We start from the raw sequence: 144,179 nt of genomic DNA on the forward strand, positions 1-144,179 counted from the left end.
AATGAAATTCCCAACCTACTGTATGTGCAGTTCATGTTCTGTAAAATCAAAGACTGAATTTGAGAAACAATGGAGGTTAGGAGTGGAATATATTTATTGAGAGAAAGAAAAGCGTCTGTCTGAGAGAGAAGACAGAAGTCCCAAGGGGGTTGCCAAAGACTATCTTTTCTAGGGACTTTTATAGAGTAAAATCATGAGGTTAGATAGGTCAAAAGCTGGGGAAAAATGGGAACTCACAAGGTGGGCATAAGGCAGGACAGAATTGTGGTCAACCAATAAGGTTAATTGATCAGGTAAAATTGGTTAAATTAGGAGAAAATTAAGTAAATTAGGAGCAAGTCACATAGTAAATAGGCATGCTTAACAGTATTGACTCTTCCTGTAGGGAGGTGGGATGCTGACTTCTGACTTCCTCAGGATAATAGACAACTATTTGGACTGTCCATCCTTAAGACATGGTTGTATTTTCTTTGCCTTTTGTCTTGAGATTTGGCTCACAGCAGGAGGTGATTGTCTCTTCCAAGGCTGCAAGGTATCTGAACTTCTTCTCTGGCACCTTTGAGGACCCAGCCCTGTCTGACTGCCTATAATATTTCTAACTCAGCTGCCTGTAACACAGCCATGTACATTTGCAAGACCCTCCAGCATGTCCCAAAGGCATGAAACCTTAGCTCTCCAGGTACCCCTAGAAGCCAAGCAGTGTGGGAAGAACTTATTATCTATCAGTGCGTTTCCAACTCACAAGTAGGCACACACTGGAGAGAAGCCTTTTGTGTGCAAGGTAAATGAGTGACTTCATACCAAAAGATCCTCTATATGAGACTGAGGGGCAACAATAACTCACTCTCAGTGGGAGGAAGTTGGCCATCAAGAACACAATGATACTGTTGGGTATGATGGAAGATGAGTCTCGAAAGTGTTTTCCAAGGAAATTCTGTCCTGCTCAGTGAGTGTGGACCTGGTGGTATAGAACTTAAAGTTTTTTAAAATTTTTATTTAAAATTTTTAATTTATTTAATTAAATTTTTTTATTTAAAGTTTTATTTAAAAGTTTTAAATAAAAACCTGTGGGGAATGCCTACAAAGACCAAGCAGACAGGTACAGGCAAGTCTGATAGGAGAACATTCTTTTTTTTGTACAACCCATTTTTACTGCCTTTGTGTAGCCAATGGCCTTGTAAGGTAACTTGAGGTATCTTTACTGTCTTTGTACAGCTGATAGCCTTGCAATGTAACTTGAGATGTTCAAACTCCTTCAGCAACCCATGATGCCACCCTCCAATCATATGCCCCAAATCTGCCTACATCCCTCCCCATTTGCTTTCCCTTTAAAGTCCTTGAAATCTCTCTGGGAAGGGCTCTGACTCTTTGGGAGAGATCCTAGTCAGAAGCCCACAGGTGTAATAAACTGCCTCCCTCCCTGGTGCCATTTCTTCCCATGTTCAGTCTGTCTTCTGCAACACCAGTACCCCAGCACACTCAATGGTGATCTGGCCTTAAAGATCAGTGACATCTCAGTCATCCACAATGGCATCATTCCCACACCTGTGTCCCTGGGAGCCAACTCTGTGGTGAGTAACACACTGTGTCCAAATCAGTCAGGTTTTGGTGCTGACATAGAGAAAACTTGTGTGACTGACTGTGTTACCAAATACCAATTTTCTCACCTCCTGGAAGATAAAGTTGGCCTCAGCTAAGCTCAAGAAACACAAGAATGCAGGCTAGAATACAAATGGACTGAAGTCTTTAGAATTCGAGCTTAATTTTGGTTTTTCTTGAAGAACCCATCTCCTGCTTTCTTTTTCTTACCGATATGCAAATAATGTTTATTGTTCTGACTCAGCATGGGTATTCCTACAATTACAGTTGTTGTTTGTTGCCTTGAAAAATATGAAAATAAAGACAAATCAAAAACCAATCATACTAAAACAAAGACTAGATTTTTTTAATTTTGGGTGTTATAACCTAAGCCCCCCTAACTATCCTAAGGTCTGTTCTAAGGTATAAGCCCACCTGCTGCTTCCCCTCCCCTTCTCCCTTCAAATCTAACTAGGTTAAGTTTTAACTTCCTAAAGGCCATAAAACAAAGGCCTGAGGTAATAGCTCCTGACAACCTGGGTCTTCCTGACAACCTGGGTCTTCCCTACCCAAAAAGACCCGGTACCCCGTCACACATTGTGTTAATTGCATTAGATTGTATTAGATTGTACATTCTTCACTAAAATAGCTTCGTTTGTATCGTAACAATAACTGTAACTTGGCCTTACTGTAAATGTGTGTTTTCCTTTCCCTCTGGGCAAAGGATTGATATGTTAATCAATGCTCTCCTCTGTAAAAAATTGTAAAATCTTACCTAATTGATATGTTAACCATTGTTGCCCTCTACAAATAGAACAGTTGTGGTGCTAAAGTAAGGTGACTAAGGTTGTTAATTGCTGTTAGACTTCTCTATTCTTTGTTAAGAAAATCAAGATTTCTTCTTATCTAAACTTGCTAGTATGCAGGGAGACTTGTAATTGCCATTTTTACTTTGTAGTGCATCACACCCTCATCCCCCTCCTTACATTGTGTGACCAGCAGCTGTTTGTGGAGTTACAAGATAAAAAGTCCTGACTTTTAGCTGTGAGGTGCGCAGTCTCCAAATTGGCTCCCGGAGACTCGTCACCAGGCCTGGATTTTACCTAATAAAGCCTTTGCTTCTCAAATTTTAATTTCTTGCTTTCTTGGATTTTATACCGGGGTCCGAGTTATCACATTGGGAAGAAACAAACATTACAAAGCAGCTTTATTATTTGCAGAAAACTATATATATGAAATGTTTTTATAACCTAGAGTAACTTCTTCCAAAAACTATCACCTGTGTCAAGGTATGGTGGCTGTAACTTACTTCACCACACTGGAAAAGACAGCTACTTAGCCTAATGGTGGGATGAGGCACTGTGTACTTCCACTATAACCATATGTGGGTAAAAAGACAAGGATCTAGCGTCTACCTAGAGATTTATTTGACAATCCTATATCAATCTTGCTTTGTTTGTTTGTTTGGTTAGTTGGTTGGTTGGTTGGTTGGTTGGTTGGTTGGTTTGGTTTTGAAGATATTTAAAAGGGAAAAAATATCAAAGTTGTAGAATTAACAAAACTCCTTCAACCTTGGAACCCTCAAACAGAAACCCTGGTATACACTTACTGCAGTTCTTAGACAGCCAGTGTGTGTGTTGCTGCTTATTTAAATACAGCTCATTTGGAGCCCCAAGAGTGCTGACTACTCCCCACCTTTCATCCTCCCAGGGACCAGGAAAGGTAAGTACCTGAGCAGGAAATTCTTAGGTGACTCAGAGTTTGTCAGTGCCTGCTATGTTGAAGAACTGCATTTTCATTCTTGAAACTCATAGAAAACCAAACTGTGTATCACAAGTTCATATGTCACAAGCTCACTAACATGGTCAATTTTTCTTTTTAATTTCCTTAGCACAACTTAAGACAAGCAATAATGAATACACCGCTGTATTCTCTAAGCCTAGAACTGCATGCAAGCTATAAAGTTGGAACTGGCGAGTCATACATGTGAAAGGTTTACTTTATCTAACTCATTTTAAAAATTTTTTTTAGCTTTATTCTCTATTTTCCTATTAAAAACTGCTGAAGAATTCCAAGGCCCTCTCTTAAATCTGAGTTGACATATTTCTGGGACTAGTTGAATATTCTAGATGTCTTTGTACATGTAATAATGTTGACCAAATGATGAGACATTTCTCTAGCAGTTTAATGAAGAAATTTTTTTAAAAAATCAGATTTCTGGGTAAAGGAGTCTTTCCCACTGTATGGAAGGCCCTTAATGAAATGTAGACCAAGACTTTTAGTCTAATTTTTGTCTCTTTGTTAGTGCACTTGACTGTAGGATCCAAAAAGTGTTTTTGCCAAGTTGAACTTTTCCTTCTGAAATTGTAAGATCACAATAATATTGAGGCCTCAATAAAGTTGTTTTTTTACATTGTGCAGTAGAAGTTACTGATGAGTAACTTTCTCATCATTGAACTAAGAACATCTTGTAAATATGTCATCTACAGAGAAGCCCTTGTAATTATATTTCCTGATGCTGTCTGTTGGAAAATAAACTTTGAACATTCTCACATTATTCCAAGTCATAGATCTAAATAGAAGTGCTAGCTAAATCTAGGAAATTTCTGAAGAAAATAAGTGAAAACCTTTATGACCTTGTGTAGTGCAAAGATTTGTAGAATGAATACAAAAAGCAAGAACCAAATGAAAATTACACACAGAGCATCATGAAAATTAAAAATTTTAACTTTGTACATGTGTGACACTAAGGATCAAACCCAGGGTCTTGAACATGCTAGACAAGTACTCTATCCCAGCCCAATCTGAACTTGAAATAAGTAAATTGTATAATATGTAAATCTAATTTCAATAAAGCTATTACCAAAATTGTAGCCTTTTTTTCTCAAAAGATAGTAAAATAAATATGAAAATCATACAGTCAGGTATAGTAGCACACATCTATAATTCCAGTTATTAGAAAAGCTGAGGCAGGAGTATTACAAATTTGAAGCCAGCCTGGGCAAACTCGATGCTTATTTCAAAATAAAAATTAAAAAGGGCTGGGGATACTCAGGGGTAGAGAATCTTTGAGTCCAGTATTTATACCATAAATAAGAGAGAAGAGGAAGTGGAAGAGGACAGCAGGTGAGTTGGAAAAGAGAAAATAAAATCAGAGAAAAAATTTGTAAAACAAGAAAACTAACACCTCTAAAAAATAGATGAAATAGCTGAACAGATACTTGGGGACAAATATATTAAAATATACACATAACCAACTCATAACCACAATAAGATATCACTCCATCCCACAAGAATATTAAAATTTCAAAGACTCACAATATCGAACATTGACAAAGATCTTAAGTATCAATAACTCTCATACAATGAGAACATAAGGTGGTACAACTAATTTGGAAGCAGTCAGTTTATTAAAAAATTAAATATTTGTCTACCATCATCTCAACAATTCCATATTTATATACTTACCTAGGAGAAATTAAAAACATACTTCACCACACACAAACACATTTACAGAAATGTTGATAGCAGTTTTATTCAAAATAACAAAAAATGCAAGCAAATCAAATCAACTGGTATATAAAATAAATTGAGGTACAACTGTTTAAACCATAAAAAGAAATCAGCTATGAATATATGAAAAATACAAATGAATCTCAAAAATATAAAGTTTAGTAAAGGTCTAGGGTCAAGAAGACTACATGCTGTGTAACTATGTGTGTACAGCTGCTTTTGACTTGCCATGGTTACATCCTAATGAACCTGAGTAAGTTGAAAATATTGTAAAATGTCACTTTTCTTACACCCAGTTTACCACACAAGGGACCTCAGCAACACAACCCACTGTGGGTCTCAGCTGCTTCCCCCAAGATTGGTGGACTGACAGGAGCTATGGCTCATTGCTGCCTGGCATTGCATATCAGTACCTGGGAAAAGATCAAAATCTAAACTGTGGTCTCTGCTGAATATGTATCACCTTCACACCATCCAAAAGTCAAAGCAGCTCAACTACAGCCATGATCAGGCAGAAATTGTCATTTGTGCATAATTCAACACAAGCTCAAGTGACAAACAAGGAAACCGGGCGTGGACAGGGAGAGGCACCATGGCAGAGGCACAGCCTGGAAGCTCTGTGCTGAGACAAAGTTTCTATGTTTTATTGCTGTTGCTGTTACCTAGTTGCATATGTCTGCTAAAACTTACTGAACTACACAAACTGACTAAATACTAGTCACATCCTCACTATTCTACCTCCATAATCATTTTCAATTTTGCAAAATATATTCCAAACTGGCAAAAGCATGACTTAGTGTCACATAATCAGGGGTTTTGTGGTTCAGCATATAGATTGGCAAGACTCACATTTAGAAGGAGAAGGAGAATGAGGAGGAGGAGCAGCGGGAGAATGGGGAGGAGGAGGAGGAGGAGGAGGAGGAGGAGGAGGAGGAGAAGAAGAAGAAGAAGAAGAAGAAGAAGAAGAAGAAAAAGAAGAAGAAGAAGAAGAAGAAGAAGAAGAAGAAAAAGAAGAAGAAGAAGAAGAAGAAGAAGAAGAAGAAGAAGAAGAAGAAGAAGAAGAGGAAGAAGAAGACGAAGAAGAAGAAGAAGAAGAAGAAGAAGAGAAATAAAAGTTTGCCATCCAGTTCAAATAAGCAGGAGTAGCCTTTCCTCCAAGTCTTGTCCATGAGCCACTGGGCAAAGCCATGAGCCATTCAGTAAAACAACAAGCACAGAGAAATTGAGCAGCATGAAGCAGACAACCACCTGGGGCCTGAGCATTGGAGGAACCTGTGGTGAGCTCTCTGCATGCCTTCCCTGCCTCCCATATAACCTGAACAAAAAGCCTCAGATGCCTCCAACCTCGGCTGCAACAGTCACAGGGAGAAGAGGACAAAGAAGATGAGGAGTAAATAACAGGAAGTGAGAAGAAGAAAGAAGGAAGAGGCAAGGGGTAGCGAGAAAAAATGCTGCTGCTCAAAAAAATGTCCATTCTCTTCATCCAAAGTCCTGGGAAAGTGTGGGTTACCAACAAAGAATGTTCTTGACAATGTCCAGTATATTCCAGGCAAAATCAGTAGATTGTGTCCAGATAGTTTCAACAGGACTGAGTCAGAAGCTGGTCTTACACTTATCCCTATAACTCAAAAGCAGGTGATAGATTTCCCCTCTGGCTGATACCAGGAGGGCTGACCATAAAGTTGATGACTGAAACAAAGATATTGGTCTTCATCCCTATTCTCCCCTGGAAAAGCCTGAGCAAAGAGGAATCAGATAGCCATCGACTTGAGATGGTTCTGGCAGGAAACGGACATCCTTCAAACCTCCTTTAATGCTCCTTCTCAACTAGGAAAGACTGCTGAAAACAAAAAAGATTATACAGGACTCAGGGTCTCAAATATAATGTATACATAATATACATGAAAATTACTCATTATTCTAAGCCTAATACTAAGCTAAAATGACATCAGAAAAACTGTACAGAAAAGATTTTTAAATAGCCAACATAAAAATGTTGCAACCGGCAATTAAGAATACTCATAAATAAAAAAATACTTCACAACAAAGAAAAGAAATATTAAAGAACCAAATAGACATTATGGAACAGAAAAATATAATAACTATAATTTTAAAACCCACTGGATAGTCTCTATAATATGATAAAATGACAAAGGATTGAATCAGGGAACTTGAGGACAAATCACAATAATTTGTTCAATCTGATCAACAGAGAGCAAGTAGACTGGGGTTGGGGGCAACAACAAGAGACACAATTTCCATCACTGGAGTTCCGAAAGGAAAGGAGAAAGGGAGAATTGAAAAGTATCTTCCCAAATTTGGAGACATATATTCAGGAAAACAAAAATATTCCAAGTAAAATAAAACCAAAGAAATTTCTAGAAAAACATAACTAACTCTCTGCAATCTGAAGACAAAGCGCCCTTGTCCCTAACAGAAGGAAACAGCTCCATTTCTATCCAGCTTTCCTCTGCCTCTCCAGAGAAGGTATGGGCTTGAACACAAGGCTTCCAGTATCCAAGGATACAGAGATTAGGGGAAGGCCAAAGGGCCAGTTTCCTTGCAGTCCACACAAGCTTCTCAATGGGGTGATGCTAGCTGAGCAGGCCCTAAAAGACAGTGAAAGGGGCTGAGCCTTGGGAAGAGTTCTCAAGTACAGTGGGTGCCACACCAGTGTGGGCACACAGAGACCTACAGTCTGTATGCATCAGAGGGCATGCAATGACACAAGGCCAGATTTGGAAGACTTTACATTCTGTGTCATGGACTCAGACTGTTAGCAATAGGACCCAGAGAAGAATTTTTTAGACAAAGACTGAGTTTTTCTTTTCAAGTTTCTGCCATTAACAGAAATTTCATTGATAGGCATGGGAGAAGGTCCCTTACTTGTTAATAGCCTTGAGCCATGGTGGCAAAAACTAAAAACAAAACAAAAGCAATCATGTTGTTTAATATTTAACTGGAATTACTTACTTTTCACATATTTATCTTTAAAATTAATGTTTCTATTTTTAAATGGTCATCAATGGAAAACTTTAGGGGCCAGCTCAAATTTGGCTTCCTTCATTAATCATTCTGTATCTGTGATAGCCATCATATTCCAAGGTTTTTTCTCTAGGCTAAATTCTAGGACAATCAGAAAAAGCCAACTTCAAGACACCTAGACCCAGTGTCTCTGCGTCTCCCCATGAGTCTTTGCCTGTGCACTTTGGTCCCCAAGCTGGGGATGGTACAGAGCCTTGGGAGGCCTTCATAGAATTTGCCAAAAGTCTACAGCCCAAACCCAGTGTCTTCACTCTTCTTTTGTGTTCACCCTAAGTACCAGTTACCATTACATTATCTCCTTCAGCCTAAGTTGGTTTTCTCCCTAATCCATCTATGAAGACTGACATATCAGAACAAGTCAAGGAACTTTACCTTATTTTCTGGAAAGAGCACAGTAACTTGGTGTAGTTGTCTGTTCCTCAGGATGTTCTCAGCTGAATTAACAAAAACTGTTTTGGCTTTAGCAATAAGGACATGGGTTCATCTGTGGATCAGACATGATCCTCACTATGCATCCATAATGTTTAGCTCTCCCCAAAACCATGTAGCCTGGTCCTTGTGCTGCCTTCCTTCCCTGCCACAGTGGCCAGCAGAGTTAGGGTTAGGGTTAAGATTAGGATTTTTTAGGATGCCAACAAACATCCTGACCTCCTGCTACGGAACACATCCCTGGTGCTGCTGGGCTAGCTATAGTCCCTCACCCTGAGCTACAAAAGGAAGATCACACCCTGATTTGCTTAAATGGATGTCCCTGAACCAATAACAGACCAACAGGGGATTAGTGCAGAGTTTGTCTAGATGATTAGGACTGAGCTTGGCAGATCAGCTTCCTGCCTCACCTCCTGCAAACCCAAGTTCCATCAGGTGGTGGAGGACACACAGGGAATACTTGGCAAACAATATGGAACACCCACAGGTCCTTGCTAAAGAACAACAATGCTCCCTATCAGTTCCCTCATTATCAGTTTCTGAGATGCCTATGTGAGCTTTGGTTTTTCCCATACTCCCATGATGTACCTCCTTCTCCTCAGTGGCTTCTCAGAACTCTAGCATGCATGGAATCTTTGTGCCATTACTTCACCTATCCCAGTCTTGCCTCTAAACTAGGTATAACCTGCCTGAGGGCAAGGCCCAGAACATATAAAACATTTTTAACAGTTTTAAATATATACTTTAAAATGTAAAATCAAACAGTATGCTTTCCAAGGATAGCATAGACAATCCCTCAGGACTTAAGTTTTTTGTCTTTCAGAAGCTATGACTACAATCCAGGTTCTGTAGAAAGCCAGCAAAAATGTCAATCTTGGCTCTGCTCCCCAGTGTCAGGCAGTAAGGCCATCTCTTAGCAGAGGCCCAGCTGCTGTCAGCCACTGTGGTCTGGAAAGGAAACTGCTGACATGACAGAATACCAAGTCACCAAGCTACAGTGCATAGTAGGCCAGGTGCACTCCATGCATTGCTAGCCTACAATGTTCAAAAAGCACTTATAATAAATTGACATCAAAAAATTCACCCATATGGTATAAAAATATGAGGCATAGGAAAGCAATCTAGAATAAGATTCCACCTCTAATCACCTGTAGGAATTGAAGCTGTAATTCCCAAGCTAACATTTATAATTCTCTGCTGCCCAACTCTTGATCTTTCCTCTTTCCTGCTCAGATTCTTCCATACTTGGGCCCTCTTGGGCCTTCCCTGAAAGACTTTGTCCTTTTGTCCTCACTTATCTGTCCAGCCTCTCCCCCTGTGAATCCACGCAGGCCAATCAGCACATATTCCAAGCACAGTGATCTGTTTGAAGCATCTACTTTCTATCTCTAAAGACCTGCATCCATCAGAAGGGTCTTAGAAATAGAGCCACAGGACTTTATGTGTCTAGTTACTTCTACTGTCACACATATCTAATCCAGAACACAACAAACTCACACATGCAGGAGGCAGATCTGAGTTTGATAGACAGAAATTAAAAACTGATCACACACTCTCCAGTATGCTTAGGCAGAGGTAGAAACAGGACTGTGTGTATCAGGGCTCCCACAAGGATTCCCATTCTGCTGTACGTATTTTCCTTCAGCTGTTTTTCCATCTCTGTTTTTGCCCTTACTCCTCCTGGGGACCAGAGGAAAGAGGAAAAGCAGAGACTGGGGCGCAAGCAATCACTGGAGGCAGCACTAAGTGTCATTTCCAGGAGCCAGTAGAACTTTCAAAGCACTCTCTGAAACAATTTTAGACCTAAACTGGCCCCTGAGGCCAAGAAGAGCCAGCCAAGTGCCAGGGCATCTGTACTAGCTTGGATCTAGCACAGAGCAGAGCTCTGACAATACCTGTGTGAGTGGAGACCAGCCTGCAAGTCCTGTCACGTGAACAGCTCAGCTTGGGTCAGCACTGATTAATCACTGTGCTTGGGGGTTCCCCACTGAGCCTTTGCTTGGACTGAAACCACCAGGATTATGCAGTATCCACTAGAAAATTGTTGTTTAAGGGAATTTTCTGACCAATAATCCACCACTTACTGTGGCAGGTCATTACTTGAACTGCAGCTCATTTTTTCTTGCTAGGCTTCTAGGGAGGGCTGTTGGAAACACTTCCCATCACTCCACTATAGTTTTAGCCAGAGTTCTATAGCACTGGGAAGGAACCAGAGCCTTGGCTGTTACCTTAAAACCCTGCTGTGCATGACAGGGCAGAGTTGGTGACTCTAGGGCTCAAGATGAGCACTGTGCACCTGGCATGCAGGAAACAAACTAACCTGGGCTGAGTAGGAGTAATAACCAGGCAGACCCAGGCTGAGGTCATAGAGGGGCCAGAAAGAAAAGTGTGATAAAGGAAATAGGCAGCCCTTCTCCCTCACCTCCCCAGGCTGGATTTACAGATGGTGAGCAGGACAGGCTTGGCACCAGCCTACTTCTGGTCCCTTCTTTGATCTGAACTTGACCCTATCAGGACATGTCAAAAATGCTAGTTAGAGTGATATTTTAGATGAAAAAGAAAGCACAGATATTCATCCTGAAAGTTCACTTATCACTCTTTCTTGGGAAAGCATTTCATTTTTTGTTCAAAGACACTTGCCAATGAGAAAATCACAAAAAAGCAGTGTATGTGAATTAAGTGTACATAATCTAACCCATGTGGATGAAACTTTCTTGTAAGTGCTTGACTAGAAATTCAACAAAGATAGAAATGACAGGAGAGTTCTTGACAGAAGAAATTTCAGAGTTTATTGAATCAGAATGGAGGAGGGGGAAAATGGTTTTGTGGAGGCCAAGGAGTGCTGGGTTTTGTCACTGTTGATGAGAAGCAGATACTGAAAACAGCTCATTGAAAATATCTTAGAAATTCTTTCCTACAGACTTTCTGCTTCTCTGCCAGGTACCTCGGATGCTAGCAAGCAAGACAAAGGCATCTGGCTTAACTTGCAGTTCTGTTATGGTGTCTTTTCCTAAGTATATTTAAGAAAATATCTGATAGTTTAGGTTGGAGTGTTCATCTCAGAGGTCTGTGAACTGCCTGATGCTCCAATTCTACATCTTCTGGGACACCTATTTGTAATTGGAGGTTCCCTGACTGTCTACCAACCACGTGTAGAGGAGATGGCAAGTACCCACAGATAATCAGCCAGAAAAGGGCAAAGAGACAGTTCTGAGGAGTGGACACAATTTTATACTCATTCTTGGGAAGAAAGTGGAAATCCCAGTGGATCTAGCTGCAGTTCAGTAGGGAATAGAAGCCTGGCAACAGGCAGAAGGCTGCTGTGCCTGGAAAGAAAGGAAGTGACAAGCCTTCACAACTCAAGGCCAAGGCATCTCACAGGAACAAAGCACAAAATCTATACAGCAGTTCACCAGTTGTCTCCTTAACAGATTGCCAAGGCCTAGACTCCATTATGGCCTTCTGACCTACAGGACACTGTGGGTTTGGGAAGAATTTCCCTGCTGTTACCACAAGAAACACGCAGCGTTGCAGTGCTGCAAGGAGCCCTACCTTCTGTCATGGCACAGATTCAGTTTTCCCAGCAGTACATTTTTGGTTCTAACAAACAGCAATGTGGCTTACTTTCCCTCTGCCTGCTTGCTTTCTCCCACCCCAAATCCCATTTTCCAATACATTTTCCATATTTTCCGGTTCATCTGGATCATTATGTAGCTCCACAGTAAAAATCTTAGCTAGCATACTTGAGGGCCTCAGTTAAATCTCAATACCAAAAATAAAACCACCTGTACAAAAATGTCTTGGTGTCAGTGGTGACTTTGTTCCTATGGAGCAAGAGTTAAGGATTCTGAAACTACCTTGCATATACTCTAGGGGAAGATAAGTGAGCAGGTTTCTTACTGTGGGAGGAAGTTGTTACAAACACGGCCTGCAATGCAGGACTAGTATCAAAGGTGACAACAACAGGTCATAGTGTTTTAGGAATCACATGCAGACAGAACATGTGTGCACAGGTTTCTAGACATGGAGATGCTCTTATCCTGACAACAGAGAAGGCCCAGCAGCTCTTTGGAGTTCAAATTCTAGGGGCAAAGACAAGGAAAATGTACTGGGAATAAACACTGCCATGTGCCAAAAATCAAGTAAATGTGACCCAAAAATGGCAGAAGAATGTTTAAAGGCAGAGGGACCAAAGCTGAGACAACATGAGCAACAAAATCTATAATGACAACACTGAATTTTAACCTCACATAATCTCAGTACTCTTAGGTCCTTGCTGAAGCAAATCTATAGCTGCATTAGTGACAAGTGAATCTATAGTCTAGGGAGCTTCTGATGGGTCTCAGGGTATGAGAGTGCATGACCTCATACAAATATAACACTTAAAGTGGAGAAAAGGAATCCTGAATCGTACTCCTTATATAGGAAAGGAGGCTACACTAAAGGGACAAATATCTTTTATAACACATTTATGGGACTATGAGCATTTTTTATTTGCATAGGTGTATATTTTCTGAGTTTTATTATTAGTTCATATTTTCAGTACATACTGCTTTCATTCCTTGTGTGGAGCTGGTACTTTTATCCTATGCAGGCTACAAAACTACTGATTGATCCCACCCACACCCAAGGTGGGACTTCCATTATTCATACCCTAAACTATGCTAACCCAATTTAGTTACCACACAGCCTTAATCCATGTTTACACATCCAGCCACCTCCAAAAAGCTCCACTTAAGTGGCTTTGAGGAAACATCTAGAGACAAGCTATAAGACCTCCCTCACATTCCCTCTATCTCTCAACCCTCTTCCAATTTGAGAAAGATCTATCTCCCTATTTCCTATCATCTATCTTTTATTTTGCTCTTTATTTTTATTCTATTACTTTATTTGTATGTATATTTAAAATTATGGTTCTGATTTACTTCACTTAACATTATAGTTTCAAGGTGCATCCAATTTCCTTCAAATGATTTCTTTGTCTTTCTGTATGGCACAGAAGCATTTCACTGTGTGGGAATACTACATTTTCCCTATCCACTCATCTGTTGATGTACATATAGGCTGCTTCTAAGATTTAGCTCTAATAAATTGCGTTGCTGTACACATGAGAATGTATGTATCACTGTAACATGATATCTTAACTCTTTTGGGATGATACCTAGGAGGAGAGTAGCTCCAATTGTGCACACGTAGCTGGTTAGGTACTTCCACTTAAACCATCTGTAGATGCGACAAATGTACATAAATTTGTTTACCTTTCAAATCCTAGACTTGTTATTTAGATCCAGAAAGGGTTCCTGATGTTCCACTTCCACCTGGCAAGGCCGTCTCCCTAGATGTCCAGTGCTTGCTGTTCAAGCCATGGTTTGCTTCACACAGACAATAGGGTCTCTCTAGTCCTTCTCCCCTCAGCACTGCTAATGATCCCAATGATACTAATTTCCAATCCCTAAAGATCTCAGCAAAATGACAAAACCATCCAAAAATAATAATAGATATTGAGGTGTGAAAGTTGCATACAGAAAGACAAGGTTCTCTTAAAATTTTGAAACTTATGAAGGTCTCTTATAAATGACTTTTCTGTGAACTTTTGTGGGCATTTTAAATCCCTAAATATTCCCTCAATGTTTAAGTTTTAACATTACTTTTTTTCCCAAAAAACTCCTTTTCTCCCTGCATCCCTTCCCTCTGTTTAACATCTGAGGGCTCCAGCAGTGCTCAGCAAGCCTCTCACTGTCCTTACTCCATCCATGTGCCTGTCCTGATCTCTGAACCATCATCTCCTCTCTGGTGACTCTAATGGCACCCTTTCCTCCAACTAACTGCAGTTCAAAAATAAGCCACAATCACAACTATGCAATTAGCCCAAACTCACAAGTGCCCTGCCAGCCTCACTGGCCTGTGTGTCGTTACTAACCAGAGAGCTGTTCTATCTCCCAGGGCAATTCTGACAGGCCCATGAGAGTGAATGCAGTTTCCTGATGCAGTTTTCTCCACATTCCCAGAACCAAGTAGAGTATCATGCATAGAATGAGTGCTTAGTGAATATTTTTGCTTCAAGATTTTAAAAAAAATCTTGCTAGGTTTCTGAGGGAGTAGGAAATATGACACCTCATCTATTGCTTCTGCAACCTCCACAAAGGTAATTTGGTAATATTTCAAAAATATACCTTTAGATCATACAATTCTATTACTCAGTAATCATTTACAATAGATGATCTGAGTGCAAAGTCATGTATTTATATTAAGTATATGTACTAAGTGCCTTCATTGCAATATTGTCTTATGTGCTCATCAATGGTAACCTGGTTAAATAGACTTCTGTATAACTTTACTGTGGAATGGTATGCAGTTATTAAAAGGACATATGGAAAATGCATAATATATAATGTAACAAAAGCAACTGTGGATGTAACATCATTATTTATGAGTTTATATATACAGAAATTATCTATGACTGTGTATATACTCATAAATTTCTGTATGCTCATAAATGTTTAAAAACAGATATCTCCCATGGGATGCTAAGAAACCAAAGTGTGAATACACTGGAGTTAGATATCAGATGGAGCCAGAGAGAAAAACTCACCTTTCTTTTTTGTACCTTAAAAAGTTTGTTCATGTATAAATTTATCTGTTCCTATAGAAAAAGTATTTAGTGTGCAGAAGGTACAGGATTCAGTGCCAGCACTGCTAAATAACAACAAGAACAACAACAATAGTAGTAATAGTAATATATTAAGAACATGTCTCTAGTAACATTCAGAGAAAGCTAAAATTGTTTCTGAATCCAGACTCTCTTTGGGCCTGGCCCTGTGCTAATTCCATGAGAGACACAAAAGATCATGAAACCACTGCCATTGAAAGTGAAGGTTATAAGTAACCATTAGCAGCTACAGCCAGTGAAGATACAGGGAAGTGACACAGGGGACCTAATGAACCAGGCAAGGTGTCCCAACTAGTGATGTGTTTTAGGTGCTCAGCAAAGGAGCCAGTAGGATTTTGCCTGGGAAATGATATGCTCACTGCTCTGTGCCAGCACTGTTGAGAGCCCTGCCACTGCTTAAACTTTCCAGGCTGCAGGCTTGCAAGAGCACAGTACTTGACCAGTGTTCTGGAAAAGACACTTATTCTGTAGTCAATCAGTTGGGGCCAGCAGCTAATCCATGACTCATGACACAGTTGGCTGGAGGTAGGGAGTTGCCCCAGCAGCATTATAGATTCTATAATCCAGCCATGTGGCATGGAACTGGTGATTCAGTGTTTGCACACTCTTCTTCTCCTGATTTTCTGGATTATCAAGCCCTTCTACAACATGACCATATGTCCTAGCCATCTTGTCCACCTGCTGGCCTCAGGCTCTCTCCAGCATCTCCCCTGCCTGACCAAGTCCTAAATCCTTCTCCTGATCCTTCTCCTCCAGCCCCTTCAACTTCCTTTAGAAATTGTTCTTGTTTCTTGGCTTCTCTTCCCTACCTCTTGGTACACTTCAGTCTCCAATTCCTAACAAGCTGTGGTTCTTCGGGTGGTATTTCATACTATTCTACTGTGTCCTCTAAACCCTTTACAGCACTGCTCCATGCTGTCTGAAGGGATAAATGTACTCTACCTCTCTAATCCTGCCCACCTAGGAAACATGACTTAATGTGAAAACAACTCTGCCTTCCTGGCCTCCCAGCACAGTCATCCACACCTGTGTCCCAGCAAGAAGCAAAGGGCCTCACATTCCTGAAATGCCTCCCTGTCCTTGTGGTCTAGCAGTTCATCTGGTAAAGATGGATAAGAGTTGCAGGGTAACTCCCTACAAGGTAGAATGTGTCGGGAGGTAGCTCTCCCTTTGGTTGAATTCCTTGGATTCCTTCATTAAAGCTGTTTTCTTCTCTATGCTTAGCTATTTAACTATGCTGAAACTTGAGAATTTTGTTTGACAGAGGAAGGTGTGAAGTAGAAAACATAAAGTAAATTCCACCTACTTATCTCTCTCCGAAGGTAACCACCATTAGTCATTTCTCACTTGACTTTCCAGAGGAAAAATTTTGTTTTTACTAACATATGAAGTCACATTTATGCACACACACACACACACACACACACACACACACACACACCTATATATACCCCTCCCCTTGATTTTCACATCTTCAAGTCTCTCTCATTTTAAAAAGTGAATCTCTCCCTTCATTGGAACACAGCCACACCTCATTTTTCTCCTTCTCTCTGAAATTATGTTTTTCCTATATCTTGGTCTGTCTCCTCCTTTGTGATTCTGCACATGTCCTTGGGGCACAGTTCCTGCCATTCTGCATGTGTCCTTGGGGCACAGGCCTTGCCAAGGTCCCCAGGCACTATCCAAAGGCATCACTGATTTTCATCCAGCTGGATGGCAGTCTTGGATCCTTCCAACCAACCACCCTGGACCTCCTGGTTGCTCCTTCCTTGTCTCCTGCTGGCCTCGCCAGAGCCATTCTTGACTATGGCTGCCTATTCATTGCAGGAAGATTTGCCAGACTCTGAGAAAGGCTCCCCCTTCTCCTCTGCCTACCAGCATGCCTGGGCACGGTGATCAGGATGGCTCTGGATGAGTCACTAACAGCATGTGAAGAAGTAAAGAGGCACATTTGGGAATCTTGACACATAGTTCATTCTTTCAATGGCTAGTGAAATTGACATTAGAAGAAACAGATCTATTCCCCATTCACCTATTGAAAAACACGTAAGTTTATGTTTTGGGCTTTTTTTTCTGCAGTAACTATCTCTTTACAAATACCTTTCACTGTGCTGCATGGCAAATTCTTAGGGAATTGCTGAATCAAAGAGGTGTGTGTTAAAAATGTGTTCTGTGCACTCTTCCCACAAGGTACAGGGGACAACACCTGTCTTCCCTACCTCTCCTCCACTACAGGTTGTCACATGGAAATGTCAATTCAAAGATGAAAACTGATGTAGAAATTTTTATTTTCATTTCCTTCATTATGATTTGGTAAAGATAATGTTTTAAAACAAGGACAAGCAGTCTTAAACTGTTGCGTTGGATCAAGGTACAGCTGGATGGATGAAGAGTAAATGTGTAACTGTGACTTAGAGGCTGAACCTGCAGAGTCCCATGGTTAACTAGAAGTGAGGTAAACCTTGGCATCTCTGCTGGAATTTTATGTGTCTACCTCATTACCTCAAAACTTTGGATCAGACCCCCACTTAGCTCTGCACATAGACTACTAATCACTCCAAGAGTGTTTGTAGAACAAGATTTATTAGCCCTAAATTTATCTAGCTTATTTCATTCCCTCTAAAACTGAAGATATCAAAATAAGGGCAATTGAATTAATTTTAGGATTTTCCAGAATACAAAATTACCAAACTTATAACACACAGTTCCAGTTTCCCTCAAAACAATGCCTAGACGTCTCAAGTCATTATTCCAAAATGCAGCCGCAGAGCCTTACAGGCCACTTCATGATGAAGTCAGTCCCCCATGACAGGAGCACAAGTTGCTTCCAATGCAGGAGCCATCACTCACTATTATAGCTGAACTTTGGCTGCAGGTGACACATGATGGCTTTCCTAGGACCTCACAGAAACAGTCCTGAGGTACAGTGAACCAGACCACATCCTGAGTGGGATTCCCTTTGCTGCTGGCTATGTAACAAACTTTCCCAGATTATACAAAGCCCCAATCTTTGCCTTTGTTCCCCTTTCCTGCAAAATGCCAAGATTTCACTAGGAAACAGAATTTGCTTTTCTTTTTCTATCCTCCCAGGTGGCCATACCTAATCGAAGCTCTTTTCTACCCTTCTCTATTGCTGTTTCTTTGTTTGACATTATGGGGCAGGTGGTCAGTCTTGGTCTATCAGGATCCCTAGAACCAGAGTCTTTGCTTCCACAAAGGCAATGGGCACAATCAGTCTGCCTACATGGTGAGGATTCCAGGCATGCTCATCCCCTTTTGAGGTAACTATGAGGGTCAAGGCCTGGAGAAGCCCTGGTACACCTAGGCCATCAAGTTTAGGCCATCAAGACAAGGTGAAGGATCTACCGGGTGTGGGCCTCCTTCTCTCAGACACATCCCAGCTGTGTCTCTGCACTGGCATGATACCCATTTTGAGGTCTTTGTCAAATTCCAGCCAAACCACTAGACCCTGACTTTCTTTTTTTTGGGGGGGGGTGTCTTTTTCCTTTTTATCAGTACCGGGGATGGAACTCACGACTGCCTGCTTGCAAGGCAGGCGCCTATGCTGCTGAGCTAAATCTCCAGTCCCCTAGACCCTGACTTTCATGCTGAGGACTTTACTAAGGGAGTTTCTGGCCCACTGCATCTTGCTTCAATGAGCAGATCACAAAACAGGATAGGAACCACTGAATAGAGGCACAGGAACTGAGCAAGGTAGCAGCAGCTTTGAGAGAGACCCTACTGCTGATCCAGGATAGTAGATAGCCCTCCACCTCCACTGGGCAGGGTTAGGGTGCATTTGAGTCTCAAGTGGAAGCTAAAATACCTCCTTTCCTCCCAAATACAAATTTTACAAAGCAGGGCTCAGTCTGTGTTGTTCATCATCATAACATAAAGTTCTGGGCCTGTGCCAGGTTTAAAGACATCTTTAAACAGAAATCCACGTAAAATAAAACTGCATATTTATTGATGAGAATACTGTGAACAGAGACTTGGGTTTCAACTTTATGTTTCCACCAGAAGCCATGATTCTGAATTCACTGCTGCAGGGTGCAAAGCAGCTCTGTGGAACACAACCATGCAAAGAGTTATAAGGAGCAAGGCCACTCCCCTGCCTGGTTCCTGGTATCTGAGGGTGAGTATGGGGAACCTCCTTTCTGCACCACTACTTGACTCACAGGCAGCTTTTCCCATGCAAATGTTTCAAAAAGCATGTATTCATATAAAGGTTTTCTGGGTTGTATGTCAACAATAAACTGGATGTTTTTCTGGTTCTAAGCTAGTTAGAGAAACACCAGCACAAAACCAGCAAGCACTTCTGTCCTTGATTATTGCCTAGGCTCAGTGATGCCCACCCATGCCATGTGAGCCCTCAGAGCCTGAAGAAGAGGTGTGGGCAGCACCCTGAGACAGCAACATTTGCGTCCTGGCTGACTAAATGTGTCCCTTCAGAGAACAGAAGGTAGCTGTTGGCTCTGGGACATCTTCCCAGTGTTTCTGAGTCACAGTTAACCTTCTAACAAGGTAATTTTTGGGGTGTGAATATTAGAGATGCTGGATGTTTTTTACACTTGTGGACACTTGAAACATTATATGTCCTCAACTGGGACCAAAAAAAAAAAAAAGGATGTTATGTATTTTTATCTGAAATGGATAAAAAGGGACTCTTGTCATAAGACTTGTATGGTTCTGTGCTTTCAGAGTGACAGAGGCAAGTGGGAGTTATTGATATGCAGCACTGCATGTCCTTCCCCCAGAAGGCCCCATTGCTCCTGCTGTGTTGACTCTCACACTGCCTGATGGGCCTGCTTCATGCTTCTCAGGTTGAAATCCCACATGAAGATAGTACCCTATCTACCTTCCCAAGTGGTGCTGTGCCTATAAATAGATGACAGATGAGGGAGAGGGAGGGGTCTATAGATGAGTAGATAATCAATGAAAAACAGATACCAAAGAGAAACCCAGGCTTTGTCTCAAGGAGAAAGCTACTCTCTGACTGTGGGTGCATCTTGTCCTGTAACTTCTTGGAAAAGAGTCCCCTTGCTCACTTCACATGTAAAGCCAAATTCTAGTAAATTCTAAATTTCTAAAACTAAAACATATCTTTATCCACTGCTTATTAATGATTTCCTTAATTTTATTAGGTTATCTTAGGTATAATATCTTTAATAGTAAGGAAATATTCACTGAAATACAGCAGTTTTTTCCATTTTTTCTAGTAAATTCAAACACCAACACACTGAAATATTTACTATTTAAAAATAGCTTGTGGCATAAGCTACAAAATAAAAAGCTAGAACATTTTGATAAGAGACAGCATTAAGAGGTAAGAAGAAACCTGTTGGATATAAGATAATTCCACACAATCCTAACAAAACAGATAGAAAAATGAGGCAGAAGACAAACATACATTTGACATAACAGACATCCCAATGGTTCACCTCATTAGTCTTCAAAAACATGTAAGTTGAACAAGACCATTATACCAGATAAAATTTAAATAAAACACCTGAAATGTCAGGTCTGAACAATTCTAGGGATCTCTGGAACTCTCATGTACTCTAGCAGGTACTGATACCACAATGTCGAAAGACTTATTTTTCTGATCAAAGTTGAGCATGTGTTCTGGGGCCCAGTGCTCAACTCCCATGTGATGACAAACAAAACTGTCAAAATATGAGTAGGAGTGTCCATAACAGTATTATCAATAAAGCCACCAGACTACAATAGTCCAAATATTCCTTGACACTTGAAGGCTTTACTCAACTATGGATATAATGGAACATCACACAGTAATAACAATGAACAGATATGTGCATCATTGTTGATAAATTTCATGAATATAATTTTGAGCTAAAAGAATCAGACAACATAAGAGCTAATGCCTTTTATAAAATGTGAAAATAACACCAGCATAGTAGTATATGATGATTCTAAGCACACTGGTAGATTGAGGTAGGAAGATGGCAAGTTTGAGCCCACCCTGGATAACGGGTTCATTTAGGGAGACCTTATTTCAAATTAGAAAATAAAGAAAGGCCTGAGGATTTAGCTCATAGTAAAGGCCCTGGGTTCATCTCTGGGTGTGTGTGTAGGGGGGGGGGGTGAAAACAAAAAGGTAAATCTGTGCTGTTGGAAACTGAAATAGTGATACTTTGGGGAAGAGGAAACAAAATATATATATGAAACATTGTTTCATATATATATTTCAGTACAAGTTTTCAATAATAAGAATTAAAAAGTAACATTGTGACATTGTTACAATTTCTTTGTTCCTCTATGTTTGGGTAACCATTTAGAGACTTCTATGAGGATGATCTTAAAATATTCATGAAGGCTCTTTCTGAGTAGTGAGATTTGGTGTTATTTTCTCTGTACTGTTATCTGAACTTCTAGAATGCATGCATCATTTCTGTAAGAATATAGTGGTGGCATTTTGCCACAAAGCAAAAAGATCTTGTTCAATGAGGACAGTGAAAGTCAAGCTGAATTGAAAGAGTGCAAATGCATAAGATCATTCAATCGCACAGCAGACTACTTTGCTCACAGGAAAAAAATCAAGCAGAGAGCATGTAGGTTTCTCCCCAGGGCTCTCATCCCAGTGCCTTCCAGTTCCAAGTCCATGGGTCTGAGGCATTGTGGTGTTTTGGCTGGCCTTCCCTTGGAACACTTGTTAGGCATCACAGTCATTCCACAGCACATTTCCACTAAGGCACCCCAGGAGGAGTTATTTCTGGAAACAACGCTAGATACACCTAGTCCCTGCTAACATGCAGGCTCCTGTTAGCTTCAAGCACAGAGTCTGGATAGGATTATGGCAAGTTTGAGCTCACCCTGGATAATTAGGGTTAGGGTAATATTTTTGCTACTATTAGGTAATATTTTTGCTTTAGGTTTTCCTGTCCCAAAGTTGGGTCTAACTCGTGTTTGGGCAGATGTTCAGCCATCATTTCATTTTATCCTCTTAATATGGTTGTGAGCTTCAGCATAGCCATGATCTCTCTGCCGGGTCAGAGGGGATATAAAAGATATTTTCAAGGCTATTTATCAAACTGAGGCACTTTCTGTATAACAACATACTCAAATCTAGGTTATACTAGCCAGAAATCCTGCGGCATATATCTTCTATCTGATTTTAGCTACCTCCAGTACCCAGGAAGGAGCAGAGATCCAGAAAGGATAAATAAGAGAAGCACTATCCTGCGTTAACAAGTTTGACTTTGAATAGCATTGGTTCAAAGTTCCTATGGGACACTCAAGGAACACGACCTGAGGATGATTGGAATTCAAGAATGAAGGCCTTAGAGACATCCACCTGTTCACTGTGCCCTGTGCCCTGTATCCTCCAACTCAGCTCACCATCTGTCTACGTGGTCTAGCCTTTCTCACAGTGATGTGTGGCTGTGTGAGTGAGACCAAGACAGTGAATTAATTAAAACAAATGCATGTTTGTTCTTCTGCCCTGGCCCATAAAACCTCTGTTATTATCCGCATCATTGTAACCCACTGGCCAGCACTAACATGGCAATCCCAAAGCTGTGTGCTAAGACCCTCAACCTGGACCAAAATGTGTGGAATAGAGTCTCTTTGTTCACTCAGACATGAATACTGGCTCAAGTTAACAGGTCTCAACAAGGAAAAACTTTACATTGCACTTAACTATTTTCATGCAGCTGTATAGCAGATAAACCAGTCCTGACTATTGTTACAAGCCCTAACTAGTTCCCTGAGTTCCAAGATGGAGGTCAATGCTACAGTCATAGCTGTTATAGAGGATGAGACAAGCCAGGGAGAAAGCATAAGGTTAAGCATTGAGTGGCAGAACTAGAACCAGCACTCTACTGTTCAGGCCCCCAGAAATCTCCATTTGTTCAGCCTGGGCCTTGCCAAGGGCCAGCACTCATCCTTCAGGAACCCTGGCATGGAAACAATCTGCTGCCTTCCTACACCTCAACTCTTTCTCCTTTCCGTGTCCTAACTAAAATAAGAGCTTTGCTCTGGCTACACATGCTGTGCCTTATTCTGTGGCCCAGGGAACCTGGGCATCTGCACAGCATGAAGGGAACTTCACCTTGGACACGGTTCTCATCACCAGCTACGTCTGTTCCCATGAAGTGAGGTTGCCATAGAAATGCCATGAAGCCCATGCTCATGATTCTCTCTGGGTTTACTCTAGAGAACACTGTGGAAGCAGCCCAGGTCTGAGTGACACATAGCTGTGTGGCATATGAGACTGTTCCTATAGCATGCTCATAGATCACCTAGCTGGCAGGTGTTATCTAAGTTGGGCCACTCGGGAAAGCAGGAGCCCCAGAAGTTGTTTCTAATTTACCTGCAGAATTCACCTTCCAAACTAGAAAACAGATTTGTTCTAGACTACAATGTTGAAATAACAGGTCAAAACATGGTCCACACCCAAAATATTTTGGTTTTTTTGCTTTTTTTTTAACATATATATTTTTGTTCTCCTTGGAAAAGACCTTGTTTTTTTATATATCATCTGAATTCTAAATTATTTTCATTAACAGAAACATAGTAGAACATATTTTTAATTTTTAAAATCCTATGATGCATTCACTAAAATTTTAGTTGAAGAAAACTCAAACTATTCATATTACATTAATTTAAAAGATAATATCAATTTTATAATTGCTAATGAATCATGTGGGACACGTTTCAGAAAGGTTTGTGTACAATAAACAAACAAATGGTGCCCTACTTTTTTGGAATTTTGCTTCATATCTGTGTTTATTTTGATAAGGGTCTTGCTACCTTACTTGGGCTGGTCTCACCAGACTCAAGTCATGTTCCTGTCTGCCTCCTACATAGTTGGGACTACAGGAACTTGTTTTCAAACCCAGCTCTGGAATTTTACTTTTAAGAAAAAGGGTTAAAAATTAAAAGAATGTGTTTCAAGTGGACAGTATACACTTTGCTCATTTAAGAAATGTTTATTCAGCAGCCCCTTTTCAAGGGATTCTCTGCCACCTTTCCCTGAAGTAAGGGTGTGTGACCAGCCCTGGCCCAAGGAAGCTCATGGCCTGGTAGCAGAGAGAAGCAGGAGCACAGGTTAGGATCACAGGAAGAAGAGCAACATCAATCTGCTGACACTGAAAAGAAGGTGATTCTTAGGGACTTCAGATTTGTAGAGAGATCTCTTGAGCTAGACCTTGAAGAATGATTCAAAGGTCATCCATCAAAACTGAAAGGTCTCAAAAGGCAATTTAATAGAATTGTATTCATATTACAGTTGAGCAGACTGAGGCCAGACTGACAGTATAAGATAGACTTTGAATTAGAACCATGGGGTCCCTGATCCTAAAATATACTTGAGAGAATGTGTGGGAGGCAGCACACAGCATCTTTGGGATTGAAGGGAAAAGCACCACACAGCCATTCTGGAGAAAAAGAGGATTTTGTTTCTGTTGCGTCTGCTTTTGTTTGTATTTTAAAATAAAAATAAAGAAATTCCAATGGCTCCCAAGAAATCCAAGTGAGAAAAAAGGACGGACTGGGAGCTCACCATGGGTGGGACACACACTGGCAGAGGCCTCCCACTCCCTCTCCCAGTTTTCCATTTCTTGTCCACTCTTTTCTGCCTCTTCTCTGCTACTCATCAGCTTATACATGGCCCCAAACTTTCCCAAGCCCAAAGAGCTTCTAATTGTATGCTTATTTCATGTTTGTTTGTTTGGAATCAAGAGCTTGCTATGTTTCCCAGGCTGACCCTGAACTCCTGGGCCCAAACCATCCTCCTGCCTCAGCTTTCCAAGTAGCTAGGATTACAGGTGCACATCACCACCATGACCTGTTCCCTTTTTAAATTCTCAAATAAGACACTTAATTGGACCAATTGTTCTTTCTGGCAGAACTCTTTACTACCAGATATCTTAAAGCTGTAGTCTGATATTCTCTCAGTTCCAAAGAACTATGTTAAAAACTATGAGAATCAAGAGATGTAGCTCCTGGCCACTCAGCAGAATGTGGTAGGACAGAAAAATAAAACTACCTCCAACTGTTCAAGTGAGGACATTCTCAGACAGCTTGCAGGACATTCTAAAGATCTTGGGTTAGGAGGTTGTCCAGGACAGTGCTACAAGGTATCACTGGACCTGAACTTGTCCCTTCCATTCCACGTGCATTCCCTGGCACAAATGGCTGCCTATTGGTATAACCCTGGGTCCCAGTTGTGGTGCCAGAGAATCTGAGATTGTGTTCCCAGTTGAACTTGAAAGCAATGATGAGCTTTATTATCTACAAAGTCATGATAATGTACAGCAGGAATCAATCCTCAACTGGAAAAATGCCTTGTTTCTTTTGGTGTGTAAGGATCCACATGATTGTTCTGTCTGTGCAGCACATAGTGTATACCCATCTGTAAACCAGATCATAGTTTTGGTTCCTCTATGTGGAGCTTCCATGACACCAGAGTTTGAGATCAGTGAGGGCAAGGTGTAGGTTTCTGTGCCTCTGAACTGAAAGGGTTGCTGGCCCAGACCGGACGCTATAGCCAGAAAAAGCCTCAGCTGGAATTAGGGAGCTCCTGCCTCCCCCGATCCTAGAGATTTACCTGTAACCCTATACCCCCACCCCTAAAAACCTGTCCCTGGCACCAAACGTGTGCCAATGAAATACCTGTGCATCCCTAATACCCCTTAGGGTCCACCCCAGACTGAGGCTACTTATGTGCCTCACTCCACGTGTTCCAGAGAGAGATCGCCAGCCCCGGGGTGGAGATGCTGCACCCCGGGGGTCGGGGGGGGGTCTCTCCCAGCATTCCCAAAATAAAGGTTACTTATATTTTATACTTCTTATCTTTTCAGCCACCGCCGGCCAGTCCTTCTCCCTCTTTCTTCCCTTCTCAGACCTATCATGAACCATTCAGACATCTGGGTCTACTTAAATCCTATCTCAGTCACAAAGCCAGCTGGGGGAAACTCAGGGTGTGGGTTTTTTTTTTTTTTTTTTTTTTTTTTTTTTTTTTTTTTTTTTTGTAAATCAATACTATTGTACACTAGCAAAAAGAGCTTCGTTATATACCAAATTACCTGTAACATGGCCTTACTGTATATGTGTTTTCTTTCCCCTTCTGGGTGACCTAATTGATATGTTAACCATTGCTGCCCTCTACAAATAACAGATGTGGTGCTAAAATAAGCTAACAAAGGTTGTTAATTACTGCTAGACTACTCTATCCTCTGCTGAGGAAGACAAAGATCTTCCTCATTAACAGATTTCCTGATCCAGGCCCATAACCCTTTACTTTGTGAGCTGTGATGTGTACATAAGGGGGGCAAGTGACACACAGCTTTCCAATCTCCAACTGCACTGTGTAACTGGGCCCAGGATAAAATAAATCAGTGCTGCTTTTTAAAATATTTTTTGCCTCATTTTTTGAACTCGAGTTTGGGGGCTCGTTTGTGGATTACAAGAGGTACCAGCGATCGAACTCACGATCACCTGCTTGCAAGGCAGGTGCTTATGCCCTGAGCTAAATCCTCAGCCCTTTTTGTTTTATTTTATTTTTATTTTTATTTATTTATTTTCCAGAGTTGTGGTCTTAATGAGGCTTTGAGCAGGCAGCAATATATGGCACTGTTTCTTTTATAGCAGGAATCTTCAGGGCTGGGAATCAAGAGATAGAAATGTTAGTGGACCTCTCACCATCTCTACCTGTGGATATGTAGTATCCAGAGGTGACAGATGTCTTGGCTTTCCGGGGATTTCCCCAGGGGGTGAAGAAACATTCTCATTCATTTCTATGTGAAACTGGGCTGCAGATACAGAAGGAGTTCACTGAGCTGGCCAAATACACCCTTATTTCCAAGAAAATAATATCAGTCATTGCTTAATAAAGAAGTAATGCAAGATACACAAGTATGTAAGAATTTTCAGGATTGGCTTACAGGCGCCCCCCCCCCCCTGAAATTCATGCGTGGAAGAGCACAAAAGGTCTGTCTGAAAATCCAGCTAAAGGACTGGAGCTCAGTATAGTGTCCCATGTGAGTCATATCAAGAGGTCAACAAGTATTCATTAGAAGGTTGAAGGGTCTACACTTAAACAAGGAGACAATGTTCATGGTGAAAGCAAAGGCTGAAACTCCTCCAAAGAAACAAACCTTCCGTCTTAATCTTCAGACAACAAACCACCTAAACGTAGGTCTTCTGTCTTCAATAAATCCCTTCAGCCACACTTAGAGTGATATTGATCCAATTTAGCTGGATATTTCTTACTGAAGCTGACACAGTCAGCTATCACAGAAATGTTAGGTTGGTGCTATACTGTGAAACAAACAAGAACAAGTCAGTGAGTTCTTCTCACCACCATTGTCTACAAGTGAAATCTAGTGGGAAACCACAGCTACTGTCCAAGCCAGGACCACTGAGGACTGACCACTCAGAAATAAAGATTATCATCTTTGTACTTGGTGAAGAACACAGCCAGAAAAGGGAATTTGGAATGGGAAATGGAGATACAGTGCTAGATAAGAAGGCTTTTTATGTACACACACAGAGACACTTCCATTTCCCTGGCTGCCTGCCAGGTGAAGGAAAATCAGTGTACAACCTGATATAGTTCTCAGGATAGCAGCAGACTGGGAGCTAGAGGTGCATCTGAGAGAGGGGCTGAATTCTGAGACAGACTAGGGATCATTGGGCCTTCATGCCCCCATCTGAGAAGGGATATTCAGGAAAGCCGGCTCTGGTGGAGACTCCACTCTTCCTGAGGCCTGGACTTGGAAAAACTGAAAATGATGCTTGGCAGCAAAGGAACTGCTACTCTCCACTGCCTGCTCCTGGCCCTGCTCAGCACATGGGTTGGTCCTGCAAGCTCCCAGACTTCCTGGCCTGCATCCAGCTGGGTTAGGGCAACGGAAGGCACTAGCAAAAAGTTGGCAACTTCCTCTGTGGTCTCCTTGGTGTTTTGGCTCTGACTGGGCAGCTCCTCCCCATAACTGGTCCCAAGGTATGCAAGAGTCCTGGCTTTGGAATTCTTGGCTTCTTCTCCTCCTCTCTCTGACTTTTCTGCTGAAAGTAGTGGTTTCCTGTGATTATTAATCTCTGAGACACCTTCACTGATGCTCCATCCCCTCCTAGATTTGCTCCTAATTCCCTAGATCAATTTTCAATCTGTGTTTCCAGATTGATGCATCCTACATGTGCATGAGGAACAAGAATGCATGGAGACAAGACTTAGGAATTTTCATCACCCCAGTGACTTTTGTGTTCCACAAAATCCAAATAAGCACCAGTGCTTGTGATTCAGTAAAAATCCCCAGTGAAGTAGAACTTTCTGTATTGTTTCAGCCCTGCTCTGAGGTAAGTTCACAGTTGTTTTGCAAGGAGGGATTGTAATAATGCTAATATGGCAAGTCTGTAGCTCCCAATAAGCTGAGCTGTCAGTGGGATGACTTTCTCAAATTCACCTCTGTTTAGGTGTATATTAGAGGAGAGCTTTCTTAGAGAAAAACTGTGTTCTAGAAATTGAATCTTAAGGAAATGGAATATAAATATTTAGAACTTTCAAAATAGAAAAACAAAGTAACCAACTGCTTTATAAAAAAAATATCCTGCACTTTCAGAAGGTACAAACATCTTAACATTGGACCTGGGGTGCAGATACAGTGTTGTGAGCTCTGAGGACAGAGAGGAGCATGTCACTGGATTCAGGGCTCCCACAAGCACAAAGCCCATCTATGACTCTTCCAGCTGCCCAGGGCTTCCTGCCCTCTCAGTCTGGGCAGCCTGTGCCCAGCCCTAGCCTTAGGCTTGCACTGTACCTAGCCCAGACTCAGCCATCACCATTTTATATGTAAGTTTGCTGGAGATCAGCACTGCCCAGACCCTTTAACAGCAGTCAACTGAGCCAGTCCCAAAAATTCAACTCCTGTTTTCCCTGTAACCTCTTCTTTCTGCTGCTCCTTCACCGTATTAAGCCACCAAATTTATTCAAGTCAAAAGTAGGGTTGCTTGTTTTTAACATTCTCTATGATTCAAATGGGATGCAATTAACAGTGGTGCAAAAGGTGAAGTGAGAAACCACTCCCTTGAGAAGGGCAAAGCCTGGAGGGGAGCAGCCCATTTCAGGTTTGGAGCACCATTATTTTCAGGCCAATGGCTCTAGCTGTGCTCTGCTCTCTGACAGGAAGCAGGTTCATGAGTGGCTTTGATGTTTTCTCTTTGTGGTTTTTTTGTTTGTTTTTTGTGGGTGTTTTCTTAAACTTATGTTAATTTTCAATTTTGCTTGTATTTGTGTATTAATTTCAAAGGAAATTTATTTTAATTATGCTCAAGATTGCTATAGATTAATAATTCTATAATTAGCTATATCAAACATATTAAAAAATCATATTAAGCGACTCAATCTAATTCATCAAACTTGCCAGAAATCGATGCAGTGTGAATCCTGGCTTAAACCCTGGCCCAACCACTTATAAATAATCTCTTTTCCTGCCAGTCTTCCTAACTTTAAAATGGGTATGGTGGGAGGTCAGCAAGTACTCAAGTGCTAGAATGTATATTCAGAATGGAACCTGGCAGGATCAAATGTGACATAACCACTGGTTCTTTCTTCCTCTTTCATTCATTTACAAAAGGAACTAACAGTATGGTGAGTCCCAGTCAGAAGCACTGGGCCTCCGTGCCCACCATAGCCTGAGTCTTGTTCAGGAAACCTCCATGCCCCCTCCCGCACACACCACTATATCCAAGGATATTCCGCTAGCCATTTCTGAAAGACAGAGGCTTTTGTCCCACATATACGAGGACCTATTCCTGGCTTTGTTCCTCACCTCCATCTAAGGTAATATACAAGAAAAACAGATAGGTAGAAAGGAGACAAGAAAATCGGGATTTTAATATTATACTTTTAAGAAAAAATGTTTCAGATCACAATAGTTACTCAAGAGTACTCAATAGTTTTCTTTCCTAGGAAATTCTAAAAAAAAAAAAAAAGTGTAAGTCCTAACAATCTTAAAGACACAATAAGCCTGTAAATTAGGTCCTGGGCCTATAGGTTTTATTTGTAAGTTGTGCTTCCTCCCACATACCTCCATCCCCAAGGAAGCAGCAATATAGTGGACAGCAGATCTCAACTTCAAACATGAGTATATGGTTTGTATTCTGACATAGTCTGCAGGGCTGGTAACATGACAAACAGTGGGAAACATATCTTGAAGACTCAAGATCATTCATATTGAAGACTCCCCAAGACACCATAAATATAATCTCCTTTATATCACAATGTGTCTCATTTCTCTGAATGCCTACATTCCACTCCAGAGTGCACGCTTTTAAATTTCTGCCTAATGGCCTCTACATATGCTTCCCCATCCCAGTTGCACTTGGAGAACTGCGGAGCTTCCAAGGGGTGGGCATGCCCACGCTATCCCTGGAGCCCAGCCTGTTTGGGACTCCTGCACCTAGCCATCGGTGTGCAGAGGAGAGGCTGGGCAGATCTGGGGCGCCTGCATCAGCCTCCCCGTTTGCCTGGAGGACTGTGGATATCTCAGCAAGCAGGGAAGGGTCGAAGGTTCCAGAGGCACCCCCGCCTGTAGTGAGTGCTCAGCGCACTCTGCCCAAATCTCAGACTGTTCGGGACCTTCCAGGCTTCTGGGTGCAGTGAAGTGGAGAAGTGGGTTTGAGGCCTCTACATCCGCCTCCCCATCTCGGCTGCACTTGAAAAACTGTGGAGCTTCCAACGGGTGGGCAGGCCCACGCTATCCCCGGAGCCAAGCCTGTTTGGGACTCCTGCACATAGCCATCGGTGTGCAGAGGAGGGGCTGGGTGGATCTGGGGTGCCAGCATCAGCCTCCCCGTGTGTCTGGAGGACTGTGGATATCTCAGCAAGCAGGGAAGGATTGCAGGTTCCAGAGGCACTGCAGCCTGTGGTGAGTGCTCAGTGCACTCTGCCCAAAGCCCAGACTGTTTGGGACCCTCCAGGCTTCCAGGTGCAGTGAAGTGGAGAGGTGGGTTTGAGGCATCTACATCCGCCTCAACATCCTGGCCGCGATTGGAGAGCTGTGGAGCTTCCAATGGGCAGGTGGGCACACAGTGTCCCTGAGGCCCAGCTTATCTGGAACTGCAGAGTTCTGAACAGGCAGAGGAGGGCCATTGGTTCTGCAGGCCCAGTGGCTTGGGGTTACGTGGTGCCAGAATCTCAGTAGCTGCAAATATAGAAGGCAATTTCCAACAGATCCTGAGGAAGCTATCAAATAACACTTGAAACACAGAAATATAGGAAAACGACAAAATGAAAGACCAAATTACAACCTCAAACTCAAGCCCAGCTCAAGAAACCCTAGGAGCAATGTATATAGAAGAAAATATATGCCATTCACCTCAAATATCGGACATAATAGCTACTGAAATAAACAAGCAACTCCAGGAAGCTTTAAAGAAATTCAAACTCGAAATAATCTCCCAGGTAAAAGAAGAAATGATAAAAGAAATGAAAGAGATTCTGAATATATCTAAAGAAAACACAGATAAAAAAATTGGAGGAACTAAACAAAAAGATAGAATCCCTAGACGAGCAATATAAGAAACAAACAGAATACATAATGCAGATGCACAGAGATATACAGGAAATAAAAAACTCCACTGAAAGTTGTAAAAACCGCCTTAATGAAAGTGAAGATAGAATTTCAGACCTTGAAGACAGGATTGCAGCTAGTGAACAGGAAAGGAAAGATCTTTTAAAAATAACAAGGAATCAGGAAACAACAATTCAACAACTGCAAGACGATGCAAAGAAAAATAACTTAAGAATGATAGGGATTAATGAAAAAGGAGACAACATAAAGGATGTCAAGAGGATATTTAGAGAAGTAATAGCTGAAAATTTCCCAAGCATGAGATCAGAAACCGACATCAGGATCAGTGAAGCATATAGAACTCCAAATAGTCATAACCAAAATAAAACTATACCCAGACATATAATAATCACCATCCCAGAAATCCAACACAAGAATAGATTACTAAAAGCTGTCAGAGAGAAAAGACAGACCACCTATAAAGGAAAACCTATCAGAATCACAGCAGACTTCTCAGCACAAACAATAAAGTCAAGAAGAGCATGGAGTGAAGTATTCCAGATCCCAAAGCAAAATGATTTCCAACCTAGACTGGATGTATCCTGCAAAACTATCATTCAAAATTGATGGTGAAATACGATACTTCCATGACAAAGAACAGCGGAAGAACTTCATGAACACCAAACCAACCCTGCAAAAAATATTGAAAGACAATTTAGATACAGAAAGGAAAAAAACCCTAAGCAAAGCAGATAATTAAACAGAACACAAAGATAAAGATGCAACAGAAGAGAGATAACATGTCAACAATAAACCAGCATTTAACCCTATTAACCATTAATGTAAATGGTCTCAATGCACCAATCAAAAGAAACAGAGGAGCAGAATGCATCAAGAAACAAAATCCAACCATATGCTGTTTACAGGAAACCCATCTAACCCAGAAGGATACTCACAGACTGAAAGTCAAAGGGTGGAAAATAATACTTCATGCAGCAGGAATTCAAAAAAAGGCAGGAGTAGCCATTCTGTTTGCAGACATCGTGAACTTTAAACCAACAATGACCATAAAGGACAAAGAAGGTCACTACATACTCGTAAGGGGAAAACTCCAAGAGGAAGAGATAACTATCTTAAATATACATGCACCAAACTCCAGAGCACCCAGTTATATAAAACAACTATTAACAGAAATGAAAACTCAAATTATCAGTAACACAATTGTAACAGGAGACCTTAATACGCCATTGACACCAAAGGACAGATCAACCAGACAGAAAATGAGCAAAGAAATAACAGAACTGAATCACACCTGCGAACAAATGGATTTGATAGACATATACAGAATGTTGCACCCAACAACATCAGAATACACATTCTTCTCAGCAGTCCATGGATCATTCTCTAAAATATACCATATATTAGCTCACAGAACATATTTAAACAAATGCAAAACAGTTGAAATCATCCCTTGCATGTTATCGGATCATAGCGCTCTGAAATTAAAAATTAATGATAAAAGATACTGCAAAAATTCCACAAACACATGGAAACTGAATAACACACTCTTGAGTAATCAGTGGGTCACAGAAGAAACTAAAGAAGAAATTAAACAATACCTAAAAGAAAATGAAAATGCAGATACAATTTACCAGAATTTGTGGGATGCAATGAAAGCCATCCTCAAAGGAAAATTTATTGCACTGAGTTCCCACATCAGGAAAACAGAACGAATACAAATAAATAACTTGATGCTACACCTCAAACATCTAGAAAAAAGAAGAGCAAGTCAAGCCCAAAGCCAAAAGAAGAGAGGAAATTATAAAAATCAGAGCAGAAATCAATGCAATATAGACTAAGAAAACAATCCAAAGAATCAACGAATCAAAGAGTTGGTTCTTTGAAAGAATAAATAAAATCGATAAGCCCCTAGCCAACCTTATTTTAAAAAGGGAAGAAAAAGCTCAAATTCATGCAATAAGAAATGAAAAAGGTGAAATCACTACAGACCCAATAGAAATACAGAAGATCATCAACACCTATTTCGAAAACCTCTACTTTCAAAAGTTCGATAACACAGAAGAAATAGACAGATTCTTAGAAACATATGAAGTACCAAAGCTAGATCAAGAGGATGTAAAACTGTTGAATAACCCAATCTCTGTTAATGAAATTGAAAATGTAATGAAGTCCTTACCTACAAAGAAGAGCCCAGGCCCAGATGGATTCACTGCAGAATTCTACAAGCAATACAAAGAAGACCTAATGCCAAAACTCCTCAAACTATTCAATGAAATTGAAAGGGAAGCAATCCTTCCTAAGTCATTCCTGGAAGCAAATATCACTCTAGAACCAAAACCTGAAAAAGACCCAACTAAAAAAGAGAACTATAGACCGATCTCCCTAATGAACACAGATGCAAAAATCCTCAATAAAATATTGGCAAATAGGATGCAGCAAATCATCAAGAAGATTATACACCATGAACAAGTGGGATTCATCCCAGGAATGCAAGGATGGTTAAACATACGTAAATCAATAAATGTAATCCACCATATCAATAATGTCAAAAATAAGAATCACATGATCATTTCTATAGATGCAGAAAAAGCCGTTGATAAGATCCAACATTTATTCATGTTAAGAACTTTACAGAAAATTGGAATAAATAGTCTTTACCTCAATATAATAAAGGCCATTTATGACAAACCAACAGCCAGCATCATACTAAATGGCCAAAAATGAAAGCCTTTACTTTAAAATCGGGCACAAGACAGGGATGTCCTTTATCCCCACTCCTATTTAATATAGTACTGGAAGTACTAGCCAGAGCAATTAGGCAAGAGAGAGAAATAAAAGGGGTAAAGATAGGAAAAGAAGAAGTTAAATTATCATTGTTTGCAGATGACATGATACTCTACATAGAAGACCCCCTAAACTCCATTGAAGGACTCTTAGATACAATAAATAAATTCAGTAATGTGGCTGGATACAAAATCAGTACTCAGAAATCAATAGCATTCCTATACACGAACAACAAAATCACAGAGAGGGAAATAAGAGAAACTACACTCTTCACATTAGCAAGCAAAAAAAGAGAAATATTTAGGAATTACTCTTACGAAAGAAGTGAAAGACTTATACAGTGAAAATTATAATACACTCAAAAAAGAAATTGAAGATGATCTCAGAAATTGGAAAGACATCCCTTGCTCATGGATAGGAAGAACAAACATTGTGTAAATGGCCATTCTCCCAAAACTGTTATACAGATTCTATGCAATCCCAATAAAAATACCCATCAACATACCTTATAGGTCTAGAGAAATCACTCCTAAATTTCATCTGGAACCAGAAGAGACCTAGAATAGCAAAGGCAATTCTAAGCAGCAAAGACAAAGCAGGAGGCATCACAATCCCTGACTTGAAGTTATACTACAAAGCAACATTAGTAAAATCATCATGGTATTGGAATCAAAACAGAGCCGAAGATCAATAGAATAGATTAGAAGATACAACCACAACTACAAACACACTCAACCACCTTATCTTTGATAAAGGAGCCAAGCAGGTTCACTGGAAGAACGACAGTCTCTTTAATAAATGGTGCTGGAAAAACTGGCTCTCCATTTGCCGAAAATTAAAGCTAGACCCATGTCTATCACCATGTACTAAATTAAAATGTAAACGGGTCAAGGATCTGAATATTAAAACAGAAACACTAAATCTATTGGAAGACAAATTGGGTAGAAACGTTGAAGACATAGGAGTAGGTAGAGAATTCATGAACAGGACTCAAACCGCACAAGAAATACTTCCCAGAATCAATAACTGGGACCACTTCTTATTAAAAAGTTTCTGCATGTCAAAAGAAATCTCCAGCATAGTGAAAAGAAAACCCACATACTGGGAAAATATTTTAGTGAACTCTCTCTCAGACAAGGGACTCTTGTCTAAAATATATAAAGAATTAAAAAAATATATAAAGAATTAAAAAGATCCAATCCAAAAATGGGCATCTGAGATGAATACGCACTTCTCAGATGAAGAAATGCAAATGGCAAATAAATACATGTAAAAATGTTCATCATCATTGGTCATTAGAGAAATGTGAATTAAAACCACACTGAGATACCATCTCACTCCTGAAAGAATGGCCAGGATCAAGAAAACCAACAACAACAAATGCTGGAGAGGCTGTGGGGAAAAAGGAACTCTCTTACACTGTTGATGGGAGTGTAGACTGGTGCAGCCTTTGTGGAGATCTGTCTGGAGATTTCTCAAAAAGTTGGGATTGGAAGTCCTATTTATTCCAGCTATTCCACTTCTAGGCATATTCCCAGAAGAACTGAAAGCATCATACCACAGTGATATATGTGCACCTATGTTTATAGCAGCACAATTTGTAATTGCCAGATCTTGGAAACAACCCAAGTGTCCATCAACTGAGGAATAAATTAAAAAGTTGTGGTATTTCTTTACAATGGAGTATTATTCAGCTATAAAGAAGGATCACATTGAGATATTTATCAATAAATGAGCTTGAGACCATACTCATAAGTGAAGTAAATCAATCTCGCATGTGTGAATACCAAATAGTTTCCCTAATGTAAGTAATGATTCAAATATATAAAAATATGTGGTAATCATGATTCCCCATTATGTGGCCTTGAAGCCTTATAAAGTTTTCACTTATTAATTGGAAAGGCTTTATTCTGGGCTTCTTGATATGGAAATATTTGAAGCTATAGTATATGAAGTTTTATTCAAATATTTCAAGGAAAAAGACAGACACTATGGTAACTACTATTAAGTCGGGTTATTTGGTGGTGAAGCACTAGGTTGCTGAAAAAGTGATGCTTTGACCTGTATTGTTATATTGTTATGTCCTGTTTTATCTCAATCTCTCTCTTATTCATTAAAAAAATTTAGTTATTTCTTATGTTTTTTTAATTAAGGGGAAAAATTTTAAAAATTAGCAGGATATATATAGTAACTTTTTTTGATTTCTTATTAACTTGTTTTGAAGTCCTGTAATACTCCCATGATCTTGTTTTGACTGATTAGACTCTGTTCCATTCTGTATGATAATATCAAGTTTGAGGGTATAGGCAACTACTTTGAAGGCAATAAGATTCACTAAGATGCCCATTCTGGTTTGACTATTGTCTCCTTTGGAAGTCCTGTAATGTTTACAATGCTTAAGTTTAATTGGTCTTGTTCTCTACTGTTTTGTTTAACTTTATAGTATCTAATGAGATAGACAATTCTTTTTAAGGAAACAAGAGACACTGTTGATAACTTGTACTCTGTTTTACATCATGTGCTATGTCTATCCTTGGTTTTGACTGACAGCATTTTTTGCCATATTTGACTTTATTGTCTCCCCCCAAAAAAAGTAATAAGAACTAAGGAGTAATAAAACCCAAAATGTGTAAATTTTGTTGTAATAAAAGAGAGGGGAAAAAAGAGCTCTAAAGGATACAACAGCAAGTGTCTTTAGGGGTGTTAAATAACTGACCATATTAATAATTTTAGTTGGATCATTGAACACAACTGTTTGCAGTCTCACTGTTTGAATGTCCACTTTGTATGCTTTGATACTTTGACTTGAGCAACTATCTCTAAGATGGTAATATGTAATCTATTAACTGGTGATTTCTTAAACTGTTTTTTTTTTTTTAGTAGTTCTGTATTACGTGTACCCTTACACCGCTTTGTTTTGTTTTGTGTTTTTCTCTTTTTCCTTTTAAATAAAATTTTTAAAAAAATAAGTAAATTTCTGCCTAATACACAAATACCTCAGTTCACAAACTGTCTGTGTGCAACAGATAAGAAGCATTTGGCAAAAATTTACTACTGTTTGTTAACTCCACATCGAGTGATGAACATAACCACAACTATCTTCCCTTCTCTGACATGGCTTCCTCGAGTTTAGATCAAGGTCATAGACAGAACTGTGCACACTTGTTGTAAAGTTTTTTGTGTGATTTTTTTTTTTTTGGTCTTGGTCTTTTTCATTTTTATCAGTACCAGGGATCGAACTCACGACTGCCTGCTTGCAAGGCAGGCACTTATGCTGCTGAGCTAAATCCCCAGCCCCTTTTGTGTGATTTTTAACACATATTGTTCAATCCAGCAGTTTTAAAAGAAAGTGCAGAGCAGGCATCAAGGTAAAAGTTAAGTGCAGAGTGGTAATGAAGTGACAAGAATGTCCAAAGCAAGAATGAATGTAACAAGAATGTGCAAAATAAGAATGATAAGAATAAAATTTTGAAGAAAATAGCCATTGACTTGAAGAAGGAAAGTATAGAATAACATAAACATGGTAGTCATGTGACTGGTCTGGCCTTGAAGTACAAGATGGTGAATCCACAATGTCTATTATTTGAAGACTAAATATACCACCAAAAGAGTTGATGTAGCAAAAGGAGTAACAGTATTAACCAAATGGAGGACATAAATGCTGGAAGAAGTGGAAAAAATTTTTGTTAGTGTGGTTAAATGAGAAACAGCTAGAAGATGATCACATTAGTGAAGCTATAATCTGTGAAAAAGCCAGGTGATTTACTGCAAGATAATACTTCTACAAATGCAACAGGAGATTAATTTAAATGTGGTACAGGGTGGTTTGATAAATTGCACAAGAGAAGTGCCATCCACAGTGTTACAAGACATGGTGAGACTTCTAGTACTGACAAGGCTACTGTAGATTCCTATAAGAAAGAATCCTCAAATTTCATGAATGCAGAAGGATACTTTACTCAGCAAGTGTTCAACTGTGATGAAATAGGGGTCTTCTGGAATAAGATGATGAACAGCACATCTGTACAGAAGGAAAAGGCACTTCAGGGACAGAAGCCCATGAAGGACAGATGGACTCTTTTGCTGTCCGTGAAGGCAAACACTGATATGAAAATTAAGCGACTAATTGTGTAACATTCCCAGACCTTTTGTCCATTCAAGAAACAAGAAACAGAATGTGAATGAGGCCAGACTGCCTGTCTCATGGAGGACCATTGTGAAAGTTTGGGTCACAAGGCAATTGTTTATGGAACGGCTGCACAAGGTGTTCACACTGACCATTAAGAAATATCTTTCTGACAACTCACTGACTCAGAAACGCCTTCTTCTGGTGGACAGTGCTCTGGCACACTCTTGGTAGATGCTATGAATAACAGGTATGACTTCATAAGGGTCAAGTTCCCTGCTCCAATATGGCATTTCTTTTGCAATCTATTGACCAGCAAGTGATCTGTAACTTACATTGCTCACAGGGCAGGAATGGTGGCTCACACCTATAATCCAACATCTGGAGGCTGAAGAAGGAGGATTGCTGGAGTTTGAGTCCAAGCTAGGCTACCTAGTGAGTCCACGGCCTGCCTGAACTGCATAGTAAGACTCTGTCTCAAAAAAAAAAAGAAGAAAGAAGGAAGAAGCAGAAGTAGAAGCAGAAGCAGAAGCAGAAGCAGCAGCAGCAGCAGCAGCAGCAGCAGAAGAAGAAGAAGAAGAAGAAGAAGAAGAAGAAGAAGAAGAAGAAGAAGAAGAAGAAGAAAGAAAAAGAAGAAGAAGAAGAAGAAGAAAGAAAAAGAAGAAGAAGAAGAAGAAGAAGAAGAAGAAGAAGAAGAAGAAGAAGAAGAAGAAGAAGAAGAAGAAGAATCCATGCACAGAGTTGCTCTTCAGCAGGTGTTTTAATGGCACTGAAGAGATGTCCTTCACGCTGAAATAGTTCTGAAAGAAACAATTCAGTGTGCTCTACTGTATCAACCTCATTGACAAGACCTGGGAAGCTGTCACTTACAGGACCTTAAAGTCAGCCTGGGGGGAACTGTGACCAAAATGTATCACCAAATGTGATTTTGAAGGGTCTGATGCAAAGGTAATGGAGGAAATTGTGTTCATGGGCAAGAGAGTGGGTCTGGACATTGAAGCGCAGAAATATAGCAGAGTTTGTTGAAGAGCTGACAATTACAATAGATTGTAAGTAGGAGCTGATAACAGAAGAATTTTGCTGAACTCCAGAGTAAGCAGCAGAAGAAGCTTATTGAGGAGCATTTCACTGAAGAAGAGTAAGACAGGGAAGTGATTAGCAGTGATGTGATAGAATTCATTATGGAAAATGGAATGAGTGCCAGGATTTCTTTGAGAAGCACCACCCCAATATAACTGTAATGAACAGCATATTGAATCTGATGTACCAGGTAGCTTTTGAAGACACCATCGGCCCTACTGGTGAATGGAGAAACTGTACTTCTGTGAGGATCCGTCACTCACTTTAGATCTCAGTGAATACTTGTATACTGAATAAATGATCAAAGTTGAATATGCCAGTATTTTTACACTTCTGCTCAACACTGGAGTTTCCTAAAGTGGACCAAAGGAATAGATCACTAATGATCAAATACTGTTCTTTTTGAATACAGAAATGGAGCATCATTAGAGTTTTTTCATAAATTTGTGGAAGAGTCACGCTTTTATTAAACATATCTACTTGTTTCTGGGTGCTGGTGAATGACAAAATGAACAAACATGCCAGTAAAGGAATATTTCATCATTCAGAGATAACCATGAACCTTCTATTTCTTCACAGATATTCATTTATGACTATAATATTGTACTGGATCCAACCATATAGTTTTACAGGGAACATTGGTCATTTTTATGTGCTGTTCTGAGGCCCCTTCCTATGTTCATTCTCTCTTCATTGTTAACATTACAAATCATTATAATCAAGTATGTAATTAATATTCTTTGATTTACCACATACATGTATCAGTGTACATAGCCCAACTCAAATCTCACAACTTCCATGTGAGGTGATTTTAGTTTTTTTCTGAATATAATTCCTTAATGACCAACTAAATTGGAAGCAAACTCAACTTTTATTTGTGTGAAAATATCTTTATTTTACCCTCTCCCTGGAAGGCCCAACAAGCTTCACTTTCAAAGATGGTGGCAGTTACTGTAGTGTGTTGATGTTGAGTATATCCCTGCCTTCCAACTTTTGTTGCTGCTATGAAAAGATTCAAGTGTGATCTCAGTCTGATCAGTCTTTTTTTTCAAGATAATCTATCACTTTTAAGTAACATTTTGGTATTCCCCTTTTATAGTTGCTGTTTTATTATGATGCCTCTAAGGACAGGTCTTCATCTAGGAATAGGTCTCCATCCAGAAGCAAATTTCCATCTAGGAACTGGTTTCTATCTAGGGCAGGTTTCATTTGTTTATTCTGCTTATAATTGTTATATGTCCTGGTCTGTGCTCAATTAAGGAAAATTCTTAGCTAATATGTCTTTGAATACTATCTCTTGCCCTCCTTCCTAACCTCTCCTATTGAAACATCAAATGCATGTATTTTGATTTCATCCTATTCTTTATGTGTCTTAACCATTTTTTAAATGTGACATGATAAAAACACAGTGAATGTTTAAAGTTTTGAAAATTATTATAGTAAAAAACACATTGCTTTTAATCCCTCTAAAATATTTTCCTTTATTTTGAATATATTTATTATTCTTGCCACTTTCTAAAGCAACCCGCAAGTCCTCTTTCATGGGTGTTGCTAGTAGAATTGTGATGGCTGCCTCTGCTGTACACTAGCAAAAAGAGCTTTGTTATATTTGTATTATACCAAAATACCTGTAACGTGGCCATACTGTTCTGTAAGCATTTTTCCCCCTCTGGGTAACCTAATTGATATGTTAATCAATGCTCTCTTCTGTAAGGAATTGTGAATCCCTGAGAATCTTACCTAATTGATATATTAACTATTGTTGCCCTCTACAAATAACAGATGTGGTGCTGAAATAAGCTGAAAAAAGATTGTTAATTACTGCTACACTTCTCTGTTCTCTGCTAAGGAAAACAAAGGTCTTCCTCATTAGCAGATTTCCTGATCCACGCCCATAACCCCTTATTTTGTAAACTGTGATATGTACATAAAGGCTGCAAGTATGGAGGAGTGACACACAGCTTTTGCAACTTCAACTGCACTGTGTTTCTGGGCCCAGGATAAAATAAATCAGCGCTTCTTTTTAAAATATGTTTTTGCCTCATTTTTTGAACTCGAGTTTGGGGGCTCGTTTGTGGGTTATAAGACCTCAATGTTCTGAATCAATTAAAAATATTTTCTTTTCATTTTGATTCTGGAGAAAAACAGAAGTGACATAGTGCCAAAATGTGGGGGGAAAGGTACGCAAGAACACATCATGTTTTTATGATCCCATCTTTCTGTTGGAAGGAACTAGGCATCAGGGTTCACTATAATTTTGATCATAGCTTGTAAAGACACTCATGAAAGAGAACTAGATGCACTTCAGAAAGTGGAAAGTATAATGGAATAAATGTTGAGAAGTATTTGGGGAGAGACTGATGGCAATGTATTTTTTACTATAACAAAATTTTAAATGTAGACATTCACCATGTATTTTGATCAAACCTTGGCATTAAAAAAATCTCTTGAGTTGCATTCTAAATAATTTCTTCAAATGTATCTTCCAGTTGACCTTTTATTCTTCTGAGATGTTTAATCTGGTGGTTAGCCTGTCTATTAAGTTTTTTTTTACTTGTTATAAATTCATTTAATTATTTTTGAATAACTTATAGTTTCTTGTCCTTGCTAACATTTTTGTGCTGAATGATGAGAGAGGCATGCAAGAAGCTCCACTCTTAAAAAATCCACAGTATAACACAGAAAATAGGCAGGTAAAAAATCAAATTCCAATGTCACAGGAAAGTTCAGCAGAGAACAGAGCACATTCAAACCAGCCAATTTACCAAAGGCTTCTGCTGAAGGGAACTAGCTGCAAGTGATCCTCGACACCCTTAACTAATCCAAGTCCTCTCTACAGTGCTGTGTGACCTCTGCTCTCCCACACACTAGACTTTTAAGGAGATTAATGCAGATCAATTGTCTGCCACATGAGAAAACAAGTGTTGACTTATTTTTTGAAAATTGACCTGAGTTGTGAAATTCATCTCTCTTATTTTGAATCCTTTGCTCATTTTTGATATTAGATACCATTGACCTGGCCTCAGGTTCATTGTCTACCATAGGCAAACCATCTGAGTCTTCTTTTAGCCTTGGCTTTACCTTGAGAGAACAGGAGAGTTGATAGACTGCTCCTCCCCCTGGGTGGCCTGTAGTGATTGTGCCATTATGTGCCAATAGCCCTTAAAAGGTAGTTTCTTTCTACTTCTGTCAACAAGCACCAGACTCAAAGATGGCAACTACTCCCTGAGTGTTTTTATATTTTCTGCTGATTCCCTTAATTATGCCTGTTCTTTTTGAAAATATGTCTTCATTCAAAACCCTTTCAAAGATTTCAAATGTGTACCCATACTATTACTTGCCAGGACCTGACTTAATAGAGGTCTCAGAATCATGCTGCTTTCCACAGAGCATGACAACAATAAAAAGGAGGCGACAACACTTTGGGTAACTCACAAAACCTTAAAGCTGAGAAGAAATTGAAGGAAAAGGAAATTAAACTGATCATTGTGCATTCCACATGGGCCAATGATACTGAACAGATAATACAATATCTGTTCCCACCCAAACCACCCAACACCTCAATTCAGTCCTAAAACTGACAAACATTAGGACTAAAGTGTCCAGAGAGGCCTGCTCACATCTGAGATGCTTTCCACATTTCCACCTGACTGACTAAAAGTAAAGCATCCCTCCCTGCCCTAGAACTCAGGAGCAGCAATAGAACTCAGGAAAGCACTGGTCACGTGCTTCTCTCCACAATTTCACTGTAAAAGCTGTACCTATGGAGTCCTGAACACAAAGTGTCCATTCTCCTTTCTTGTGAATCAGGATGATAAACCTCATGGAATAACAATGTGTTTACCAGCCAGGAAGCAATACTGAGCCTCAGTGTCCAGGGTTTTTAGTGGGGTCTCATTCTGTGAGCAAAACTGATTAAAGTATTGACCAGGGTCCTTGACTTAACCTCCTTCTACTCTTCTGAGGTCAGGTAGCTCAAAATTCCCAACCTTACCACCTGACTGGGAACTAGCCGCCAACCTGGAGCTGCCTAGGGCTTATTAGAGTTACTCCAGTAGCATAATGAAAACAGTTCCATCTGCAGGGCTTTGGAGGCTCCATTCCTGAAACTCAGGACAATGACTAGACAAATTCCTTGCCTAAAACAATGATCATGATATACCTAAATGGACTGGTCAGGAGCACTTGTTTATTTTTGTTTGTTTGTTTGTTTGTTTGTTTTGTTTTGTTTCATACCGAGGATGGAAATCATGACCTCACGCTTGCCAGGCAGGTGCTTATGCCACTGAGTTAAATCCCTGGCCCAAGCACTTGGTTTTTAAACCTTGAATTATTGACATTATAATGGCAGAAGCATCTATGGGAGGGAGAGATCTTATCTCAAAACAAGAAGTGTCCCGTGTTCAGAATGTATTATCCACCATTTTCTGAAAGGCATAATAAATCTGTGGTCTTATTAGAGAGTGACCAATTTTTTTTCTTCTTTCATTTTCTCTTCCATTCTGACAAGTTAGGGATTGAACTCGGTACTTCATACATGCACATACTCTGTTACTGAGTCATATCCCTAGTCCCTGAATTTACTTTTGATATCTTCAGGCTTTTAATTTTACACAAGGACAGCTCTGGATATATCATCGTGACTTTAGAAAAGGAAATACCCCATTTGGAGAAACAAGAACAAAAAGGAACTATTATGTTGGACTTCTTTGTTTGCATGAGTTACATGTCCTGTAATTTTAGCAGTTTTAATCATCAATGTCCCTGTGCCTACCTTGAATCCAGCATTGGATTCAAAACAACTATATGTGATGGACAAGGTATATCACTTGATTTTGGAATGAGTTACTGAAACTCAAAATAAATCCATTGCCTAAGGTTAGATAGAAATAAATGCAGGTGAATGTTAAAGAAATAATAATCATTTTTTAGGGCTCTGTGTTTTACATGAGTCTATTATATCTCAGTAAGTATTTTAAAATACTATAATCAGTACTAACTTGACATCAAATCAAAGAGTAGTCCTCAAGTCACATTCCCCAAACAGCCCATACTGGCAGAAACCTGGAGATATAGTTCAAGACCTTAGAGGTCTTGTTTCCAATTTTGCCACAGGAGCTGCCAAAGCAAACATCATGGTCCAGGATAAAGAAACAGCAATGAATGTACTTGAGTCTAACAGAGGAATTTTCTGAAAATTTTAGTAGGAATGTGAATTACATTACTCTCCTGCTCAAAAAGTAGCTGATAACCTCTTCATTGGGTACACACAGCATCTTCAGAGGCAGCCTTTTATTTTTTGTACTGTGAGAGCCTAAGTTTGCAAGGTCCTAGAGGGCTATGCATTACGGGCTTGGTCTCCAACTTAGTTCAATTGAGAAATGATAGAATCTTAAGGAGGTGTGGTCTAGTGGGAGGTTTTAGGTCATTGAATGACACAGTATGACACAGTGGAACCTCAGTCCTTTCCTCTTCCTCTCTTGTTTCCTGGCTGCAACAGAGTGCGCAACTTCTACCATGTGCTCTGTCTTAATCACTTTCTTGTCACTGGGGCACAATGCTTGAAACCTGCAGTTTAAAGGCATATTTTGGTTCACAATGTATAGAGGTTTCAGTTCATTGTCTGCTGTCTTCAAGGCAGGTTAGCATGACAGAAGAGCACAGTGGAGCAGGAACTGCTCACAGCACGGTGAGTGGAAGTAGAGAGAGAAGAGAGACAGAGAGACAGAGATAGAGAGATAGAGAGAGAAAGACAGAAAAATAGAAAGACAAAGACAGAGACAGACACACAGAGAAGGAGAGATAGAGAGACAGAGAGAGAGTGTGTGTGTGTCAAGCAAGGATCTGGAGAGGGAAATTAACCCTTCTAGGCCTCAGTGACTCACATCTTTCAACCAGATTCTACCTTCTAACAACAGACCAGATACAGATCCCTATGATCCAATCATCTTCAAAAAGCCCTGCTTACGAACTTATGAAGCTATTTGGTGTATCAAGATAGAAACTGCAATGTTCTAACCTGGCCTCCTAAAGATTCATGCATATATATCCCTTTATGCAAAATGCATTTAGGGTTGGGAATATAAATCAATGGCACAAGCCCCTGCCTGGCAAATGCAAGGTCCTGAGTTTGATTCCCAGTACCAACAAAACAAAACAACCATAGAATAAATGTGTTTAGTCCATCTGCAAGATTGTCAAAGTTCTAACTGTTCTAGCATTGCTGAAAAGTCCAAATTCAGAGTCTCCTCTGAGTCTTAAGGCAAATCACTAGTTGTGAGCCCCTGTAAAAATCAAAAAGAAGGTTAAACACTGCTAACATTCAAAGGCACAGGTAAACATTTCCATTACAAAAGGAAGAATAGGGCTATAGAAAGAAATTGGACCAAAGCAAGACTGAGACAAAGCAGGGTAAACATTATGTCCAGTGCCTGCAGCAAGCTATGGTGAGATATAAACTTCAAGTGGTTTCCGCCACCCTTCCCTTAGAGCACCATTTGTTGTGGCCCTGTAGCTTCTCCATTGGACTAACTTTGTCCCCAGTATGTAGCATTCCTTAGCCAACAATCCACTTTCCTGGCATTTTCAACTTCCTAGGGTCTCCAGTGCACTTTTGGCTTTACTGTCACAGTTTCACACATTGCCCTCCTTGGGGCAAACTGCCTATCCCCCAGGCCTTCTTCAGAGATCTGAGCTGAACCCTCTATAACCCCAAACACTTGCATTCTGCATGCACATAAAACCATATGGATAATGTCATGGACTAACACCAGCTGGTGCAGTACCAGGGTCCTTCTGCATCTTGCAGATAGTTACAGAGAGCTCTAGGTACCTGGATGGCTGAGCACAGTAAACTGAATCACAGAGAATCCTGAATGACTCTTTTCCAACAGAATGTCCTGAGGCTCTTGTTTCAAAGCAGTCTTTCACTTATGTAGGCCAGAGGGCAAGGTCTCACTTTTTCCTGACATGCTGTTAAGCCATTATTCCTATTATCCTAATTGTATTTCTTTTTAAAGATAATTTTTTCAGTAACAAAGTTTTCTTTTGTTCCAACTTTCCAGGCCCCAGAGTTACAGGAGCTTCCTTTCTGGCTAAACTCAAGAATTTCAAAATCAATCAATCATGTAGTTTTCTCTGGAGTCTCACATAGAGCTATCAAAGCTCTTAATAGTATTCATCCCACAGCCTAAATGTTGTACTGTTTTGAAATTTCCTTTCCAGATTATTTACTTCACCACTCTTAATCTCAGTCTGTCACAAAGTCTCAGTGCATGAGCAAAATGTATCCAAGAGCGTAACACATGTGGTCTGGAGTCCAACTGCTCCTGGAGTCCCTGTTTCTAACTGAAACAACAGAAATTTACAGAGCCTAGGTTTTACCAACTGCATTTCCATCTGCATTCTGGTCTTCTGAGCTCTGACAAGAATCTTCCATCAGGTTAAGCTTAAAGCTTTGTGGGGCATTCTCTAGCTTGCATCTCAAACCTTTTAAACTCCTCGCTCAATCACTTTCACACATTCAGGCAGAATGACAGCAACAACTCCACTTAACTTGTACTGAAATCTGTTTTGGTCGTTTTCTCATTCCTGAGACACAATACAATACACCTACCTGGAATTTAAAGGAGGAAAAGTTTACAGTGTTTTGGCTGGCAGTTTATAGAGGTTTTGGTTCGTACTTGACTGGCTCCAGGGCAGAATGTCATGGCACAGAGGCACAGTGGAGGAGAAGCTGCTCATGGCACAGTGACAGGGAAGCAGAGAGAGTCAAGGAAGGAAGTGGAGAGAGAGAGAGAGACAAACCTTTCCAGGCCACACCCCACTGACACTTGTTCTGACCAGACCCTACCTCTTAACACCAACCCAGCTATAAACCCTCCATGATCCATTCACCTTCCAAAAGCCCTGTCTACATGAGTATGAAGCTCTTGGCGGACATTTAGGACATGCTCCTATCATGTTGTACTGCCTCATCAATGCCCAAAACAAGAGCTCCACCCTGTCCTGAACTGAAATCACCACAACTGAGAGCCAAAATAAACCCTTCTTCATTATACATTTATTTACCTCAGGCATTTGTTACAATGACAGAAAGATGATTATACAACTTAATATTCTCTGAAGGGATATCCCATGGAGGAGTCATTTCAAAGTAATTTCATTAGATGGATTGAACTCTGGCAATTTATTTTTGTCTTAGGCTCAAACAACCATCCAGGGTCCCCTTTGAATGTCTATTTCATAAGTACCTGCTCTGTGTTTTGTACAAAACACTGAGAACACAGTGGGACCGGAACCTCCTGCCCCAGCTGTACAATGTGCAGAAGAACATCATCACTTTCCTGCTGAATAGAGAGGACCAGGACAGCCTTGGAGAAGACCCTCTCTCATCCCTATTTGTGCAATTTGCTCCTCGTGAACATCCCAGACCAGTCCAGACCCCACCTAGGCCTGTCAGTGTCCTCTCTCGTCACCCCAAACTTACCAATCTAGTTTTGAGACTACTTTTAGAAAAACAATCTCCACCACATACACTGTGTCATCAGCCAACAGCCATCCACTGAGTCCACTGTGGGTCTTTGTTAAAAAAAGGGGGGGTCCAGATATATCCCCTCCAGAGATCAAAAATTATGGGAGGCTCATTGGGAACAAGAATTGTTTCTTCCTTGAGCCGATACACAGTTCGTGAGTACAAATACACACCAAAAAGGGCTAGTGATGCTGCATACATCTTCTCCCAGAGCAGCTGGACAGTGGTCAAGAAAGACAGTGATCCATGAAAGGTCCATGGAGAGGTGCTGAGGGATACCACAAGTGTACTTGGTGCCAGGAGGTAGACCACCAAAGATTCACAGCAGTGAAACAGCCAAAATGAGGGAACTCAGACCACCAGTGCAGTTTGGAGTAAAAAGGGCCAAAGGCTGGAAGAATGCAGTATGATGAGAATCACGAGTAGCCTGTTACTCCAAAGTCTCACTGGGTATGAGAGAAATATCAGGTGAGGCCAGAAGGCTGAAATTATACAGAGCTAGACGGCAGAATATTGGCAGTTCAAGTCACAAGGTGGGCAGAGATTCACTAAGAAATCTCCCTCTGGAAATGCAGAGGGAGTGCCAAAGACAGTGATGGTGAACAAATTGAGGTAGATGAGGCTTTTAGTGAAGCTCCCACCCCATAGACCAGAAATGTAGCAGATGGTATTCTTACCCATGCATCCCTGGAATTTGTGTCCCTTAGTTGAGAAATTAAATACTAGTTTCCCATACATATACTTTATATTCATATTGGAGGAAATTCAGCAAAAAACTGAACAAAATACTTTTATGTTTTTAAATACTTTTTAAATTTGGAGTACAATGGGATATTATGATTCTTCTATGTATTTTGTACTGGTCACGAGAAGAGGTAATCCTGAATTAGAGAAAAGTCTAATGTCCACAGTAGAAGGAACTGTTGCTTCCAGTTATGAAGGAGAATGAAAATAGGAGAAATAGGCAATTTTTACTTTCTACCCTATTTGCAACTATGTTTCATTTGTTTGAAAGCATGATCATATATTACATTTTAATAGAAAGCAATTGATAAATTAAAATAAGGGTTTTAATTTATTTGAAGTCTGTATGTAGTTAACTGGGTATCATATTTATACCAAGGGATTTGTTTTTAAGAATACTTAGCAAGACTTTAGCTCGATGACACACTGCCTGCAAATGCAAAGTCCTGAGTTTGATTCCTGGTACAAAAAAAAAAGATATTTTGCAAACAAAGAGTTAATAACCTAAAGACTCTTTTCTTTAAAAATCTAAAGTATCACTCTTTACAATAAAGAAAATATCTTACTTTATTCAAAATTAACAATTAAAATTCAGATTGAATAGGTTACAGGGTTACTAATTTATGCAGAGACAATGAGTGCTGGGCTGCTCCTTTCCTCTCATGCTGGCCTTTGGTCTTGTGATTGTGTGGAGGAGGGTCTGAACCTTCCTGCCCATGAGCTAGTTAGGAATGCTATAGGCAGTGAGACAAGGCTGGTCTTCAAAGGAGCCAATGCAGAAGCCCAGATACCTTTGAACTATGTGGGAGACAGACACCGCCTGCTGTGGGCTAGGCCTCAAGACAGAAGATCAAGCAAATGCACCCACATCCTAAGGACTGATATTCTAAATAGGTCACTATCACCCTGAGGAAGTCAGGAGTCACCATTTCAACCCCCTAGAGAAGAGTCACTGCCCTCTAAGAATGCCAGCTTTCTTGAGTCCATTCCCCATTTGTCCCCAACTTAATCAATTTTACCTGGACTGTTAATCTTATTGGCTAACCATAGCTCTGTCCCACCTTATGCCCGTCTGCCTTGTGAGTTCCCAATTTTCTCCACTTCAAGCTCATCTCACCCCATGATTTTCTCTAGAAAAGTCTAGAAAAGACAGTCCTTGGCAACCCATTTGGGACTCCTTCTGTCTCTCAGACACAAGTTTTCTTTCTCTCAATAAGTATATTCTTTTCTTAATCTCCATTGTTCTAAAATTTATTCTTTAATTTTGAAGAATGAATTTTGTATCAAGAATGGGTAGTTTTTGAGACATTGTGAGGAAGAAACTTTAAAATTATTTTTTCGGGTGCTAAACTAACCATCATTTTCAAAGGGTAAATGTTTTATATTATTAGCCTGTCCATAGCACACTTAAAATGATTATTAGAAAGTTCTCTATGCTAAACTATACTTCACTTCCGTATCAATTAAGTAGTCATTTAAGTAGTAAGTAGTCAATTAAGTAGATAGCAGTTAATTTGTGTACCTATCAGTACTCAGAATATTCAAGGTCAGTTAGATTGGATTCTCCTAGGGTTTATGTAATTCAGTCAGCTTTTAAGTTAGAACTCTCTTACAATAAAATTTATTCTTGAAAATTTCTTAAATGACTCACAAAGTAAAATCTTAAGCTGATTTTTACACCTCCTCCAGGGTTTGGAATAAATTAATTATTAGTTTGGAATAAATCAGATTGAGCTGATGATGAAATGGGTTTGTGTCTCATCTTGCATAGCTCTTGAAATTTTGGGGATGAAGGGCAGTGGGAGATGAAGAAATAAAGCCAAGAGAGAATGTAGAAAGCTGAAGTCAGATAAAGCCTCCTCTCCTGATGGGAGAAAAGAACTTCTCAACCACCACTCCACCTTTGTTTACACATTCAACAGGTTGATGTCATGGGGCAACCCTCTGCCTAGCAAAATGTTTGTTTGGATTGCCTCAGGCACCTGGTGTCCTCTGGGCTGCAGTAGTTTGTTCACAAGGCTCGCCTGGGGTGCTCTTTGTTCTTGGATGTCCCTGCTGTAGTCCCACGAGTAGGATCCATCTCCAGCTTCAGTTGCTACCTACAAGTTTGCATTTAAGAACCATGTTACATTAAAAAAAAATCTACCTTTATTCACTTAGCATGAATGCATGCAATGTAATTACCTATATTATACAATGCTATGAAATAGTGAACGTTTTCCATTTAGAGGTTTTCTTACAGAATATCCTTAGCACATCAGGTACAAGACAGGGGCATTTGCCACACACATTTCCTCACCACATCAGTATAGAAAAGTAAGCAACTTCTAACAGGTACTTCTGAGAAAGGGATCTAGGGATCATGAGAAAAAAGTATGGTTACCTTAGAGTGGTATTCTTGTGGGAGAAGAGGCAGCAGAGTGATGTGAAAGAACCTTTTGCTATGTCCTAAGAAACATGTTCAGATGGAGTTGTTTCCTAGCTCCTTTAGGGAGCTATCTTTAGGATATTTTGATGTCTTATCTTGAAAGAACACTGGTTTGCAACAAGTTCCCAAAGTATTTAATTTTGGGATTATTCATACAAGTAACTCCAAATAACACTATTAGGAAAAAAAAAATCCTCTAACAAAAGTCTTCAAAGATACTTTGAACTGCTTGAATGACCCAATGAATCCTTTTAAAATAGGCACTTTAAAGATGTCATTCCAGAAACAAAGTGTTTACTGTCTTTCAGTTACACCAAAACACATTTTATGGTAATTACAAAAGAACGCAAATCTCAGCAGTCATCTTTCTCTAAGAAAGCAAACGCACCAAGGATTCAATCATGCCAAGGTTTCCCACATTTCTCTACCATTTGAGACACACAGATTTTGCAAACTATACATTCAGATCCTGTCATGGTTTATGTCTGTGGCCCCCAGGCCTCATGAGTTTGCATTGTGCATTTGTGATGGTTCATTGTCTAGTGCTTGGATTGATGGTGTCAGTGCTCCACACACATAGGGGTGGAGCCAGGATGTGATATAATGGCAGGAAGAAGGTGTGTCTTGCTCTTTGCTGGTTCCTGTTTGCTGTTTGCAGCTGCCATGAACTGCGGCCCAGCAATGCCCGCCTGCCTTGGAGTCAACTGAGTGTAGACTGAAACCTCCAAAAACTGTAAGAAATAAACCTTTCCTTTCCCAACTTTGGGCTTCAGGTATTTTGTCTCAGCAATGAGTAAAAAAAGTAACTATGCCAGAATTTGGTACCGAGGAATAGGGTCATTTGCTGTGACTATACTTGACCATGTTTCTCAAGAGGCTTTGGAAATGGCTTGTGGGCAGAGTTTGGAAAGGTTTTGGACATGTCGCCTGGATGCATAGAGCTGAAGCAGCTTAGGCTGTTCTGTAGAGGAGATTTGGTCAGAGCTCAGGAGACCAGAAGGCTGATAGAAAGCCTCATAGTAAAGACCAGACTTGGGAGGTTTCTGCTGGGAAGGACGGCATTGGTTGTTGGACTCCCCATGCTGTGTGTTATGGGTTGGAAGAAAGTTTGTCTGCATTTTGCTCATGCCCAGAGACTTTGCCTGAGACTGAGACAAAGGGCAATGGACTGACTAATCTTGAAAAACAAATTAAAAAGCAATCGAACATTGAGGCTGTGGCATGGCTATTGTTGGGGGCTTTCAGCAAGCTTTATGTTTCAAATCTAGAGCAAAGAGCCCAGCAGGATAATGTACAATGCCGTGAGTTTGGCCAGAGGGAAAATTCCAGGAAGGCTGTGGATTGTAAAGACAGTTGAGATTTTGATTGTTGATGGGAAAGAGAGAGACAAAAAAGATGGCCCCGGGGCATCCCAAGAAGTGGGTCCCCACCCTTTGCAGCCTCACAGCAAAGGTGAAAGAATTTATTCAGAGGAGAAGGCTGCAGAGCACCATGCTCCAGGATGGCGACAGAGGCCACATGAAGTTCCAGAATGGTGGCAATGTAGAAAAGTTTTTCCTCACAGTCAGGTAAACAGAGCACTGTGATCCAGGCAACTGACCCCTACAGCCAAGAGAGAGAAAAGCCTGGCTACTGCTTCAGCTGGCAGCAGACCTTGGCAGCATCCACAAGGTGCTGATTTTAGGTGCAAGGAAAATACACGAATTCTGAGGGTAAGACAGCTTCCACTTCAATTGCAAAGGGCCTGGGAGGCCAAGCAGTGTGCCCCTGAGAGGGCAATTGGTGAAGATGTAAAGGTGAAGCCAAAGGTGCAGTGGAGACCCCGGAAGTTTGGAAAATCCAGGATTGTGGGTGATCCAAAGAAAGCTGCAAAAAGCGAGCAGAGAGGATTTAAGAGAGAAGCTGAGAGAGCTGATATCCCTGAAAGTGCCCTGGGGGTGGAATCACCCAAGCCTTTTGGAGGTTGCAACCAGATTGCTTCAGATGCTGAGCATGGAACTCTGGGACTTAATGTTTGTCTTGCTGGATGTTGGACTTGCTTTGTTTCCAATACTTTATATTCCCATTTGTAACTTTTGGAATGGTAACGTTTATCTTGTGCCTTTGCATTTCAGAAATGTTTAACCTTGTTTCATTTGTATAGGGGGTTACAGTTAAGAGTTTGCCATAGATCTTGGAAGAGACTTGGGACTTGGACTGTTCAGCAATGCTGAAACTTAGGACTTTGGCAACTCTTGGAGGTGGACTAAATGTCTTTTGTATAAAGGATGTACATGAGTCCTGGGGGCCAGGGGTGGAATGTCATGGTTTATGTCTGTGGCCCCCAGGCCTCATGAGTTTGCATTGTGCATTTGCGATGGTTCATTGTCTAGTGCTTGGATTGATGGTGTCAGTGCTATAGCCACATAGGGGTGGAGCCAGGATGTGATGTAATGGCAGGAAGAAGGTGTGTCTTGCTCTTTGCTGGTTCCTGTTTGCTGTTTGCAGCCGCCATGAACTGCGGCCCAGCCATGCCCGCCTGCCTTGGAGTCAACTGAATGTGGACTGAAACCTCCAAAAACTGTAAGAAATAAACTTTTCCTTTCCCAACTTTGGGCTTCAGGTATTTTGTCTCAGCAATGAGTAAAAAGTAACTAAGACAGATGCCATCTAGATGAAAAAATTAACATCCATTGTTTGAAGGATGCTGGTGTAAGTGGAAAAAGGCAAGGAAAGGTTCTTGCCTTAGTATAAATTACTGTACAGTTATGGTGATGGTCTAACATGGTGGAAGGCCAAAGTGGAACACTTGCCGAGAGATAGCCACTCTCTTTTTTTTTTCCCCTTAAGCCCAAATTGTTAACTTTTATTTGCACCAGAAGAAAATTCCAATCAGTTCCTCAAACATCAATGCTTGTGCCATATGCCACTTCCAATCACAGGTCATATAACCCTCTCTGCCCCTCTATATCTGCTAGTAAGATTGTGGGCTCTTCTCCCCTCTCTGCATCTTCAAATAAATGGTCACTTTCACTTTTCTTTCTTCTATTGCACCAGAAAACTCTTTAACAGGCAATCCCATACTTGTCTCAAGGTTTGGTCAGGGTGGACTTACAGCTCCTGTGTACCCAAATAGGTTTCTGTTCCTAAAAGATAGTGGCAGAGATACTACCATCTCTTCAAGTGGATTCTTCCCTCACCGCTACTGAATTACAAGTTTTGCCCAAAATGTGGCAATCCAAAGTGTGGGAAGGATAACATCATGGGAAGGACTCCTAAGATCTTCCCTTCATGTCCTGTGACCGTAACAGCCACCAACCTCATTTCCTGTTAATTAGGGACTGTCCTCTGAGGGGTAGGAAAAGGTCAAATAATGTGAATGACAAGAGAATGGAGAAATTAAGATAAGAGACATATAGATAGCTGAGGTCAGGTGGAGTCCTCTCTGCTGAAAGGAGCAAAGGAACTGCTCAACCACCCCAATGCATTTGTCATGTGACACCCCATTGCTTAACTAGCTCACCTCTCAGGCCCAGCTGGAACTCCTGTTTAACTGGACTGCGGTGCTCTGAGCCCTCAGCTCTGCATGTGTGAACAATTGCTAGCACAACCACTGGACAGAGACCTCAAAAAGCACTTCATGATCAATAAACAGGATTATAGGTGATGACTGAAAGGCTGCAGAAAATCAGACAACTCAGAGACACACTTTAGTATGAACATTTTATTTTGACAAAAATGCACTTTAAAAACTGATTTGACACTCTCAAACTTCCACTTACTTAAAAAAGTGAGAGACAAGGCATCTTAGACTCAATTTTAGGCATGAATAAACTAGTACTAGTTTTTTTAAGCTACGTAAGCTATTCACATTTTTCATACCACCAAAACAGTGACATTCATTAGTTTCAACACTACCTGTAAAAAGCACAGGAATGTTTGTATAAAACACAGTCACATGTCGATAATCATCTAAGTGTTTGACATGTTAATGGTAGGCACAACTCTGAAGATATTACTAGTTGTGATTAAGAATTGAAACATGAGGAATGTAGAGCTAAGTAGCTGAAAATACTACACTTACACAAACACACCATAACAAGAAACGGTACCACAGCTCTCCTCCAGGAATGACTTTGGAAAATTTAAATGATTATTTTACCAGAAAGTTACAACCTTTAGTGTGAAAAAGTAACTCAATCTCTAAAGATTTAGCAAATTGAATTGTAGGTTTTGTGTAATTATTAACATATAGTTTAGAAGATTAATACTGACCAACAGAACATTTAGATGGTTCTGAAGGAGTCTACAGTTGTCCTAATTTTACATGTCTATGAAATTATAAAGATTTCTCTGTGGAAAATTGTAGCTTATTCTGCACTACCTAGTAATGCATAGACTCAAAACCAATGCTGCTTTTCACCCTCTGTGAACCTATTTTAATTTACACAAAACTAGGCTTCTCCCCCAACACTTTTGTGCTTTTCAAATGTACATGGTCCATTTCCCAAATCCTAAAACATTAATAAAGGGAGACAAACGGACAGTAGTTTATGTATTTCATGAATTTTTTTCACCCCTTTATAAGCAAATGCAATTGCCATGTAGGCAGTGATCTGGTTGATGAACTTGTTACAAATTCCTATGACTTAGAAAACTGAAGATCTAAGAGCCCTAAATGTCACAGCTCTGCACAGATCCTGTGTGGACTCCTGCACTCTGTAACTCACTCCTGTACTAGCAACTTCGGTGTCAGCACTCAAGAGACCAAAAACATTTCAGGAAAGGACATTGTCAAATCAACCCTCCACAGACATCTTAGCTTATTATAAAAGGGCTTAACGTACCTGCTAGTAAAATTTTAATTATAAAACCATTTACTTTAACACAAATATAGTATGAAATGTAATTAAGAACCACTCTTAAAAAAAAAATCTCTACTTTATTAAGTGGTATTTTTCACTTACATATGAATTGAATAGCTAGCAGCATTTAAATACAGAAATAATTCTGTTTGTTCTCTTTTCCTTTTATAAAGTGCATGTTTAATCTGGTAAGATTTACCACCCAGCTTTTCAGTATCTATACCATAGCTCTTTGAGCAGATGCAAAAAAAAACTGAAAAACTAGATTTAGCATTCTAAACATCTGCAAATGTTGCAGCAAAATATAGAAACTATGAACGTATTAGTGAAATAAAAAATCTCTTAGAGAAGAATCATTCTTAATAATTACTTCATAGCATAGGCTCACAAACATGCCATCTTTTTCAAATTTAACCCTAACTCTAGTTTCTGTTGAGTAATTCTTCCTACGTACCTTATAGTTCAGTCAAAGGTTATGTGAACCCCAGCATAAAAACCCTACCAAATTTAGACTGTTACAACTGAAAAACAAGTTAATGACAATCAGAACAAGAAACAATATTTTATTTAAAAGTACCATAGGTTAAGTGTTCTCTCTAAATAAGTTTGGGTAGTCATTAATAATGGCCCACAGAGTGCAGTGGTGTTGGATAAACGTGGAAACCAAAGTACAGTTTAATTCAAAAGTAAATGGTGCCTATTTCCTCAGTGATTTAAAATTAAAACTGCTTTAAAAACATAACTGAACAGCTACTTACAATACAACTAGAATACCAACAGGATTCATTTTCATTTACATTGCTTTCTAATCAGTATTTTTGAAACTCATCTCAGATCTGACCTTCAGTAGTACCTTAAAAAACAAATGTAATCAGTTAAAAAAAAAAAGGTAGCATGTAGTTTTGTTCATACTTACAAATGTTACCAGTTTCATTACAATTTGCCTTTTTTGTTGCTGTTCAAAAAGTAGCTATTTAGAAAAAGATACATATAAGCGCACTATTCCTTCCTTTGGATGTACCCAGTAGTGCTTAGTGCAAGAACTCTCAATCATCAAGTCTGTTCCCCAATTTAGTACATTTCTAGTCTTCAGAAACCAGAGTTTCAAGGGGTGGTGTGGGGAGGAGGCACGGAGACATTGTCAAATTAATCCTCCACAGACACACCTTAGCTTATTATAAAAGGGCTTAAGGTTCCTGTTAGTAAAATTTTTATAAAACCATTTACTTTAACACAAATAAAGAATGAAATGTAATTAAGAAGCACCCTTTAAAAAATTTCTACTTTTAGTAAGTGGTACTTACACAGGAATGAATTGAACAGCTAGTATCACTTAATTAATCACTTAAAAGAAATCCACTTCCCCTAGAATACTAGCCTGAATAGATTTCTCCCAACTCACCCTAGCTCCTCAAAAAGGCATAATTCTGTCTTTTCTGGTCTCTCTTCCTTACTTACCTAGTATTCCTTTCCAAAGACAGACACACCTTAGCATTTCGGGAAACAATTACTTTTTATCCAAACACATTGGATTTGGGTCTCAACTTGAAGGAGGACGAGTGGCCTCGAAAGGTCCGCTCCTCCTCCTCTTCCTCCAGCGGCTGCTCAGGATCCCGGGAAGACAGCGTGCTGTGGATGACCTGGGTTTTGAAGCGGATCTTGTTGAGTCTGGGTTTTATTCTTCCACCCGAGCTGCCTGAAGATTTGCGATCCTTGGCTTTGCCTCCAGCCCACCCTTCAGTCAAGTGGTGGTGGTCCCCATCCTCCAGCACGTGTGAGAGTTTGTAGGTGATGAGGTGTGCAGGGAGCACCTTCGACAGCCTCCAGCGCCCGCCCCCGCTGCCGGCCGAGCTCTCCACCTCCTCCTCGTCCAGAGCGCCCACCAGGCTCTTGATCTCCTCAGCGACGCTTACACTCAAGTACTGGGAGGCCTTCCTCCCACTGTAGTCCCTGATCTCCACGTCGGCGTCGTAGGCCCCCACCAGCAGCTTCACCACTTCCACGCGCCCATGCATGGCTGCCAGATGCAGGGGGGTGTAGCCTCCACTCGTGCGCGCGTTGATGTTCACCGGCAGCTGGTGTTTGCTGGCGAAGTTGACCAGCGTGGCCAGCAATTCCTGCAGCCCATGTTTGGCGGCCCAGTGCAGGCAGGTGAAGCCCGTGATGAAGTCGCGCTTGACCAACAGGCTGGGTTCGCAGGCGAGCAGCGCTTCCAGGCCGGCCCAGTGGCCGTCGGCAGCCGACAGCATCCAGGCATGCTCCAGGGGTTCCAGCGCCACAGCGGCCCCGCCGCCCTCCTCCTCCGCCGTGGACGAAGTCACCGATGCGCTGTCCAAGTCACCCCTGCCACGACCTCCCCCGCAAGCACTCGCGGGGCTGCTGCGCCCGGGCCGCGGGGAACCGCCAGGCGCCGGGTCCCGCAGGCCGGGGCGCGTGGCCCTCGGAGTGGCAGGCCAGTCATCTGGGGGTGGGCGGGGCGGCTCAAGAGCGGTCTCCGAGGGCTGACCCGCAGGTTCCGGCGAAGGCTCGGAGGGCGGCGCGGGCAGGTCACGCGGGGTCTCAGGGGACGGACCAGGAGAGTCGCGGGTGGGCTCAGAGGTCAGGCAGGGCGGGTCCACTGGCGGCGGGACTCCCCCGCAGAAGCGCTTCTTCAGGTGCACATACTTGGTGCCGTCGGCGGGGTCAGTGCGTACGGTGGCAACGGCGTTGACCAGCTCCTTGAAGCGCGCGCGGGCTCGGGCGCGCTGCTCCGGCTCGCCCCCCAGGGCGCCCCTGAAGTACTCCACCAGGTCCGCGTGCCGGACGCGGCCCCCGCGCTCGGCGAGGAAGCCCAGCACCGCCTCGGGGCTCGGCTCCACAGGCCCCTCCATCTGCATCCCTGCTGTTCCCAGAAGGTGGCTCAGCCGGGCCCCATGGCGCTGGCGAAGGCGCTGGAGTTAAGCCGGCCGCGGGAACTAGGCTCACAAGACTGGGGCCCAGGACACCTCACCGCCTCTAGGGCCCGGGCGGGCGACCACGCCCCTGCCACGCCCCGACCCACCCATTTCCGGTCCCGGCGCCTAGTCACGCCCACTTCCGGTCTGTGCTGTTTGCAATCTCTGCTCTCGCCGCCGGCGCTCGGCCTGCCCTCCCCTCCTGTAGGCTTCCTCTGGTTCCCGCTCTGTTCATTTGCTCTCCCGCCCAGGCTTCCGTCTTCTGAGCTCCAACGGCGTTCCGGAGGGGCTCTCCCGACGTGCGGGAACGCCGGCCCGCCCTGGGCCCGCCCCCTAACGGCCGCCCCGCCCCCCGTCCGCTCCCCCGCGGGTCCCGCCCCGCCCCCGCGGCCCCGCCCTCCTGGCCGCCGCCCGCGGGACGCGCTCTGGCCGGGCTGGGTGAGCCCGCCACTCGCTGCCCGCCCGCCCGGCCATGGCCGCCACCGATGACGCGCGGCGCCGGGTGAGTCCGCGCCCTCTGCCGCAGCCCTGGGGACCCCCAGAACTTTCTGGCCCGTGTCCCAGGTCTCCGGCGCCCCTCCGTAACACTCGGAGCCCATGGGCTCCGCGAGAACCCCCGAGCCCCGGCCGGTGCCCGCTGATCCGTGTAGAGACCCGCCTGGCGCGCAAACCGTTCGGCTCTTCGCCCGACCGGAGCGTCGGGCGGGCGCTGGAGGGACAGGCAGTGGCCCGTCTTCTCAGGGTCCCAGCGCGCGGCCCGTCGCCCTGCACAGCCCCGCAGCCCGAGCCCCTCCGACCGCCCTCCGCACTGGGAGCAGCGCCCGGGGGCCATCGGGTGGGCCTCCACTCGGGGCCAGCGGAGTTCTCTGCGGGATCCGCCTTTTGTCTCCGCGCGCTGCAGTGTGTGCGCTGACTTCCTGGGGCGCGCGGTGGGGAATGTTTACCCTGCGCGGTTCTTGCCGTGGAAAACGTTCTGTTTTAATTTCTAATACTATAAATGCCCCGCTTTTAACGTGTGTAAAGCTCTCCGAGGCCAGCGGGTTTTAGAACTCCTCTTGGTCCTAGCACTTTGCTGCAGAAGACGGTTCCGATGGCGGCTGGGAGGGGCCGCGATACAGAGCCTGGACTGCCCTCCCTACCCGATCGGAAGCCTCTTATTGTGGACCGCTGTGCGATAGCTCTGAGTGTGTGTGTGTGGGGGGGGGGCGTTGAACCTGTGGAGGGGGCCTGGTGAGAACGCGATTGGATTTTTTTCACACAGTTTGCTAGAGATTCATCTAGGTTATTGCCAGTACTGTATCAGTAATTTTATTGAGTGGTATTCCATGGTATGGATGTACCAGAATTTGTTTGAAGGAAACTAAGATTGTTTTCCAATTTGGGGCTATTATAAATATACACATTCCTGTAATTCCTAATGTAACATAATGTAACCGTAAGTCTTCAGTTCTCTGGAATAAATGTTCAGGAATACAATTTTTGGGTCCTCTGTTAATTGCGTACTTAGGTATATTTTATTTGGCTCCTGGAAATTGCAAACCAAGGTCTTTACACTGAGCTGTATCACCAGTCTTTTTTTTTTTTTAATTGTTTGAGACAGGGTCTCCCTAAGTCCTAAGTTACCCAATGTGTGAGTTTCCTAGCTCAGCCTCCCAGAGTGGTGAGTACCACTCTCCTTGTCTGCAAGTTTAGTTTTACATATACCATACAGCAGGACTGGATCCCAGAGTGGCCGCTTTTTCCGTTCCTGCCAGCGCTGTGTGAGAGATCCATTTCCTCCATATCCTTGTCAGCAGTTAACCTCCCTATCCGTAGCCATTCTGATCTGTGTGCACTATAACTCACTGTAGTTTTAACTATATTTACACAGTGGTCAGTGACGCTGCAAGCTTTTTCTTATGCATATTTGCTATTTCTTCTGTTAGTGTACCTTCGTTTCTTTTTCATCCTTTTTCCAGTTGGATTGTTTAGATTTGAGTGTAGTGTTTATGTATCCTAGATACTAGTCCTTTTTCAGGTATGTGGTTTGCAAAGTTTTTCTTCTCAATTTGTAGTTTGTCGTTTTATCTACTTAATGGAATTTTTTTGCAAAGCAAAGGCTTTAAATTTTGATGAGGTTCATTTAATCAGTTTTTCCTTTTGTGGATTTTCCTTTTGGTATCAAACTTAAGAGCTCTCTGTCTAACTCTTGACTCAAAAGATTTTTCTCTTTTTTCTCAAAAGTGTTACAGTTTACATTTTAGATTTAATCTCATGACACGTGTAGAATTAATTTTTCTATTATAAGATTGGTCATTTTTGGGGAGTTTATGGATGTCAAGCTGATGCAGCACTGTTGATTGAAAAGCTCTCATTCCTATGTTAAATTGTTGCATTTTATTTACTGGTTTTTTAAAATTTTGAGATGGAATCCCACTAAGTCACTAAATTGCCCAGGTTGGGCTTGAATTTGCAATCCTCTTGCTGCAGCTTCCCAGAGTGCTGGAAATATAAACAACCATCACCATGCCAACTTGTTGCACTTCTGTCAAAAGTCAGTTGAGCACATTTATGTGAGTCTGTTTCTGTGTTCCGTATTATCTATCATACACTGATTCATAGAGCTGTGTAAGTCTTCACATAGCATAGACTAATTCTTCCTACTTTATTCCTGATTTTTCAAAAAACTTTTTTCTAGCTATTCTAGTTTTTACCTTTATAAATTTTAGAATCATCTTGAAGAACTGAGCTATTCTTTCCAGCTGTTAAGTTTACCTAAATATACTATATTTACAAAAAGACTTAGGGATTTTGGTAGGCACTCAGAGAGACTCTCTACATGAGTTTGTGAGAATTGATATCTTTACTGTTTTGAGTCTTCCACTTCATGAGCATGCTGTTTCCCTTTTTTAAATATAATTTTTTTATTTCTTTCATTAGCATTTTCAGCATACCATCGTGTGTCTGCTTTGTTAGAGTTATACTTTTACATCTAACTGTACAATTTTTTATGAGATTATAGGTAATCGTTTTTAAATTGTATTGACATTTATTAGTACTATACATAGTTGATTTTTGTATGTTTACCTTGTGTTCTGTGACCTTGGTAAGTTCATTTAAAAGTTGGGATTCTTTGAAATTTTCTACATAGATCATCTTATCATTTGCAAATAGGGACAATTTTAACTCTTCTTTTATAATCTTCTAGCCCTTTCTTTTGAGCCTTATTTTGCTTGCTAGATTCTAGCACTGTATTCTTTTCTGGTATAATTGTTTTGTTTCATTATGTTACATTAGCACTCTGTTCAGTAATAGTGGAAATAGACCTCCTTCCTTTCCCTGTTTCTGTTATTGTAAAACTTTTTTTTTAACCATAAGTTGTAGAGTTTTTTTTTTAAACTACTTTATGAAGGCTAGTGGCATATAGTTTCTACATACAGTACTATCTTTGATTTCATACCAGAGAAATACTAGCTTTATAAAATAAATTGTAAGTATGGAATTATTTTTAATTCATTAAATAGTAAGATTCTTAAGTGACCATCTAGGGCCAGAAGTTTCTTTTTTGGTTGTTTTCAAATTATAGATTTGGTCCCATAATAGTTACCAGGCTGCTCATCTTATGTCATGTTGTGTGGTTTGTGGCAGTTTAAAGAATTGAACTTTTCCTTGTAGTTTTCAAATTTACATGAATAAACTGTGCTCTCCCATTTCAGTCCTAACATTGGTAATTTGTGTTGTGTACCTTTCCTTTGTTATTCTTAACAGTTTGTCAGTTTCATTTGCTTTTCAAAAAATCAGCTCTTTGTTTCATTGGTTTTTAAAAAAGGTTTCTGTCTTCAGTATAAATGATTTCTGATCCTAACTTTTATTTCTTTTCTTTGGAAGTGTATTTTTTTTTGGTTGCTTTGAGTATATTTGCTGTTTTTCTAGGTCCTTAAAGTGGGAGCTTAGATTATTGATTTAGTACTTTTCCTCTTATTTGTTCATTTAGTGATATGACTTCTCTATCAGCATAAATCTGATTAAAAATCTCCAACAGTACCTATAACACAGCCTGATTGTTGAGCTAACTTGAAATTCCTCCAGCAGAATAAGCAGTACACTCATTTAATCTGAGTCTCCCACAGAGTCTCAGGATATGGGTAAATTGAAGACAAATTTTCTGCCAGAAAGTAACACACATGGCCTCTGGTCTAGCTGCCCACTGAACTTTGTTCCCAGCTTCTGAGCTTCTCAAAAGCTTGCATTCTTTATTGGGGTAGTGGGTACTGGAATAAAGCTCAGGACCTCATGACTGCTAGGTGCTGCACCACTGAACTAAATCCCCAACCTAAAGCTTACATCCTTGTCAGCATTCTTGTCTTCTAAATTTTGACCAGAATTTCCCATCAGTCTTGGTTTACTGCTTCTCTAACCAGCACCTCCAGACTGTTGCAAACTCTTCCTGTGAACCCAAAGGCTTCTAGATCTTGGTTGGGTATAGTCACAGAAATGACCCTATTTCTCTGGTACTGAAATCTGTTCTAGTCACTTTCCCATTGTTAGAACAAACTATCCAACATCCACAATTTAAAGAAGAGGTTTTTATCATGAAATCTTACTGTACAGTTTCAATCCGTGGTTGGTTGGCTCTAAGACAGGAACTGGATGCAGTGGGAAAGGCATGGCAGAGGAAAAGGTGCTCAATTTATGGTGGCCAGGAAGCAGAGAGAGATGGGAATAGCTAGGATCAAGAATCTACCCTACTAGGTCAAGTCCCTAGTGCTCCACTTCTTACTAGGCCCCTCTTTCTAACAGCACATTTAGCTACTGATGACCCAGTGATCCAGTCACTGTTCCAACACATGATACTTTTGGAGTACATTTTATACCTACACCATAACAGGTTTCTTTTTGTAATAGAAAAGGATATTAAAAGTACACAGAGAGGTTTAATGTCTTACTAGCAATGGTAAGATCTACTCTGTGTTGTGTTGTCTCTACCATTATCACCATATGTCCTTTATTAGTGATTGCATTCACTTTATGTTTCCGTAGAGCTTGACTGTATAATTAACTATTGCTGAGTGCAGTACCTTTGAAATGGCTGGCTTTCTGTTGCTAGGACAAAATTCCTAACATACACAATTTAAAGGAGAAAAGGTTTATGTGGTCCCATGGTTTCTAAGGTTGGCTGAGGGCAAGACAAAAACATGGTAGAAGAGCATGGCCAGTGAAGCTGCTCAACCCATGACATCCAGGAAACAGAGTAGTAGGAGGAAGCTAGAAAGGAAGAGACCAAGTACTAAATATAGTTCCTCAGGTCATGCTCCCATGACCTACTTCATCCAGAAGTTACTTGCTGATGATTTCTCCAGAAATCGCCTAATCCAATCAGGTTGATATCAAGATTAATCTGCACAGTGTGTAAGTCTTTGTAATTCTTGTTTGTATTTGTTATTTCCTCTTTAGCTGCAATGCTATGGGATTCTTTTTCCTTTTCAGTTATCCTTCAGGGAGAATAGTTTTTATATTTTAAAGACTCTCTTGCTTGCTTTACTTTCTGTCTTAATGTTGTATATCTTAATTTCTTCCCTTTCATGTCCTGTGGTTAATTACTACCGCCATGCTTAGCACATTCCCATCTCTCCATCTGGGGACCCTATAATCATTATAGTATAATGAAAGACTTAGCTCTTGACTTGCCTCTTCTGGAGCTCCAATCCTTGGTGGTATAAGATACCACTCATTTTGACACTTTGTCATTTGCTACCTTGCAGTACTTTCTAATTTGTATTTAAATGTTGCATAACTTTTCACATCAAGTACATTTTAACAAGCTTTACATTTCTCCCTTCAATAACTGTCTTCAGGAAGATTAACCTATACAATCCTTTGCATCCTCCATAGACACAGTAGTGTGTTTTGAGGATAAGTGTCGATTATTTTTTATGGAAAATATGTCCACTTTGAAAGTTTTATTCTTGCTGAATGTTAAATGAGTAAGTTATAATGCTCATAGACAGCCAGGAACTTTGTTGGTCAATATTTATGCCCAAATAAAGCTCTACCTTCCCTAAGCTATATATTGAATCATAGCTTTTCAGTGTTCACAGACTGATTTGCATCCTAACAGTTCTAGACAGTTTGTGTGCATTGATTTGTGTATTTTGATGTGTAAGGGAAGAGTGCTTTTAAATATTAATTTTGCACTACAGAATAAATTTTCTTCATAAAAGAATATATTGACTTCATTCTCAACAATATTAAGTTTTTTAAGATTTTGAGTATTCTTCATACAAAATAATGAGATTTTCAGTGTTTTTTTCAGAGGACTTTAAGTCTTATATTTTCTGATTTTATCTGGGAGAAAGTTTGAGTTAGATGATGTTTTATTTTTAAAACTTTAACACTTTGTAAGTTTTACATGTACTACTGATTTGAAGAACAGAAATAGTAATCACATGTTGCATAGTCATAATAACATACACAGCTAAAAGATTTGAAATTCACTTTTTTTTTTGTTTTGTTTTTGAGACAAGTTCTCACAATATAGCTAAGACTGGCTTTGAACTCATTATGTAGTCTAGGCTGCATTCAAACTCCCGAGAATTCTCCTTCTCAGCCCTCCAAGTGCTAGGATTAGAGGCATGTGCTATTGTGCCACCACACCTGGTTCTTAAAACTGACTTTAAAAACCTCAGACATGAATATCACGGTTTAGTAGCTTGGGATGTAGTACCTGTATTTTGTTAGTATTACTTCAGTAAATACATATGTTTTGCTCCAGCATTTTTCCTCTTTTTAAAATTTTGTCTTTAGCAGTTAAACTTGAAATCAACAATCTTTTTTTCTGAAAAAGTCCAAGATTTTTCATTTCCCATTGAGGATTTAATTATATACACACACACACACACACACACACACACACACACACACACACACATATATATATATATATGAAAATTCAGAGTTTATTACATTATACATTTACCCCCAGAACATATTGCAAAGGTGAGTTTTTGTATGCTAGCATTACAATTGTTTAGAATTATACTTTGGTAGATGTTTTTTGATGTTTGTTTGTATTTAAATAATGCCATTAATGCCATTAATAATGCCATTCATACATACAGGTGTGCTTTTGACTTCCAGCAAACATTGCTGCCATGCTAAAGAAGTTACACAATTAGTTTTGCCCTTTAGAGAATCCTGAGTCCTGGGTATTCTGAAACAGTGCCAGTTGTTTTCCTGTTTATCGTGCTCCTTTTATGGAATATGTAAAGGCATCTATTTTGCAAAATAATGGTTGTCATATTGCCTGAATAACCATGAATTAACTATACTGGGAATTCTAGGATTTCCCAATGTCTTTTTAGACTCTAAGAGATTTTTAGTTATGGAATGAAATACAGGAGAAACATTTTAAAAATGACCTGAGGTTGAGACTAAAAAGGAAAGGTATAAAGTGAAGAGTGTGTTTGAAATGCTCTCTTGCGGGGAGCAGTGGAGCTGAGGGAAAGTAAACCCTGGCTTTGATAAGTCCTTCTACTTCATTCGGACCCTTATCAGGGGAGACGCTGGTCATTCCCACAAGAGAAACTGAGAAGCTGTGCCAGTGACACAGACTTGTCATCCCAGCTCTGAATGTGGCTGAGGCAGGATGGCAAGTTTGAGCTGAGCCTGGAAAACTTAGTGGCTTTGGGAGACCCCTGTTTAGGGAAAAAAAAAAAAATTTACAGAAACCCGGAGCCTATGCTTTGGGTAGCATGTACACTACACAGGGTTAAAGATACGCTTTCTCACCCACAGTCCATTTAAGATTGTCTAAATCTTTCTCCAGAGAGTCCTAATTACCATTTAACTGGCACTGAGACAAGACACACCTCAAATGCATGGGTGTTTAGCAGAGCTTGTGCAGCAGTTACCTAGTTAATCAAGGATGTGTTTTAAGAAGTCTTCATTACTAGAAATAGAAATTATATCGGCAGCATGGAGTTATTTTCTGGAATGTCAGACCTGTGTACTATAATTGAAATAGGAATTAAAATAATGCCAGATGTCAAAAAATAAAATATATATCCTGAGGAGTAAGTAGTTCAGGTTAGGAGGAAGAAGAGCCCTAACTTCTGTTTGAATGTGGATGTGAGGAGGGCCCTGAAGGTTTGGCCACTTATGGTGAACTTCCTAGCCCTTCTGAGCTAGTTTAGGTAGCCTAGTGTCACATAACCAAGGGACTTAGCAAAGATAAGATGAGAGAATTGATGAGCATCTCCCTGATCACCTTTATCTTTCTCTTTTAGGAATCGATCACATTCATTCTATCCTCTATGTGGACCGTATTTATGGAGACAGAAAGGAGTGTTTCTTAAGAGAATATGATGTCTAAGCTGTGAAATATCAGATATAGAGTATATTGATGATACCTTAAATGTTTTGTGAATAGTCGGTCTCCAGTTTTTCATGTTTTCATGGTCAAATAGAAGTCACATACAGCAACATTTTTGTCTAAGTGCTCATGTAGTATTTAGCAAGAACATTGCTTTAAAGCCATGAATTAGGCCAGACTCATTTACTTGAATGATTTTTGAAAAAGAAAAATATTTTTGTTATAAGTAAAGATTATTAAATAAGCCAGTCCTACAGTATATGTATAGAGGAAAAATTTCCCCTATTGACAAATTTTCCGGGACAGTGACTTGGTGGGTTTAGAAATATACATTTTGCTATTTATGTTGCATGCCTTTATAGACATGATAAAAATCTAAAGCTTTTATAAAAGTATAGATACATCAAAGCAGGCTGGTCACTGCTTACTTTCTCAATGCCAGCTGAAATCTTGAGAATCAAATATATCAGAAATTTGTTAGGAGTAAACACAGGTAGGTAATTTTGACCTAGAGCAAGACTGAGAAGTCTTGGAGTTAGGAGGACCCCAAAGAGGAAAGAAGAGAAACATTAAATGCAAACTTTGCTTGTTCCAATGTTTACCTAGAGCTGCATTTCTAAGTCATTTTTATTATTGTACCCTCAGAAGAAAAAGTTAACAGATTTAATCTCAAACTAAATTAAACTAATTTAATTTAAATTTTCATTAGTGGGAAAGATTCATTATTGAAGAATAAAATCTGGACAACTGAACAATTTGTTTCTTAGATATATTCAATTTAGGAATTTGTTCCTGGATGTTCTACTAAAACTGAACATCAAAACAGAGTAGTTAACAGGATGTTGTTGTGCTACATGCAGTAATAGGCAATTGACAATATTTCCAAGTTCCAAGTTATGCCACTTGCATGAGCCCTAATAATCATAATGCACTTTGCTTTATATTTGTTATGTTTACCTTTGTTCCAGGAAGCAGAAGTTGGAATCATCATGGTTAACTTGGACATGTTGGAAACCAAGGGAAAAGCTGAGTGTTATTATATCCAGCCTGTGAATCTAAGTGAATGATAGAACCATGCTGAAGTTCACATGCAAAATAGGCAGTAGAGTTTGAAGTATTGACTATACAATAGGATGCAGTTTTATTTTGAAAGAAACATCAGTCCATTGGGAGAGATGAAAATAAATTTTTTTCAAAAATAAAATCATTGAAAGACATTTGAACTTGATCCACAGGAGTTGATCACAATTGAGAAACTGACCCACAGGGACAAGTTGTTTAACTGATCAGATTGAGCTTTGAGGGTAGAAACAAAAGACATGAAATCCAGGAACCAATTTCTGCCCACTCTAGGGAATGGGATAATTTCCCATGCTTGAAAATGCATCACCTATTATAATCCCAGCACTCTGAAGGACTATGTGTTTGAGACCACCCTGGACTAAATAGTGAGACCCTGTCTCCAAAAGAAAAGAAAAGAGAAGAAGTGAAAAGGAAAGAAAAAAGATGAGGGGAGGAGAGGGAGCACTATCTAGCGTTAGCCTAAGAAGGCAACAAATATGCTTTATTCTTAGTCTGCTGTCTGATTTGAAAAGTCTTAAGACTAAGGTATACCATATGTATCATAGATTAAAAATAAGGCATTTGCAGACTTACTTAGCACTTGACTGTTTATAATATTGTTTCTATGGAGACTATTCTAAATCTAAGCAACTTACTAAAATGAACTATTGGAAAGTAAAACATGAAATAATGCTTTAAATGAGTACAGGTATTTTCTTTGGGTTTTTTTTTGTTTTGTTTTGTTTTTTTTTGTTGTTTTGTTTTTTTGCTTAATATTCAGGTAAATATTAAATGATGGCCATGGATTGGCAGAGAGGAGCTGGCTACGCATTTAAGGCAGGAATAAGATATATACTGCCTTAGATCAATCTATACATTGTCTTACAACTAAGATACACTTAAGTTCTTTATCAATCTTGAAAAAAATAAGTTTAAAATTTTAGTGCATTTTTTAAATGAAATGAAACTGTAGTCATGACTTTCAGCTTCTTTGGACATATTTTCACCTTTTTTGTGGTTTAATCTTGTAGATCTTCACAAACATCAAAATGTTGAAGGAGTTTTCCTCCTAAGGATTTGTCTTTTGGGGCTTTATGTGACCAAATGTGACCAAATGCTGAAGTGCATTCACTATGGCAGGTTCTTTATTTGTTTTATCACATTTTATGCTTCCAACTCCCAAGTTGAGTACTATTAATTTTGTTGTTGTTGTTGTTAATGAAAGTCAACATTTTCACTTTTGGTGGAACAAGTATCTCTTATTTGGTTCCTGTTGTCTTATACTTGCGTGCCCCAGGCCCTCACAAATGGCTTGGCCATTTACTTGGTGCTCTAGCAATTTGTATCTGTTGCAACAAGAAAAATTCATCCTAACAGCCTTTTACAGCCATATATGGGTACTAATGTCATGTTAACTTTTCCATTGTGACATGGATCACTGAGATCCTTTCTATGGGCTTTGTGTTTTAGTGAAAGATAGACTGTTTCTCATATAGCAACAAAGATTCTGTTGTATAGAAAATAACTTTAATTCTTGGTTTCAACGTCACTCTAAGGGAAGAAAGAACCTAACATTTATGTATAATTTGATTTTCAAAAGTTGGAGAAAATATTTAGCTTTGTTTTGCGTTTCTGATTTCACTGTGTATTTTTTGTTGTTTATAAATAATTATATATATAAATAATTTTATCTTTAGATATTCTCATTAGTTTTTGTTAGCTACAGCTTGCCTATATTGATTGACTTTGTTTTTAATCTGGAACTTCTGCTACATTTTTATGAATTTTTATTTACAATAAAATTTGCCTATTTTAGTATAAAACTTATGTGAGTTGTATGTGTGGTTTGGGAGTGCTGGATGTTAAACGTGCATCCTAGGCAGGTATTCTGCCACTGACAGCTGCTGACCTTCTCTCTTATGGTTTCGTCACCTACTATTTGCACACTCTCCCCCAGCCCTTTTTGTTTTTTTGAGACAGAGTTTCACTATGCAGTTTAGGCTGGCCTTGAATTTTGAACTCACTTTGTAACCCAGGCTGGCCTCAAACTCAGCAGTGATCTTTCTGCCTCAGCCTCCTGAGCACTGAGATTACAGGTCTGTAGTACTATGCCAGGCCAGTACATGCTTATTTATTACTGAGTAGTACTCCATTGCTTGTGTCTGTGCTACAATTAAGTCACCTTTTTCCCATTTAGTGTTTGGGTTATTTACTGTTTTGGGAAATTATGAATGAAACTGCTGTACATATTCACTTACAAGTTTTTATGCTTTTATTTTTCTTGGGTTGGTACATAGGAGTGGGATTCCCCTGGTGGTATGGTGTATGTTTGACCTAATAAGTAACTGCCAGAATTTTTCAAAATGGCTATACCATATTGCATTCCTACCAGTAATTAATGTTATTCTGTAACCTTGTCAGTACTTGATTTTGTCAGGGTTTATTGTTGTTGTTTAGTCATTCTTACAGGTGTACAGTGGTACCTTATTGTGGCTTTAATTTGTACTTCTTAGTGATTAATGATGTTACATAAATTATCATTTGGGGATTTTTTGCCATCTTTGATGAAATGCCTATTCAGACCTTTCCATCTTTGCATTGCTACTGATCAAACTCAGGCTTGTGCGTGCTAAGCAGGCATTCTACAGCTAAGCTACACCTTCAGTCTCTTTTCCCAACTTTTGATTGGATTATTGTCTAATTGTTATAAAAGTATTTTTAAACATATATATTTCTTATAAAAATCCTTTATGAGACAAAAATTTTATCTGTGTGTATCTTATCTTTTCAGTCTCTTAACAATATCTTTTAATAAGTCCGTTTGTTAATTTAAATCCAGTTGATCACTTTTTCATTTTCAGGTCATTCTTTTGACGTTGTAATAAATAAATCTTGGTTTAACCAAATATCACAGAAATTTTATATCTTATATTTTAGAAGTTTTTAGCTCTGTGATCCATTTAATTTTGATTATAGTACAGTGTATGAATCATATACATAGTTCATTTTGTTTGCATGTAGGGATCAGTTGTTGCAGTACGATTATTTTTTTTTTTTAAATGGCCTTTTCTTCTTTGAATTGTTTGGACCTTCATTGAAAGTTTTCCTGTTACTACCACCCCACCCCCTGCTGTCTGTCACATTGGTCTCCTTCATAGCATGTTTACACTTTGTTTTCTTGTTTAACTGCCTCTTCTCACTCCAGGATAAGCTCCCTGAGATGGGACTCCATATGTTGCTGGGTTTCTTTCACCCCTTTTCTTCTTGGTTTCTTGGGGCTATTGCTTCTCAGTTTGCCAGCATTTAAATGCTGTAGTCCCCCATGGTTCAATTCTGATTCTTGACCTTTGTACCCTCACCTCCTGGATGATTTCATCACATAGTACTCAGTGCTGGCTATATATCAATGTTTTTAAAATTTCCACTTCTAATCCAGGTATCTCTATGCTCTTGATTTGATCTAGTAACTGCTTAGTGTCTTCACTTTGATGTCTAATAGCCATCTTTATTATAATGTGTTTCAAAGCAAACTCCTGATCTTCTCCAATCCTCCTCCTTTCTTTCCAGTTCCATTGAGTGGAAGCTTTACCTTATGCCAAAAACTTTGGAACTCTTTTCTATATCTTCTGTCAGATCCCACATTGAACCTTCACCATGTCCTGTTGTTTCAAGCTTTGAAATTGACCCACATTTTGATCATGTCTTACTTCTTCTATGAATAATCAGCTGCCATGATCTCTTTGGATTAATGAAATGACCTCTTAACTGATACTGTCTCTGGTTGTCATTTTTAAAATCTACTATAAACATAATAATCATAGTGGACCTTTTAAAATAGTTCATATTTTAGCATAAATATTTGTGTGTTAAAAATATTTCTTAGGTAATTCTTTAAAAAAAAAAAAACCATAAAAGCTTTATCTGGTCTGGCACTCTGTTCTTCTTGACCACTCTCTCTTGCACCCAGCCACCCACTGTGTTTTAGCTGCCCTGCCCTGCCTGCTCCTCCTACTCATCAGGCACACACTTACCTTTGGTTCTCTACCATTGTTCTTCCCCTCTGCCTGGAATGTCAGTGCAGTCCTCCTTCTTCTCCGCAGAACTGTCATCTTCCATTGAGATCTTCCTTAACTCCCCTGCTCAGAATGGCACCTGTCTCCTCGCCCAAGCCAGCTCTACAATTCCTGTCTCCTTTTCTTGCCTTATTTTTTATTGTCTTTATCATTCTCTTCCATAGCATGTGCTATGCTTTGCTTTTTACCTGCTTTCCCCTAATATAATAGAGACTCCATCACACCAGGCCATAAGTCTTAAACTGAGTACAGTAGTCCCTCCTTCTCTGTGGTTTCATTTTCTAAGATTTTGGTTACCCAGAGTCAGCACAATCTAAACATATTAAAGGGAAGACTCAAGAAATAAAGAATCCGTAAGTTTTAAACTGAACACCATCTTGACCAGAATATGAAATATAGTGCTATCCTGTCTTGCACAAGACAAGAATCATTTGTCCAATGTATCCTGGATATATATTCTACCCACCTATTGGACACTTAGCAGATTGAATGTCAAGGTACTTATATTCACGTAATCCTTGTTTCACTCAATCATTGCCCAGAAGTGCAAGATTAATGATACTGGCATTCAGGTATGTCAGAGAAAAGCTATAAACTGCTTCCTTTTGGTAAAAAGGCAAATGTTCTAAACTAAATAAAGGGAGAAAAATTCAAATGCTGAAGTTGCAAATATCTATGATAAAAGTAAATCTTTTGTGAAATTATGAAGAAGGAAAAAAATTTGTGTGTTTCTGTTGCACCTCAAAGTGCAAAAGTGAAGTCATAGTTCATGGTAAGTGCTTTGTTAAGATAGAGTAGGCATTGCTTTACAAGGTTCAGTACAGTCCTTGCATAGTTTAGTTGATTCTCTAGGGATATTGGGACACACCATAAAAGTGAACTACTCTATTTCCAAAACCACATCAGACTCATGCTGATTCATCTCCTGTTTCTTTCACAATAACATCTATTCTGTGACCTTAGTTTAAGACAAACTAGAGGCACTCATGAAGTCACTCCCAAGGTCAATGGACTCAGCAGCCTCCTATACTCTCTGCAGCCTACTTTTGCTGTCCTTGCACTTGAACAGAAGCTTCCTCAGGCTTACCTGATAGGATTCATTGCAACTTCCAAGCCCTGTAACACTTGCGTGTTTTGCACATGCTGATTTTCCTGTTGCTTCTTCAGGTTTCACTCAGCCTTTTCTGCTCAGTGTCTTCTGTGCAGAGTTCTTTGTACCCTGTGTGTCTCATCCACTGTTTTTGTTGTACATAGATCTCCTTTATGTACTACATTGCAAGAATGTTGGCTTACTTAGCTTTGATCCACAGGGCCTGGGTTCCGTTATTCTGCCCTTAAAATGTGAGGCTTTCTGGTAAATACTATGTTCACTTATAGAGTAAATGATAAGTGTGTATTGATTGACTTCCCACAGACCTATCACAATTCTTTTTCTCCATGTTTATCACTTATAAGTCCTAATAAGAAACTTTCTGCCTTTCTTTTCCTCCAGCTCCTCTCCCATTTGCTTTTTCGGGGCTTAGTAAATGATCCCATATATTTAGTTGGCTTTCTTATCATCTTGCTTGCATGAAGCATTTGCTTTCTTAGTCATCTACTTTTCATTTCAGTAAGCCTGGAGATTTAGTTCCACAGAATCTTCCACATCCACAAGAGATAGTTTTGCTCTGTATTTCCTTAATCCACCCTGCCTGTGAGTGCAGTTTTTATGACTCCTTCATTCTTTGCCATATCACGTATTTGTCATTGTTCCCTGCTCAAAAGTATAAACTTAGAGTCTAGTTAGTATCACAGAAAATACCTCTTTCCTAATTCACTGGTATTGCTTACTTTGAAAACTGCCCTTGCCTTCAACAACCTCCTTGTTCTCCAAATATTTGTGTTAGTTTCTGGTGACTCTCACTTCTTTCTGTCCTACACAGAAGATGTTTGTGACCCACTGCTTATGTGCCACATGATAACTGGGCATGCAGGAAATTTTCAAAATAGCAGGCCATAGAGAATTTAAAATGGAGTATATACATTGTTTTAAAAAATAACTGGGTATGGTGCTATACTATGCATTCCTAGAACTCCAGAGGCAGAGGCAGGAGGATCAAGAATTTAAGGCCAGTCTGGGCTCTTTAACATGTTCAGGGTCAGTGTGGACTACAGTGAGACTCTGTCCCACAGACCAAAATGAATAAATAATACTTTAGACCAGTTCTGATATGCTTTATATTACTATGTAATATGGTTGTGAAAAAATAACCAGTACCTCTGTGTTTGTCATGGAGCTTTTACTGCATGGAATCATTTCATATTGAAAGAATGTGTTATGTTAGCTGCTAAAGATTTGAAAATGCTCAATGATATAATGTTAGGTCACAAGATCAGCCAAGCTCATTCTACCAGAATGATGATTGTTGCTAGCACTCTATATCCAGTAGTGGTATTAGACTGTCTGTCTGTCTGTCTGTCTGTCTGTCTCCTCTCAGCCCCTTTCTCTCTTTCATGGAGGGGTGCAAGAACATAAGCTTCTCCCTTTTGTCACACTTGAGTGAAGCTATTTGTTGTGGCACAGTTCATTGTAATAACAGTCAAGACTGTCTTGATAGAGCATCCATGCATACTGTACTGTTGTATGGAATAGGATAGTATACCATAGATTAATATGTGTCTACATCATTATATGGGTCTCCAAGGAGATTGAACAAAAAAACCACAGTGCCAAACGAATTAGCTTCTACCATTATATGTATGAGGAGCCCTGTATATGCAGGTATGCACACATTTATGCAGTTTATTTGGAAGAATGCATGAGATGCTAGTGGCCTTCCAGAAAGAGACCTGAGGTGCAAAGAAACTGTTGATGGGGAGGGAACTCACTTTTTACTATGTTCTCCTTGATTACATTTTTAAAAATAATATATCCATATTAACCTCCCAGTATGCCCACCTGCCTTTTTCTTTACTTCCTTTCTTCCTTCTTTCTTTCCTTCCTCCCTTCTTTCCCTTCCCTTCCCTTCTTGCTTCCTTTCTTTTCATTTCTTTTGTTCTTCCTCCTTGTCTTTCTTTTTGTATTTCTTTCATGCTGGAAATCCATCTAAGGCATTGCATGTTAGCCAAATGTTCAACTACACCCCCCAGCGCCTTTTAACAAAAAGATGCTCCATTTTTTCAGTATCTTGTGATGATGCATGCAAAAGTAGAATAGCCGTCCCCTGAAATTAGCATAGCTTTTCCTTTACCCTTCTTCCCTCATTCTCTTTTTCTTACAGTCATTGTGTATATGGTTGGCAACTTTGGACAATAGAAGAAATACCAGCTTTGCAGTCAGATCAAACCTGTGTCTATACCTACTATCTTTTATAATAACTCCCTTTGTTAACTCCTAATCGTCTCATCTAGGTTGTGGGAATAATAGTATGTCTGGTGCAGATGTTTTTAATAAGGATTAAATAAGGAAATGTACTATGAGTTAGTACTGATGGGCATGGAGTAGAGGTTCTGTGTATGATCTTTGTTTTTATATTTATCAGATGCTATGCTACTTGTTCAGATTTAAAGTCCCTGCTTTTCCAGCTATTATTATAGTTGGGCCATTCTTAACATTTTTGTTTCCCTGGGTATGCTGCAGTGGAACATGCCTAATTTTGGGTGCTGCCTTAACTCATAGAGTATTTAAATCTTTTAAATAAAAGTGGTGTTCATTGCCCTCTTCCTTGTGAATGGGAGTTTACTGATACCTTATGTGTGTGCATATTTGTATACTGGGGGCTGATCAGACCCACAGTGCAAGGGACCAGAAGGAACCTGCCTCTAATGGACAAGTACAACAGTCTTCAAGATTGACCCACCTTTTTTTTTTTTTTTTTTTTTTTTTTTTTTTTTTGTCTTTTTCCTTTTTATCGGTACCAGGGATCGAACTCACGACCGCCTGCTTGCAAGGCAGGTACTTATGCCGCTGAGCTAAATCCCCAGCCCCAACCCACCTTTTGTGACTACTTTTATTAGCAAGGGAGGAGCACAGAAGAGGGGGTGTACTTTTCTTGGAACACCAACTGTAGTGAATAGAACAAGTTAATGGAGAGCAGGTTCTTTCCTATATCCACATGTGTGTATTCTTTAGATTGTCCTCAGCAGGCATTACATTGCCTTAGGGGTGCTACAGTTATGAGCCTTCCCTGCACAGCCAGAAAGCAGACAGCTTCCACTTACTTCTCTGTCCCTAAAGTAAGGTTACATTGACCTCGAGACCACAGGATCCCAGCCATATAGCCTGGTCGCTAGTATAGTAAAATATTACTTCATATTCTCTAGCCCCCATCATTATGTGTACAAGCGTATAGTGTGTATGTTGAATATTGTATTTTGTTTACTTATGGAGCAAGATAGCCACAATTATACCCATCGTATGGATTTGACAGGTCAAGATTTAGTGATAATGACAACATGCAAACCCATTTCTAATGCAAATATATCGTATAGGTAAAGGTTGATGGTTAAGGTATCTGTTTTATTATGTCTTTTTTTCTTTTTTAGCTGTTTCAGTCTCAGATGGCATCAAAACTTTCATCCATGCCCTCACAAGTATCCAGTGGTGAACACAGGGTAAGTCTACCTTTTGTACAGATCATTTTGTTCTCTCATTGCCATGATTTCAAAATAACTCAAAGGATTTGCAGAAATTTATGGAAGAGGCTTTTGTTTATGGTTACCTTGACTGTGAATTAATTTTTCTGTTGATTGAAATGAAGCATCAATTCAGTGTTGTTTATTCATTATTAAATATTCACAATATTCCTATCCTATTTGACATTAAGCAGCCTTTTTCATTTCTTTTTCACTTTGGGGGATCTGTTTTTGGCATTATGCAAATTAGAATTTCAGGTGTCTTAACAGCATCCTATAGAAAGACTAGCACTGTTTTTTGCTAGGTACATCACAAACTGTGGAAGGCCAGAGAGCTGTGGGTGTCAGAGTACAGAGAGCCACTGGGTGGCCCCAGCCAGTGCTACCTGCTGTGAGATTAGATCTGATGCTTCCAAGGATCTTTTGAGTTTGTCTGTGTCGCAAGAATGGTTTTGGTAATTCATATTAAAGGTTATATTTTAAAAGCTGGTAAGTTTAATTTGATCAAAGAAGTATGTTGTTCATTGAAACAAAATTGCAAGCCGAAGCGTGTTAATAAAATTGACTAATTTCCTTTAATTCTGTGTTCCAATAATTATAGTTTCTTCATGTTTCTCTCTCATCTTCCATATATGCCAAGATCCCCACAGTTTTGATAAATCTGAATGTAACCACCAGACTGCCATCCTCTTCTCTCAGTAATTGGTAATAAAGTCTCATCTATCTTTATTACTTTGCAGACTTTTTGAGATACTCTTCATCTGCCTCCTAACTCATTGCTTTGCTACGGTCAGTCTCGTCTTTGCTGTCTTCATTGACAGATGTATGGGGTAGCTATGACTTAATTTCATCTCCTCTGCATTTAAATAACGGAGACCACACCTTCATTTTTTAAATGCTTCTTTTGGGCCTGTGACATTAAAAACGTAATTCTATACAGGCAGGGAATTCTAGAGGCCATTTAGTTTAACTTTGATGTAAAAAAAAAACCCTTAGCAAGCATTGTAATCTTGAATATACTTATGGGAAGCATAGTGCTTTTTTATTCACTCTTTGTAAAAAATGATGACAATGATGTGCTTACCTGACAAAGAGTGTCACGGGTCACTAACGATGTCGTATAGCAATCTGTTGCTGCATGACACATTATTATGAACTTCGCTGTTTTAAACAGCTCCCAATTCCGCAGATCAGAAAGTTAGGCACAGCCCACAATCTTTCTGCTTAGTCTATTGCCCGTGGTGTCAATGTCCAGCCTTCTTATGTGGGCCTGCCTTTCCAGGCTCTTTCATGTTATTGGCAGAATCTACCTCCTTGCGGCTTGGGTGTCATCAGCTTATAGAAACCATTCCTGGCCCCATGCCATCCCTCCTGGAAGCTAGTGAGGAAGAACTTGCCTTAGGTCCTCTTTAGGTTTCATATGTGTCCTATTCTTTCATTTTCTTCTCTCCTATCTTTCTTTGGATCAATATTTTTATCATTCCATTTTATTTCCACTATTTATTTATTAGCTACCACAATTTGTCTTTCAAAATAGTAGTTGATCTTATTTTAATGATTTAAAATTCTCCATTTTATGAGCATATGTACCATAGTTTCTTTGAATATTTTCCTATTTTAGAACACCAAATATTTTAATGTTATGAATTGTGCTGGACTGTTGTTGTTGAAAGGGGATAAGAAAAGTGTTTTGGGTTTCTAAATGAATTCTCAAAATTTACTTAATCACTTGTATCCCAGGTGAGGGATAATGATTATAAACTCTCTAATCTCTTTCATAAATTATATGTATCCTTTCAAGTATACATATGTCCTATTTCAGTCAAGTAATTTTAATTGTTGCTCTCAATTTGTTTTCCTTCAGAAAAGAGAAACTATTCGTTCCTTGACTATGTGTGGCCACGTTGGTTTTGAGAGTTTGCCTGATCAGCTTGTCAACAGATCCATTCAGCAAGGCTTCTGCTTTAACATCCTCTGTGTGGGTGAGTGCCAGCAACCCCTCTTGAGCATTTCCCTCAAGGGCCTTGAGTTCACTTACTCTCTGTATGAATAATATGATGTTCATGTTATCAGTTTGAGATCGTATCATGGTTCCAAGCATTTTCTCAGTTTAAATTCTATTAGGTTTTTTAAAAAAAGACTTTAAATCATTTGTTCTGTAAACATTTTAGTGTTCTTGAGCTCTGAGTAATTTAGCATTTCTCTGGTCTGCTAATGATTTAAGGACAACCTTAGCATTAAGACAATCTAATCTTTAATGCCTTTTTTTTTTCAGGAGAGACTGGAATTGGAAAATCAACACTGATTAATACATTGTTTAATACTAATTTTGAAGAGCATGAATGCTCACATTTTTGTCCTGATGTTAAACTTAAAGCCCAGACATATGAACTCCAGGAAAGTAATGTTCGGTTAAAATTGACCATTGTGAATACAGTGGGATTTGGTGACCAAATAAATAAAGAAGAAAGGTATGTGGTTTTGGGGGTTTTTTGTTTATTTGTTTTTTATTTTTTGTGGGTGTTTTTTATACAAGAAAACAAGTTCTCTTATTTCAGGATCAAGATATTTGTCTTCTTGCCCCTTAAACTGTGATTGAGATTCCTTATAGTAATAATTTCCTTCCAGAAATTTATTATTTTTAAGAATTAAGAGTATTTTGTTATTAACAAATAGACACCTTTATATACAGTTGTCTAATTTCTTTGAAATAGTTAGATTCACATTATTAAAATATGTATTTTAGAAAAAATAGTTTTAATTATTTCCTGATATTCAGTATGTATTCAGACAGCAACTTGTTTGCGAAAAAATAATACAAGATATGAGAGCAAGTATATGCAGTGCCCAAAAACATGATACATTAATTTTTTTGGCTAAATTCTGACTAAAATATTTAATAGATTGTAACTGTATAGGTTTATACAGTTAAATAATGTTTATACAGTTAAAATAAATTTTAACTTGCTTTTCCACATTAATTTATTTACTGGACTGTTTTTTATTAGTTAGCAAAGTAATATATTGAGATTTCATGATGCAATGGCGAGTAGAAACACCGCAACAACATTTAGGATTTGGAGGCAGATTTATTTACATCAGCAGGCACTGATGGGGATCGTTCCCAGAATATCAGGCCCCAATTTCTGGTGGTCTAGGACTTATATGGGATAAGCAAGCAGGAAGTACAGAGGCAGAATGACTTGCCATTTGGGGATTGGTTTATACAAGTGTCGTAGTAACCAGTTGTGCATCATAGTGACCAGCCATTCCTAAGAGATCAGAAGCAACCAGAAATGGAACAGGAATTATTTATTACCTGGGAAACTAAAACTCGCTGAGTGGGGAGGAGCAGTTTCTGTTACAGTGAGGTGGAAATGCCACCTTGTACAGGTCTGTGCCTGGCTACAGCCTGAGGTGCCCACTTCGAATCCTCAGAGCTTTCTATCTGTGCAACTCCTTTTTGTTCATTGTGCTGTCCACAGAGTCCATCTGTCCTAACCTACCTCACTCATAGATATCAGGTTACTGTCTCTCTTTGAACTCTGCCCAGGAAGCTTGTCTCCACACAAGAAGTCAAAGAAATTGTAGGGTTCCCTGCCTGCATTTCCCTTTTCAGGGATCACAGTTCTATACTTTCTGTTGGATTTTTCCAGGTATCTAGGGTAAGTCCATACCAGGTACTCCATTATGGCTGGAGACAGGCTTCATTTTTCCCTTGTTATGCTAGACTGCAGTGTGGAAGACTTGCATACTCCCATTTTAATGAGAGTATCCTTGCCCTGTCCTCATCCCAAAAGTAAATCTTTACTTTTTACATGTATTGTGCTTGCTTTGCTTTTAGTTTTTCTGGGTTTGGGTTTGTTTAGATAAAATAAGAAAATTCCTTCTATTTTACTAGCAAAAGTTGTGTTTCTTTAAAACTTATGAATAGATAAGTACATGAGGTGTTTTTTTTTTTAATGGAGACATTGTGATTCCTTTTTCTTTTGTTTAGTATTTAAAATTGAACCCAGGGTCTTGCACACACTAATAAATGTGAAGTATACCACTGAGCTATACTCTTATGCAGTGTGATTTAATTTGTATCCTAAAGAATGAGTAGTATAGACAGCCAGAGGAAAGATAGTGTTCTAGGGACAGGTTATCTAAACAAGGATTCAGGGAAAAGATTGTGATTGGCCTTTGTTTATAATTAACTGAAAATAAAACCATGCCAGCATTACCTGTTAGATACTTTCACATATATATGCCCTTCCTCTTTACTATATTAAGGCTTTTCATTACAAGGTGAATCTTTGACTTTAGTTGATAGCTATACCTTTTCTCAGTAAAACAATGTACTGTATACCAGTTTGGTTGCAAATTAGACTCCCATCTTCTTTGAGCAATCTGTCAAGTGTCAGTCCCTTTGTTAGAACACAACATGAATGGATGTAAGGGTGAATCATAAACTAGATACTATTCCAAGTATAGGTTGTCCTAATGGTTGGGTATATTACCTTTGAAATGCCTGTTCTACACATTATGTTTTATTGCTAAAGTTTTCTGTTTAGCATAGATACCAACTGCTTATTAATTGGTAAAAATGCATATCTCAAACTTGATAGTTATACACATATCTTGGAAAGTAGCATAGATATATGTTGCATTGTATTTAAAGAATGATCTTTTCAGCTACCAGCCCATAATTGACTACATAAATGCTCAGTTTGAGGCCTATCTCCAAGAAGAACTGAAGATCAAGCGCTCTCTCTTCAACTACCATGATTCTCGCATCCACGTGTGCCTCTACTTCATCACCCCCACAGGCCACTCTCTGAAGACACTCGACCTCTTAACCATGAAGAACCTGGACAGCAAGGTGGGGTAGGAAAAGAATCAATTTACTGAACTCCAGTGTGTTTGTGAACTGTTAAATTATCTTTGTGATAGATGTGTATAGTATGTATAATAGCTATATATATATATGTATACATAGTTGAAGTACCTTTTATTCTGTGCAACTTTACAACATCTGATAAGTTTATATCTTATTTTCTAGAGTAATTAAGTATGGAAAATGAGATACAAAGAAGAAACATTAAAATAGAAACTTAACTTCTTTTTTAGTGCTTAAATTGCATTCCAGGTCATGACTATTCTCTACATTTTTTAATGCAGGCTTTATTTGACACAGATTTCACTTCATGACACTGTTAAGTAAGAAGAACTTCACTGACCAAGATTAAGTGTAATGTTTCACCCCGTGTAAAAGTGACGTGTTTTAATTTGGACCAGACCAAGAAACCTATTTTTCAATTTTTTAAACCAAGGAGCTATGTATAAATTTAGAGAGCTATTTAAAAATTTCTATTCATTAGCTCATTTCAGATTCTTACATTTGTTTCAAAGATGGGTAAAGACTAGTTATTATTTTACATTAAAGGAAAAATCTCCCATAATCTATAACGATCTGAGAAATGCAACTTTCATAACCTTGTCTACTCATTGTATAAATGAGTATTTAAAATGCAAGAGATTTGTTGATAAAAATGGAGATGGAAAGTATGAGGCCTGCTAACAAAATGTAAGCACATAGGCTGATTTACTTTTGGCACAGTCCCTGGAATTTAGCAAAACTTGATGAAGCTGGTATGACAGATATGTTTTTTTAGTGGATGTTTGGGAACCAGTAGAAGAGAGAATAAGTACTTGTCTCATGCTCCACCCTGCAGATTCTTGTACCACCTAGCTAAAAGTTCATAATGTACACCATTAAAAGCTGTGAAAGACCTTTCTAACAATGTTTTATTTCATTCAAACAAAACTGAAGTGTTTTCTGGTTACAGTACAAGATCATCTACCTCATGCACCTGCTTGATTGTCACTACCTTTTTCTGCTTTATTCAGTTGGTGGGGGAGAAATGAAATTGGGCTCCCTTATCATAATATTTCCTTTAGCTTTCTGTTGTGCAAACCAAATAGGAGTATTATAACTAATCTTTCTTATAGGTTTAAGGAAAAAATTGAGATATGCCTCAGTTACTTCATTTACCACTTAATATATGGATATACAGTACTATGTACCCAGAAGCCACCTAACAGGTATAGGGACATCCTCCTTTGTTGCACAAAGCAGTGGATAATGTTAGGTCCCCAGGCATTCTCCAGACCATTCTCTTATGTTCTTAATGCCAATTACTTGACTACTTGACTTAGAAAGTTACTTTATTCTATACAAATGGAGTAAATGATCGTCTTGGACGACATCTATATTTTTCCCTCCTTGTGAGGTACATTTAAACAGTGATGTTAAATGATGTTAAATGATATTAAATGATGTTAACAGTGATGGCTAGTGATGTTACTAGCCAATCTCCCACAGTTTATTGTGAAAGTAATTATTAGTTAATAACTTGAATATCTAAGTAGAGACATTGAATACCTAAATAGACAATATTGAAACCAAGGACTTGCCATGAAACTTTGTATGTATAGTGAGCAATTTAACATGTGACTTGTTTACTCATGATTATTGGAAAATTTTCTGCCATTAATTTCATAAATAGTTGGAAAAATATTTACCTCCTTTGGGCCACGTGGAAAACCAATGCATTCAAATAGCTACACTGAAACAGTGAAAATGAATTAAACAGAAAAACTTAAGGATAAAATAGGAATTATAAGTATTACTTTTACTTTTATTATTCTGAAAATTGCATTGTCATCTTACTCTCTGTCTTTAGTTTTCTCATTACTGGAACAAAATACCAGATATCCAAAGTTAAAAGAGGGAAAGGTTTATTTAGTTCACAGTCTGTACAGGTTTCAGTCTATAGTTGACTGACTCTAAGACAGGGTGACATAACAAGGAACATTGCAGAAGAAAACAGGTTGTGGTGGGGAGAAGGCAGCAAAGCAGTGAAGTAGCAAAGAAACAGCAGCAAGTGACAACAATAGCCCTCTTTTTGTCCCTTATAGTCTATACGGCTACATATCCTTAGGGCAGGTACCCCTCACACCCAGGGAGAGTCATTTCATTATCCATGCTCAGAACTATGCTAAACCAATCAATGGACTAATCTAATAATTGTACACACTTAATCCAAGCATCACATACTATTATCCAGCCCCACCTGAAAGCTCCACCCAGCACCACATGAGGTTTTGGGGAGACATCTAAACACAAGCCATAATACTCTCTTTGACACTTGTGACTGGTTAACCTGTGGTTTTTGACTGAAAAATAAAGAACAATCCCAAGTTGTGCAGACATCAGTGTTTTGTGGGACATTAATCTCTTACAGGACTAGATTTATTAAGTAAGTCAGTCTTCTCAATCCCGCCTCCCTTCCTTTCTGGCAGTGATGGGAGTTAGTACTTCTGAAGAAATTATTCCTTTGTATCAGGAACATTTTGAGTTGGTATTGGCAGAGTTTCCTTCCTGTGCCACTGAGGTAGGTGTCTCGTGACGATGGCATTCTGACAGGGGTGGAGTCAGGGATGAAACAAGTAGAAAAACAACCATCACCTGTTTCTTAGTTTTGCCAAGGGATTGGTTACCCTAATTAATTGGTGCTTAGATTACTAAGAAATAAATATTCTTAGTGAATTAAGGAGCTGTTTTCCTGTTTATTCTACTTTACTTATTTTACATATCACTGAATTGTATAAGAGTAAAAAGCAGTGAGACTTTTTAGTATATGTGCTGGCAAAGTAAGCACAAAAAAATTGAGACTTTAAAACCTAACCTTAACTGAAAGATTACTCCAAAAAGAGCTCTTCTTTTTTTTTAAAAACAATTATTATAAGCCCCACATCTATAGAAATGATTGTGCAGTGTGTGTGTGTGTGTGTGTGTGTGTGAGAGAGACAGAGAGAGAGAGAGAGAGAGAGAGAGAGAGAGAAACAGCCAGGATCTGTAAGGGTCAAAGGGATGTGCACTTCCTGCAAAGGACTAGGTAGTAAATACTTCCATGCCTTTGGACCATAGGTCTCTGGCAGCTGCTCATCCCTGCTGTTATAAATGGAAAGCAACAATGGATACTACCTAAATGAATGGGCTGAGTGACATTCCAGTAAATCTTTCTTAGAAGCCTGCAGCAAGCTGGATTATAATTCTCAAGTCCCTGATCTTGGGCAAAAAAATTTATTATCAGTGATTGAATGGTTTTGACCAGTGTGAATAATAACTACAGGATTAAAAAAACAAATCCTCAATTATGAGATTTTGTGTTTTTTTCTTGTTAATAGGTGAACATTATACCAGTGATTGCCAAAGCAGACACAATTTCTAAAACTGAATTACAGAAGTTTAAGGTGAAGCTCATGAGTGAGTTGGTCAATAATGGTGTTCAGATATACCAGTTTCCAGCCGATGATGAGACCGTTGCCCAAATCAGTGCTGCAATGAATGTAAGCTTCTTTTGAAATGCTAAGTTTGTTTCACATGTGAAAATAAAGCTATTTATAGCTAACATTTCTTGTCCATATCTGCCTGATTGGAGGTTTTGCTTCCTGAGGTTTTACTGACCGGTGGTCAACTGCAAACTTAAAATAATAACTGGAAAATTCCAGAAATAGATAACTCATAAATTTTACATTATGTGCCATTTTGAGTTGTATGATGGTATTTCATCACCTAGGTATTTTGTCAACTTACATCATCCCAAGAAGGGTGAATATAGTACAGTAAAGGATTTGAGAAATCATTTGACTTTTATTGCAGTGTATTATATCTGTTCCATTTTGTATTAGTTATTGTTAATCTTTTGTCATTTCTATTTGTGAATTCAATTCTTATGCATATATATGTATAGGGAAATTGTATGTATTGTCTCGTCAGGGTGGTAGACCACTCAGTTTGAGACATCCACTGGAGATTTTGGGCAGGGAAACAGCTGTAATATATTTTTACATGGGTCTTCCAGAAAGACTCCAAACAAGGTAAAATTTCAAAATTTCCAGAAGGGGAGTAAAACATTTTATTTTAAATTGGAAAGGAAATTTTTGAAACATGTTTTCTTTCTCCCTGCTTTCACTTGAATAAAGTGATATATTTGTGAGACTATATTTAATTGTGTGGAAAGGTGCCTTTCCTATTTGAACACATGGGAAGATTGTGCAGCCTACCGTGGAGTGCTGTAGAACCTCATATATTTGAGGAGTTTCTTGAATCTGGTATGTCAGTGTACCTGGGAAGCATCCACCTGTCTTTTAACTTAATATAATTAAGACAACAAAGGTCTTTATTTTACTTTTTTCATGAAAAGTGTGGTACTATTTTTTGTGTCTGGTTGTAGTTTGAAGGGTTATGGTTTTGGGACTTGGGGAGGTTGTGGAAGTTATTAATTTCTCTGAGACTAATAACTTGCATATAAGATTAGATAAGTAGTGCTCATTATAAGGGTTGTTGTGAGGATTAAATGATGTTCCATTGGTTATGTGTCTAATTGGAAAATTTCAGAAATAAATAGTTCATAAACATTCAGTTACTGTGCATTCCTTTTCTTTTCCTTTTTAATTTTTCATACTCCGTTTATATTAAGAAATTTAAACTAAATCTATGAAAACCTGACTTGTAAATGAAGTGGTCTTGATTCATACATGCTGAATTGTCTTTATATCTAATTTTATTTCTTGCACTCTCCTGCAATTGTTTTCAGAAAGATGTAATTTATTTCTAATAAAATAAACAGTATCAGTTAGTGAGTAGTAATTATACTACACTTTTTACATTAGACTTTTCCCCTGTATTGATCCTCAACTTCAAACAGACTCATTTGAGTTTAGCCCCTGACTCAAACTGTTGCTTCTCATTCAGAATTTCATACTTTATACTGCTTTCTTGATCCAGTAAATCCCATCCTTCATAGTGTAGTTTGGTTTATACCTTCCTGCTCCCAGTGATCTCCTCCTCCTTTCAGTTTTTGTCACTTTACTAGCATCATTTTGGAACTTTTTATGATGGTGATCAAAAATATGGTGAATGCTTAGTTGTATTTTTTTAAAAAATTATTATATTAAAAGATACATTGCCATTGAACCCCCTCCCAAAGGAATACTCCCCCTCACTTCAAACACACTTGCATTCTATCATTCTTACCACTTTCTGAAATAGTTTAGAAGTCTGAATCTCTGGCTGTCACTATATCCTGAATCAATTCAAAACAGTTATCTTTCATGATAATTAACTCTAAGAAAGAGCCAGATGTTGCATGGTGCCAGATCTGGTGACTAAGGTAAACGAAAGTGCGCTGTAATATTTTTAAGAATCTGCCTTTCTATTGGATGGTACAAGGTAACAGCATTCACTGTATTTTTTATCATACCTAATAAAGATACTCACCAAAGAAGACTTCAGAACAGTTTCTAAAAGTGATAAGAATATTCAAAACAAGGAGTATTTGAGGAGGATTAATAGCATGTATCTTTTACTGTGATAATTTTTTAATTTAAATATTCACTGTATGTATTGATCACTTATATATTATTTTGTATTAGAACTATATATCTGCAGATACTAAATACAGATATATATTATATGTACTATATAATATATATAATTCTTCAGCATAATCTTTGTCTTCTAAGGCACACACATACTGCTGAAAACAACACCTATGCTAAAATTCTCTGACTTTGTATTCTCTACAGTGTTAGTGCCTTTCATGTCAAAGATGCTCAGTAGGATCCAGGAATGATTCTTATAGGACAGTTAGCATATATCCAAGGCCAAGATTTAAAATATGCAAGTTATTTGATTTTAATAAATTTTTCACTTTGTAAAATCAGTTTTAGTTGGTCAGCTGTCACATTATTATGTCATGATGAGCTTAACTGATATCATGGTTCCTTTTTAGGAACATTTGCCATTTGCTGTTGTGGGAAGTATGGATGAAGTAAAAGTTGGAAATAAGATGGTCAAAGCTCGCCAGTATCCTTGGGGTATTGTACAAGGTAAATGACGTAGCTAATGACTTGAAAATATTTATGTTGCCTTAATTAATTGTGTGTACTAACTATTTTTTGTTGCTAGGACAAAATACCTGATACTACAAATTAAAAGAGAAAAGGTTTACTTTAGTGCACAGTTTGTAGAGATTTCAGTCCTTAGTTGGCTGGCTCCAAGGCAGGGTGACTTGGTAGAGGAGAAACAGTCCATGGCAAGGCAGGCAGAAAGCCAGCCTCCCTTCTTTCCCATTTCATTCCATCTGGGCTATAAGCCTCTTGGATTGTGCCACCCACACCCAAGATGAGTCTTCCCTCTTCAGTAGGTCCATCATTGACACCCAGAACTATGCTAAACTATTCAGTGGTCTAATGTAGGGTTACACATCATGATTCAGTATCACACACCCATGGTCCAGTCACTCCCCAAAGCTCCACCTATGTGCACATCTAGATATTAGCCGTAACACCTAGCCATCGCAAAGTTACCTTTAGTCCATTCTTTGTGGTGATGCTTGTGTAGGGTTGTCAGAGGGCTTGTCTGCATATTGTTCAGTTGGATCTGTAGAGGGAGGCATAACACCCCGTCTGCCTTGTATGCTCATTGGGCCATGCCTCTGTTCTTCTCTAAGTGGGCACTTTGATCAACATTTGAACTTCTTTTTCTTTTTCTTTTGTTCTGAAGACCAAACCAAAGGCCTCATGCATACTAACTAGGAAAGTGCTCTACCATCAAGCTATATCCCAGTCCTTGTTCAAATTTGAATTTATAGTGTTAGATATGCTATATAAGGTAATTACCACCATAGGGCACATTAAACCATCTTATAAACTTAAATGTCTCTTTCTGATCAAAGTATTGCCAAACTGTTTCCAAAACAAATCTATCAGCCAACTTAAAGTTAAATCTGCTTGGCATTTGGATTATTTATCTGGCATTATTAGTGAATAATTAGTATTACCTGATTCATTTGATTGCCCCTGCTGGCATCCAAATAACTTTTTTAAAATTAAACTATTTTTTAAAAATTAATATGCAGTATTGAGATGATGCAAAACTTTTAATATGTTAAAAATATAAAATGGGAGGCTGAGGCAGGAGAATTGCAAGTTTGTGGTCAGCCTGCACAACATGACAAGATCCTGTCTCAAAAACATAAAAAAAAAAATAGTTGCACTAAGACTCTGAATCACAGTTCTGTATTTATTTGTAGTCCTCTGGTCACTATAAACTTGGAAGGATGTGAACATATTCACTAACTGTGAATACTGTCTCACATGGGTTTATAAATGTAATATTGTAGGAAAAGAATTTGATAATTATTACATAGCAAATTACAGTTTACAGAATTTCCTATTTGAAATGAAGTGATATTATACTGTTTTGATTTGTTTTGTTTCATTTTGTTTTGTTTTGTTTGAGACAAGGTCTTGCTCTGTAATTCAGACTGGCTTTGAAATCCCTGTGTAACACAGCGGGACTCAAAGTCATGGCAGTCCTTATTCTTTAGCCTCCCAAGCACTGGGATTACAGGTGTGTACCACCATGCTTAGCAATGTAATCTTTTTTTAAAAGCACTGTATGAAATGTAGTGTGTTTATAAACTACTAAAAATGTTAGTGAAATAATCTCAAGTATATCATAGCATAATAAAATTTTTCTTTGGTATTTCCTAATTTCCTAATTATCATTGACTATTAAATTTAAAGCAAATCTTTGGTCTATTAATTAACATGGCCTGTGGTACAGTTTATATAATAGCAGTTTCTTCCTTGGTTACTTGTACAAAACAATTATAGTTATAAATCAGATGAATCATTCTGCTGTCAGTTTGCATGTGCTTTATTTGTTTGTTCAACAAATACCATTGAATATTGCATACGTTAAAATTCTGCATTTTTCTTTCTGGTTTCTTCCTGGCTAGTGGAGAATGAAAACCACTGTGACTTTGTGAAGCTGCGGGAAATGCTCATCTGCAAGAACATGGAGGACCTGAGGGAGCAGACACACGCCAGGCACTATGAGCTTTATCGGCGTAGTAAACTGGAGGAGATGGGCTTGACCGATGTGGGCCCTGAGAACAAGCCCATCAGGTAAGGGGATTTCTGGGCAGCCAGCCAAAGAGGGAGTGAGTGAGGGTTCCAACAGAGTGCCAGAATAATGAGGATAGGTTTTTAGAAATCCCTCAGAACTGTGAAAAAAATCATTAGACTGAATATTGTTCTTCTTGAATCACTTGACATCTTTTTGCTTGTGAAGGTTTTTAAATTTTTATCTGAATTAAAGGAGTAGAAGAAAGGATATATGGTAAAAGCCAACTACCCCAGTATTTTCTGACATAAATAACTGAAGTGTAAATCCTTGTGTTTGTATTTATCTGAAATATGTGAAAATATATTTAACTCTTGTTACACACAAAAAGTCCAAATCATATTAAATAACCTAACAGTCTGATAATTGGTTTTTATTCTAAAGAAAATTTTAGAATGACTGAAATTTAGCAAACACCTTGTGAGGGAAGAATGAAAATACTTGTAGATTGAGAGATTATTGTTTACAGTGTTGCAACATTCTTACCAGAATTTTAGGACCAAAGACCTTCTTAACCTTGCTATTTTATATGGTGAGATAGCCTGACTTTTTAAAATTAAAACATGTATACATGAAGTTCTAATCAGTACTAAGTCAGAGCTGATTTAAGGTAACATCTTGGAACATTTTTTGCATGAGATTTATAGGGTAAACACTATCTTAAAGTCTATTGTGAGACTGAGGACTCCTTTTCCATTGCACTATTTGTATTTGAGTCATTTTCCTACTGTTAAGACATGTGTGCATGTAAACAGAACCAGAAGCATGAGAATGTTCAGTCAGTACTGTGACTGCATTTGATCTTGTAGAAGAACTGATGATAGATGAAGTTAAATTTTAAATTTTGGTAGTGTTTTAACTTCTGCTAGATACTAACGTAAGAATTGTATGTAATTAATCCCTCCTCACCAAATTCATGCAGCATATTATATTCTGGTTGAAGACAAATAATTCTGGTAGACCTGATGATTTTTTTCATTTTACTGTATCTTCATCAAAGATTAATCATCTCAAGGTGGCTTCCCTAATGTTTCCCAAGTCTCAGGGTTTATTCAGAAGTCTGTGTTTTCTAACGAATACAAATCCTAGAGTAAGAAGGACAGCTTTGGAGACCTATCCAAGAAGAAATCTATCCAAGTTTCCTAGGGTTCATCAAGTATAGGGTAAAGAAATACAGAGTCAGACCTTGCAGGGATCAAAGCTAGCAGTCTACATTTTTAAATGCCCATTCAGTCATTTATCCAGTAATTATTATCTTTTGTCTACTCAGCATGCTTTCCAGGAGCTATCTATACAAATGGGTTAGAGAGACACAAACCCTGCCCTTGTAGAGTTCTTGGGTAGGTATAAGAGGAGGATATTTTTGTTGTACACCAAAATTGAGGCCCTAAGATGTTGTTCAAAAAATGGGGCAAGACGACTTTAAAAAGAAGCACTTTATTTTAGCTGGTACATAGAGGCACAGCCTACATTGGAATCTGCAGAGCTGTGTAGCCAGGTTAGGTAACAGGGGGGTTATAAAAGAAAAAACCACAAAGAAGAGAAAAGGGAGGGAGCTTATACAAAAGAGAGTTAATCTCTGCAAAATGTTTTATAACCAAGGGCGAATTGGTCCCAGGACCGTGTGTTTTATAATTAGTGGTGAGCAAATGTTTTATAATATAAGGGTCAGCTGGTTTTGGGACCAAATTGCTGTTCTGGAAGGGAGTAATTCAAAAGAAACAAGAGTTGAAACACAGGTCAGGGTAATGACACTTTACAGAACAGGATAGCAGTGCCTTAGCCAGGTTACAACATTCCCCACTGATTTTAGCCTGTGAGTCAAATCATTGACTCATGGAAGGGGCTTCAGTTAGGGATATCTGTCCATAGCCTTGTGTCCTTAGGATCATTAATTTAGCATACTGTCCTATTTTCATCCTCTTTTGTCTAATTTTTAGTGGGATCTTATTTAACGGAGCACGTAAATCTAGTTTAATTATCTCATGGACAGTGGTTGTCAGCATCTCACCAGTATTGTAATCAGTTATCTTCCAAGTCCCAAACTGAAGATTATGAGATGTGCCCCTGAAGTCTCCATAAGGGAGTACCCATAGGAACAAGACTATTAGGTACATTTGGCAATCTTAAGTTCTGGGGAGGGGGGGTAACAGTCCACTTATATGCAGGTCGATCGCCATCAGAGGCTGGGATCAGCTTGAAGTGGGAATGATGGAACTAGGCAGGTTTTCCAGCAACTTTTATGGCAGATGTAGTGCTGAGGACCACAGTGTAGGGGCCTTCCCACTATGGTTCGAGAGATTCTCGGTGATGTCTCTTGATGAGGACTAGTGTTCCAGGTTCCACTGCAGAGCATTCGTCCTTGGAATGGGCTGTAGGTGAAGGATGTCATTGTCTGAATAACTGGTGGATAGAAGTCAGAACTGGCTGAAGGGCCTGGAGGGACTTAATAAGATCTTGGTTAACTAGATCAGCTAGCTTTTCTTCAGAAATCTTAGGTATGTGGGGAAGGGGTGTCCCATATAGAGCCTCGAAAGGGGACATACCACCAATATAGGGGGTACGTTGCATATGCAAGAAGGCAAAAGGAAGGTGACTTACCCAATTCTTGCCAGTTTCCAAGCCCATCTTAGTTATTACCATTTTTAAAGTCTGGTTCATCATTTCTACTTGTCCTGAACTTTGAGGCCAGTAAGCACAATGGAGTTTCCAATCAATCTGCAAGGCTTGGGCCAGTTTTTGAGTTATCTGAGCTATAAAAATTGGGCCATTATTGGGCCCCATGGATAAGGGGAGGCCAAATTGAGGGATGATCTCATATAAGAGCCTTTTAACTATTATCAAGGCTGATTAAGACTTAGTAGGAAAAGCTTCAACCCATTCAGTGAAAGTATCCACCATTACTAGTAAGTACTTATACTCTTGAAGTCCAGATTTTCCCATCTCTGTAAAATCTATTTTCTAGTGTTCTGCAGGCATGATCCCATGGTAGTGAGTGCTTTTGATTTGTTGCTGTCACTTTGGGTTCATCAGTTGCTATTGGGGGCATCTGAGGCTTACAGACTGGTAAGCTTTGATAATTGGGAAATAAAGAAATGATCTCGAAAGAGAGCAGCAAGCTTTGATCCTCCCAGGTGAGTGGACTGATGGGCTTGTTGAATGAGTTCATGTCCCAACACCTCAGGGAAGAGGGCTTGCTTATCAGGCAGTTGGTACCAGCCCCCAGGGATATTGGGCTTTGCTTGAAGTTGAGCTTCCAGATGCAAGTCCTTTTGGGTGTAAATGGGCTCTGACAGAGCAGGGGGATCAGCAGTAATGTCAGAGCCACCTCAATCCCCATTGATTTTATGGCCACCTTTTGGGCAGTGGTTTCTGCCAGATGGGCCTTACAGTGGATGATAGCCACTTTCCTCAGCATCCAAATGGCAGCCAATAAATCTAAAATTTGGGGAGCATTTTTGATCGTTTGGCCCCCTGAAGTCAATAGACCCCATTCTTGATAAATGGCCCATCAACATGGGCAGTAGCAAATGCATATCTGCTATCAGTGTAAATGTTTATGTCTTTACCTTCTGACAATTTGGGCCCTCAGTGAGGGCAATGAGTTTAGCCCATTGGGCTGACGTTTCTGGCTCCAAGATTTATTCCCATAGAATCTGAGAATCTGTAGTAACGGCAGCTCCCACAACCTGCTTACTTTGATAAATGTAACTGCTCCCATTGGAGAAGTATGATGGAACTCCAACGAGGGCTCATCCATCAAGTCTAGTCAGAGTCCCATAAAGTGGTCAGTAACCTCAGTAGAGTTGTGGAGGGGCAAGGAGGGGTCATCATCAGGCAGCAGAGTAGCAGGATTTAAAACTTCTGTTTCCTTGAAACTGATAGTAGTCAGATCCAGAAGTAGTGCCTAATAGTGTATGACTCAGGAGTTGAACAGCCACCGGTTTGGTGGAGCCCTGATGAGGGTCTCCAGCAAATGAGAGGAGACAATTAGTTTCTGTCCAAAAGTTAGTTTTTGAGCCTCCTTTACCAGGAGGGCCACCAAGACAATCACCTGTAGACAAGGTGGCCATCCAGCTGCCATGCTATCAAGCCTCTTGGAAAGATAAGCAACAGGTCTCTGCCATGGTCCCAAACTCTGTGTCTGTACTCCTTTCACCTTCCCTCACCTCTCATCAATGTAGAGAGAAAAAGGTTTTTGCAGGTCTGGTAGCACCAAGGCAGGAGCCTCAGTTAAGGCCAGTTTCAGCTGTTTAAAAGCCTGGTCTTGAGAATCTGTCCACTCTAGAGGGTCCTGAGTGGTTCCCTTTACTGAGTCATAAGGAGGTTGAGCTATCTCAGCAAAATTAATAATCTAAAGCCTACAACATCCCATGGCTCCTAGAAATTTTTACACCTGCTTTTTAGTCACAGGGACTGGAATCTGTTGGATGACTTGCACCTGCTGGGAGGAAAGAGCCCACTTTCCTTCATGGACTTGGTAACCTAAGTAGGTCATATATTTTTGGCATAGTTGGGTCTTTTAGCAGAGACCTTATAGCCCAGCTCATCTAAGGCCTACAGAAGAGCTTGGGACAGTTCTTTCGCCAATTCCCCTTCTCTTTGCAATAAGAACATTGATTTTTATCTAGGGGCAGGCAAGACTTTGTATCTGGCTTGGTAACTTTTTCACTTAGCGCCTCTAACATCTTGGTCAGCTGTTGATCTTTTGGATCCTCACAGTTGTCAAATACCGTTTGAGCAATCTCTAATAACTGGCTAAGGGGCATTTCCTCAAATCCCTCAAGCTTCTGCAATTTTTGCTTAATATCAGGGGCCAACTGGGTTACAAAGGCAATAATAATGGCCCTTGCATATTTAGGTGCTATGGGATCTATGGGTGTATTAATGCAATAGGCCTCTTGCAGTCTTTCCAGAAACCCTGAGAGAGACTCATTAGCCAATTGTCTTACCTCTGAAACCTTGGACAAATTGGTGAGTTTTCTGGCAGCACCCTTAAGGGTTTCCAAAGACAACTGGTGATACTGGCTCGGGTACTTCCTTACCTCCAGTCCTGTTAGGATTCCAGTCGGGGTGGGATAAAGGGAAAACATGCTTCAGGTGTTTGGGATCAGAGGATGGGTTTCCATCTGGATTGCGCAGTTTTGGCCCAAGGTGCGAATGTGTTCCCTCCCCTCCATAATAAACAGTACTTGTAACAGCTACAGTCACCCCAAGTGGGGTGATGAATGAAAAACATAGATGCCAGGAGAAAAATGAGGCCTTGGGGAGCCTTAGAAAAAGGTGGATTAGGGACATAAGTCCATGGCTTTACTCCTGAGACAGGTGTCATATATATAGATATTGCCAGCAGGGCCATTAAGGCAACCAAAAAATTTTTAAGGGTTGGTGGAATTCCCCTTCTGGTGACTATTTCTCTAGCCTCACGGATTGTGGCTTGAATATCATTTCATTGGGTCACGTGTCTTTTCTCCTGGTCTTTTGGGAGAGCTGGAAACTGATTTTCTCACTGATTGGTCTCCCTGGGCCCCATTTGGTGGAGCTATCACCTAAGGCTGTCCTCAGCATTGGTTGTGTCTCCCACCAATGCTGTGTCTATTTTGTGCATCTTTCACCTGCTAAGACACAAGCATAACCCTGCTTCTACGTTAATAGCTGATCTTTTGATGTATTGATCTTTTAAACTTTAAGCCTGGGAAAGGCAAAACTTGGTCTATCTGTGAGAAGGATAAGAATGTTTAAAAGGACAGTCTTTTAAATCAATTATGATAAGAGGCCAGTCTCTAAGAACTGCAGTTGGATTTGGCAGTCTTGGCTGCAGAGCCCCTATAGGAAGTAAGCAGGCATTTACAGCTCTTAAATCCTGTAACAACCTCCATTTGCCTGACTTCTTTGGAATAACAAAGACAGGAGTATTCCAAAGGCTAACTGAGCTTTCTAAATGGCCTTGTTGTAATTGCTTTTTAACTAATTTGTGTAATTGAGTTAGCTTCTCCTTTTTAAGGGGCCATTGATCTACCCAAATAGGCTCCTTAGTTTTCCATTATAAACGCAGAGCTATTTTGAGGGGAGAAGAATCATCAATGGCCCTTGTCAAAAATCTGCTGATATCCAATACCTTGCCTGTCATCTTTAGATGTAATATTAACAGGCTCTTTGATTCCCTATAAGTTTTCTCTTTTTTTTTTTAAGTCCTTTGTCTTTTTGATATACCATGTTAATCATCATTTTCTTAATTTTAGGATTTGAATCTATTTGTTCAGTTTCCAAATTGGAACTTGTTTGTTCAGCTTTTAAATCAGAATCGCTAGTCAGCACTAATTTCCACTTTTGTAATAAATGTTTCCCACAAGTTAACTGGAATAGGTGCCGCATAAGGTAAAAAGAAACCATTTTGTTGGTCTGGTTCCTCATAAAGCAAAGGTGAGGCACTCTGTAAAACTCACTGGGGTCCCCAGTCCGATAAGTTACGTGGGGGCCCTTTGTGTCAGCCACACGGCATGCCATTGTTCTAATGCAATTACAGACACATCTGCATCATTTCCCATTAATTTTTGTAAAACACATAGGCCTGTTTTAGTTACTTTCTGTGTAAAATAAATTTCTCTTTTTGTAGTTTTGCTCTGAGAGCCTTGCTCCCTTTTGAGCCGTCTGTACATAACCAAAGAAGGCTTCTCTATAGGTAACAAAATCAACTGTGCCCACACAGTCTCCCTGTTCAAAAACCCAGAAGTCCATAGCACATGCAAGAACTTGTATTTTATCTCTACAATTACCATCAATAACACTAGACATAATAGTTATTCCTTTTAAATTTAGATCAGCCTTTCCTAGCACAAGACCAACTGTTCCTTCAGGTTTGGGGAGGACCCCAAATTCCTGTGGGAATTTGGGTAGGCTTGTCACCTCCAATAAGAGTGACTGCAAGTGACAGGAAGGTCTAATCCTGCATTTTGTTTAAGATTTTCAGCAGTTGTATTTTAAAAGGCTTACAAATAAAATGCTCCTGATCATTAGCATCTGTTACAATTCCAACTGGGAAGCAAGCACGGAGGGTATTATTTGCTCTCTTTTTGGCTGCTTCTCTTTGCACCAACTGTAAGTTTCTGGATAGAGTCATATGAGATATTTTTTGTAAAGGCTTGGGCTCCTGCTGAGGTGATCACTCTAGGAATTTTGTTTTGATGACAGATACCTCAGCAGGGGCCTCTATTCACTCTGTCTGAATCAGAGCCTGCAGTGAGCTCCAACCTTAACAGATTCCAAGTCGAGAATGTCTCAAGGGAAATGATTTGTCCTGCCCTATGTGCTTTTTTTAAAAATTGTTTTCCAACTCTTTGCCAAATATCAACCTCTATAGTGCCTATTTGAGGAAACCATGGGTTGTATTTGGTTACCTCTCTTAACATTATTGTTAAGTCTTTCTTTGACACTCAAGCCCCTAGAGTTTAAGCAGTCTTTGGAGCAGTTATAAATACCTTTACTCCTCCACTGAAACTTTTTGCCCCATATTTTACTCCCAAATAAAACGGCTTTTCACAGCAGGAACACTCACCCCCTCTTTTTTTTTTTTTCCTTCTCTTCAGTCTCTTCAGAGGCATGGTTTTTCCCTCAGCAGACAGGACCCAGCCTGGTGCAGTTGAAAGCCTTAAGAAACTTTTTAAGCCAGGAGCGGGGTCATGAATGAGGTCAATACAAACCTGAATGTACATGACTTGATCCGGGTGGGTCCGGGGACCAAAGACATATTGTCAGAGGCTTGAGCTGTGAACAAATCAAAACTACATGCTGGTGGCCAGTTAGGAAACCTGGTGGGCCATTCAAGTTCACAGAAGATACAGAGTCTCCCAGGATGTACAGGTTCTCTGAATTCCTGGGCATGGTCCTTAAAATCTCCAGAATGGTTAAGGACCAGGGATAAAGGAGATAAAGACACTGATGAGGCTACCTGGCCCATAGTTATTAATAACTGGTTAGAGACAAAAACACAAGACAAGGCTCCACAAAAGACAAGGTAAACACTAAACACGCACACAAAGGCTTTTCTGTCCACAGTCCAGTGACCAAAAGGAAACAGTTTTCACTATAACCCTTGAGTCCAATGAGCCATATGGAGCCTGTAACAGACAAATGGGCAATGAGTCCCTAAGTTAGTAACAAAGACAAATTCAAATAGGCAGAGCCCCCAAAGTTAGTAACAAACACAAATTCAAATGGGCAAAAAGCCCCCAAATTACAAATAAGCAAAAAGCTTCCAGACGGCATCCCACTCCAGTGCAGAAGGAGCACCGGGCTCATCTGTTACAAATGTGCGCACCCAATTGGGCAAAAAGCCCCAAATTAAATGGAATACTCAAAAGTGTTAAGCCGATCGGTGACTAATTTGGTGAGGGGTCCTTGAGATACCCCAGACAAGCACCCAAATGTTGTACCCCAAAAACAAGGCCCCAAGATGTTTCAAAAAATGGGGCAAGATGACTTTACAAAGAAGCGCTTTATTTTAGCTGGTACCCAGAGATACAGCCTGAGTTGGAATCTGCAGAGCTGTGTAACCAGGTTAGGTTACAGGGGCTTTATAAAAGGAAAAACCACAAAGAAGAGAAAAGGGAGGGAGCTTATACAAAAGAGAGTTAATCTCTGCAAAATGTTTTACAACCAAGGACCAGTTGGCCCCAGGACCACATGTTTTATAATTAGTGGTGAGCAAATGTTTTATAATGTAAGGGTCAGCTGGTTTTGGGACCAAATTGCTGTTCTAGAAGGGGTAATTCACAAGAAACAAGAGTTGAAACACAGGTCAGTGTAACGATGCTTTACAGAACAGGATAGTGGCACCTTAGGCAGGTTACAATAATTTTGCCTTCATGAATGAGACAGGATGAACTAGTCAGAAATGCCAGTGTGGAGACTAAGTTAGGAGGCTAAACAGGAGGAGGCAAAGGGTTAGACATAGATATTAGTATAACGGATGTAACCAGTATGTTTAGGATATATAATTTGAAGGACACCAGACAGATTGGTTTGGATGTAGAATGTTAAGGAAATAGGAATCAAGGATGACTTCTGTCACTGATTTTTTTGTTTTGTTTTACTTTGTTTTGTTTTTCTGTTTTTAAAAAATTTTATTAAAAGAAAGACAAAACAAAACAGAAAATGGGTAGAAATAATACATACTTTCAAAGAAAAAAAACAGTAACAAATCACTAGTTGATGTTTACATATTGTCCTTTTACAAATAATTGTTCAGGATGCAAAAGTGGAACATATAAATGGGAACTCAAACAGGGAGACTGCAAATAGTTCTGTTTCAACTAACTAATAAAAACTTAGTAATATGATTATCAATCCTATACACTAAAACATGCACGCATTTATCCGTATCTTCATTTATGTTGAGATTAAACAAACCAAATCAGACTAAAATCACTTTGAACAAAGAATAATATTATTGCTGGATTTCATATCATAACACTCTGGAATCAGCACTGGGTACTGTAGTGCCTTTTTTTCCTTCAAAGTATTTGTTCATTTCATCATGTGTCAAAAGATCAGTTCTTATGTTTATAGGTTTTACACAAGCATGAGTCTTAACATGTATTTCTATCCTTTCTATATTAGAGGGAGAAACAGAACAAGGCAGAACAGAACAAAACATATTCCTACAGACACATAAACCTAAAAAGACATATCAAACTGCTGTACAAGGAGTTCTACCATGGTTATTGTGTTGTCTCTTGTTATCATCAATAGAATTGCCTATATCATTAGAGATATAGCATAATTAAATATAACAGTACATAAAAGTATTAATAGAAATACAACTTTGTAGATAGTGTAGATAGTGTAGAACTACAAAAACAGGTAGCAATCAAACCAGAATGGGTATCATAGTGAATCATTGTCATTTTCAGTATAGTTGTCTATACTCTCAGACTTGATACTATCAACCTTAACAGTTTTGAATAAAATCTGTCAATAACAAACAGCAATCAAACATCAGATTTAACTAAAATCAGTCATGATATAACAGTATAAGTTATACAGGGATCCAGATTAAGTCAATAGGAAATTAAAGATGACTACTCTGCTATATCCTAATATTTTTTGGGATAACTGTCTGTGCCCTCAGATCTAGTGCTTGTATACAAACTGGGATGGAATAAGTTCTTTAGTTATTCTCTGCTTAGATGCAGAGTGGGCGAGTAATATGGGCTTTAATTCCTAATACACTATTAGCAATATCTTCTGTTGTCTTTTTAAGACTATTCCTCCCCTTTCACTTCCCCAGGGTGTACTGTGCATTTTTGGGTCTCCTGAACACCCTCAGTTTTATATTGGAGGGGCAACCTGCCATTTATCTAAATGGTTCCGAACCTTCTCACTCCTGGACTTGATCTCTAGTTGTATCTCTTTACCTATTAAAGCCTGTCTTTCCAAGTCTATCCATAAATACTGATCCAGTTGCCCCTATTACTCTCTGGTTCCCTACCACATAGAGTAGTATCTTCTCATGTTTGATTTTCTGTCTATATATCCTTCTTCAGGACAATTATATTTCCTATAAAGAGCATCTCGGTGGACTCTACTTCTTGATCCACTCTGCCTGTGATTCTCTCTTTTTTTCCTTAAGTTAGTGTATCTAGGCCATCTATATTAGAAATTATATCCAACCTTCTCTGCCTCATTTCTGTTGTGCTCTTTTTCTATCATTAGTTGTCTGTTTGTCTTCATTTCGCTTTCTGCTCCAGAAAGGCCTCTGTTGAGGCCTCTCTGCCATTGTTCCTGAAATCCTGTTACTTTTCTATCTCTTTAGAATGTCCTACAGTATTCTCTGTAGAGTTGGGTTGGTGGTTGTGAATTCCCCCAGTTCCTCTTTATCTTGGAAGTATCTTGTTTCTCTGTCTAGAGACAGTTTTTCAGGGTATATCAATCTGGCCTGGAGGTTATTTTCTTTCAGGACTTGGAATGCTTTGCTCCATGCTCTTCTTGATTTGATGGTTTTGCCAAAAAGTCTGCCATATTTCTGATAGGCTGTCTTTTGTAAGTAATCCATTTCTTGTCTCTGACAGCTTTTAATATTCTGTTCTTATATTGGATTTCTGGGATCTTGATTATTATATGCCTGGGTGTAGTTCTGTTTTGGTTGTAGGTGGCTGGAGTTCTGTATGCCTCATACATCTGAATATCATTTCCTTTTTCTATGTTTGGGAAGTTTTCCTTAATTATTTCTGTGAATAGCCTTTGTAGTTCCTTTGTTTGTACCCCTGCTTCTTCATTCACATTCTTTATTCTTAAGTTACAGATCCTCTTGTCATCTTCTAGCCTTTGTGTTGTTACTGCTGGTTTCCTTGTTATTTTTAAGAAATTTTTTCTTTCATGATCCCACATTGCAAACCTGTCCTCCAGTTTGGATAATCTGTCCTTAGTTTCTTTCAAGCAGTTTTGCAAGCTTCCCATGAAGTTTTTAATTTTCTGGTAATCTCCTTGAACCTGCTTCATTTATTCTATGTTTTCTTCATATTCCTCATCAAACGATTCTCTCTTTTTTGTTTTTCCTCCATTCTTCCAACTATGTCTTCTTGAAAGGTGCTTAGCATTTCTTTTATTAATCTATTTATATCTTGCTTTACTTGGTTAAATATTTCACTTTTGAACTCTTCTATGAGGTCCCAAAGATATCGCTTTATGTCCACTGGTACCATGTCTGATATTACATGCTTGCCATCCTCAATCTCCTTTGCATTTACCTTTCCTGGATCAATGTTCTCAGGGTTGGGGGCTAGAGACCCTTTTCTTGTTTCTTCCTCTTCTCATATCTTTTGTTTCTTCCATACAGGTGTATATAGGGGGCCCCAGTTTCTTTCTTTGTTGGTTGCAGTTCATCTGAAGTATGCTGACTAGGTGCTCCTGCCCACTGCATTGTACTATGGAGGTACAAACAGGGGCAGCATATGCTGGGTCCTCCCCTCTGGGTCAGTCAAATTGCTAAGGGCTTCCCTGCATTAGGATGTAACGCCAGGCATAGGGACTTAGTTTGGGCTGACCTATTGGGTCTCAGCCCAGGGCGTGACCCAGGCCAAGCACACCCCACCAATCCTGCTTGAGAAGGGAGCAGCTGACTGAAGTCACTGCTGCTCCTTGTTCTCGCCAGTCTGCCCAGCCCCAGAAGGTTGTCTGTTGCAGCCCCTTTTTCTGTGGATTGTTTTTATTCCATCACTCACCACAGGTCGATGCAGGTTCCCCGCCAGCTCAGCTCTCAGTTCAACTCGCTGACCCCTGACCTCAGCATGAGTGCATCTCCAGTGAGTAGAAGCAGTGGGTTTTTGAGTAGTCTCAGCAAGTCTCAGCTGCACGAGTTCAAGCACTGCAGCAGGAGCACCGAGCCTTTAGCTATTCCAGTAGTAGCACTGGGACAGTATGTTTAATTGGTTTCTCTCAGCTTAGTTTGTTCCTGGGTCGGGAGGATCCATCTCCCTCTGTTCAGGATTCCCCATGCTGTATTATTTTTGGAATTTAAGTTGACTGTCTTATGGTGCCTGCTGTTACTTATCCTTCATCTTTACTGGAACCCTTTTTTTTTTTTTTTGTTATTTTCCTGTGATGCTAGAGATTGAATACATGCTAGACAAGTAAGCGTGCTACTGCTGAGATCTACCCAAGCCCTCAGTTACTATTTTGAACTGAGAAACAGGGTGAATGGTAGTTATTGACACGAGCAAGATGGAAAGAGGAAAAGTTAGGTACTGGTTATTAGTCAAGAAGTTTGGTTGGGCAGGGGATTTAGCTCAGTGGCAAAAGTGCCTGCCTGGCAAGTATAAAGTCATAAGTTTGATCCCCAGTACAAAAAGAAAAAAAAAAGTTTGGTAAATGTTAAATGTAAATGATTTGTTAAATATTTGGGTAAAAAATCTGAGTATTTAGGTAAATTAATCTGGAGTTCAGGAGATAGACTTGAGGTAGGGAGTCAACATGAACAGTAATGCATAAAATTATAAGTAGTTTTGAATTACCTGCCATGTTTGTGTGTGTATGTTTGTGTTGGTGGTGGTAGTGCTTGAGATTAAACCCAGGGACTGAGCTACTCAACCACACCCAAAGGTTCTACAATTTGTTAGATTCTGGTGTGAATATTGTGGATTTCAAGTAATTCTTGCGCTCCTGGAATTTATAAGCTTATAGGAGAGGCTGAGATTAATTTCCAAATTGCAGAGAAAAATATGTGCTAAAGGAAAAGTACACAGGGTATAAGATGAGACCCTAGAGCTCCCCAAGGTTCTAAGTTAAACTGGAAAATTAGGAAAGACTTTCTTGAGTGAGTGACTGTTTTAAACTGTAATAAATTAGGCAAAACAAAAGATAGGTGCTGATCTGCTTCATGTGTCAGGTTGTTGCTTTTCAGCTATATTACTTTGGGTAGTTACTTCTTTGAGCTTCCATGTTTCTGTGGAATGTCATGAACATGAGAAGTCTAATGGTGTCTTAGTGGTAGCAGATATTTAATCAGTGTTAAGTCTCTTCTCTTCACCGTGTAGATTTGTTTTCCTTCTAAGCAACTCAAGTCCTTGTACAGAGAGAGTAATGAAGCATTTTTTCAAACTTTATACATGATAGAAATTCAAGGTGTTATTTTAGTTGTTTTGTTATTAAAGAATATCCAGTGTTGTTTCAGCAAATGTGATGAAGCTTCTGAAATGTGTAAAAGTATCTGGTGGATACTGGGGTTTGTTTAAAATGATACCAAAACAAACAAGAAGAAAACACCTCAAAACCTCATCCATAGTTAAATGGATTTGATGCATTTAGGATGTACCTAAGGATATTTTGTACGAGGTTAAACTTTGTTCTTTAAAAAAGTGTTCTTTACAGGTTGTGAGAATGTGTTCCTTCTTGGAATACCTGCTATGCATGACACATACTTAACTGTCAGCCATAATGATTGTTGTGCAACATTTCTTACTCTGTTTCCTTGAACTTGCAGAATTCTATATTTAAAAGTTTAATTTCCACAGTTACAGTATTTAAGATTAGTATAAATCCTTAATTCATCATATTTTAGAATCTATAAAGTCTTTCTATATGCAATAAAACTTTCTGACTGACACAGCAGAAAGATGAATTTGTATTCTCTGTTGAATCTCCAGGGTATTCTCACGGTGGGCTGAAATGGGAGGGCTTTGAGTTTCTGATACATGCCAAATCTCTGGTCTTGGTAGAAAATCTAGGGAGTGGTACAAAGTGAGAGAAAGAGACTACATACGCAGAGATTAGTTAGGAGATCACTGCAATAGTGAAATCAACAGATAACAATGATCACCTTGGGTTGTAATAGGATGTCTATAGAAGTGGAAAGATCACTGGATTTTAGAGGTGTTTACTTCAAGGCTGAATTGACAAACTGGGGCTCAGACACAAAAATAAGCACAAGGGATAAGACCCAGGGGACTATTTTTTTTAAGCTTTCTTTCTCTGTACAGTGATGACAGTTAACAAAGATGGCAAAGGTAATGTGTTTGGATACCTCTTGTGAATGACTTTGGCCAATGCTGAAACACTGTGCAGCCCCAGAGATCTTTTTTCTCATTCTTTTGATCAGAGTTCAGGTTAGATGGCATATTTCAGGTCACTATATGTTAGAAGATAATGTTACCTGGCAGTACATTTCTGAGGCCCAAAGAGAGGTGTATGATGCTTTGCAAGTTTGTTACATCACCTTTTTAAGTAAATAATGAAAATAACTTTTTAGTCTTCAAGAGACCTATGAAGCCAAAAGACACGAATTCCATGGTGAGCGTCAGAGGAAGGAGGAGGAAATGAAGCAGATGTTTGTACAGCGAGTAAAAGAGAAAGAAGCCATACTGAAAGAAGCTGAAAGAGAGGCAAGTGTGGTTGTTTTGCAAGTGATGTGATTTGCATTTAGTTTTAGGTTTCATTTTAATTTGAAAGATTTATCTTAAGAATGTAGGTGAGAAATTTTTGAAGGCTGCATGTCTTTTAAAAAAATAGCTATTTTAATACATAGTCTTTGAATACTGACTTTTAAAAAAAATCATAGCCTGAAATCTAATTAAAAATCTTAGCCATTTGAGCAAATACTCTTTTTTTTTTTTTTTTTTTTTTTTTTTTTGTATTTTAACCATTACCAGGGATCAAACTCATGGCCACAGGCTTGCAAGGCAGGTGCTTTGCCACTGAGCTAAATCCCCAGCCCCCAAATACTCTTCTTTTAGAAATGGCTTACCAAGGACTTACAGTGGCATACATTACTAAAAGATATTCTAAATACCTTAATTATGGCTATCAACATTTTAGCCATAACTTAAGAAGACTTCTGAGAGTTGTTGAAGCATATGGATAACTGAAAGCTATGAAGTAGCTTTCTTTACATTTGAACTCCAACCTTCTAGCTACAGTTATGCGGTCTAGAAATGACCTTGGAATGACAGTGACACAAGAAAACATTAGTAAGTTTCCATTATTGTGTTTGCTTCTAGTTCTTCAAGTAATAATTTTAGTATTATTAGAGTTAAACTATTTTCTGTTGACCTATACAAATAAGTGCAGTGGTGGCTCTCAAGAAAATGGCTGCATTAAGTTGACGGTCATTTTGCTGCAAAAAGGAATTGTTAAGAAAAGGCAAATGTTAATATAAATTAATATTAATGATGTAAGAGTTCCTGAAAAGTTATCTGTAATTCAATTATGCAAATTTATTATTTCAAGAATACTTGTAGTACCTGGAATTAAATGAACTCCATAAGAAGTGGTTTTGTAAAAGTGAAAATATATTGATTCATTTGTAGTTTGAATTTTGATGTTTTATTTTGAAAAAGTTTTAGAAGTGAAAGCATAGTGATTCTCCCTTCCCATACCTAAGAAGATTAATAGAATACCATAATCTCTAACTCACATTTTAAAATACTTTGCCTTTTGTAGTTTTCCTAGAAGTCTTAATCACCCTCATGATGTATAAAGTACTCTCTAACTTTTTAGTATGCCTATAACATAGAAATGTCCATTTAAATAACACAAATGTGGTCTTTATTCATATAATGTAGGTCTGTCCCCTCTCATGCTTTTACCCTCACTCTGCTCCTCTTCCACACCAAAGGGCACACATGTCTCTCACTTATACCACTGATGTGTTATTTGGTGGGGCGTGGGGGGAGATGCTAAGGATTGAATCCCAGCCTGCATGTGCTAGACAAGTGCTCTGCCACTGTGCTTTGTACATCAGCCCCCATGCCACTGATTTGAATTATCACAGCGATTCTCATCCTTTTAGCACAGGCACTGAACACACATGTGTACTTGTCACATTATCTTTTCTTAAGCAGGAACCATTTAAGGAAGCTGTAGGTTCCTCGGTAGACCACAGCTGTACCGTGCTAAGGACCTAATGCTGCTCTGAAAAAGTGTCCTCTAGGAACAAAATACCTTAGGTTAGAAAAGGCCTTGCTTAATACTGTTTTAGCCTGATCGAGTATTGCTATCAGGAGCTCACTGGCCTATAAAATCACCACTTGGTAACATACACTTTTCATTAAGCTAGAATTTAGCTCTCTCTGGGTTTCTACCTTTGTTCTCTGTTGTTTAATGAACTGTTTCCCCAATTATCTTATATGATCTTCTCTACATACCAAGTCATACTTTTTATATGAATCCAAGGTTGCTACCTAGAGTAGTACTAATCCTAGGTTTATCTTACCAGATTAGAGGAGAAAAGCAAAGTATCTTTATTGGTCTAGGTTTTGCTGATGTATATGTGTTACTGACAGGTACAACCACAGCCTCCTATTGATGTGGAGCCCACTGAGGTCCCTAGGTGGTAGTTTGGAAGGTAGACCACAGTCTAGCCAGATCCACCTGACTCTGAGCTTCCTATGGCTCTCCCACACTCTGCTCTGTGTCTCATAACTGGTTCTCTTCCACATGTTATAGAGGGTGCTGGGGTGAAGAGAAAAGGCAGAGCTCCTAAGCAGTCCTCAAGGTGATGTTGCCCATATAGGTCCTCTGCAACATGAATTACTGAGACTTTCTTTGGCGGCCACAGGTAGAAGGGCCACAGGTAGAAAGATCTAACCTCTTCTTTTTTGTGTATCTGTGTGGGTTTTTGTTTTGTTTTGTTTTGTTCAGTTAATAATTACTAATGATTTTCAAATCTGTATTCTGTGCCACATATCATGATAAAATTTTGAGTACGTTTTCTAAAGCCCTCTCTTTCATTTGCTGGGCATTGTTTTTATCTGTTGTTTCTAAGAACTTTACAGCCTTCATACCCTTGAGAGATAAGCCCTTTTTGCTACATCTAGGGCATTCTTCAAACTGTGGCACAAAATGAAGTCAAACCCAAATGTACTTCTAAGGCACATTGCTCCTTCATATGATCTATCAAAATGGCTTTTAGCCCCAAGGAAATAAAAGTTTACTGGATTCTGTTCTTTATTTCCATTCTAAATTTATTCTTTTTGACTTTATTTCTGTTGGATTTGTGGAGTTTTTAAATGTAGTATAATATCTACTGCAGTGAGTATTTTTATATATAAAGCTTTCTCTTAATTTAGATGTCTTTTAGTTTTGTTTTCAAGAAATTTGAAATGACACAGGAAATGCAGGAAACTAAAACTGAGGCAGCAGTGCAAATTTACAGGCAAAAGCTTTGAGAAGAAAGAAAACATGGGAAGGAAGATAAGCTAAAGGGAATACCACTCTGATAGAGAAAATCAAGCTGGCTCATTTACACCAGATTTTTTGGGCATCTCTAGGGTAGGCTAGGGTCTGATGAGGATCTGATAAATTATGAACATGATGCTTCCTGAAACTTCTTCATGTTTGAAGGGATTTTCTTCCTATGTAAACTATGAGTTAGCAGCTGTTCTGGCCCTTGGAGACATCCTGGTCCTCTCTGCTCTCAGAGCACACCTGGTCCTTGCAGTAAGGTTAGATGGATAAGGGGAAGGTATGTTCCATACATTGTCAGCAAGGAAGGATAGAGAAAGACACATCTCTCCGTGGAAAGGTAAGGATCATAGGTTGCATTAGATAGAGTCCAGTAAATCCTCCTAAGGAGGAAATAGAGATCTCATCTCTCCTTAGCTGACCGGCGCAGCTCCCCAATGAGACAGGAGACGCTCTTGTGGGCGACAGTTAACTGCTGCTTTATTCACGCGGGCTCTGGTTTATATATTTGGCCATGACCAATCACAGGCTGCCACGAGGAAGCAGGGCGGGAATGGGATGCAGGCTCTGGCTACTATATCCAGCTGTGGCCAATCAGGAGTTGCCACAGAGTACGGAGTGAGCACGAAGTGCGCACGGGTTGGCTAATTTAAAGAGGGACGTAGCGCATTGCGGAAGCTGGCATGGTCCTTAGTCCCGGGTGGGGTATGGTATGCTGAGCGCCTGCGCCCAACACTTAGCCACAGGATAGGTTGTGTAGGTTTGCTGACTTATATCACAGAAAAGAATTACAGGACTCACTAGTTGAGGGGCACAGAAACATTTCTTAGGCAATAAAAAGAAGTGCAGGTGTCCTGAAGCTATAGTTTTCTTAAAAGTGCAATTTAGAATTATGATTTTCTGACCTTCTTTTTACTTACCTTTATTTCTGCTTTCCTACTTCAGATTAGAGGCCTGAGAATCCCTGTCTTTTGTTTCTAATTAGAATCACTTTCATACTTTAAATGACTGTAAAAATGTGATGCAGTTTTAAAGTTCATAACATAAACTAACAACTGACACTTGCTTTCCAATAGGGTTTCCCAGTGTAATTTTCAAAACTTTTCTCCTTACATATGTTATCTTTACATAGAAAATAAGTGCAGCTTTTTTCCTCTTAAATTCCTTCTGTGTTTTTATGTACCATATTGTTACTGAACATAGATTTGAGAAACTGTTAGACTTTATTGAAAAAATGTAAAACAAGAAACTAACCCTAGGGAAAGATCGAATTTTGTTCATGAGGCTATAGTTTTTATTACATTTAGTTCAAGCAATTTTTGCAGGAAACTTCTATAAAATTAAGTTGCCAAGGCTGTTGTGCCTGTGAACTGTTGCTTGAAGCAATTTGAGATTGATTGTTGCTCACCAGAGCATATTCCTGTGTGTGTGCTGTCACCTGGTGCCAGCAGTTGGAATTTCACTTTTGTGTCACAGCTGCAAGCCAAATTTGAGCACCTTAAAAGAGTTCACCAAGAAGAGAGGATCAAACTTGAAGAAAAGAGAAGAATTTTGGAAGCAGAAATAATTGCTTTCTCTAAAAAGAAGGTTGCCTCTGAGATACTCCAGAACCAGTCCTTTCTGGCATCAGGTATCGGCATGAAGAAGGACAAGGATCGTAAGAAGTAAGAATCCCTGCATCTGCAGACCCACCCTGCACCTTCTGTCTCCTGATCCTGTTTGTTTTTGTTTTCTTGGGTGATTGGCTTGTTCTTGTATGGTTCTAGAACTCAAACCCAGAGCCTGGTGCATGGTAGGCAGGTGTTGTACCACTGAGCCCTCAACCAGCCCTCCTGGCCCTGTTTGATCTTCCTAGCACCTCTGTTTACCTTCTCCGTATCCACCTTCTGCACTGTCATTGCACCTCCTGGACACCTCACTCCTCTCACTCACTGCTGTTTTCCAGCAGCTGAAACAGCTCCTGGTATAAATTAAATGCTCAGTAACTACTTTTCAAAACGAATGAGTGAATAAAATAAAAACACATTGTAGTACAAAAGAGTCAGTTAGCTGGGGAAAAAACAGTCTGTTCTTACTTCATAGCCCAGCCTTAGCTCTAAAACTCAGCTAGTGACTATTGGCTTACCTTGAGCTGTTTTGAATTTTGTGTATAAATGGTAATTGCATTTTGTTGGGGAATCATTGAAATAAAACTATAGTCTACATTAAAGAATCCTAATTCTTAGGCTCATTTTTAACCAAATTTATTAATCATTGACTTTTCTGAGAACTTTTGTTTTTATAAGGAAACCAGGCTCTTGATTAAAGTGCAGTACTTTGATGTTAGAGCTTGTGAAACCAGAAGCAGAAGATTCTGGTAATTTTTTATTTCCTATATTGTTTTTTATTGTACTAATTAAAAGGGTTTTTTTTTCTTTTTCTAGCTCCAATTTTATGTAACCAGAGTGCAGAGTTCCAGAGTGCAGAAGGCCATCATAAGCAAGAGTAAACTGTTATGAGTGTGCTTTGATTTTCTTGTTTTTATTTGTCACCACTGATTCTATATATATCTGGCAGATGGACACAGTCACTGACATTTATGGTAAAAGATTTTCAAATGTGAGAGTAATACATAAGTCAGAATGAATGATACTACTTATGTATTCACTGTTGATAAAGATTTCTAAGTTGCTATTTTGCAATAAATCTAGATGTCTTCTCCTTTGCCAGGTTCTTGTCATTTTGCATACATTATACCAAAGAGCAAGATTTAGTGCCACTGAAAGTGCAGAGCACTTTCCCATTATTTGTATTCCAAAATGAATCTTTTTTGCTAATACACTAAACAAAAAAATTGGGGGAATATATTTTGGAATGGATCATAGCTAAACTCTAGCCTCTCAAAAGTTTTATAGAGTTAATTTTTTACACAGTTGACAAGTAGTATCCTAAGCTTTAACCACATTTATGCTTCAGTATCCCTTATTGTGGTTGGCATCTTACTTTGATGAAACATAATATCTTCAAAAGCTTAAAACATCTAGGTCTATAGACCTCAATTTCCATTAGTCTATCTTAAATACTTGTTTGAAACTCTATGTTTGAGGGAAAAGTAAGTTGAATAATTTTTACTAGATTTCTTAAGACAATAACTATGAACATTTTAATGTTAAATATATAACAAGTCTGATTATTCATGTTTTATGGGATATTTGTATTCAGTGCCTAAGCATTCACAGAACATCTTAATAGATTCTAACTTTTTAACAGTCATAGGTATACACATTTTCCTTTTTTGTACTTGGATATTCTAAATAAAACTGATATTCTTGACAAAATATGTCTGCATGTTTCCTAAAATGTGTTTATTGTTTTATTTTTATTTAACACGTAATTTACATTTTTATGGGATACCATGTGATATTTCACTACTTACATATACAATGTATAATGACCAAATCATGGTAATTGGCATATCATTTACCTCATACTTTCTTCACTGTGTATGTGTTGGAAACTTTCAGAATCCTCTGTACTTGGTACTTAACTATTGTCCACCCTTCTGTGGACAATCATCCTGCTGTAGACTGTTGGAAGTTACCTACTAACCAACTGCTCTCCTATACCCATTAGTTATTCTCTCTTCATTCCTCCATTTCCCAAATGCTTCCCAGCCTTTCCTCACCTCCGTTATTTACCTCTATGAGACCAACCTGGTTAGTTTATGCATATGCAGGATAACATGCAGTACCTATCTTTCTGTGTTTGATATCACTTACCATAATGTCCTCCTGTGTTGCTGTGTTTCATACTTAGGGCTATCTAATATTATGTTGTGTATATGTACCATATTTTCTTTATCCATTCATCCATGGAAGGGTACTTGAGTTGATCTTTATCTTGACTGGTGACCACAGCTACATAAAACATGTGAGTGCACATGTTTCTTGATGTGTTCATTTCCTTTCATTTGGCTTTTTTTTTCTTTTTTGGTATTGAATGATTTGGTTTCCTTACAGATGCCAGATACTAGTCTCTTTTGAACATAGTTCTCTCTGCTAACTTCTAAGGGGCAGTCTTTTAACTCTGTTGATCAGTTCCTATGCTGTGTAGGAATTGTTAGGTTGATGCAATGCCATTTCAATTGTTGCTTATACTTTTGGGGTTATATTTAAAAATTCTTTTCCCAGACTGATGACCTAAATTGATTCACCTGTGTTTTCTTTTGGTGGTTTCATAAAAACGTAAAACTACTTTTTCTTTTTTTGCTTTGATTTTGGTATACATGGCAGGTGATTGGGTGTGGTTTGTTCTTCCTATGGATATTTAATTTTCCCAGCACTATTTATTAAAGAGATTGCCTTTCTCTCCAATGAATGTTTTGGCAGCTCTGAAAAAAACAAATTGGCTGTAAATATATGAATTATCTCTGGCAACTGTGTTATGTTTCATTAGTGTAAAAATCTGTTTTTAAACCTGTATCATTGTTTTGTTAAATAGTATTATTTGAAGTCAGGTACTTGTGATGACTCCATCTTTATTCTTTTTGCTCAGGATTGCTTTGGCTACTTGGGATCTTTTCTGATACTGTATGAACTTTACAAGTGTTTTTTTCTAGTTCCATGAAGAGTAGTATCATTGGTATTTTGATAGAAATTGTTTTGAATCTGTCGATCAATTTGGGTAGAATGGACATTTTAACAATATTTTTCTAATCCATAAGGTGATATCTTTTCATTTTTGTATGTATATTGTCTAAAATTTCTTTCACCACTGTTTTACAGTTTTTACAATAGGAATTTTTCATTTTCTTGATTAAATTTATTCCTGGGGAAATTTTGTAGCTATTATAAATGGCATTGCTTTCTTGATTTCTTTCTAGCTACACTATTACTGGTGTGTAGAAATGCTACATATTTCTGTATCCTGTATCTTTCTCTTTAAAAGATATAGAAACTTAAAGTAGTCTGTTTTCAAGATAAGGTCTTTAACTCTTGAGTGAAAAACTATTTTGCTGAGGACATGACTGAGGTCATGCTTCTGAGAGTGTCTCTAAACAAGGAGGGGAGGATAGATAAGTCAATAAAATATGAAACTTATTGTGCTAACTCTGATTGGAAGAGCACTGGCAGTTAAGAAGTTACCTCCTATAGTTTAATCATTTACTTTTAAAACCAGCAAAATATTCACAGAGGAAGCAGGGTAAAGTTAGGCACCCTATTCTAGATTGTGTAGGTCTGTTAAGCTGGTACCCATTCTTGCAAGTTTGAGAAATAAAGTTTCACTTTTGCTACTCCCAGTTCCTTTATATATTTCTTTCACACAATCAAAGGTGGGGGGATTGGCTTCTCATATCATGTGTGTTTGTACATATGGACTCTTAAATCGTGTCATCTGCAGGGTTAGAGACTTAACTCCTTTTCAGTTTGCTTGCTCTGTATTTCTGTTGCCTAATTGTCTGCTAGAACTTTCATCACTGTTTTGTATATTAGTGGTACAGTTGACATTTTTGTCTGATTTCCAATCTTAAAGGAAATGTTTTCAGCTTTTTCTCATTCATAATATTACCTATGAGCTTGTTATACGTAGTATTAATTGTATTGAGATATGTTCCTTCTGTACCTGATTTGTTGCAAGTTGTTGTGAAAGGGTGTTGAATTTTAAGTGCTATCTCTGTATTTGTTGGAATAGCCACTGTACTAATTGAGTTTTGTTGCTCATTACTGGTGTGTCTTCTGTTTCCTCCTGTTCAGTCTTGGTGGATTATATATGTCTAGGAACTAACCCAATTCTTCCAGGCTTTCCACTTTCTTGGTGTGTGGCTGCTCTTAGTAGTTCTCAGTGATCCATTGTATCTGTGGTTCCTTTTCATCCCTGGTTTTGTTGGACTCTTCTTTTTTTCTTATCTTAGTTAAAGATTTGTTGATTTTATGTATTTCTTTATTTCAAAACTGTTTTGGGGGGGTTAAATTTTATTTTGGGGTTTGTTTTATTTTTTTAAAAATCCTCCATTTCATTTATCTTTGCTCTGAGATTTATTATTTCTTCACTTTTACTAATTTTTAATTTGGTTTATTCTAATTCTTCCAGTTGTTTTTATTTTATGTTTTTCAATTTTTTATGTAGATATTTATTGCTATAAGCTTCGTTTTTTAGTATTGCTTGTATTGTATCATGTAGTTTTCAGTAGTTGCATTTTCATTTTCATTTGCTTAAAGAAATCTTTAAATTTTCCTTTAAATTTTTGTTAGCATGTTCACCATTCAGGGCAAGTTTTTAATCTCCATGTATTTGTACAATTCTTTTTTTTTTTTAATTGAAAGAGAAAAAACTAAACGAAGCAAGACAGTAAAAGGCTAGAAGCAACACAGAATTTCAAGAGAAAAAACATACAGTAAGAGTTCACCAGTTAATAGATCACACATTGTTAACTTACAAACAGCTGTCCAGATTACAAAATTAAAGCATACAAAGTGGAGATTAATATAGTGAGACTGGTCAGTTCTGTTCAATGATCCAAGAAAAATTCAGCAATATGGTTCTCTTTCCTACACATTTAAATAAACTTGCAGTTATATCCTTGAGTGTCGGTGTCACTCCCGGCCGGCAGGAAGGACACACAACAAAGTCTGGCAGTGGACAACCTTTTCTTTTATTTTCCTTCTCCGTACAGCCTGCCCCGGGAATCCTCCCGGCCGAAGCCTCTGTTGGTCCGCTCCCCGCGGCTCCTTGCGTGCTTCTCCCTACAGTCTGTCCCGAAGCCTCTACCGGTCCGCTCTCCGCGGCTCCTTGCGTGCTTCTCCCTACAGTCTGTCCCGAAGCCTCTACCGGTCCGCTCTCCACGGCTCCTTGCGTGCTTCTTCTGCTTCTTTTGCTTCTTTTCTCGTGGCGGGAGAGGCACTCACTTTTATAGGGTTACAGTGGCCAATCAGTTCAAAGCGCGCGATGCGGGCTGATTGGCTAACATCAGTTGTTGCTAGGCAGACTATCTTACAGGGCGGGTTGTGAAGCAGGAGATCTTACAGGGCGGGTTGTTTACCAAGCAGGAAGCAGGAGATCTTACAGGGCGGGTTGTTTACCAAGCAGGAAGCAGGAGATCTTACAGGGCGGGTTGTTTACCAAGCAGGAAGCAGGGGATAAGCGCCATCTTAGCACACTCGATGGGAGGGGTAATCTAGCTCAGGCTTTGCTCTTTCCTACAGGCCTCACGTCCGCCAAGTAAGGCGACCGGGCTCGGCCGCGGCTCCCAACATCTCCCCCTTTTTTATTTTTTATGAATGTGCGCATCGTAGCCCTTCCTGGACTGGGTGCAGAGGCTTATGCCCTATGCGTAGGCCCACCGTAGGTCCTTGGCTTAGACCCTGGTCGGCCGTCCCATGGTCTGCCAAGGCCCTGAGGCCCTCGTCCTTTTTCTAGGGCCAGGCACAAACTGGACGGAACCTGGATGCACACAAGCTTGCACTCATTTCCTCTCCGTAAAGAAATCCCCTCGGAGAGAAATTTAGACCTGGGCAGCATCTAACAGTCCAGCGGCTTACGTGCAGGATGGGGTAGGGCCTGGCTTAGGTTGAGTCGCACCGGGGGAGTACGCTCTTACCCGTCATTGACTCTCCTACCCAGCTATGTCATAACTTTTTAGAGGAGGAGTGTGGGAAGCTCACCGCCCCTAGACTCGGTCGTAGGCTAGGCGAGCGAGCCATGCATATGCCTGAGGATCTTTTTGTCCATTTTGGGCTACCGCTATTTCTATTCATCTTGTTGGTTGGTCTGTGATGGATCTCCGGTAGGGCAGGTCTGATCTTCAGTAGAGGGCTTTGTTGCCCGTGTCAGTCTCTCCGGTACCCACAGTGGTTCTCGTCCCGGTTCCTGTGGGAAAACACAAACCGCGCCTCGGTTCCAGCTAACCACCGGATCCGGGCCCATCCATTGTCCTGTTAGGACATCTTTCCATTTAACCCACCCTTTATGGTTGGGGGAAGGGTTGCAGTGCTCCATAGCTGGGGAGCAATTATCATTATTTAAATTTAAAAAATTGTGTGTGAATAGTGCCATGGATAATCGTGCCTTTGGGGCCAGGCCTTGGCCTACTCCCCCTTTTTGTTTTTGTAAATGGTATTGATCTGCTCATAAACTGCACCAGGGAACTGAGTCTGATCATCAGCGTGTTGGCCTTCCCCCATAAGCATGTCTCTATTCCACCCCCGGTTCCCTCGGTTAGCGTTTCTTTCCGCCTGTTCGGCAGCGAACTCAGCGTACCAGGCTCGCCAATCCAGGTAACTACCCGAGGGCAGACACGCCTTTGCCAGCTGAGTCCAGTCCGCGGGGGTGAGGGGCCCAGAAGACAGGTTCTCCAGCATGGCAATGGTGTAAGGCGCAGTCGGCCCAAAGGTTGTAACTGCATTTTTAAGTTCTCTAATCTGCTTTATTTCAAAGGGTTCCCACACATTACGTCCCTGACCCATGGCCATCTGTACAGGATATATCCCATAGGGGCCGCTATCTATCCCTGGGAACGGGTGGTCTTCATTAGACACACGACCCCCATGCCACAGCTGTCTGTGGAAATAACGTTCCGCCGGTGGCGGAGCATCGTAAGATGGCGGCCGTGGCTGAACAGAAAATGGCGGCCTGTGCGTTATTTCCTGTACTGATGGAAGAGGGGGGAGTTCCCATGCGGCAGCATCGCGGCGAGGGACCGCTTCCGGGAACGAGTTCCAGGGCGGAGCAGAAGGTTCTGTCTCCCTCCCCTGCCAGGGGGCGCTCAGAAGCTCTCTGCTTTTTCGTAAGCCTAGCTGAGCGGAGCACAATTCGCGGCGCAACGCAGCGAAAGAGCCTTGCGTCTCCCCATCAAGCGACTTAGGCCCCTGACAGCTGGTCTCTTTGGCCTCCTCACCATTCAACCTTCCCTCGTCCTCGGAGTCAGACGACTCCGAGGCTTGAGCCCCGTCCTCCTCCTTAGCATCTTTGTTCCCCTTGACGGACCCCTCTCGGGAGCTCCCTGACTGGGCCTGCTCAAATACCCTGCTCAAATACTTTTGTAAGCTCTTGAGAGCTTTCCCCGCAACCACCCTCACTCTTAGTGCCGCTACCTAGCATGTTTCCCATTTTTTAATATGTTACTCACCGCGTGAGGCCCAAGGAATCCGCCACTTACGCGTGAGCCTGAGAGGAGTCTACAAACCCTGTAGGTGCGCGCCACCCAGGGCCCAGGTTTATCCTCTACTCACCTGTCTTGCAGCTCTGCGTTGGAGCGTTGTCCACTGCCACGTCTCGGGGGTGATCAGCTCCCCGTACGGGCCACCAGATGTCGGTGTCACTCCCGGCCGGCAGGAAGGACACACAACAAAGTCTGGCAGTGGACAACCTTTTCTTTTATTTTCCTTCTCCGTACAGCCTGCCCCGGGAATCCTCCCGGCCGAAGCCTCTGTTGGTCCGCTCCCCGCGGCTCCTTGCGTGCTTCTCCCTACAGTCTGTCCCGAAGCCTCTACCGGTCCGCTCTCCGCGGCTCCTTGCGTGCTTCTCCCTACAGTCTGTCCCGAAGCCTCTACCGGTCCGCTCTCCACGGCTCCTTGCGTGCTTCTTCTGCTTCTTTTGCTTCTTTTCTCGTGGCGGGAGAGGCACTCACTTTTATAGGGTTACAGTGGCCAATCAGTTCAAAGCGCACGATGCGGGCTGATTGGCTAACATCAGTTGTTGCTAGGCAGACTATCTTACAGGGCGGGTTGTGAAGCAGGAGATCTTACAGGGCGGGTTGTTTACCAAGCAGGAAGCAGGAGATCTTACAGGGCGGGTTGTTTACCAAGCAGGAAGCAGGAGATCTTACAGGGCGGGTTGTTTACCAAGCAGGAAGCAGGGGATAAGCGCCATCTTAGCACACTCGATGGGAGGGGTAATCTAGCTCAGGCTTTGCTCTTTCCTACAGGCCTCACGTCCGCCAAGTAAGGCGACCGGGCTCGGCCGCGGCTCCCAACACTTGAGATCACTTTCCTTCCTCTCTTTTTTACACTAACAATCGCACATTTTAGTTTCCATTACTTCCACAGTTTTTTTTTAACTTTTTCTTTGAAGAGGAAAAGAAAAAAGATTGAAAAAAAGGCCAAAAAACAAAAAACAAAACAAGATGGACCAAAGAAAAACCCAATGTGACAAAGCAAAACAGAGTCACTTAGATCAGAAGGATGGACATAGCATAAAATGAAAAAAAAAATTAATAAAAATAAAAATAAAGGGGGGAATTACTAGGTGATCAACAATGGTTACCATTATGCCTCTTTTTATCCTAAAAAGAGTAGCCTATATCAGCTAGTATAAAAGAATTGAGCAAAACTGTACATAAGACCAATAAAACCACATTAGAGAGCTTACAGGATTCCAAAGAAGATAATAGTCAAATAATAACGGGCATCATAGAATATCTGGTTGCCTTCCAAATGGTTGCCTATACCCTCAAACTTGATACTATTAAGTGAAACAGAATATGATAAAATCAGTCAGAACAAGATATAAAGAACACTACAGGGGTTCAAATCAGGTTAATAGGGAGACAAAAAAAATTACTATAATCTATCGCACTATTTTTAATTTAATTTTCCCTTAGTTAAAAGATACTAAGAAATAAATTAATTTTTTTAAAAAAAGGAAAGAAAAAAGGGGGGAGACTGAGATAAAAAAAAAAAGAACGTATCAATATAACAACACCGGTCAGAATCGAAAAATTTAACCATCATTGTGTTTCACCCCTAGATAGCTTGACATTAATAGTAGTTACCATAGTGACTCTTTCCTTGAAATATTTGAGTCTAACTTCGTATACTAGAGCATCAAATTTATCAAGACAGTGTGAGACTGTTCAAGAGAATGAAATTGTTGCAGAGAATTTAGAACCAGCTAGCAGAAACCAAACATCAATTTCTATATTATCTCTTTGTCTATAAAAAAACTTGCTTATACTATCACATACATTAAGATATAATAAGGTACCACATGCTAGAACCAATGGAAACAAATGAACAAAAACTTGATGGGGCTTCAAAACAGGATGATATTAAATCAGCGCTAGCTATTACGCTCTTATTCTCTTCAAAATAGTCATTTGTAGTATCACAGACAATAAAATAAAAACACCCAAATTAAAACCATTCCAAGTAATGAGTGAAAACATATGGCTTCAAACCAGTGTGACTGGGAATCATGATTACCACATACTTTCATGTATTCTTATTGTTTCTTACACTAGGGAAACTATTCGGTATTTATACAGGTGAGTTTGATTTATTTCACTTGTAAGTATGGCCTCGAGCTGCGTCCATTTGTTTACAAATGTCTCAATGTGATCATTCTTTATAGCTGAGTAGTACGCCATTGTATAAAAATACCACAACTTTTTTATCCATTCCTCAGTTGATGGACACTGAGGTTGTTTCCAAGATCTGGCTATTACAAATTGTGCTGCTATAAACACGGGTGCACATATATCACTGTGGTATGATGCTTTCAGTTTTTCTGGGAATATGCCTAGGAGTGGAATAGCTGGGTCAAATGGTGCTTCCAGTCCCAGCTTTCTGAGAAATCTCCAGACTGACCTCCACAATGGTTGCACCAGTCTACACTCCCACCAACAGTGCAGGAGACTTCCTTTTTCCCCACAGCCTCTCCAGCATTTGTTATTGGTGGTTTTCTTGATCTTGGCCATTCTATCAGGAATGAAATGAAATCTCAGTGTGGTTTTAATTTGCATTTCTCTAATGACTAGTGATGCTGAACATTTTTTCATATATTTATTTGCCGTTTGTCTTTCTTCATCTGAAAATTATTTATTCATCTCTGATGCCCATTTTTGGATGGGGTCTTTGAATTTTGGGGGTCTGATTTTTTTTAATTCTTTGTATGTTTTAGACAGAAGTCCTTTGTCTGAGGGACAGTTCACTAGGATTTTTTCCCAGTTTGTGGGTTTTCTTTTCACTATGTTAGAGATTTCTTTCGATGTACAGAAACTTTTTAATAAGATGTGATCCCAGTTATTGACTCTGGGAAGTATTTCCCATGCGGTTTGAGTCTTGTTCATGAATTCTCTACCTACCCCTATGTCTTCAAGGTTTTTACCCAATTTGTCTTCCAATAGATTTAGTGTTTCTGTTTTAATATTTAGATCTTTGATCCATTTAGATTTTATTTTAGTATATGGTGACAGGCATGGGTCTAGTTTTAGTTTTCGGCATATGGAGAGCCAGTTTTTCCAACACCATTTATTAAAGAGACTGTCATTCTTCCAGTGAACCTGTTTGGCCCCTTTATCAAACATGAGGTGGTTGAGTGTGTTTGTAGTTGTTCTTGTATCTTCTAATCTATTCCATTGGTCTTTGGCTCTGTTTTGATTCCAGGACCATGTTGATTTTACTACAGTTGCTTTGTAGTATAACTTCAAGTCAGGGATTATGATGCCTCCTGCCTTGCCTTTGCTGCTTAGAACTGTCCTTGCTATTCTAGGTCTCTTCTGGTTCCAGATGAATTTTAGGATTGATTTCTCGAGATCTATGAGGTATGTTGATGGTATTTTTATCGGAATTGCATTGAATCTGTATAACAGTTTTGGGAGAATGGCCATTTTCACAATATTTATTCTTCCTATCCGTGAGCAAGGGATGTCTTTCCATTTCCTGAGATTATCTTCAATTTCATTTTTCAATGTATTTTAATTTTCCCTGTATAGGTCTTTCACTTCTTTCGTGAGAGTAATTCCTAAATATTTCATTTTCTTGGTTGCTAGTGTGAAAGGTGTGGCTTCTCTTATTTCTCTCTCTGTGATTTTGTTGTTAGTATATAAGAATGCTATTGATTTTTGAATATTGATTTTGTATCCAGCCACGTTGCTGAATTTATTATATCTAGGAGTCTTTCAATGGAGTTTTGGGGGTCTTCTATGTAGAGTATCATATCATCTGCAAATAGTGATAATTTAACTTCTTCTTTTCCTATCTTTACGCCTTTATTTTTCTTTCATGTCTAATTGCTCTGGCTAGTATTTCCAGTACTATATTAAATAGGAGCGGTGACAGGGGACATCCTTGTCTTGTGCCTGATTTTAAAGTAAAGGCCTTCAATTTTTGGCCATTTAGTATGATACTGGCTGTTGGTTTGTCATAGATGGCCTTTATTATGTTGAGGTAAAGACCATCTATTCCAATTTTCTGTAAGGTTCTTATCATAAATGAATGTTGTACCTTATCAAAAGCTTTTTCTGCATCTATAGAAATGATCATGTGATTCTTACATTTGACTCTATTGATATGGTGGATTACATTTATTGATTTATGTATATTGAACCATCCCTGCATACCTGGAATGAATCCCACTTGGTCATGGTGTATAATCTTCTTGATGACTTGCTGCATTCTATTTGCCAATATTTTATTGAGGATCTTTGTATCTGTGTTCATTAGGGAGATTGGTCTGTAGTTCTCTTTTTCAGTTGGGTCTTTCTCAGGTTTTGGTACTAGAGTAATATTTGCTTCCAGGAATGACTTAGGAAGGATTGCTTCCCTTTCGATTTCATTGAAGAGTTTGAGGAGTATCGGCATTAGGTCCTCTTTGTATTTTTTGTAGAATTCTGCAGTGAATCCATCTGGGCCTGGGCTCTTATTTGTAGATAATGACTTAATTACCTTTTTGATTTCATGAATAGAAATTGGGTTATTCAGCAGTTTTACTTCTTCTTGACCTAGCTTTGGTACTTCATGTACTTCTAGAAATCTGTCTATTTCTTCTGTGTTATCTAACCTTTGAGAGTAGAGGTTTTTGATATAGGTGTTGATGATCTTCTGTATTTCTATTGGGTCTGTAGTGATTTCAACTTTTTCATTCTTTATTGCATGAATTTGAGCTTTTTCTTTCCTTTTCTTAATAAGGTTGGCTAGGGGCTTATCAATTTTATTTATTCTTTCAAAGAACCAACTCTTTGATTCATTGATTCTTTGTATTGTTTTCTTAGTCTCTATTGCATTGATTTCTGCTCTGATTTTTATAATTTCCTCTCTTCTTTTGGCTTTGGGCTTGACTTGCTCTTCTTTTTCTAGCTGTTTGAGGTGTAGCATCAAGTTATTTATTTGTATTTGTTCTGTTTTCCTGATGTGGGAACTCAGTGCAATAAATTTCCCTCTGAGGACAGCTTTCATTGCATCCCACAGATTCCGGTAAGTTGTATTTGTGTTTTCATTTGTTTTTAGGTACTGTTTAATTTCCTCTTTAATTTCCTCTGTGGCCCACTGATTACTCAAGAGTGTGTTATTCAGTTTCCATGTGTTTCTGGGATTTTTGCAGTATCTTTTATCATTAATTACTAATTTCATAGCGCTATGATCTGATAACATGCAGGGGATGATTTCAACTCTTTTGCATTTCTTTAAATATGTTCTATGAGTTAATATATGGTCTATTTTAGAGAATGACCCATGGACTGCTGAGAAAAATGTGTATTCTGTTGTTGGGTGGAATACTCTGTATATGTCTATCAATTCCATTTGTTCACAGGTGTGATTTAGTTCTTTTATCTCTTTGCTGATTTTCTGTCCTGTTGATCTGACCATTGGTGTCAATGGTGTGTTAAAATCTCCTGTTATAGTTGTATTACTGCTAATTTGGTTTTTCATTTCTGACACTACTTGTTTTATATAACTGGGTGCTTTCGAATTTGGTACATATATATTTAAGATAGTAATCTCTTCCTCTTGAAGTTTTCCCGTAATCAATATGTAGTGACCTGCTTTGTCTCTTCTGATCATTATTGGTTTGAAGTTCACATTGTCTGAAAACATAATAGCTACCCCACTTTTTTTGGGGTTCCTGTTGCATGAAGTATTGTTTTCCATCCTTTGACTTTCAGTCTGTGAGTATCCTTTTGGGTTAGATGAGTTTCTTGTAGACAGCATATGGTTGGATTTTGCTTCTTGATCCATTCTGCCAGTCTATTTCTTTTAATTAGTGCATTGAGACCACTTATGTTAATGGTTATAAGTGTTATATATTGGTTTATAAGTGACATGTTATATTTCTGCTGTTGCATCTTTATCTTCCTGTTCTATTTAATTGTCTGCTTTGTTAAGTGGTTTTTTTCTTAAGTGTATCTAGACTGTCTTTCAGTATTCTTTGCAGGATTGGCTTGGTGATCATGAATTTCTTCAGTGGTTCTTTGTTGTAGGAGGAATCTTATTTCTCCATCAATTTTGAACGACAGTTTTTCAGGGTACATCAGTCTAGGTTGCAAATCATTTTCCTTTACGGTCTGAAATACTTCACTCCATGCTCTTCTTGCCTTTATTGTTTGTGTTGAGAAGTCTGCTGTGATTCTGATAGGTTTTCCTTTATAGGTGATCTGTCTTTTATCTCTGACACCTTTTAATATTCTGTTCTTTTGTTTGATTTCTGGAATGGTGATTATTATATGTCTGGGTATAGTTTTATTTTGGTCATGGCTATTTGGAGTTCTATATGTCTCATTGATCCTGATATCAGTTTCCAATTTCATGTTTGGGAAGTTTTCAGCAATTACTTCTCGAAATATCCTCTTGACATCCTTTGTATTGTCTCCTTCTTTTTCATTTATCCCTATCAACCTGATGTTGTTTTTCTTTGCGTCATCTTGCAGGTGTTGTATTGTTATTTCTTGATTTCTTGTTATTTTTAGAAGTCTTTCCTGTTCACTGGCTGCAATCTTGTCTTCGAGGTCTGAAATTCTATCTTCACATTCATTCAGGCGGTTTTTAGAACTTTCAATGTTGCTTTTGATTTCCTGTATATCTCTTTGCATCTGTTTTATATATTCTGTTTTTTCTTATATTGTTCATCCAGAGATTCTATCCTTTTGTTTAGTTCCTCTGATTTTTTAGCTGTGTCTTCTTTAGATATGTTCAGCATCTCCTTCATTTCTTTTATTATTTCTTCTTTTACCTGATATATTATTTCTAGTTTGAATTCCTTCAAAGCTTCCAGGAGCTGCTTCTTTATTTCTGTTACTATTGTTCCAGGTATTTCAGGTATATGGCATGTATTTTCTTCTATGTACATGGCTCCTAGGCTTTCTTGGGGGGATGGGTTGGGTGTTTGAGATTGCATTTTGGTCTTTTGTTTTGTCATTTTCCTATATTACTGTGTTTCAAGTGTTGTTTCAGAGTTTCCCCTGGTTGTGTTGTAAATTGACTCTTATGTCCTGGGATCTTGGGACTCCTCTTGTAGTAGCTCCCTCCTTGGGCAGCGGAGCCCCTGGATTAAAAGAGGCTTGCCAGGCTCCTCTCAGGTAGACCTAAAGTTTCCTCAATTTGCACAGTTTCAGGGCCGGACCGGAGTCACCTCCGCTCAGCTGGATGCGCACCTTCTGGTCCCCAGAGGTGGTAGTTGGGCCCTGGGTGGGAGAGGCAGCAGCAGGGCCAGCCTCCGCTCAGCTGGACACTCACCTTCCGGTTATTTGTACAATTCTTATAGTTCCTTTTATATTGACTGCTTTCATTCCATTATGGTCACAGAATATACCTGGTTGCTAAAACTTGGGTCTGGAATGTCACCCAAAAACCTACAAGTTGGGCCAGAGGTATAGCTCAGTGGCACAGCACCTGCCTGGCAAGCACAAGGTGATGAGTTTGATCCCTAGTACAAAAAAAAAAAAAAAAAAAAAAAAACCTGTGTGTCAAACCTTGGTCCCCACCTTGGGACTTAGTCTTTGGTTGTAGGTCAGTGGGGTGTTGCTCACCAAGGATATTGATTGTGGGACCCTGCTCCCTCCTTCTTTCTTTTGCATCCTAGCCAAGAAGTGAATGAATTTGCTCTACCGTGTATGCCTGCTGTGATTTGCTGTTCCTCCACCACAGGCCTAAAAGCAGTAGGCCTCCAAAACTCTGAGCCAAACAGACTTTTTCTCTTTATAAACTGATTGTTGCAGATACATGTTTCAGAGATGGAAAGCTGACTAACGTAGTGGTTTTCTTCCAGCATTAAAAACTCGACTGAGCCAGGGATATGGCTCAGTAGCGTAACTGCCCGCCTGGCAAAAAAAGGTCATGAGTTTAATTCCTGGTACAAAAAAATCCATTGAGATTTATTTTATTATTTAACATATGGTCTATCCTAGAGAATGTGCCATATGCTGGAAAAAAAGATGTCTTCTATAACTGTTGGATGAAGTGTTTTCTTATATGTTTGTTTGATTCCGTTTTCTTTTTTTCTTTTTTCTTTTTCTTTTTTTTTTTTTTTAATTTTACCACAGTGTGTGTTGAATGGGGGTGGTCTGGATTATCTAACAAGGAAAGTAAAATGTTGAAATTTCCCACCATTGTTATATGACTATATTTGAGTCTGTCTTTCCCTTTGGTTTTTAACAATATTTGCTTTATGTATCTGAGTGTTCAGGTGTCAGGTGTCTGTATGTTAACAAGTCTTTATTCTCTTTGCACTGATGCTTCTGTCATCAAATGGTGACCTGCTTTGTATAGTTTTGTTTTTTGGCTTTTTATTTGAGACTGCAAAGAGTTTTGTTCAGTGATCCAATAAAACTCAGTAATATGGTTATCTATCTTATACACTTAAATATATATGCAGTTATATAGAGAGAACTTTTAGAGAAACTTTTAGAGAACTTTCTTATCCTTTCTTTTGTACAATGATAATTACATATTTTGGGTTTTATTACTCTCACAGTTCTTACTACTTTTTTTTTTTGAAGAAAGTAAAACCAAATGTGACATACCAGGACAGAGTTAGTCAAATCAAAAGGATGGACATAATACATAATGTAAAAACAAAATACAAGGTGATCAACAATGGTTACCATAATGCCTCTTGTTATCTTAAAAAGAATTGCCTATGTCATCAGTTATAATAAAATTGAACAAAACAGTAAAGAATAAGACCAATAAAACCAAAACATTGGAGACATTAGAGGACTTCAAAAGAAGATAATAGTCAACAAGAATGGGCATCACAATGAATCTTACTGTCTTCATAATTGTTGCCTATACTTTCAAACTTGTTATACTATCAAGCATAACAGAATAGAGGAAAATCAGTCAAAACAAGATGGTGAGAGCAATACAGAGTTTCAAATCAAGTTAATAGGAAATCAAAGTGGGTTACTATAATATATCCTGCTATTTTTAATTTATTTTTCCCTTAATTAAAAGGATAAAAATGAAAAAGTAGATAATGAAAAGGAGATTGAGATAAAAAAGAGGGCATAACAACAAAACAGCACAGGTCAAAACATAGTCATTTAAGCAAAATAGTGTTTCACCACAAGATAATCTCGACATAATAGTAGTTACCACAGTGTCTCTTCCCTTAAAATCTTTGGGTATAACTTCATATACTGCATCAAACATATCAAGACAATGTAAAACCGTTCAAGAGAATGACAGTATTACAGGGTATTTAGAATCAACTAACAGAAAATGAACAATGGTTTCTGTGTAATCTCTTTGTCTATAAAATTTTTTGTTTATATTATCACATATAATAAAATCCAATAAGATACAACATGTTAAAACTGATGGAGACAGAAGAACAAAAGCATGATGGGACTTCAAAACAAGAGGATATTAAATCAGCACTACCTATTATGATGTCTTGTTTTCTCTAAAATGGCTGTTACTACCATCCAACCTTCTCTGCCTCATTTCTGTTGAGCACTTTTTCTGTCATTAGTTGTCAGTTTGTCTTCTTCATTTCACTTTCTGCTAAGTTCATTGTGGCCTCTCTGCCACTGTTTCTGGAATCTTGGTATTTTTCATTTTTAGAATATCCTGCAGTCATCTCTGTAGAGTTGAATTGGTGGTTGCAAATTCCCCTAGTTCCTCTTTATCCTGGAAGCACCTGTTTTTCCATCAATTTCTAGGGACAGTTGTGCGGGATATATCAATCTTGGATGGAGGTTATTATCTTTCAAAGCTTGAATTATTTCCCCCCCCCCCATTCTCTTTGTGATTTGATGGTTTGTGCCGAGAAGTCTGCTGTAATTGTGATGGGCGTTCCCTTGTAAATGATCTGTTTCTTGTCTTTGACGGCTTTTAATATTCTGTTCTTATATTGGATTTCTGGAATTTTGATTATTATATGCCTGGGTGTAGCTCTGTTTGGGTTGTAGGTGGCTGGGTCCTGTATGCCTCATACATCTGAATATCTTTACCTTTTGCTAAATTAGGGAAATTCTCCTGGATTATTTCTGTGAATAGCTTTTGTAGTTCATTTGTTTGAGTCCCTACTCCTTCTTTTATGTTCTTAATTCTTAAGTTATAGATCCTCTTATCATCTTCTAGTCTTTGCATTATTGCTGTTTGTTTCCTTGTTATTTTTAAGAAGTTTTTCATTTCATGCTCCCACCTTACAAATCTGTCCTCCAGTTCTGATATCTATCCTTAGTTTCTTTCAAGCTGTTATGCCAGCTTTCAATAGAGTTTTTAGTTTCCTGGTAATCTCTTTGAACCTGCTTCATGTATTCTATGTTTTCTCTATTTTCTCCATAAACAATTCTCCCCTTTTTTTCTGTTCTTCCATTCCACCATCTGTTTTTTTCTTGGGCAGTGCTTAGCATTTTTCTAACTATTCTACTTATTTCTTGCTTTATTTCATTAAATACTTCATTTTTTAACTCGTCTATGAGGCTTCAGAGATACCGCTTTATGTCTATAGGTGCCATATCTGATATTGCATGTTTTCTGTCTTCATTCTCTTTTGCATTTACCTTTCCTGGATCAGTGTTCTCAGGATTGGGGACTGAGGACCCTTTCTTGTTGCTCCCTTTTCCCATACTTTTTGTTCCTTCCATACAAGCCTATATAGGAGGCCCAGTTTTTTTTTTTTTTTCTCTTTGTCTGTTACAATTTGTTTGAATCTGCCGTCTAGGTGTTCCAGCCCACTGCAGTGTACTAGGGAGACACAGACCTGGGCAGCCTCTGCTGGGCCCGCCCCTTTAGGTGAACCTACTGAATGCTTCACTGCTAGGGTACACTGCCAGGTGCAGGGACCTGATTTGGACTAGCCTACTGGATCTTAGTCTGTGGTGTCACCAGGCCAAGCGCTCCCCACCACTCCCCCTTGAGCGGGGAATATGCGACTAAAGTCACTGCAGGGCCCTGTTCCGGCCAGTCTGCTCATTCCCAGAATGTCCTCTGTTGTAGCCTCCTAGTCTATGAAAGGGTCCCCATTTCTCTCACTCACCACAGGTCGATTCAGGGCTCCCTGCCAGTCCCGCTCTCAATGCCATTTGGTTCGCCGATTCCCACTCTCAGAGCTTTTGTGCATCTCTCTCCCTGCCATGTGGACTGAGATGCAGTAGTGGCAGCAGGAAATTCAAACCATGGCTTCCAATGGCATGGGATCCAGCTTCCACACTGAGATCTTATCTGTTCCTGTTATAGCATCAAGATTGCATTTCCAGTTGGTTTCTCTCAGCTTAGTTTGTTCCTGGGTCGGCAGGGTACATCTCCCCTCGTGTAGGACTCCTCACACAGCACCGCTCCTGGATTCTAAATTGATAATCTCAGAGAGCCTCTGTGGCTGCTGTTATTTGTCTGCCATGTTCTCCCAGAAGTCTGCTTTGTACAGTTTTGACTTGAAGTCTGCTTGTCTGATAGGAGTTAGAGCTGCTTCTGCTCGTTTTTAGCTTCCACTTATATGGAGTATCTCTTTCCACTGTCTTCTCTTTCATCCTGTGTGCCTTTACTGGTGAAATGATTTTTGATGGAGTATGTAGTTGGATTGTTTTGTTTTGTTTTGTTTTGTTTTACCTATTCAGCCATTTTGTGGCTTTAATTGTGGAATTTAATACACCATTTACATTCAGGGCTATTATTGATGGATTATCTACTCCCATCATTTTGTTAAACATTTTTTCTCCTTGTTTTGTATGTCCTTTGTCTCTGTCTTCCTTACTTTTAATCTTTGTTTTTTGTCAGTGTTTTTATTCCTTTGCTTTCTCATTTGATATCTATATTAGCAATGAGTTTGATAATACATGTGTTCTATGATAGTAATTATCATCCTATAGCCTCTCTATATAAGGTTCCCTTAAGCATTTCTTGTAAAACCTATATAATGGTGATAAATTTGTTTGTCCAAAAATGTCTTTATTTTTCCTGAAGGACAGGTTTGCTGAGTATAGAATTCTTGGCTGTATTTTCCTCTTTCAGCATTCTGGATGTATCATCTGTTATCTCCTGGCCTGTAAGGTTTCTTTCTGCTGTTGTCTAATGACTTGATTTTTTTCTCTTGCTGCTTTTAAAATTTTCTGTCTTTGGCTTTTGGGTTTCACATGTTTGCGCACACATTGTGTGTTTTGCTAGAGATTGAACCCAGGGCCTTGCATATGCTAGGGAAGGCTCTACAACAGTTACATTCCTTCTCCTTTTGGTTGATTTTCTTTTGAGACAAGGCTCACTTAAGTTGCCCAGACTGACTTTGAATTTGTAATCTTCCTGCCTTAGCCTCCTGAACCATTGGGATTACGGTTGTGTGCCACCACCCCTGGCTACTTTTGACCTTTGACAGCTGGCTTATAATGGCATTGAAGAAGACCTCTGGGTAGACCCTAATTGGAGTTCTTTGAGCTTCATCAACCCAGATGGCCATCTTTCTCTCAAAATTTGGGGAATTTTCAGCTATTATTTTATTAAACATGCTGTCTGTATTTTTCCATCTCAGGAATCCCTATAATGAAAATATTTATCTCCTTGGTTGTATCTCATAGGTCCCATAAAAATTTCTTCACTTTTTGTTCTCATTGTCCTTCTGATTAAGTTAATTTCGAAGTCTTCTGCTTCACTGAGTTCGTTGTTATTGCTCAACTATAGTTTTTTTATTTCATTGATTCAATTCTTTTGTTGCAAGATTTGTGTTTGTTTTTTTAATATTTCTGTTCCTTTTTTTTTCCTTCAGGCTCTGAATTGCTATCTTGTCACTGAATTGTCTATATTCTCTTGTATCTTGTTCAACTTCCCTAAGATCACTATTCTGAATTCTTTTTCAGGAATTTTGTAAATTCTCTTTCATTTTAGATCTATTACTGGAGAACTGGAGGACCCTGGGGTGTTGTTTCCTTGCCTTTTTCTGTTTCTTATGTCCCTGTTTTGATATCTGGACATGTGGTGAAACCGCTTTTCTTGCTGAGCTGGTGGCCAGTTTCTGGTAGCCAGGCACTGCGTTATTCTGGTTGAGCTAAAGACTACTTATTCCACATTGTGATCTTCCAGCCTGCTTTTTGAGCTTGGGATTCCACCTGAGTTTTTTTTTTTTTTTTTAAGAGTTCCGCTACAAAGGAAAAACTGTTGTGCTATAAAGTTCAAGTTCTCTATTATAAAATTTATTCTCAGTGATTTGTAGGACAAGAGATATTGGGGTACTGGAAGGAAAGAGGCTGAGGCAGGCTGGCTGTAGGAGAGTACAGTAATTAATACTGGGTGTATAATAGGGTGACCTAAGAAGCTGTTCAAAATATAGTGACCAAGAAATAATGAATATAGTAGCGATTGGATTAAATCCAGATGAATGATGACTGTGTGAAATAACTACAGTGTCTTTGGAGTTGAAAATATGCAAAGAATTTTTTAAAAAAAACAGTACTGACAGGAAAGTTGGGAGGGTAAGATGAATTGATTGATCTAACTTTGCTGTGTTAACTAAAACAAGGATAGAAGTCTCAATCATATTAGTCAAAGCCCTCTGCCACAGTTGCTAGAGCAGCCACTAAATAAAGTGTGTGGCTTCTAGGCTAATAGAAAGAGAAACTGATATAACAAGAAATGAAAATCCAGAAGGAAGCAGGAACGTAGAGAAAATAGAACAAGTGTAAAAACCAGAAAGCACATAGCATTATAGTGTAGTGGATAGATATCCACCTGTATCACTCTAATTTCATTAACTTTTTTTAAAAATCAGCTATATCCAGCTTATAAGAGGGTGGTCTAGAATATGACACACTAGAAAGGTTCAAAGAAGATATTAAAAGATGCTATACCTCATACACATTAAGCAGATGCGATATGCATAACTGCCAAGGGAAAAGAGGGAACTTCAGGTGAGAGACTAAACGCAACCTGAAGTTATAAATTTTTTTGTGAAACAATAGTATCAGCATATTTGAAGCAAAAATCGATGGAATACAGAGAAATATATAAATCTACACTTAATCAGGTTTTAACATATCTGTTGTATATGAGAGAATAGTAAGAGCAAAACACTCGTATGAAGAGGCTTGAAGGAGACATTGAACAGCCCTGGCCTTATGAGCATCTCAAAACAGTTCCCAGAACTACAAACTGCATACTGTGACCAGGTGGACACAGCAATGACAGAAGTAACTATGTGCTTATCTAAAATGTAAGCCTCCATAACATCTAGAGAATTAAAACACACCAATTAATATTGTCAGATCATAATGTAGTTAATACAAGTAAAGAAGTGAAGTGTGAATGCTGGGCTTGCTAGATTGACTTCAAATTGCACAACAAAACTTTTGGTAATGGTGGAAATATTCTGTATCTTTAATATATATATATATATATATATATATATATATATATATATTCATAAAAACAAATACAACTGACTAAAAGAATTGCCTGCCATATATAAATTATACTTCAACAAATCTGATATTTCTCTGAAAAATAAAACATAAAAGGCAAAAGCAGCAAGAATTTTTAAAGTAGAAGAAATCCCTACATACAATCCAGTAAGCATTAAAATCTGAATAAATTTGAAAATATAGAAGAGATGAAAAAACATGTTTAAAAATTAACTTACTGCCTCTGTGTGCCTAACTCAGGCAGAGAGAACCAAGCAATCTGCCTCTGCCTACTGGGTACTGCCACTGGAAGGCCCTATCCTCCATGCAGTCAGCACAGGGAGAAAGAACAAAGAGATCTGCCTCTGCCTGCTAAGCGCCACCACCAGAAGGCCCCTTCCTCCATCAGCAAAGCCCCAGTGTAGCTGCATAGCCCTGGAAAAGCCCATTTCACACCCTGCTACCTCCCTCTAAATCTGGAATTAGAGGACCCCAGGTACCTGTCCCATCCCCCTACATTGCTTAGGGGCAGCCAAAGTGGGAAGTGCCTGGAACCCCACAACCAGCTCGTTGGGAGGAACCCAGGAGAATGTCAAGACGAAGGAGCAAAAGGCAAACTCAGACCTCTAACCCACACAGAACAAGTCTGGGAGATACAGTTATGGAAGAAAATGGAAGTCACACACCTGAAATCTCAGAGGATAGCAACTGAAGAAACAATTTCATAAGATTGTAAAAGCAGTCAAATCAGAAATAATGTCTCAGGTAAAAAAGAAATTACAAACATACTGAAAGAATTGTTCAGCAGGTCTAAAGAAGAGACACTAAAGAGGAGCATAGGAAAATGATGGAAACCTTGAATGAATATAGAAAGGAATTACAATACATGAAACAGATTCAAAGAGAAATGCAGGAAATTAAAAGTTCAATCAAAAGCTGGCAAAACCACTTGAAAGAGACTGAAGATAGACTTTCAACCCTTGAAGACAGGATTACAGCTAATGATTGTGAAAGGAAAGATCTCTTAAAAATAACACAGAATCAGGAAATAACAACCTAACAGCTTCAAGATGATGCAAAGAAGCATAGCTTAAGAGTTACAGGTGTAGGTGAAGAAGCAGGAGTCAACACTAATGAAATTTAAAGGATATTCACAGAAGTAATAGAAGAAAATGTCCCAAACATGGGAAATGGATCTGGCATGCAGATAAGTGAGGCATATAGGACTCCAACTAACCATAACCAAAGTAAATCTACACCCAGACATATAATAAGATCCCAGAAATGCAGCACAAGAATAGAATATTAAAAACTGTTAGAGAAAAGTGCTCACTTTTAAAGGGAAACCAATCAGAATCACAGAAGATGTATCAACACAAACCATCAAGTTAAGAAGAGTTTGGACTGAAGTGTTTCAAACCCTGAAAGAAAACAACTTCCAACCCAGATTGATCTACCCTGAAAAACTACCTTTCAAAATTGATGGAAAAATAAGATACTTCCATGATAAAGAACAACTGAAGGAATTCATGACTATCAAAACAACCCTACAGAGACTGCTGAAGGATATTTTAGAGAGAGATAAAGATGACCGTGGTTCCAGGACAGCAGCAGAAGAGGATCAGCAAACAAGACAGACAGTTGAATAAAGGGGAAAAGTAGAGGGTCAACAACAGGAGGATAACAGGGCAGAGACAAATCAACGTATGCCAGTTGTAACCATTAATGTAGATGGCCTCAGGTCAGCAATAAAAAGAAACACAGGGAGAGTGGATCAAGAAACAAGATCCATCAATACACTATACAAAAGAAACATATTTAGCTGGAAAAGAAATTCATAAACTGAAAATCAAAGGAAAGAAAACAATTGTTCCATGTGACAGGAGACAAAAAAAAAAAAAAAAAAGCAAGAGTCACTTGCCCAGCAACCACAGAATGGATAAGAAAGGTATGGTGTTTTCATGCAGTGGAAGCTACCCAGCCATAAAGTGGAATAATCTCAAGGTTCCTATAGGTAAAAGGACGCAACTGGAGGTCATGTTCATGGATGAAACAGTTTTGCATGAACCCTAGCATAAGAAATAGAAGTAGCTAATGGGATCCAAAAGAAAATAGTTAATATAAGAGCAAAGGGGAGGAAAGACTTGGGAGGGAAAAGTGGAAACTACTGTCAATTTCTTATTGTCTTATATTGAACTCTTGCATTGTTTGCCCAATGTTGTTAGGTTTGGCTTTTGTTCTGTTTTGTTAGGTTTTATGCTGTCAGATGGTAGGGGCAGCTATTTTGAATATAATGGGATATTTTATGGTAATCATGGTTTCCTATTTATTGCTTTGAAGTCTTACAATGCTTTCATTCATTGGTTTGATTGGTTTTATTCTGTTTTGTTTCATTTTATTATGTATGGTGCTATGAAAAGCTATTTTGAAGAAAACAAGACATCATGGCAACCATTGATGATTTACTATCTTTTGTTTTGAAGTCCATGCTTTTGTTATTCTGTTTTGATTGGTTCTATCATGTTGTGTTTTATTTGATTTTGTTATGTATGATGGTATAAACAAATTTTTCGAGAAAAATGAGCTATTATAGTAACCATTGTTTATTTCCTGTTATTTGGTTTTGAAGTCCTGTAATGCTTTCATTCTTTTGAATGGAAAAAAATTAACTGATATCAGAATTAATAAAAAAGCTTATAACAAAAAGATAATCCATAATTAAAGTCCTCATAAAGATTAGGCTGCAAGTTTATTCAAGAATCCTATGTGATACTGAAAGAGCAAAGCCAGTCTTATCACATACTGCCCAGTTGGTGAGTTATGGTTCCCCCAAGGATATTCACATCCTGATTGCTGGATGGGTGAATTCATTACTTCACAAGGCAAAAGGGAAATTCCAGATGTGATGGAAGTTAAGGATCAGTTCAGAGCAGTCACTTGGGTCCTTAGGAGCAGAGCATTGCCTGCTGTGAACATAGGGAACAGAATTTGAGCAGTTGGCTTTGAGGACAAGTGGGACCCTGAACCAAGCATGTAGACACTAAAAGAAGAGGGAAAAGTTGGCTCTAAAGCCCACAGCAGTGCACCCCAACAGATACCTTAGTTTTGGCCCATTGAGAATGCAGTCAGACTCCAACCTTGCTCTTAGCCACAGAATTTGTGATAATTTGTTACAATGGCATAGAAACTAATGCTTTCTCAAACTCCTAAGGCTGTTTGACTTTCATTTCAAAGCCTGGTAAGTACATTTGCAAAAAGCCTGATTTCACTCATGAACAGACACTCAATAATCCAGAGCAAAAACACTGAACAACCTCAGAATGTATCAAGGATAACACCATATGTACAAGTTGGTTTATTTCAGGAGTCAGGTTTGTTCTAACATTATATAACTAACATAATTCATAACATAAACATTAAAGGAAAATGATAACTATTACTATAAGTTTAGAGACTATCAATTTTGCATCTTTAAAATTGAAAACGTGAAAAATCTCTTAGAACACTATGTAGAAAGAAACATTCTTACTTTGATAAAGGAAACTTAACAAAGCAACCCATTAGCAAGCAACAAAATGGTGAAATGTTGAAAGCTTTTGATTGGTGTAAGCCGAGAAAAGCTGCTAACCTTCCTTTCCATTCAGCATTTTATTGGAGGGTATGGATCAAGTCGAATCCAGAGCTTATACAAGGGAAAAATTGTAAAGATCAGAGCAAAAATTAATGCAGTTGAAACTAAGAAAATACAAAAAATAAGGGAAGCAATACTCCCAAACTCATTCCTGGAAGCAAGCATTGCTATGATACCAAAACCAAAGAGCATCCATCCAAAAAAGAAAACTATAAACCAATCTCCCTAATAAACAGGTGCAAAAATCCTCAATAACTGGCAAACGAAATGTAGCAAATTATCAAGAAGATTATACATCATGACCCAGTGATACAGGGATTGTTCAGCATATTAAAATCAGTAAGTGTAACACTTTACATTAACCAAAGGGTCATTGCTACAGAATCAGAAAAAGCATTTGACAAAGTCCAACATCCATTCATGATAAAAAAAAAACCTACAGAAAATTGGAATAGGTGATCCTTATCTCAATCTGATAAAAGCCATCTATGACAAACCAACAGCCAACATCATATTAAATGATCAAAAACTGAAACTTTCACTCTACTTGTACCCTTATACTGTTTTGTTTTGTTTTCTTTTGTTTTCTTTTTTTCCTTTTAAATAAAAAATAAATAAATAAATAAAATCAGGATCAAGACAAGGATTTCTACTGTCACCACTCTTACTCAATGTAGTTCTGAAACAGCCAGAGCAATTAAGAAAAGAAAAGGAATAGGGTAAGAAAAGAAGAAGTTAAATTATCACTATTTATGTATGACATGGTACTCTACATAAAAGACCCCAAAACCTCCACCAAAAGACTTCTAGATTTAATAATCAAATTCAGTCTTGTAGTGGAATACCAAGTCAATCTAATGAAGGAAGTAAAAGACCTCTGCATTGAAAACTACAGTACTCTGGAAAAGGAGGCCAGAGAGGATATCAAAAATGAAAAGATAGCCCTTGTTGTTGGGAAGGCAGAACCAATGTAGTGAAAATGACTATATTTCCAAAATTGTTATACAGATTTTATGCACTCGCAATAAAAATACCAATACTATAACTCATAGAGAAAGTGGTCCTAAAATTCATTTGGAGTCAGAAGGGGCTTAAAATAACAAAAACTTTTCTGGGCAACAAAGGCAAGACAGGGAGCATCACAATCGTTGACTTAAATTTAAACTACAAAGCTACCTGATAAAAACAGCATGGTGCTGGCAAAAAAAATAGAGGATAGTGGAACAGATTGGAAGATGCAGAAACAGATTCAAACACATTCAGTCATTTTTTTTTTTTTTTGACAAAAGGACCAAGTATCTTCACTGGAAGAAAGCCTCTTTAATAAATGGTGTTGGAAAAAATTGGCTTTCCACATACTGAAGATTAAAATTAGACCCATCTCTCTCACCATGTACTACACAAAAATCAAAATGGATCAAAGATCTAAATATTAAAACAAACACTACATCTTCTGGAAAATAGAATAGATAGAACTCTTGAAGATGTAGGTGTAGGCAAAGATTTTATGAACAAAACCCCATTCCAGCAAGCAGCATCACAAAGAATCGACTACTGGGATTTCATTAAAAAGCTTTTGCACAGCAAAAGAAACCACCAACAGAGTGAAAAGGCAACCCACAGAACTCAAAATAATGAGACCCTCCCCCAAATTTAAATTTAAAGACAGTATCCAAAAATGTGAAATGAATAGATACTTCTCAGATGAAGAAGTAAAAATGACAAATAAATTTATGGAAAATATTCAACATTGCTAGTCACTTGAGAGATGCAAATTAATGCAGAGATTCCATCTCATTCCAGAAAGAATAGATATTATGAAGAAATCAACCAATAACAAATGTTGGCAGGGCTGTAGGGAAAAAGGAACTTTTCTCTACTGTTGGTGGAGTATAGACTAGTACAAGCACTGTGGAGATCAGTGTAGAGTTTTCCCAAAAAATTAAAACTAGGGGTTCCATTTGACCCATCTATTCCCCTTGGTATCTTTCCAAAAGAATTAAGAACATCACATCATAGCAATACATGCACACCCATGTTTATAGTAACCCAGTTTAGAACTGCCGAATCTTGTATATGTACTGCTAAAGCAAGCGTTATAATAACTAAATCTTGGAAAGAGCCAAATGCCCCTCAACTAGTGAATAGATAAAGATGTCAGTTTTTTATATAATGGAGTATTAATCTACCATAAAGAAGGATAAAACTGAGACATTTGTAATAAATATATGCAATGTGAAACTACTCTTAAATAAACCAGATAATTGTTTAAATATTACATTGTTTCTCTGGTATAAGAAACCAAAAGATAAATAGGGACCAAAATGTATAATAGATTTTGGGAAATAGGGGAAAAAATTCTAAAATGGGAAGGGTAAAAAGGGAGTGGGAGAGAAAAGCAAGGGAGAGAAAAGCAAGGAAGAGAAAGAGGGAAAAAACAGATTACAAAGAATCTCTTCTCATCAAATTGTATGTGTCACACCCATTCCCTCCAGCTTTGATGAGTCTGCTGAGACTGATGTAGTCAGGCCACTGCCACTACACAAACTGCTTCAAAGCATACTCTGCCATCCTGGGCCATACTCGGCATGAGTGTCTCCCTGTAGAAATGGTCACTCACCTGTGGAAAGAGCAACCACAAGTAGCAGCCACCTACAAGTGAAAGCAACATAGACCCCAAGCCTTAAATCCCTAGCCCAAATTCAGAACTAGAAACCCACCAGCGTAGTAGAACTAGAGCACTGAGAATGATAGCCTTTCCCATCAAATCCATGAAGCCAGAATGGGGCAGTTACTCCAGTGGAGGAGGGTGAGGAAGAAAGTCCGAGGAGCAGCTGGCAAATTTGTTGATCTTGGTGTTGTTGATTATCGGGTTCTGTCCTCCCAAATGAGTGTACGACGGAGGTTAAATAAAACAAGACAAATTGTATGATTTTTAGGGCTCCAGGAGGGTCAAAACCTTTTAATTAAGCTTGAGGCTTCGAGGGTAAAGACAAAGGATTCTCTATGTTAGTCCACTTATATTAGGACCAAGGACAAAGGGCGGAGAAACTGAGGAAAGTGCAGGCAATGAGCAGGACTTTGAGAGTCACTTCAAGGATGTCTCCTAGTAATGAATCAAGTCAATTCAGTAGCACTGTCTTATCATGAAGACATGGTAGAAGTGAGACTGTAGGAGTAATCTTTGCAGCTGTAGTCTCTACCTTGTTAATTGGGGTTGGAGCCAGAGTGTCTACAGATGTGACCTTATCTTGCCCTTTGAGGTATCTCTGGCCTCACAGGCCACTACAGGCCTCAGCCAGGACCAGTGATTCATAGAGGTTCACTTACTATGAATCAACTCCCATTGCCAGGCAAGGGGCCTAGGCCCAGGACAGACTCACAGATAAACATAGAAAGCCAATTAGTAAAATTTCAATCCTGCTCACAGCTGCTTTGTTTCATAGTGGTCTACAACAGATGATGTCTGTGAAAATTCATCTGACTGTTCTTTTAGATGTGCAGTATGTTAAATGTTCAGAGGGAGGGAAAGTGGCAACAAAAAACTGCCCATGTACTGAGACTCCATGCTCCCAGTTTCTACAGGGTCTTCTGAGTCCCTTTGTTCACCATCATCCATCCTGTGTGTTACCACACAGTTCCTGGCCAGTACCCTTAAGTGTTAGGATTTTCCAGGGACCTAGAGCCCTCTATCTTCCACTGAGTTCAGAAGAAATTAAAACAAATGGCAGAGTGTTTAAAGAATGAAGAGTTCAAAACAAATTAATTTTAATGATAAATGTATAAAGTTTTTGTTGCTGTGACCAGATATCTGAGAGAAACAACTTAGAGGAGGACTATGTAATTTGGTGCATAGTTTCACAGGTTTTGGTCCATATTTGGGTGCCTCCAAGACAGACACATCATGGCAGTTGGGCATGATGGAGAAAAACCTCTCACCTCATGGCAGCTGGAAGGAGGAGGAGACAGGGAGGGCGAGAGAGAAGGGTTAGAGGAGAAAAGGAGAGGCTCATTAACTAGTAACCAAGTCTTTAGCACATGAGTTGGCTGTGGGGAAAGAATTTAAATCTAAATGAAAATACCCCACTTGTGGTTTCAGCTTGAAATGTTCCCCCGAAAGTCTCATATATTCACAAGTGGAGCTTTTGGAATGTGACTGAGTCATGGTTGAGAGAGTGCGCTACACTTTTCAGTGGATTAATCAATTGATGAATCATAGTCAAATGTGCTGTTAGGGAATAGGACTTCTTTGGAGTGGTAGATTTCTAGGGAGTGTGACCTGGAAGGGGAATTCTTGTCTCTGGCACCTTCTTTCACCTTCTGCTTCCTGGCTGCCATGAACTGAGCAGCTTTGCTCCACCACACCATTTCACGGTGTGTTTCTGCCTTGGAGCCAGTGACCATAAATTGAATTCTCAGAAACCATGATCCAAAATATATCTCTCCTCCTTTCAAATTGTATCAGTTATTTTGTCCCAACAATAGGAAAGTAAATAATGCAGTGAGATTTTAGGAATATTAGCAAATGGAAAAATTGAAAGAACCTTCTAGAATCTTTCAAATTATTTAATTTGGGCCAAGTGTGGTGTTACATGCCTATAATCCCAGAACTTGGGAGACTGAGTCAGGAAGATCACCATGAGCTACATAAGCAAGTTCATGGCCAGCCTGCACTACATAACAAGACCCTATATCAAAAAATTAGAAAATTTCAAATTATTTCATTTGATCATTGTAAATGTTGTCTTCCTATACTGGTTAGGAATTATAATTACATGAATTAAATTGATTCACAGGTCATATGCTGCTGGCACTCTAATTCTTACAGCTCTTCTGAGAGCTGACTTTCATTTTAAAAAACATTAAAAGTTATTCTGTGAAAAAATGCCTATGAATGTGAAAATACTGTAATATTACTGCACTAACATCCATGCAACCAAGCCTTTTCGTTCTACAGCCTTCTCAGACCCATAGTTCAATCAGTATTTTTCAAGGAACTTCACTCATTTGTCTGCCATATAAGACATTCTGCTTTTCTGACTGGCAGATGAAGAAGAAACTTAACTGTTTTCCAACCAAAAAGGGGCCTAACATGAAGAATGAGCCCCTATTTCACTATTGCTTAGTGGTTTCTGTCCACATTTATGTGAATAAATGATCCACCCCAAGTCCCCTGCAGCTGAAGGCCAGCCCTCCTCCAACATTTGAGCAGCAGCAGCAGCTTACCTGTTGATGTAAACTGGTGTTTTGTAAACTGATTTTTTTCAGATGCTTACTTCATAAAAACCAGGTGAAAACGGAAGCTATTTGCCTTTTTTTTCTTCTCATTCAGCAGCAAAAAGTAGTATAATAAAACCTATGTTATACTTTTTCTGATGAAGAAGATATATACAGTTTGCCTTCACCAAAATAATTTCCTCTTCAGATTGAGAGATCGGTGAGCAAATGCTGCTCAGCAATCACACTGAATCAAAGGAGGTGCTGTGTCTTCCTCAGGCTATTAAAATAGCTTCCCTGTTGATAAAAACAAACACTGGTTCTATAAAAATTTCAGAACAGATGTAAAATTTACCCAGTATCAGAGTGGGCAGTGCCAATTTAGGGCAGGTAAAGATTTAATAGATCATTTGAAACTGTCCAGAAAATTTCTGAGAAATTTTGGAGAGGGTTATTATGGAAAATTCCAAGAACAAGTCAGCGTCTCCTGAGATCCAGCCATGTTGGAACTTGGGGGGCCAAGCAAGAAACAACAAGCCCTCCTCCCTGGCTTGTTGGCTATGGCATGAGCAAGCAACAGGTGCACCATGGAGAGAACAAGTCAGTGTCTTCCGTGAGCCCACCTGCACAGGCTGATAATCAAATGTTCCATCCCTCCCCCACCATTTTAACAACTGGATGGTGTGGAGGACAGCCAGAGTTGAAAGCAACTAAGAAACATAAAGCAAGTAAATGCTTGTATTGTTGGGTTGATTGCGCTGACCTGGGGCCAGAGGCCTGAGCATGTCTTAGGAGAATGACCATATGCAATATAGCAAAATGGGGGATTTCCTTCTATTTTCTCTTTGAAGGCAAATATTGTTTCCACTGTTTTACTTTGTTCTGGTTAATTGTTTTTGCTCTATTCACTATTCTGTTTTGGTAGCTTTTATATTGTTCTGTTTTGGGTTTGATTTTGCCTGATTGAATGGACAACTATTGTGGAGATAACAAGATACACTATGGTACTTATTACTGTTATCCTGGTATCCTGCTGTGAAGTTCTGTACCAATTTCACTGAATTGTCTCGATTGGCTTTGTTCTGTCTTGTATTTTACTACTTTCAAAAGAAAAAAGAAAATTCCAAGAGATGGAATTAGGTCTCAAAGTATCTTATAGAAGTGTCTTATTTAGATAAAAATAAGATGCATGATTCCTTTATCCCAAATGATACGAAGGACATTAAATAATGCCTGATGGGCAGAAGCAACAATAGTGACATTAATTATAAAAGGAATTTCTATCTCTAGATAAATTATTCACCCTGATGGTTTTCTCCAGTATGTGAAGGTGGGTGGACAACTATCCAGCACTGCTTGATCTAAGATGTTTTCCCTTGTTCAGATGGATGGAGGGCACCATGGTCTACATGCCTAGAGGGCCTACTTTTTCCTTGGGTTCTCAAGAGTGACAGGCACTTAGTGCTGATTAATATACTGTGAGAGACACTGCCTGGGTGTCATTTTATTTCATTGACCTTCATAATATTCCAGGCCAGACATAGCAGTACATGACCATAATTTTAGCTACTCAGAAAGCTAAAGCAGGGAGATAGCAGGCTTGAGGCCACTTGGGCAATTTAGCAACAGCATATCTCAAAATTTCAAAAGCACCAGGGGCATAGCTCCATAATGGAGCACTTACCTGGTGTGCATGAGGCCCAGACTCCCCTCTCCAGTAAGAAACACACACACACACACATGCTCTAAAATGTTTTTTTCTTCTCTTTTTTAAAAAGATGGTGAAAGTCTCTCCCCTAACCTACCTTTTCTGATTACTCCTGCAACAGCTTTGGAAAGAATTTCAAGTCATCTAAAAGAGAAAAACAGGCAGCTGCACTTTTTGCAAATAAGAGAGGAAGGTAAATCAGGCTGTTAGCTAAGCTAGTGATTCACTTCTTTATTAAAGTTAATAACTTGAGATACACTAATAAACTGGATGAGACTAGAGCAAACAAGGATTCCAACAGATCTGCTCAATATCTGATAATAAACTTCTACAGTCATGCCTGTGCAGTGGACTCCACTCAATCCAGAGACCCCAAGCCTTCCTGAAGGAAAAAAACCATAATTAATATAATTTCTTATATAACCTGTAAAAGTGAAATGCCTTCTGTGATGGAGCTGTCTGTAGTATGATCAGTACTGCTGCCCTTCTGGGGCTCTTTCTCTGTGCTATCCTGCTGTCCATCCCTGAGCCATTCTGCCCATGGGTGAGTATGCTTTGCTTATTAACTTGACATCTGTGTCTGTGGATCAGCCAACTGTTTCTTTCTTGTAATAAATTTTTTGTTGTTGTCACTTTAGAATGAGTCCATGTGTGAGTTCCATTTTACAGGTGTCTAAGGACCTTGCTAGCCAGAGATGCCCGTTTACCTCTTTTTCTTCAGTGCAGAGATGGGATCCTTGGGTCCCCCTCAAGCCCACTACACTCTGTGCTGCCACATGCCACAGCCCGACATCTGTATTAGATTTATCTTTTTGAGCTTCTAGAATTCTCCACTTAGGAGGTCCACATGTCGGCAATAAGTTAAAAGTTCTTTTGCTTCACTCAAAAAGAAATCACAGCCAGCAAAATACAACTCTACTAGCAGCCATGAGCTTTGAGTGCAAAGGCCCACATCCCGAGTGTCACAGATGTATACCCTAGTATGAATGAGATCAGAGTTCCATTGCTGACAGTAGATAATATTAGATGCCACAAAACAACACTGCTGCTCTCTACTGCTGTCAGCTACTATAGGATGCATTTGTCAACACTGGCCCAATTGTTGGTCTCTGTTGCTGATCTCCATCTGATGCTGTCTTTGAGTTCTGCAGAGCAAATGGTTTACAACTTTTTTTGTAAAGCATTTACTCTGTCCACACTGCTCAGGGTAAGAATCTTGAGTAGATTTATAGGGTCTTCTATACCCACACTTCCTGAGAAGTAAATAACAAATAAACTTGTGCAGGGTTACTGGAGTGGTGCTGTGTTTGAATAGGGCTTGGCTGCAGTACACGGATCAGTACACTTCTAGGAGCCCTCCTAGCCCAATCTGACTATGAAAAAAGAAATGCATATGTAGTAGTTGCAGGCCTGTTGTGGGTTCCAATTCAAGCTTGTGATTGGTCTGACTCTCAGCTTACAATTGGGCAAAATTCAATTCTACTGTTTGGCTTAAATTCAAGCCCACTGACATCAGGTAGACACTGCCAAGGTTAGGTATGGGGTATCCAGAACAGTCATGGTTATTATGGTGGCAGCTGTTTGACAGCTGTCATGTCTCCATGAGCATGATGAGACTGGAAGTGGGGAAATTTCAGGAGGACTTGTTGTATTCATCACAGTTCTGTAAGGCCTGGGCATATTAATAATGGGCCAGGAGCCCTTTGTGATCTCAACCACATTAAGAAGGCTTCTCTGCTGCTCTAGCAGCAGCATCTGGAATGGCACACATGAAGAAGTACCTGCTGTCAGGGCAGTTCAGAGAATAGCAGTGAAGTGACCTTAGAGATAACAGCAGAATATGCTGCTGGCCAAACCAACAAGCCCTGCCACTGTTGTAGAAGAAAGAGAACCAGGTCATCTTCTGTCTCATTAACCCTTGCTCACCCCTCACACATCTGTGTGGCCCACTCCCCAGCCTGAGATAGTGTAGTGTGTCCCCCAGGTGAGGCTCTGTGCAATGTCATCCAGCTTGAGGATGTGCCAAGCATGCTCCAGGTTAAG

General features: G+C 39.3%; 2 protein-coding genes across 3 annotated transcripts; one reads left to right on the forward strand and one right to left on the reverse strand.

Moving 5' to 3' along the window:
- Nucleotides 1–55,174: 55,174 nt before the first annotated feature.
- On the reverse strand, nt 55,175–59,577 carry Sowahc (sosondowah ankyrin repeat domain family member C). The gene has a single exon (XM_013154502.2). It carries the CDS (start codon nt 59,204–59,206, stop codon nt 57,845–57,847), a length of 1,362 nt encoding a protein of 453 aa, XP_013009956.1. The 5' UTR covers nt 59,207–59,577; the 3' UTR covers nt 55,175–57,844.
- A 73-nt stretch (nt 59,578–59,650) lies between these two features.
- On the forward strand, nt 59,651–111,379 carry Septin10 (septin 10). Of its 2 annotated transcripts, XM_003471615.4 has the most exons (11): nt 59,651–59,765; nt 77,273–77,341; nt 79,227–79,344; nt 79,638–79,833; nt 82,040–82,226; nt 85,598–85,759; nt 88,207–88,303; nt 90,220–90,388; nt 105,130–105,262; nt 109,539–109,726; nt 110,486–111,379. In XM_003471615.4, exons 1-11 carry the CDS (start codon nt 59,736–59,738, stop codon nt 110,499–110,501), a joined length of 1,365 nt encoding a protein of 454 aa, XP_003471663.4. In that variant the 5' UTR covers nt 59,651–59,735; the 3' UTR covers nt 110,502–111,379. The 2 variants fall into 2 exon arrangements, with proteins under 2 accessions (XP_003471663.4, XP_063085780.1); XM_063229710.1 differs by lacking the exons at nt 59,651–59,765; nt 77,273–77,341; nt 79,227–79,344; nt 79,638–79,833 and adding an exon at nt 84,710–84,801 and having other exon boundaries at nt 82,055–82,226.
- The last annotated feature ends 32,800 nt before the right edge of the window (nt 111,380–144,179 follow it).

The sequence above is a fragment of the Cavia porcellus genome, unplaced genomic scaffold, assembly GCF_034190915.1.
Source record: "Cavia porcellus strain 051 isolate PalLab524CR breed Dunkin Hartley unplaced genomic scaffold, mCavPor4.1 scaffold_18, whole genome shotgun sequence".
In the NCBI taxonomy this organism is placed as follows: domain Eukaryota; kingdom Metazoa; phylum Chordata; class Mammalia; order Rodentia; family Caviidae; genus Cavia; species Cavia porcellus.

What these genes read in the sequence shown, in the direction of transcription:
- Sowahc (XM_013154502.2), bottom strand. Translation starts at nt 59,206, where the DNA reads ATGCAGATGGAGGGGCCTGTGGAGCCGAGCCCCGAGGCGGTGCTGGGC.
- Septin10 (XM_003471615.4), top strand. Translation starts at nt 59,736, where the DNA reads ATGGCCGCCACCGATGACGCGCGGCGCCGG. An exon ending in TGAAGAACCTGGACAGCAAG is followed by an intron (nt 82,227 to 85,597) that starts GTGGGGTAGGAA and finishes TCTTGTTAATAG; the next exon opens with GTGAACATTATACCAGTGAT. An exon ending in TGAAAGAAGCTGAAAGAGAG is followed by an intron (nt 105,263 to 109,538) that starts GCAAGTGTGGTT and finishes TTTGTGTCACAG; the next exon opens with CTGCAAGCCAAATTTGAGCA.